The 137490-nt window shown below is 36.9% G+C and overlaps 1 protein-coding gene across 5 annotated transcripts, besides 1 other annotated feature; it reads right to left on the bottom strand.

The window, feature by feature from the left end:
• Positions 72281 to 122008, bottom strand: PTGFR (prostaglandin F receptor). 5 transcript variants are annotated; one of them, NM_001039585.2, is made up of 4 exons: positions 121746 to 122008; positions 119441 to 120310; positions 115038 to 115108; positions 72281 to 76576 (listed from the first exon to the last, which is right to left on the bottom strand). In NM_001039585.2, exons 2-4 carry the CDS (start codon positions 120236 to 120238, stop codon positions 76552 to 76554), a joined length of 894 nt encoding a protein of 297 aa, NP_001034674.1. In that variant the 5' UTR covers positions 120239 to 120310; positions 121746 to 122008; the 3' UTR covers positions 72281 to 76551. The 5 variants fall into 5 exon arrangements, with proteins under 5 accessions (NP_001034674.1, XP_047282041.1, NP_000950.1 ...); XM_017001873.1 differs by lacking the exon at positions 72281 to 76576 and adding an exon at positions 108468 to 109046; XM_047426085.1 differs by lacking the exon at positions 115038 to 115108 and having other exon boundaries at positions 120888 to 122008.
• Positions 121010 to 121542: an enhancer, noted in NCBI's record as "H3K4me1 hESC enhancer chr1:78957125-78957657 (GRCh37/hg19 assembly coordinates)". NCBI's record gives its function as "activates a minimal SCP1, AML or CMV promoter by ChIP-STARR-seq in primed H9 embryonic stem cells {active_cell/tissue: H9 hESC(primed)}" and the evidence as "EXISTENCE:reporter gene assay evidence [ECO:0000049][PMID:30033119]".

Genomic DNA, 137490 nt, shown 5'->3' with positions numbered 1-137490 from the left:
TGATGATGAGCACTTTTTCATATGTCTGTTGACCACATAAATGTCTTCTTTTGAGAAGTGTCTGTTCATATCCTTCACCCACTTTTTGATGGGGTTGTTTGTTTGTTTTCTTGTAAATCTGTTTAAGTTCTTTGTAGATTCTGGAATATTAGCCCTTTGTCAGATGGGTAGATTGCAAAGATTGTCTCCCATTCTGTAGGTTGCCTGTTCACTCAGATGATAGTTTCTTTTGCTGTGCAGAAGCTCTTTAGTTTAATTAGATCCCATTTGTCTATTCTGGCTTTTGTTGCCATTGCTTTGGTGTTTTACTCATGAAGTCTTTGCCCATGCCTATGTCCTGAATGGTATTACCTAGGTTTTCTTCAAGTGTTTTACGGTGTTAGGTCTTACATTTAAGTCTTTAATCCATCTTGGGTTAATTTTTGTATACAGTGTAAGGAAGGGTTCCAGTTTCAGCTTTCTACATATGGCCAGCCCGTTTTCCTAGCACCATTTATTAAATAGGGAATCCTTTCCCCATTGCTTGCTTTTGTCAGGTTTGTCAAAGATCAGATGATTGTAGATGTGTGGTGTTATTTCTGAGGCCACTGTTCTGTTCCACTGGCCTATTATATCTGTTTTGGTACCAGTACCATGCAATTTTGGTTACTGTAGCCTTGTAGTATAGTTTGAAGTCAGGTAGCATGATACCTCCAGCTTTGTTCTTTTTGCTTAGGATTGTCTTGGCTATGCAGGCTCTTGGCTATGCAGGTTCCATAAGAACTTTAAAGTAGTTTTTTTTTCCAATTTTGTGAAGAAAGTCAGTGGTAGCTTGATGGCGATAGCACTGAATCTATAAATTACCTTGGGCAGTATGACAATTTTCATGATATTGATTCTTCTTATCCATGAGCATGGAATGTTCTTCCATTTGTTTGTGTCCTCTTTTATTTTGCTGAGCAGTGGTTTGTAGTTCTTCTTGAAGAGGTCCTTCACATCCCTTGAGTTGGATTCCTAGGTATTTTATTCTCTTTGTAGTAATTGTGAATGGGAGTTAACTCATGATTTGGCTGTCTATTATTGGTGTATAGGAATGCTTGTGATTTTTGCACATTGATTTTGTATTTTGAGACTTTGCTGAAGTTGATTATCAGCTTAAGGAGATTTTGGGCTGAGACAATGGGGTTTTCTAAACGTACAATCATGTCATCTGCAAACAGAGACAATTTGGCTTCCTTTTTTCCTAATTGAATACCCTTTATTTCTTTCTTTTGCCTGATTGCCCTAGTCAGAACTTCCAACACTGTGTTGAGTAGGAGTGGTGAGAAAAGGGATACTTGTCTTGTGCCAGTTTTCAAAGGGAATCCTTCCAGCTTTTGCCCATTCAGTATGATATTGTCTGTGGGTTTGTCATAAATAGCTCTTATAATTTTGAGATACATTCTATCAATACTTAGTTTACTGAGAGTTTTTAGCATGAAGCCCTGCTGAATTTTGTCGAAGGCCTTTTCTGCATCTATTGAGATAATCATGTGGTTTTTGTCATTGGTTCTGTTTATGCAATGTATTACGTTTATTGATTTGCGTATGTTGAACCAGCATTGCATCCCAGGGATGAAGCCCACTTGATCCTGGTAGATAAGCTTTTTGATGTGCTGCTGGATTTGATTTGCCAGTACTTTATTGAGGATTTTTGCATCAATGTTCATCAGGGATATTGGCCTAAAATTATCTTTTTTTGTTGTGTCTCTACCACGCTTTGGTATCAGGATGATGCTAGCCTCATAAAATGTGTTAGGTAGGATTCCTTCTTTTTCTATTGATTAGAATAGTTTCAGAAGGAATGGTACCAGTTCTCCTTTCTACCTGTGGTAGAATTCAGCTGTGAATCCATCTGGTCCTGGACTTTTTTTGGTTGGTAGGCTATTAATTATTGCCTCAATTTCAGAACCTGTTATTAGTCTATTCAGAGATTCAACTAGTTCCTGGTTTATTCTTGGGAGGGTGTATGTGCCCAGGAATTTATCCATTTCTTCTAGATTTTCTAGTTTATTTGTGTAGAAGTGTTTATAGTATTCTCAGATGGTAGTTTGCATTTCTGTGGGATCGTTGGTGATATCCCCTTTATCATTTTTTATTGCATCTATTTGATTCTTCTCTCTTTTATTCTTTATTAGTCTTGCTAGCAGTCAATCAATTTTGTTGATCTTTTCAAAAAACCAGCTCCAAGATTCATTGATTTTTCAAAGGGTTTTTTGTGTCTCTATCTCCTTCAGTTCTGCTCTGATCTTAGTTATTTCTTGCCTTCTGCTAGCTTTTGAATGTGTTTGCTCTTGCTTCTCTAGTTCTTTTAATTGTGATGTGAGGGTGTCGATTTTAGATCTTTCCTGCTTTCTCTTGTGGGCATTCAGTGCTATAAATTTCCCTCTACACACTGCTTTAAATGTGTCCCAGAGATTCTGGTACGTTGTGTCTTTGTTCTCACTGGTTTCAAAGAACATCTTTATTTCTGCCTTCATTTCGTTATTTATCCAGAAGTCATTCAGGAGCAGGTTGTTCAGTTTCCATGTAGTTGTGCAATTTTGAGTGAGTTTATTAATCCTGAGTTCTAATTTGATTGCACTGTGGTCTGAGAGACACTTTGTTGTGATTTCTGTTTTTTATATTTGCTGAGGATTGTTTTACTACCAATTATGTGGTCAATTTTAGAATAAGTGCAATGTGGTGCTGAGAAGAATGTATATTCTGTTGATTTGGGGTGTAGAGTTCTGTAGATGTCTATTAGGTCCGCTTGGTCCAGAGCTGAGTTCAAGTCCTGGATATCTTTGTTAACCTCTGTCTTGTTGATCTGTCTAATATTGACAGTGGGGTGTTAAAGTTTCCCGTTATTATTGTGTGGAAGTGTAAGTCTCTTTGTAGGTCTCTAAGGACTTGCTTTATGAATCTGGGTGCTCTTGTATTGGGTGCATATATATTTAGGATATTTAGCTCTTCTTGATGAATGATCCCTTTACCATTATGTAGTGGCCTTGTTTGTCTCTTTTGATCTTTGTTGGTTTAAAGTCTGTTTTATCAGAGACTAGGATTGCAACCCCTGCTTTTTATTTTGCTTTCCATTTGCTTGGTAGATCTTCCTCCATCCCTTTATTTTGAGCCTGTTTGTGTCTTTGCACGTAAGATGGGTCTCCTGAATACAGCACACCGAGGGGTCTTGACCCTTTATCCAATTTGCCAGGCTGTGTCTTTTAATTGGGGCATTTAGTCCATTTACATTTAAGGTTAATATTGTTATGTGTGAATATGATCCTGTCGTTATGATGTTAGCTGGTTATTTTACTCCGTAATTGATGCAGTTTCTTCATAGCATAGCGTCAGTGGTCCTTACCATTTGGCATGTTTTTGCAGTGGCTGGTACCAGTTGTTCCTTTCCATGTTTAGTGCTTCCTTCAGAAGCTCTTGGAAGGCAAGTCTGATGGTGACAAAATCTCTCAGTGTTTGCTTGTCTGTAAAGGATTTTATTTCTCCTTCACTTATGAAGCTTAGTTTGGCTGGATATGAAATTCTGGGTTGAAAATTCTTTTCTTTAAGAATGTTGAATATTGGCCCCCACTCTCTTCTGGCTTGTAGAGTTTCTGCCAAGAGATCCACTGTTAGTCTGATGGGCTTCTCTATGTGGGTAAACCGACCTTTCTCTCTGGCTGCTCTTAACATTTTTTCCTTCATTTCAACCTTGGTGAATCTGACGATTATGTGTCTTGGGGTTGCTCTTCTCGAGGAGTATCTTTGTGGTGTTCTCTGTATTTCCTGAATTTGAACGTTGGCCTGCCTTGCTAGGTTAGGGAAGTTCTCCTGGATAATATCCTGAAGAGTGTTTTCTAACTTGGTTCCATTATCCCAGTCACTTTTCCAGTACACCAATCAAATGTATATTTGGTCTTTTCACATAGTCCCATATTTCCTGGAGGCTTTGTTCATTTCTTTTAACTCTTTTTTCTCTAATCTTGTCTTCTCGCTTTAATTCATTAATTTGATCTTCAATCACTGATATTCTTTCTTCCACTTGATCGAATCAGCTATTGAAGCTTGTTTTTAGCTTCCTTGCAATGGGTTAGAACATGCTCCTTTAGCTCGAAGAAGTTTGTTATTCACGACCTTCTGAAGCCTGCTTCTGTCAACTTGTCAAACTCATTCTCCACTCAGTTTTGTTCCCTGGCTGGAGAGGAGCTGCGATCTTTTGAAGGAGAAGAGGTGCTCTGTTTTCTAGAATTTTCCATTTTTCTGCTCTGTTTTCTCCCCATCTTTGTGGTTTTATCTACCTTTGGTCTTTGATGTTGGTGACCTACAGATGGGGTTTTGGTGTGGATGTCTTTTTTGTTGATGTTGATGCTATTCCTTTCTGTTTGTTAGTTTTCCTTCTAACAGGTCCCTCAGCTGCAGGTCTGTTGGAGTTTGCTGGAGGTCCACTCCAGACCCTGTTTGCCTGGGTATCACCAGCGGAGGCTGCAGAACAGCAGATATTGCTGCCTGATCCTTCCTCTGGAAGCTTCGTCCCAGAGGGGCACCCTCCTGTTTGAGGTGTCTGTCGGCCCCTACTGGGAGATGTTTCCCAGTCAGGCTACACGGGGGTCCAGGACCCGCTTGAGAAGGCAGTCTGTCTGTTCTCCAAGCTCAGATGCCATGGTGAGAGAACCACTGCTGTCTTCAGAGCTGTCAGACAGGGAAGTTTAAGTCTGCAGAAGCTATCTGCTGCCCTTTGTTCTACTATGCCCTGCCCCCAGAGGTGGAATCTATAAAGGCAGTAGGCCTTACTGAGCTGCAGAAGCAGTTCGTGCTTCCTGGCCTCTTTGTTTACACTGTGAGCTACCTTCAGCAATGGCGGACACCCCTCCCCACCATCAAGCTGCAGCGTAGCAGGTCAATTTCAGACTGCTGCACTACCAGTGAGCAAGGCTCCATGGGCATGGAACCCACCGAGCCTGGCATGGGAGGGTATCTCCTGGTCTGCTGGTTGCTAAGACTGTGGGAAAAGTGCAGTATTTGGTCAGAGTGTACCATTTCTCCAGGTACAGTCTGTCACGGCTTCCCTCAGCTAGGAAAGGGAAATTCCCCGACCCCTTGCACTTCCTGCAAGAAGCAATGCCCCCCTCTTCTTCAGCTCACCCTCTGTAGGCTGCACCCACTGTCCAACCAGTCCCATTGAAATGAACCAGGTACCTCAGTTGGAAATGCAGAAACCACCTGTCTTCTGTGTCGATCTCGCTGGGAGCTGCAGACCAGAGCTATTCCTATTCGGCCATCTTGGCAGTGACCAATAAATTGTTTTTAAAAAGAGAGGAGAGAAAAGCAAACAAAAACAAACAAATATGATCAAATCAAATTAGTGAATATGGTATAATTAACTCACAATTCAAGTGTACTGGGTCTAAGATTTTTAAAATCTAAAGTCATTTGGAAAAAAATCTTCTCTGGCCACAAGGGGGTTCTCTTGCTACATTCCTTTATTTACAAGGACTATTTTCTAGATTCTCTTGTTGGTGTTCTGATGCATTTTACTAATTTTTCTTCAAAAGGCTCAGCAAGGCACACTCTTCTGAAAATCTTTGTCTGTAAATCTATAGAATATAATATAAAGCATGAAGCTTCATTACAATTATCCTGAAAATGGTCATCCAACGAGTACTGGAATGTTTCTCCAAAAACTACCTGATTGCTAGAAAGTGCATTCTAACATAATATTTAAATCTACCTTTTGTAATTTCTAGCCTTTGTTATTGCTCTCTCAGGACCAAATTCTTTTGTTTTGTACAGAGTATACACTCCTATTAAGTCAACTGAAGTATTTTTATCAGCTATATCCTATCACAGACTTTGCTTAAACTGGCAGTTGGTTAATATCCACAGATGATTTTTTTCTGGAAGTTATATTTAAACCATCTGTACAATCTGCATTGCAAGACTTTGTTCATCCCTATTAACTTTCTGTTAAATTTAGACAATCATTTTAATAGATCACAATATTTTTATCTGACTTATTAAACTAGATTCCACAAATCTTTTGTTTTACACAAATGTACTGAATGCCTCATACCTCATAAAGTAAACATATAGTAGAAACTCAGTGATATTCATTTCATTTGATTTGGTAAAATAATATATTCAAGAACAAAGTAATTTGAATCCAAATAATAGTAAAATTAATGTTTTGGAGGGAAAGCCAGGAAAACATGCAGGTTGTTTATGTATGGGACTGGCAGGAAGAAAGAAACAAAGAACAACTCCTAGCTGTTTGGCTTAAGCAACTATTTGTATGGAGGTGTCATTTTCTGAACCAAAGGGAAACTCAGGAAAGATCATATTTGGCACAGGGACCCAAAAGTTCCATTTTGGACATACAAAGTTAGATGTTGAACAACCATGTGACATTTCTCAATCGGCTGTTGGACATGGGAGCGTTCAAGAGCTCCTTAAGAGGGCCTTTCACTGCATGATTTGTTCATCCCATTTATCTTCTCCTTCCCTCTCTCTACCCTTGAGCTGCTGTTTGAAAACTCCAGCAGTTAGATAATGTGCAGTGTGTCACTCCTCTACCCCCACAACCTAACATGCTCTGAAACAGCCATTGCTTTAAAAATAGAGTACAGTTTAACCAGTTTAACTTCTGCCTTGTAGGCAGAATATTTGTCTCATTTCTCTCCCCAGAGAGTAGTAAGTTGTCAGGGATAAGAAACTATTTTTTGTCCGTTTTTAGATTACCTGACCCAATGCTAATATTTATGTAAAACAGATTACCTGAAAAGAGATTATGTTTTAGTTGTTTTACTTATTTATCTATTTTTAAGACAGGGTCTCACTCTGTTGCCGAGGCTGGAGTGCAGTCGCCTGATCTTGGCTCACTGCATCCTCTACCTCCTGGGATTAATTGATTCTTCCACCTTAACCTCCCAAGTATCTGGGACTACAGGCGTTCATTATCACACTCAGCTAAGATTTTTTTATATTTTGTAGAGATGGGGTCTCACCATGTTGCCCAGGCTGTTCTTGAACTCCTGGGTTCATGGATTCACATTATCTGCCAGCCTCCTCAGCCTCCCGAAGTGCTAGGATTACGGTCATGAGCCGCTACACCCAGCCTATCTTTTTTTTTTTTTTTTTTTTTTGACAGAGTCACCTAGGCTGGAATGCAGTGACATGATCTTGGCTCACTGCAACCTCCACCTCCCAGGTTCAAGCAATTCTTCTGCCTCAGCCTCCCAAGTCTCTGGGATTACAGGTGCCCACCACCACCACACCCTGCTAATTTTTGTAGTTTTTTAGTAAAGACGGGATTTCACCATGTTGGCCAGGCTGGTCATGAACTCCTGACCTCAGGTGATCCACCCGCCTCAGCCTCCCAAAGTGCTGGGATTACAGCCATGGGCCACCACACCCGGAAAACACTTTTGAAGCCAGCTCAAAAACCAAAACTTTGATTTTTTTTTTTTTAAATGAGGCAGATACTCGTTGTTTGCCCAAATTAGATTTGTTTTCTCCACTAATCTGATAAAGCAAGTCAATCCTGGTAACAAACCAGTTTGGTAAAATAAATGAAGATTTCTCTAAACTGGAATTGGAGACCAATTAAATATCATTCTTACCAGATAACTTCACTTTCTGATTTAATTAAAGAAAAATACTTCTTAAAATCCACATTTTAGGCTATGCACGGTGGCTCATACTAGTAATCCCAACACTTTTAGGAGGCCGAGGTGGGAGAATCACTTAAACTCGAGAGTTTGAGACCAGCCTAGGCAACATAGCAAGAGCTCATCTCTACTAAAAATAAAAATTAAAAAAAAAATAGCTAGGCATGGTGGCTTATGACTGTAATCCCAGCCACTCAGGAGGCTGAGGCAGATGGATAGTTTGAGCCTGGGAGACTGAGGCTGCAGTGAGCTTTCATCGTACCCCTGCACTCCAGGTTAGGTAACAGAGCAAGACACTGTCTCAAAAAAAAAAAAAAAATCACATTTTAATTTTAGTCAGAATGTGAAATAATGAGAAGAGGAGAAGAGAGAGAGACAGAGAGAAAGAAAGACAGAGACAAGACAGAGACAGATTTCAGAGAAATACGTTGCCATGTTTACATTTAGGTTGGTCTTTGTCCCTTCAGTCCTCTCAGGCTGCTAACAAAATACCATAGACTGGGTGGCCTATAAACAACAGAAATTTATTTCTCATAGTTCTAGAGGCTGGGAAGTCTAGGATCAAGGCGCTGGTGGATTCCGTGTGTGGTGAGGGCCCACGTCCTCACAGACAGATGTGTTCTCACTCTAATCTCACATGGTGGAAGGGGCCAGGGGTCTCACTTGGGCCTCGTTTATAGGGGGATTGATCTCATTCATGAGGACTCTGCTTCCATAGCCTAGTTAACTCCCAAAGGTCCCACCTCCTAATATCATTTTAGTGGTGAGAATTTCAACATATAAATTTGGGGAGGACATAAACACTACTAAATAACAAACCTTAGAAGAATTATAAATAAAATTCTCTTTTCTTTCTTTAAAATGGCCATGAAATCATTTAGTTCTTGAAATTAAAGAAAAGCATTCAGATTCTACCAGATCAGAAAACAATGTTCCCTATAAGTGTTCAAAAATGGAAAGATATAGAATGATAAGACATATGTATATAAATAAAAGTTTCTCCTATTACTTGAAGTCTGATTTTCAATTTAGTGATAAATAGTGTGTTTTAGAAAACACCAAGTGTGTTGAAAATAATTCTTTAGGGCCAGTAGGACTTGCATTAGACTCTTTAGTTCCACACAGTGCCATTTACTTCCAATCAACAAATATAAATCCCATCTTGCATGTTCACTGCAGTAAATCATCGAAGTTTTAGCTTTCAAATCTCTTCAAAACTTTCCAAAAAATTAAATATAATATTAAGAGAATAATATTGATCAAGCATGACTTCTTACTCTGTTCCTAGAAAATCACATTTTATAGCACCTCTTTGTTTTATTCATATAGTTCTTGCTATCTGGCATTATATCTCAGTATATCTAAACTTTATCCTTGAACGTCAAGAAATGAAGTAACAGATGATAATGAGTGGCAGGGATGAACAGAGAAAATTCAAAACTGTTTTTTCATTATTATTAATTTACAAATTTTTATGGACCATCTCTTATGTGCTTTGTTACGACTGAGCTAAGCATCAAAGAGAGAGTGCTGGAAAAAAAAAAATATATATATATATATATATATAGTCCCTGTCATCACAGAGCTTCCATCTAATGCAAGAGACAGATCTTGAAAATACATTTATACAAATATTTTTAAATTATAGAATCTGATCAGTGTGATGGTAGGCATAAGTACTTAAATCTCCAGAGAGTTTTTCATTATGCAACAGATTTTTTTTAATGTTTGCATCCAGGTAGGATTGAATCCATTTGGATGTAAAATATGCATGCTCAGACACACTGGAATAAGATCACACATACTGACAAAAAAAAGGAAGGAACAATATCATTATAACCATTGGATTATAGTACTTTCAGACCACATATTAGCCAATAGCTTTGAAATATCAGTCAAAAATCTAGTTTTTGGTATCCTCAAAAATCTCTGGCATTTTATATGCGCAGTGAAAACATTACATCTAAGTATCTTTTGTGGTCATTCTCTGTAAATTCCTTAAATCCTAGTCAGTAATATTATTTCTGACTTATACAATCCTACAGCTAGGATTGATGAAGTATAGTCTGTCATAGAACTTATTCAGAAAAATTCAGTTTTGCATATAGGTTATATACACAACATTGTGTAAAAATGTTTATTCTTTTCCCAAAAAAAAGACCAATTTATGAAAGCTAAAGATCCTTTATAATTCCATTTTATTGGCACTGACACTCTCCAGATTCTCAATTTTTTTATCGTATAATATTCATTTGACTATACTTGATACCTTGCTTCAAATTTCAAAGTATCTAGAAATTAGTTTTTTATACTCCACAATTCTTACTATTGTTTCTCAAAATAGAAATATTACTTTTTTTCCTTCTATATAAAGTAATTAACCTTGGTGAAAGTAGCCCAACTCACTAACTCTTGGAATAGTTTCCATTTCATTATTTATCTTAAATTTAGAGGTCTTTCTCTCATGATTTCATAAATGTTTGATTCTATTTTAGGACTTTTTTAAGTTAACCACTGATAATTTAGTTTACTTTATGCAGCAGAGTACAATTCCCAATTGACACTCCTAGAATGAAACATCTTCATTAAATAATAAGATCCAGCATTAATCTGGCACCTAATGTCTGTGTGCTACCTTTGAAAAATTATACACCTCCATTATTTTAAAATGAATCATTGACATCAGTATTTTATCTTCTGCCTAACTAGTACTAGCAACATCCCGAAGAGCATGTTCCTTGGACTTAAGAAACCCCATTCATTTCCATGGCTTAACTGAAGCCATATGAAGCCTATATGTTCAAAGCTGCTATGTTACACTTGTACAGTCCTCCCAACTAAACTCCAGACTGTTGTGTTTAGCTGACAACTGGAAATATGAACTTTATCTCTAATGATATAAGGCACTTAAAACTCACCATTTTCTTCCCTAAACCTGACCTTCCTCTGTTCTCTAGCTTGAGTAGTATAGGCTTCCACCTAGTGTACCTAAATCGATGGCATTGGAATTAAATTTTATTCCTCCCTCTTCCTTGCACCCTAAATATAATTGTCACCAAGTCCTGGTAATCTGTCTCCTAAGCATTAGCTCTCTGTTCTGTCCTTCCCTCTCTATACTGACTGACATTGTCCCTGTTGGGATCATCACTGGACTCATCAGTGGATCAGACCATTGCCCTCAACTAGGCAAGAGTAACAGTCCCTCCAATACATTTTACTCACTGCTGTGAGAGGCATGGCATCTTTCTAAAATGCAAATCTTACATGATTTTCCTTTCTAAAATAGTTTGGTGATGCTTTCAGAATGATACAAATTCAGTAAGGCCCAGGTTCTCCAAGAATCTTCAGACTAATCTTTAACTACATTCCACCCTAAGCTCCAATGATACGATATTTCTAAAACACCATATTTTTACACGTGTGCATCTTTGAATAGACTCTTCCCTACACCCAGACCGAGAGTTCCCTTATTGTTACAATTCTGATCTTACCCTTCACTAATAGTCAGACAACCACAAGAAGCAGTACAGAATTCACCAATGGAAATAATGGCCATATATTTATATATTATGTATCATTATGATTTATTAAAATATTGAGCAATCCAGGAGGTAAATAATGTTGTTCTCACTTTATATATGAGAGAAAATGGTTCCAAAGAGTCTAACTGATCTGCCTAAGCCAAAATAAATCAAAGAAAGATGTATTCATATTGTGTTAATCAATGATTTTTAGTTTTATAAAAGAACAAGGAAAAATTAATTTATGCTTAAAGCTGCCAGGTGTTATTAAATTAATAATACCCCATATAGGCTTCAAATTTCCATTGTTTTCTACTTTTATGAAAGTAATATTGGACACTCTGTTGCCATGAGTTTAATGATTAATGTGTAGTTTTAGTATGTAGCTTCTAAAATTAGGAGATATTGAAAGGTGTTAGCAAATATTTGTTAAAAGGAAGGATAGTATTTCTCATGGAGATGATATTGTGTTACAATTTACACATGATGATTAGTGCAGGAAAATTAAGCACCTGTTTTGAGGAACACAGAGTGCAGGGATTGGGAGCCAACAGATGTTATTTCTATTAATATACAAAGAGCCTACTCATTTCCTATGCCCTATTCCGTTGCTATACTTTTGTAGCTGATAACTTCATTGGAAATATTAAGAAGTTATTATTTGCCTTTCATAATTTATGGCCTTTGGAAAGCTGAGCTCAAATGAAGCTTGGGTGTCTCACTGAGAAGCTAAATTTTAACCCAGATACCCAGCTAAGATGGCTGAGGCATAATACATTTTAGGAAAACTATAAGGCCAGATACATTTATGCTGATGGTTTGATACCTTACAAAAATAGGTGTACACTTGAGTGTTTACAATGAAACTCCAAGTTATTTCTACCTTAAGAGTTAGTGAACGCTTCCAGGAACCTTAAAAGAGCTTTACAAATATTGGCAGGCTTGTGTGTATAACATTCTTTGAAAGAAGAGGTTAAAGATAGCTGATAGATAATCAGATAGATAGGTAGAATATAAAATTATTATTAAAGAAAGGAAATGGAGAAAAAAACAACTAAATGATATTTCAAACAATGTTTTGACAGTAAAATAGTAATAGAGTCTAGATTCTGAAGTCTAATTCAGTCTGTGCCATTATAAAAGACTAGTTAAATTCTATTTATACAATGTATGGTGAGATAGGAGAAATTGAGATAAAGAAAAATAATCAATTTTGCCCAGTTTGTAATATTGTTAGGATGGAGTCATGTACAGTATGTTCTTATTTAAAAACAAATTTAGACATGTGTTAGTGTATTTGAGTTCTCATTATTTATTTTATTAATTTTCATCTTTTTATCCCAATTATGTTTTAGATTATTGGGTTTCCCTAAAACAATCAATTTTTAAATTTATCAATTTTCTTGTTTCATCTATTTTCTAGGTTTTTAATTTTTTTAATTTTTTATTTGCTCTATACTCTTTTGACATAAAAGTCATTCTTCATGTGTGATAGGAAACCAAACAATCAATTATCGTCAGGTTCCTAAGTGTATAGCTTTTGTCATTATGCTCTTCCTCTGAGCTTTCGAAATGAGATTACTTTTATCTTTCCTGCAGAATTTTTCCATTAGTCCACAGTACTTTCAAGATTTTTTGTTGTTGTTCATTTTCAAATTCCAGTGGTTAAATGATGAAATCAATCATTTTAAATTTTATCTGTTTGAACCATTTAAATATTTAAGGCCTTGAATTTGCTCTTGAGTATCTCTTTGGATACATTTCATGTTTTCATACAGCATAGCCTCATATTAGTTTTCTCTAAATAGTGTGAAATTGAGTTTGGATTTTATTTTATATCCAATAGTTATTTAGGTGAGCTTACTTAATAATTTATTTTTTAAATGTATATAAATTACTAAATTATTAATTTCTTAATTGAAATAGCTGTCCTTTAGATATAATTTGTTTCATTAGTTGAATGCTTTATAATGTTCTACAAATATTGTTTCTCTCTAGTTGTCTGTATACTTCTAGCATATTTTTACAAAAAATATTTCAAGTTTATATATTCTACTAAAATAACTCATGACTAATACTGTCATTGTAAACCATACTTGTTGATATGGTATTTTCCTGCTTAATTATTTGCCTTGAATTATCCTTTCTTTGAAATCTAATACTGCTTCCTCTGATTTTTTCTACTTGCCTTATAATCTTTTATCGTTCCTTTATTTTAATTAGCTGTGTGACTATAGCTTGGTGCAAACATAATTGCAGTTTCCGCAATTATTTTTAATGGCAAAAACCAAACCGCAATTACTTTTGCACCAACCTATAGTGACACAGCTGATTGTGTCAGTTTATTAGATATGCCTTTTATAAGAAGCATATTGTGGAACTATCCTTTTTAAATCAATATGAGATTATCATTATGCATTAGGGAGGATTAACCCATTTGTGTTTATTTTTTTTAACTGATGTAACTCCACTTATTTCGAATTTCCTTTTTTTAAAAAAATACTCCCAACTTTTTTGCATTTTATTACAGACTATATATTCTTAGCACTATCTACTCAGTGATTTAGGAGAGATACATCCTGCTTTTAAATGCTGCTAATTACGTTAATATTAAAAAACAAAAAGATGATAATTTCTCTGATTATCAAAGGATGAATTTGCCTCACCCCACTCCTTGTAAAATGAAAATTTACTTAGTTTTTGTTCTCTCTCCTCTATGTTTGTAAATATAATCTAAGCAGTTCAATATGTCATTAACATCAAATTATTATTTCCAATATTACATGTGTTTTCATTTAAAAACTACTTTTGAAATTTACTTGAGCCAAGAAATTCGGGACCAGCCCAGGCAATATGGGGAGACCCCATTGCTATAAAAATAAAAAATAAAAATAGCCAGGTGTGGTGGCCCACACCTGTTGTTGCAGCTACTCAGTAGGTTGAAGTTTGAGGATCACTTGAGACCAGGATGTCGAGGGTGCAGCGAGCTGTGAGTGCACCACTGCACTCTAACCTGGGTGACAGAGCAAGACCCTGTCTCAAAAAAATAAAGATAAATAAAATTAAATAACAGACAATAATTGCTTCTATTTTATTTTTATTGAAATGTTTTCTATGCTTATCCCATTCCTTTAGTACTGCAAATTCCTCATTCTTGGGTCATAAACCTTAATTTATTTCTCTATTAACTTGTGCATGTCTTGAAGTATTTCGTTCCCAAGAAGCCTGTTTTGGGAGAATATTCTCTGTACTATGGTGTATCTGAGTATATCCTTCCCCTTCAAAATTCTGTAAATGTTGACCCAAGGTCTCCTAGCAATTTCACCTCAGAGGGAGAAAAAAAAACTTACCCCAGCATAAATGTGTACTCTTTTTAGGTAAATAATTTGGTTTCCTTCTTATTCCTTTCTTTCTCTCTGTTTGGATGCTTAACACATTTCCTTTATCATACAAGCTTATTTCTTTTTCACATATAATGTTAAAAATTCAGAGTATCTTTCTATGGATTTTTAAATTAATTTTACTTTGAAAATAATAAGTCCTTTTAATGAGGCCTTTTATTTTACTACATAGGGACATTTTGTTCTTTTATAAAGTACTTCCTAAGGATTGCAATTAATTCTTCAGTGGGAGTTCTATTTTCTTTTTTCTATTTCTCTTACTAACTATTTCATCACTTTAATCTCTTAATTCATTTTCCTTTACACTCTAGGAGATTTTATCAAATCTGACCTCCATTATTTCTAATAAAACTGTCCCCAATATAAGTTTTGCTGTTTATTATCCCTAATGTGGCTTTTAATCTTTCTATTTCATTTCCAGTTTTTTGTTTATTTTATTCAGCTTTTTATCTCAGCCTCCTCTTTCATTGTACTTTATATTAATTCATCATTTCCAGAATGCCAGTGTTTTCTATATTTTTGGTGGTATATCTAATTTCCAGAGGTAGACTCTGCCTCTGAGGTTTTGGAATAATAGTATTTTTTCATTCCCAAATTTTTTTAGATAGATACATACGGTTTTGTTTTCTAACTGTTCTCCTGAAGCCTGGGTAGACTGATGTTTGTCAACTGAAAGAAACTTGAATTGTTCTCAGCCTTCCTCACTGTTCCCCCACATCCTGGTCAAATCTCCTCCTACAGATGAAGGGCTAATCATTAGACAGAAATCTTAGCTCATTTTCAAATATAATACTTATATTTATTAAGAAATATTTACATATTTGTAAAGACATACTTGCATACCTTGCAATGAGGCACTTTTGCTCTGTCACCCAGGCTGGAGTGCAGTGGCCCAATCCCGGCTCACTGCAACCTCCACCACCGGAGTTCAAGCAATTCTCCTGCCTCTACCTCCTGAGTAGCTGGAATTACAGTCATACACCACCACGCCCAGCTAATTTTTGTATTTTTAGTAGAGTTAGGGTTTCACCATGTTAGCCAGGCTGATCTTGAACTCTTGACCTCGAGTGATCTGCCCACCTTGGCCTCCCAATGTGCTGGGATTATAGGTGTGAGCCACTGTGCCTGGCCTGTGAAGCACTTTTAGCAGTGATGCTTGTCCTTACTTTAATGCTGTTGCTATATTGTACCTTCATTGTCATTTGGGGTCCTGAATCTTATGTAATAATCAAACTTGTCTAGCTGTCATTAATGCAGAGTGACTGATAGATTTATGTGAATATTTCCAAATTTTTTACATAAGTTGTGTGAAAGTTGATTATAAAAATTGGATCATTTTTTTCAGACCCAATTAAATCAGAGTAGAAGGGCCAGGGAAAAAAACTAGCACTCAGGGTGCATACCATCTGCTCCCGGAATTAAATTTTCCACAAGCCCAGCTCCTGAAATGGTCTACTGTAATCCTAAGACCAGTTTTACCTAGTAGCTGCCGAAAAAACCTGCCATGACGCTTACTAGTTTTGCCTACCATCACCACTCACCAATCACAGCTTGCCAGCTCCCAAGAGCTTCTCTAGTGCTAATGAGCTTTCTTTCAAAACAATATGTAACATTTCTCTTTCTAATAAGATTCCCAACCTTTTCTTTGTTCTTCAGACATATCAAAGAACACCCATTCTGCGTATGCCCTGAATTTCAATTCTTGCCTCCCAAAATAAAAGTTAAATTTAGAGATTTGTCTCTATATTTTATTTTGACTCCCACTGTTTTAAAAGAATTAAATTTCCTTTGTAACTTTCATTATTAGGTTGTATTTGCCACCTGGCCCTATACAACAGAACTGCCATAGTGAACATGAACAGGAGGCAGAGTGGGAAGAGGGGGTGCCTGTGAGGTAAGGGTAATCTTATTATAAAATTACTTTCATGACATTCAAAGGAATGTAGAATTTCTCCTGTAGACAAAATAAAACCACTGAGTATTTTAAAATACAAGAGAGGCATGATAAAATGTATGATGACAGTACTGAGATACTCCCCCATTCGACAGTACTGAGATACTCCCCCATTCTTGGGGGACAAAAGTGAATAAAATTTTAAAATTGCTTGGAAATACTTGAAAATTATTTTTATGTCATCAAATCCATCAGTCTTATCTTTTGCTAATTCTTCCCATTTTTTATTCTGCCCAGGTGCAGGTATTCCATTATATTTTTTACTGTATTTTCTGTTGGCTATTTTTGTTAGTTTTCTTATATATAACCTTGTCTTCCTATAATTCATTTTGGTAAGTAAAAAACTAATTTTTATTTTTCATATGAAATTGTTCTCAATATATTTATTTAAATATCCATCATTTTCCTCACTGGCTTGATGCACTAAATCCAACAAATAGTATTTATATGTATATATGATAAATTTCTGGAAATTTGATTATATTCCATTCTTCTACCTGGTTATTCCTGCACCATATACAGGGCCTTTTTTTTTTTAACTTTGAGACTAACTTTATATAACATAAAACTAACTGTTTAAAGGATACAATTCAGTGGCATTTAATGCATTAGCAATGTAGTCCAACCATCACACCAACCTAGTTTTCATCACCCCAGAGGGAAACCCTGTATCCATTAGGCAATCATTCCTCACACCTCCCAGCCACTGGCAACTACTAATCTATGGATATGTCACATAAATCAGATTCAGCAATATATGACTTTCTGTGTATGGCTTCATTCACTTAGCATGTTTCTGAAGTTTGTCCATGTTGTAGCATGTATCTGTGCTTTATTTCTTTTTATGTCTGAATAATATTCCATTGTATGGATATGCCACGTTTGTTAATCCATTCATCAGTTGATGAACATTTGAGTTGCTTCTACCTTATGGTGACTGTGAATAGCGCTGTTATAAGCATTTGTGTACACGTTTTTGTCTGAATACCTGTTTCAATTCCTTTGGTATATACCCAAAGATGAAATTGCAGGATCATATGCTAATTATATGTTTAACCTTTTGAGGAACTTCCAAACAGTTTCCCAAAGTAGATTCGGTTTTACATTGTTATTTTTACATCCTCACCAGCAATGTACAAAGGCTCTAATTTCTTCACATCCTCACTACCACTTGTTATTTTCTTGTTTTTTTATTATTATTATTATTATTATTATTATTATTATTTTCAACCTAGTTTGTGTGAAGTGGTATCTCATTGTGGTTCTGTTACCAGTGGAGAATCTTGATTATGAGTTTTCCAGGTTCTTGGCATTTTAAATAAAGAATTGGACAAAACGGACAAGCAAAGCAACTAAATAATGAAGCAACAAAAGCACAGATTTATTGAAATGAAAGTACACTCCACAGAGTGGGAGCAGGCTTGAGCAAGTGGCTCAAAAGCACTGGTTACAGAATTTTCTGGGGTTTAAATATCCACTAGAGGTTTCTCATTGGTTACTTGGTTACACCCTATGTAAATGAAGTAGTGGCCAGCAACCAGTCTAAGTGGTTGCAGAAGGTGACCAATCAGAGGCTGAAGTGAAGTTACAAAATTATACCCCTATGCAAACATCAGATTGGTTTTGGGAGGGGACCAATCAGAGGCTGAAGTGAAGCTGCAAAGTTATACCCCTATGCAGATGAAGACTAGGCCTGTGATCAGTCTGATTGGTTGTGGGAGGGAGCCAGTCAGAGGTACTTTCCATTTTCATCCACATGGCATAAAGGAGGGGGTTGCAAAGGGAGTAGACTCTGATCCTTTTGTTACTTGGGAGTGGAAAGTTGGGTTTTCCTTTTGATTCAGTTTGAGGAAGTCAGTGTGAATTGGTCTTAGGTTCCCTGCCTCCAAGCCCTATTCTCCTGCCTCAGTTCCACAAGGTTTTAATTATGGTACTTTGTAATAAATTTACTATCTGCTGTGGCAGATGTCCCCTTCTACTTTTCTTTGAAAACTTTGGCTATTTTTGTTTACCTGTTTTCCAGATTAACTTTAGAATAATTTTTGAGGTTCCCCAATATATACCAATGTAATTTTCATTAGTATTGTGCTAATTTTAACAATTAATTTAGGAACAATTTACATCTTTATAATTTTTAAATATTATTTTATCTTCCTCAATAAAGTTTTGGCTGCGGTTTTGGAGTTTTGATTTGTTTTTCATTTAGATCCTGCACATTTTTGTTAGATTTATTCCTAGGTACTTTGTAATTAAATGATTTGGCTATCATACAGCAAAGCCAGCTAATGACATTGTACTTTTATATCATAACTGGTAATCCAAAGGCTGAATCTAGGCTGAAAGCAAAGTACTGTATTCTGATTGTTTTTAATTTTAAAAACTTTAATTGTCACTATTTCAAGCTTCTTTTGAAAAATTAGAAGATCTGGCCTGTTCCCACAAATTAACAATTGACTACGGTTAGGTTGTACTACCTCCTTTAGGTAGGAATTAATCTCTCCAATTTAAGCTCCTCTACTCCTTGTTTTATTCCAAAACTAAGGCTGAGTAAGAAGGGACAAATAACATTGTTTTTGTGCTGTTGTTGATATTTTGATATTGTTATTGTCTAATAACACTTAGAAAAGCAGAACATTTCTTGTAAATATATGTCTTAGTTTGGTTTCCTTTAAATCACAGCCTGAGGCAGGGCTTAAAAGCAGACAGTTTATTTTGGAAAGGATCTTAGGAAAACAGTGAAACAGACAGAGAGAAAGAGTGAAACAGACAGAGAGAAAATTACAGAATATGCTGAGGATCTTGGAATGTATCCACCCCAAAAGTGAGGGGGACCACTGTACCTTTACTTTTTTACATCCATGAACTGCTTCTTCAATCTACCTATAAACCTCTATATAACTCAACTGAGAGACATATGGAATACCAAGGAAGACAGAGTGGGCAGACCCTCTAAAAGAATATCCTTATCATGTCTATCCCATTCAGCTTTCAGTAAGAACATACCAGCACTTCAACCCTTTAAGAGTGCTCATTGCCAAATCACATACACAGTTTTTAACATCATTGTATTAAAACATTTAAAATAGGTCTCCTTATTCTGATCTATGATTACCTTATTCTCTTTTTTTCTCTTCTGCTGTTAAAGCTCAATATTAAATGAAATGTGAAACCTGTCATTAGTTATAGAGAGTCTAAGTACAGTAGGGTAATATGCTATCAGATTGATTAAGAATGAATTAAATCACTCCAAAATCAATGGGGCAGCACTTACTAAAACTAATTTGTAACTATTATTTTAATAGTAAATTGGATTATTACTTAATAGGTACACAATAGACACTTGTAGTTGTTACTCTGAGTATTATTGTTCTTGAGAGAAGGCTACTTTCTCAGTCAGTTCCTGGAAGACCATTTACATATAAACTCATGACCACTGAAGAGGAGAGCATATGTATTTTTTAATACATGTTGACACCAAGAACAGACTTCAAAATTTAATAGAGTTGTCTATCAAATTAGGAGTTTGTATTACAGTGATGAGCTGCTTATCAACAGAGATACATTCTAAGAAATGCATCTTTAGGCGATTTCATCATTGTGCAAACATCATGGAGCATACTTACACAAACCTAGATGGTATAGCCCACTACACACCTGAGCTATGTGGTGTAGCCTATTGTTCCTAGGCTACAAACCTGTATAGCATGCTACTGTGCTGCACACAGTAAGCAATTGTGACACAATGGTATTTGTGTATCTAAATATAGAAAATGTACAGTAAAAATATGGTATAAAAGATTTTAATATGATACAACAGGAAAAGGCAGCTCCATTATATTTTTATGGGACCACTGTCATATATGCGGTCTATTTTTAGCTGAAACATCATTGTGCAACACATGACTGTATTCTCCTTATTTAATATTCTCACCTACTGAGTGTCCTTTATTCTCGTTCAGTGGCTTCCAAGCTCTCCAACATTGCTTGACCAGTATTAGTTTTTGCAGAAACTAGAAAAGTCCTGTCCTAACCGTTCTTCCTCCGCAATAGATTCTTAGCTAAGCACATTGTCACCTGAAATAAAAAAGTATACTGCCCGACATTCCTTGCAGCTGTGGGGAAACTATGACTAAATTCTGGTCAATGAATATCAGTAGAAGTTTTTCAGTACTTGAGGAAGTTTACTTGACAACAGTCACCACAGTTAGTTGAAGCCAATTATTTTCACTTATGCCATTCCTTCTTCTGCAGATGACATGATGACCGAAGTTCTACCAGCTGTTATGGATCATGCGATGTCCCAGAGGAAGGAAACCACACCCTTGGATGGTAAAATAGAAGGAAGAGAATTTGGCTGTCTAATACCGTGGTGCTGCAGTACTAACATGAGTTTATGTATTTCCAGCTTTCTTTTATATGAAAGTAAAATAATTTTCATCTTATATAAGCCACTATTACTTTGAGAGATTTTTTTCTGTTATAGTATTAAACCTAAATTAATACCTAAATAGTTATAGTATTAAATCCCAATTGATACTTCAGCTTTGCAAACACACATTAATAGTCAGCCTTGAAAGCTAAATTTCATTTCAGTCAGCAACAGCAATGCTGGTTACTAAAAGATTTTCAGCCAAAAAGTCTGAGATAATTAAGGGGAGGAGAAGTTGGTACAATACCTGAAAGATTTCAGGGGACCATTCCTAGCTAATTGGAAACATTCCCTTCACTCACTATCAAATTATTGTGGATTAAGCCTTTCCACATGGGGCAGGGTGAGGGTGAAGCAGGGTTTTTGGTTCCGGACAAAATTTTTTGATGGCACTGCCACTCGCAAGGAGCAGGAGAATAGCATATCCCAAGCTAAGCATTCTTGAACTTTCTCTTTCAATCTCCTTCCTTCAATCGTCCTATGGCTCAGCCAGCCTGTTCAACAGGAGGTAAGGCACAGCAAGGAGTCTTAAGCCAAGTTTCCACCTGGCTTGACCAAGAGTTGAGTTACAGAGAGGAGACTGAGTAAATAAGCAAATACATTATGGATAGGTAGACCCATTTTCTCACTGCCAGAGAAGGGACTTATAGATACGGAAAAGAGGAGGACAGATTGTACTGAACACAGACAAACAGTTTATGAAAGGCTATCTTGAAGTCTGCTGAGTAAAGGCCATCTTCAGCCTCTCCCCATTCACTTAACATCATATTTATTGCATAATGTTAGTTGTTTATTATTAACATTTACCATTCTTTCAGTGAGCCATAGTGGATACCATTGATCTGACTTTTTCTCAATCTTTTATTTACCTGGTCTCTTTTCTGAAATTCAGCTTCACCACCTCTTTCAATCTGTCCACCATTGTCCATCTTGTTGCATGCAAGTCTATTCTTCCTCATCCAGAGTTAATTAATCCTAATGATATCATAGAAAGAATAGAGGTATGTGGTCAGATCCTAACCTTACCATTTATAATCCATCTATGGTAGACTCCTTAACTTCTCTGAGCCCAGTGTCTTCATGTTTATAACATAGTTTTTATTCCTTGAGATGACCAATCAGTTTCCACTTTCTCTGCCCTAATCTATTTCTCAGTAAGCTGACACCGATGGACTGCATCCATAGAGTCCCTTGCTAGTGTAGCCTATTTTGAGGCACCAATAGAAGATCAGAAGGTAGTAAAAGAGAGAAACTGGGTTATTTCTCTCCTTTACTCCTCCCTGCAAAACCGCTTCTTTTATACCATGAAGTTCAGACAGTGGCTGAATATGTCTAGGACCTCAGCTCTTGTCAGGCACACCCTCCAGTAGCGCTCCCACTTTCATTGGATTCTGGTGAGATTTCCCTTTTCAAGCACTCTCAAATCATAGTGGTTTGCAACTGTTGCTAGGCTCTGGGAGCTCAGTATCATTTGTTGGTTTCCTTAACCCTGTCCCCATCAATAAAGTCTGTTTAGTAGAACCATTTGAGTGAAATTCTATTTTCCACCAAGAATCAATGTTACAGGAAAATTAAAAATGATGGGTGCAAATTGCTTACTAAAGCACCTTAGCACAAAGTACATAGCTATTAGTAATAGCTGTTATAATTGAGGGCTATTATATTACCTTTCTATAATTTTCAGTAGAACAAAATATTTCTCCAGAGGTAGGTTTTAAAGTTTAGTTTCTTCTCAAATATATGAAAAAGACTTGATCACTCAAAAGTATCTAGATATTGTACTAATATTTCATGATAGTCATTAGTTTTTAATAGGTATTTATAAAATAACATCTAGGCCAGTTTCATGGAACTACTTATATACATCACTATAGCATTAAGATAAATATTATTTATAAGAGCTTTTAGGATAAGACTCTGTTTAACATATTTTATTTTACCAGAATATAAAAGTTTGAATGGCATTTATCACAATATTATTTATGAAACATACAAAAGCTAAGTAAACCTATCCCCAAAATATTTACTTTGGTTTTCCAATGGTCAAGTGCCCTAAATCATACTGATTAACAAGTTTTAAGAATGTCAGGTAGTAACACAAACTGCTACATAACTTCTAGTCAATAATAATTCCACATATTCCTTTGGTACTTCTGAAGCAGTACTGAAAATCAGTTTCCTTGCATTTTATCTTATTATAACCTATTTTATTCCTTTCTCTCACTCTATCACTTACCATACTCCTCAACTCACACCAGAAAATGTGTGTGCATGTACACACATGCAAACACACACAGTGACTATTCTGGAGAGATTACCCAACAGAGATTAGTTGAAAAATCAGAATCAGTAAAGTCATTGAATGCTACAGAATGGAGTATTTCTAAGTTGCTTATGTTAGCTTTCAAATGATATCAAGCACAATCTTTTTGAATGAGCTAACAACTAAACATTTACAGAACACCTACTGTGTTTTGTGAGTAGGGCCATGAGATTGGGGAGGATACATCATTCTAGTCAGAGTGATTGCTATATACTGAACCTTTATGCCTCCCCAAAATTCACATGTTGGAAACTAATCCCCAGTGTGATGATATTTTGGGGTGCGGTTTTTGGGAGATGATTAGTCATGAAGGAAGAACCCTCATGAATGGAATTAGTGCCTTTATAAAAAAGCCCCAGAGAGCTCCCTCACCCCTCAACCACGTGAGGACACAGAAAGAAGACAGCCATCTATGAACCATGAACCAATCCCTCACCAGACATCAAATCTTGAATTTCCCAACTTCTAGAACTGTGAGAAACAAATTTCTGTTGTTTATTACCCACTCTGTCTATGATAATCTGTTATAGCAGCCTGAATGGATCAAGACAGTGTTCAAGGAAGGCCTCTCTGAGAAGAGGGCATTTAATTGGACATCTGATTGAAAACACTGGGCCAACTACCACTTAAATATCTGAGGAAAAGACACTCCCAGAAGATAATTGAGCCTTTGAGGTAACAAGACTGGCTTATTTGAGAAACAGAAAGAAAATCAGTGCAGCTCAACATGGTGAGCAAAGGTCAAAAGATACAGGAGGCACCTCAAGAGGAACTTGTTAGTGAATGTAGTTATCCTTTTTAAAAGAATTAAGATTTAATGTCACCTCTTTCATAAGTCCTTACCTGGCAGTAATGACTGTAACCATACAGGGTAGGATTCAAAGTCACCTAAATTACTTCCTAGCTTTTTAGGAAGGCTTAAGTCTCAGGATTGTTTTAGAGTTTAAATAATATTAGCAAAGTAAAGCCTTCTATAACTATTTATTAATTAGAAAAACATTTTAGCATATTTTTGGCCCTATGAACATCTTCTGCAAGATTTGGTTATGAGAATTCTATTGAGCAAATAGAAAGCTACAGTTCTAGTTATTTATGATATGCACACACAAATGCCCACATCAAAAATACATATGTAGATAGACAGGAAGATGGATGGATGGATGGATGAATAGATAAATACTGGCCCAGGGTCTTAAAATGAATGAGGGCAAATATAAAATAAATTAAACATTGGCACTCAAGAATTATCAATCTGATAAAAATTTATGGAGATAAAATTATTTAGTACAATACTCAACATACAGAAGTGATTCAACAAATGCTAATTTTTCTCTCTACTTTTTAAATATTAACCGATCTAAATATCCCCAAATTTTGGAGATTCCTAGATGTTACATGTGTTTTAAAATTGTTCCCAAAATAAATTAAAAGCAGCTCAATTCCCTTTTATGGATTGATAGGTAGTTCAGCAATAGCTTTTTGAGCTACATCTCCTACCCTCCATACCACCCCTTCCTCCTCTGCTTTTTTAAAGAACCCAAGGGACACATACAATCTAAACACAAAGCTCCTCTTATTTCCCTCCTCTGGTATCTATTATCAGCTGTTATTCTGGCTCCTGTTGCAAATTCACAGGTTTTCTTTGACAGCTGTGGCATGGGCGGGCATGGTCCTTTGAAGAAGTGTGATCCAGTACATGATCCTCAGAGGGAGGTAAAAGGACCTATGTTGGGCCCAAGATTGAATCTTGATGTCGAAGGCCTTCAGGCATATACTGCCCTTCAAGGTCCCTGCTATCCCAGAGCCACAGAAATCAATTGGTGCAGGTATCTGAGCCTTGGGTTGTCCCTGGCCCCTATCTGTCCTTTGAGTCCCGGAGAAGCCAGTTAGACTGCTTGATTTTTCCACCTGGAGAAACACACAAGCTTACTCCATTTTCCCTCCTAGATAAAAGACTGCCTCTGATACAGTCCAGATCTTAGAAACCAGTAGATCTATTTCTAGGTTTGGTTGGCAGCAGAACAACCTCCCAGTGTTCTCATTTTTACCCACGTTTTACCCAACTTTCTGAAGAGTTTAACTTTCTGATTATCTCCAAGGAAGGCACAGACCTTTGATACTTCCACTCCCCAGAAGGAAAATATATTTTGTGCCTTAGAGGTGATTTATCTTCCTAAAGACAACATGCAGGTTACCAGGAGTGTTGCTGGTTGGAATCAAGTTGGCCCACACTAATGTAATGTTCCCTAGACATGCCATTACATGTGTATACCCCGTGCATGGCATTCTTGCAAAAAAATGTAAGGCCAGTGGAATCCACATTCTTCCAGGGACATTATAATGCATTATTCACTGGAAAACATTTGCAGTTTGTTCCATAAGATCTGGACTCTTTCTTTTGCCAAGAATATATTCTAAGTACCCAGAACAGTGCCTACCACAGAATGAGTGGGCAATAAATATTTGATGAATAAATGAAAGTTGGCAGAGTACTTTGCTACTGAGGGTTGTTTCTATCTGAATTATATTAGATTCATTATTTTATTAAAATTAGTAAGAGATAAATCTTCATTCAAGGTTTGAATACAACTTAAAGATGTTTGTGATTGACATATCTCTGGGACTTTGCACTGCATTTGAATTACTAAGTTTTGCTAATCAGTCTTTGTATGACAATTCTAAAATTCCCATTTGTTTTGAATGTGCAGTAAGGATAGAAAGTGATGCTGAGCTAGCAGCACTGAAGCAATTTGCAGGAAAAGAAGACCCAGCTTCTCCAGATGAATCTGGAGGAGAGTTTCTTTAACTGTGGAAACAAACTATATACCACAGTTCTTCATGGATAATGAATCATTGAAAAGCAATTTCAAGCTAGAATGGCTTGCACAAAATGATTAATCACACAAAATTCAAGTTATTATCACTTGTTCTTCTTTCAAGGATGCCTGGGTGTCTTAATAACCACAAGAGTGTAGTTGTTGATATGTCAATAGATCCAAGAATTTACGAAGTGTCTAACAGTGCCTTGTAGCAATAAGAAGCAGTGTGCAGTGTGGGGTTTGCAGGCCCAGCCTCTGCAGCTGCACTAGCTTCTTACCAGCAGTGCAAAGTTGTATGAGGCTCTCCATGCCTCAGTCTCCTCATCTCTAAAATGTAAATAATAATAGTACACGCTGTCGTCCCCCATGAGAACCTATGCTGCCAAGTCATTTTTTAATATCAGGGCCCAATTTTACAGAAACTTTTCTGTTTTAAAAATGTGGACTCAAAATTCATAAAATCATCTAAATGTTGTATACACTTGAAGTAATTTATTCCCTTGATAATGACTTGAAGTTGTTTCATTCATTGTCAATTTGTTCATCAAAATCTTCAGTTAATCTGAGTAGTCCTGGCAGATGACTGCTACAGAAACCTCTCCCTATATCTCAATGGTTAAACCAAGAGAAGTGTATTCTTAGCTCATGAAACAGTACGACACAAACTGGCCGGTGGGTAGAGGGAGGGCGGCCCTCTGCTTCATACAGTAGAGACCCAAGCTGAAGAGGGCTCCACCATCTTCAGCACATGGCTTCTGGGATTGCCCTGGGCAATGACATCCTCCAGCATTTAGGAAAGGACATACAGAATCATGCATGAGGTTTTAGGAGTACTATTACTAGTAGTATTAGGAGTAGGTTTTAGCATGCAGTATTCTTCATGCCTAGGACAAAATGAAATGAATTTAAGGAATGTATTGCACTGTTTCTGCCACTGTCTCTTCCCAGGGCCCATGTTTTACAGATATGATGTTATGATCTATATTTTGACACGACTGTGAGGAAACCTGGATGGAGGAAAATGCCACCATCATTTCCTAAGTGCCGTCTCAAGACATAAAAAGCTTATTGTTATAGTCTGAACTGTGCCCCGCCATTCTTATGCTGACGTCTTAACTCACAGTATCTCAGAATGTGACTGCATTTGGAAAGAGGTTCCAGAATCTGACTGCATTTGGAAAGAGGTAATTAAGTTAAAATTAGGTCATTATGGTGGGCCCTAATCCAACATGATTGGTGTCCTTATAAAAAGAAGAAATTTGAACACAGACAAATACAGAGGGAAGACCGTGTGAAGACACAGGCAGAAGGCTGCCTCCTGCTAGCCAAAGAGAGAGCCCTCAGAAAAAATCAACCCTACCAGCACCATGATCTTGTGCTTCTAGTCTTCAGAATCATGAGAAAATACATTTCTGTTTAAGTCACCCAGTCTGTGGTATTTTCTTATGTCACCCCTAGCAAACTAATATACTCATGTTGTTCTTGCAACAGGAAGAAATAAATATTATTTAAATGCATTGAGTAAAAGTGATAGAGGTGGAAAGCAAATATATTGAAGAAAAAACTAAAGTTTACAAACTGCGATAAAGTAGGACAAACAGTGAGCTGGACTGCAGCATTTGCCTGATAAGTTTTATCAAAAAGAAGAAATAAGATCTATACTTGAAAACAGAATTGAATGCTAGGTGTATACACCACCATTTTAAAATTGGGTTATTTGTTTTCTTAATGTTCAGTTTGAAGAGTTACTTATGTATATCCTGGACACAAGCCTTTAACCAGATCTGTGATTTATAAATATTTTCTCCCAATCTGTGGCTTGTCTTTTTATTTTCTTATCAGTCCTCTTTAATTTTGAAAAGTCCAATTTAGCTTTTTTTTTTCTTTTATGAGCCATGTTTTTGGTATTGTATCTAAAACTAATTGCCCAAGCAAAGATCTCATCAATTTTCTCCTATGCTTTCTTCTAGAAATCCTATAGGTTTGCATTACACATTTAGGTCTATCATCCATTTTGAGTTAAATTTTATATAGGGTCTGAGGTATGTTGTCAAAGATCATTTTCTTGTACGTAGAGGTCCAATTTTTCCAACACAATTCTTTACCAAATGTATGAAGGTTTGTCTTCATATCTTTGTCAGAAATCATTTAATTATATTTGTATTAGTCTATTTTGTGCAAGACCACCTAGATTATTTGTGGGGCCCAATTCAAAATAAAAATGTAATGCTCTGTGTTCAAAAATTTTTAAGAATCCCAAGACTGTGACAGTAAAGCATTACGCCAAGTATGGAGTGCTTCTGAGCACACGGCCCTGTGTGACTGGACAGATCAGACACCCAGGAAGCTGGACTCATTACTGTAGTAATGCTCATTACTGTAGCTTTATATTAAGTAAGTCCTGAAATAAGATAATGTGCGTGCTTCAACTTTGTTCTGCTTCAAAATCGTTCTGCTGTTTCCAAGTCATATAATTTCATATAATTTAAGAATCAGCTAGTTAATATGTGTAAAATAACTTGCTAGAATTTTGATCATAATTATGTAGAATCTACGGATCAAATTGGAAAGAAATGACATCTTAACTACCTGAGTCTTCAAACCCATGAACACAATCTTGTCTCCCCATTAATTTTGAGTTCTTAATATTTTCTTTCATTAATTTTTGTTGTTTTAGCATACAGACATTGTCCATATTTTGTTAGATTTCTACATAAGGATTTCATTTTTGTTGGTGCCACTGTAATGGTATGTTTTTATTTCAAACTCTAATTGTGCATTGTTGGCTATGGGAATACAATTGATTTTTGTGTGTAGACCTTGTATTTTGTGACATTGTTAAACTCATAAATTCTAAGATTTTTGTAGAATTTTAAGGTTTTTTACATAGACATTCATGTCATCTAAAAATAAAAACAGCTTTATTTTTGCATTTCGTATTTTCTACTTTTAAGTATATTTTCACTATTCTCTGCAGATCTCTAACTCTGTGATTTTTCAGGCATTATTGAAATAGAGATTTTGTCCAATGTACTATCATTCAGAAATGTAATCCATGTGATTTGCTCCTCTTAAGGAAATTAGCAATGATATTAAAGTAAATCAAATTTAATAAACAGATATCTACATCCCTGCCATCTAGTTCTTACCTCCAATTCAATACAGCAGCATTCATCTTTATTTTATACATCTATATTTATACATTAGACTGCAATTTTCAATCTTTGTGCCAACACATATATCCACATTTTTGTTTAATTAAATTTTTAAAAACTATAAGCTTTACTTCCAACTAGACATTTAAATTATCCCCTGGAATCTTTGATGAAACCAGCTATCTTTTTAATAATCCACCATAATTTGCTATAGAGACTTTCTGTTATATATTTTAACTGAATAGTCTGGGATTTTTCTGCATTTTTTTGTTAATAAAATGTAAACTTATAGAAATCCAGTTATCCAGATATCCAGTTGAATTATCATTTTATTTGATGATATAAGAAATATGACTATTTCTTCTAGGTTGACTGTATGACCCAATTCGCCAGGTAATTGGTTATCAATTCTTTCTAGACTTGGCCTTCCTTAACTTATCCAAGAATGGAAACACTCTACTTAGATTATACTATAGGAATAAATTATGGAGAATTTAAGAGGAAACTATCTAGATTATTATCTTTCCTCCTCAATAAGGAACTTTCAGTTGAACTATTCATATAATTGAAATAGAAGTGGTTTTCTTGGCCTAAATTGTCAAGAAACTCTCAGTTCTCCATTTCACTTGCTTCCCCAGGGAATCACCCACCTTTCCTTCACAATCTTAGACCTGTACTAATTCCTTATTTTCATAAATGCTTGTTTTAGTCAGTCTGTATTGCTATAACAAATTACCATAGAAAAGGTGGCTTGTGCAACAAACATTTATTTTTCACAATTCTAAAGGCTAGGAAGTCCATGATTAAGGGGCCAGTAGATTTGTATCTGATGAGGGCCCACTTTCTGATTTGCAAATGGCTTTCTTCTTGTTGTAGCCTCACATGGCAGAGAGCTGACAAAGGAAACAACCTTTCTCTTGTCTTTTTGTATGGAACACTAATCCTATCATGAGGATATAACTATCATGACCCCATCTAATAGTTATTAGGTTGGTGCAAAAGTAACTGTGGTTTTTGTCATTACTTTTAATGGCAAAAACCGCAATAACTTTTATACCAACCTCAATAGCTCCCAAAGGCTCCACCTCCAAATACTATCACATTGAGAATTAAGATTTCAACGTATGAATTTTAGGGGGACATAAACATTCAGTCCACAGCACTGCTATAGACATTTCTTGATGATATTGAAAATGCCCCCCCAAAATTATTATATTTTCTCTAGAAACAAATGATTTCTGGTTAGATAGGTACAGTACAGGATAATTTGGGGAGAAATGTGTGCTAAAATCGCAACATTTTAGATTGTAGAAAAGATAAATGGGTCACTGCCATAGCTGAGTAAGTTAAAGTAAAATGAAGGCAAGTCAAATTGCTAAAGCATATCCAGCATTGCATCAAAATGGGGGAAGCTGAAAATATAAATAATCCATCCTTTGATGTTCATAAAATTATAAAGGCAGTGAAGAACATAAATGCGCTGAAACAACACTCATCTTCACTCTCAGCTCTTATGGAACGGGGAATATCCCCATATATTATTATCCATGTATTATTTTGAATTATATAAGAAAAATTTGTCTCTTCTCCATTATTTATTTAATCATTTATTTATTTCAGTGTGGATGCATAGATATTTATTTTATACATTGGGTTATAATCCAAAACTACATTTTTTATTTGTTACTGAGCTCCTGAGTTCCTTTGACATATCCTAGCTTTTGTTTTTTAGCACTTCCCTAGTTTCTGTAACTACAAGATACTGCAGGCTTATCTTATGTTTACCCTGTCCCAGCCCTAGAAACAACCATTTCTCTAAGGGTCCTTGGTTACTTTGTTTCAAGAATAGCATGGAGAAACCAATATCTGGGTACTGGGTTAGAATAGGATATATTTTGAAAGGCCAACAGGATTTTCTGATGGACTTAATAGAGGATACAGATCAAAGATTATTTAACCTGAATAACTAAAAATCTGAAGGAATCATTAACTGAGATACAGAAATCTGAGATTGGCAGGTTTGTGGGACATAGGGGGAACCATTACTTAAGGCCTGGACATAATTAAAATGCTAGACATTCAAGTGGAAATGTTGACTAGTTAATTGAATATTTCAGTTTGGACTTCCTGGAGACATTCTCTATTTTTAGATGAAGAGTTAATGTATAGAGACTGATAAACAACTTAATACACACATAATCAATTTCCATTAGTTATAAGGAAGCAATTATTGACACTAAAGGAATTTAAACATTGGAATAAATTACTTTTAAAAGGTTATGAAATTCAATTCTAGGAATATTTTAAAATATACATATTCCAGAATTATTTAAGCATTTTCCATGAACATATAAAACATCTTCAGAGCAAACAAAATAGGCTGGAAATAAACCCAGACATATATAGTCAACAAACCTTTGACAAGGACACCAAGAAGACCTAACAGGGAAAGGACAGCCTCTTCCATAACTGATGTTGGGAAAACCTTATATCCATATATGAAAGAATAAAATTGGACCCTTTTCTTTCACCATATAATAAATCAACTCAGAATGGATTAAAGTCCTAAACATAAGGCCTGAAATCATAAAACTCCTAGAAGAAAACATAGGGAAAAGGTTATTGACATAAGCCATGGCAATTTTTTAATACAACACCAAAAGCTTAAGTAACAAAATACAAAATAAATAAGTGAAACTATCTTAAGCTCAAAAGATTTTTCACAGTAAAGGAAACAACCAAGAAAATGAAAAAGTAGCATATTGATTGGGAGAAAATATTGGAAAATCATATATCTAATAAAGGGTTAATAGCCAAAATTTATAAGGAGCTCAACTCAATAGCAAAAAAAAAAAAAGTACATAGCCTAATTTAAAAATAGGAAAGCACTAGAATATTTTCCAAAGAAGACATACAAATAGCCAACAGGTATATGAAAAGCTGTTCAACATCACTAATACTCAGGGAAACGCAAATCAAAACATACTTCATACCTGTTAGAATAGCTGTTATCAAAAAGATAAGTGATAACAACTATTGGCAAGCATATTGAAAAAACTGAACCCTTGTGCACTGTTGGTGGGATGTAAATTGGTACAACTAGATGAAAAACAGTCAGGAAAACTGGCTAGCCATATGTAGAAAGCTGAAACTGGATCCCTTCCTTACACCTTATACAAAAATTAGTTCAAGATGGATTAAAGACTTACATGTTAGACCTAAAACCATAAAAACCCTAGAAGAAAACCTAGGCAATACCATTCAGGACATAGGCATGGGCAAGGACTTCATGTCTGAAACACCAAAAGCAATGGCAACAAAAGACAAAATTGACAAATGGGATCTAATTAAACTAAGAAGCTTCTGCACAGCAAAAGAAACTTCCATCAGAGTGAACAGGCAACCTACAGAATGGGAGAAAATGTTTGCAATCTACTCATCTGACAAAGGGCTAATATCCAGAATCTACAAAGAACTCAAACAAATTTACAAGAAAAAAACAAACAACCCCATCAAAAAGTGGGCAAAGGATATGAACAGACACTTCTCAAAAGAAGACATTTATGCAGCCAACAGACACGTGAAAAAATGCTCATCATCACTGGCCATCAGAGAAATGCAAATCAAAACCGCAGTGAGCTACCATCTCACACCACTTAGAATGCTGATCATTAAAAAGTCAGGAAACAACAGGTGCTGGAGAGGATGTGGAGAAATAGGAACACTTTTACACGTTGGTGGGACTGTAAACTAGTTCAACCATTGTGGAAGACAGTGTGGCGATTCCTCAAGTACCTAAAACTAGAAATACCATTTGACCCAGCCATCCCATTACTGGGTATATACCCAAAGGATTATAAATCATTCTGCTATAAAGGCACATGCACACGTATGTTTATTGAGGCACTATTCACAATAGCAAAGACTTGGAACCAACCCAAATGTCCATCAATGATAGACTGGATTAAGAAAATGTGGCACATATACACCATGGAATATTATGCAGCCATAAAAAAGGATGAGTTCATGTCCTTTGTAGGCACACGGATGAAGCTGGAAACCATCATTCTCAGCAAACTATTGCAAGAACCAAAAACTAAACACCACATGTTCTCACTCATAGGTGGGAATTGAACAATGAGAACACTTGGACACAGGAAGGGGAACATCACACACCAGGGCCTGTTGTGGGGTGGGGGAACGGGGGAGGGAAAGCATTAGGAGATATACCTAACGTAAATGATGAGTTAATGAGTGCAGCACACCAGCATGGCACATGTATACATACGTAACAAACCTGCACATTGTGCACATGTACCCTAGAACTTAAAGTATAATAAAAAAATGAAATAATAAAAGAAAAACAGTATGAAGTCTCCTCAAAAAAAAAATTAAAAATAGAACTACCATATGACCCAGAAATCTCTCTTCTAAGTATATACCCAAAGGGTTATCTCCCCTTGTGGAGATATCTGAACTCCTGTGCTCAGTGCAGCATTATTCACAGTACCTGAGATATGTAAACAACCCAACTGTCCCTCAACAGATGAATGGACAAAGAAATTGTGGTATGTATATGTGTATGCGTTAGACAAGTGGAATATTATTCAGCTCTAAAACAGAAGGAGACCCTGCCATTTGTGACAACATGAATTAGTTACTAGGGGCAGGGTAGGGTGGGAATAAAGAAATGTAGGTAAAACAGTACAAAGTAGCAGTGATGAAGAATGAATAAGTCTAGAGAGCTAATATACAGCATGATATAGTCAATAATATTTTGATGCATAATGAAAATTTGCTAAGAAAGTTATTTTAGGTCCCTTTACCACACAAAAAATGGAAACTGTGGTGACAGACATGTTGTTTTGTTTAACTGTAGGAATCATTTATACATGTATAAACATCATGTTGTATAACTTAAACATATATAATAAAAATAAATTATTGAAATTTAGTAACTATTTGACTAATTTTAATAATACAGATAGACATGGCATTATTTTTAAAATAAAAATAAACTTTTGCCTGATATATTAAGATTTTTATTTACAAAGGCAAAGATAAAATGAACAGTTATAAGATTTACATTCATTTATTTTCCAATACTCTCATAACAGATTATCCAATTTTACCTGAAAAATATTTTAAGTTAGAATTGAACATAATTGAGAACTCAATGCTGCAGATTTTTTCTTCATTGCTATTCTTCTCTTAAGACAGACATCAAAATCATATAAAAGGCCATTTCTATTTATTTTTTTTTTAATTTTAAACCAAGTAAACCTTAGCTTTTTTCTTTCATTATTAAAATTTATATTAACTCTTTCATAATATTCACAATTTGAATTGAAACAAAGTCCATTCACACAGAATTAATCTCTTGTCTGGAACAGCTTATCCTATGAATCAGATAACACTAAAAAACATGTCAAGTCACTCCTAAAATTACATTTTTATATACTTTTTACATCGGTCTCCAAAATTTTTCCCATCTATAATGATGTGAAATTATATTATAATACAAAGCTTAGCTGAAAATATCTTTATACTTGTTGTTTAATATTTGCCTTTAGAGCTTAAGATTTTAAATGAAATAAATACTTCAAAAGCTATTTTCACAACATGTGAAATTCCCTTTAAGTATGATTTAATAAAATATCCAATCTGATGTGTTTCTACATGTTCTTTCTGGTTTCAAGCTGTAAAGGACTGGCAAATTGCATTTTGCATTTTTTTGACGGGGGGACTTTTATTCTCAAGTGGCTAACAAAGGGAATGCACAAACATCCCTGAAGAATGAAGTGTCTGCAGAAAAAGTTGGATTCTTTCTATTCTTTGCAGTAGATATGGTATATGTAATATATCTATTAATCTTGATATAACAACCATGTTAGGATAACGTTTCACTAAGGGAATGTTTTGTTTTAATTAACTAAAATAAATGGCAAGACTGAGGATAAAATGTAACATAGAAATTTCTCAATCCTGTTGAGATGTACCACAGGCCTTTCCGGAGGCTTACATGTCGACAAAGTAGCATGTAATCTGTCACATTTACAAGCTGCTGGATGTTATCAAAAATGAAAACAGAGGAAGACAAGACAGTAATTGGTCACGTCATCATACAATAAAACCAATTAGGTGTTTTATTGGTTCATTTCCTTCTTTTGAGCTTCCCGAGATCTTGAAGTCAAAGGAAACAAAATCTCTCTAGTGATCAAACCAGTAGCAGGATGAGAAAAATTGCTACTCAGATCAGCACCGTGTAAATAAAAGATCCTCCCAATTCAGAGAAGTCACTCTGTTTCGAGTCAGGGCTTTGCCAAAAAATCAGTGAGGTTTTTGAAAATCTTCACAGAAGTAAATTTCATCACTGCTTTTGGGAAGACTTTCCATGAACAAAATACCAGTCCAACAACATTATTTCCTCGGACACTGAGTTATGTTCTGTGTTCTCTGTCTTCTATTTTTGAAGTTGCCACCCAAGTTTTAGTCTGGAAACTTGGTGACAGAAGACAAGAGCACAAGAATATGTTAGAGGGAAAGTGTAAAATTGAACTTACTCTCAATCCTAAAGACCTAATAAATTGAAACTGTATTTATTTAGACAAATTCAATTGATAAGATAGACACAACTATAGTAAGTACTCAAAATATTTGTGAAATAAATAAATGTTATAAAATCTTCACAAGAGCACCATAATACAGATTTCTCCTATTAGCATTATTCTTCATATGAGAAAGTTATCTATAGAGCTCCAAACTGGCATAGAAATTTCAAAGTACAATCTATTTTATTTCACCCTGTTATCAAAACGGCACATAAAATCTAAAATAATCAAGTTTTTTACATATTTTAAGGTTTTGGGAAAGATGCATTAAGACAGCATTATTGGCCGGGCATGGTGGCTCATGCCTATAATCCCAGCACTTTGGGAGGCTGAGGCAGGCAGATCACTCAAGGTCAGGAGTTCGAGACCAGACTGGCCGATATGGTGAAACCTCATCTCTACTAAAAATACAAAAATTAGCCAGGTATGGTGGCTCAAGCCTGCAGTCCCAGCTACTTGGGAGGCTGAGGCAAGAGAATCGCTTGAGCCTGGGAAGTGGAGGTTGCAGTGAGCAGAGATCACGCCCCTCGGCAACAGAGCAGGACTCTTTCTCAAAAAAAAAGAAAAAAAAAGACAGCATTATTATTTCAACTGGTTCTGCTCTTACTGTTGAAGTATTTCCATTATTAATTTCGTTATATTTATTCAAAATAGTGTGACAGGCAATAAAGGTATTGATTTATTAGGTAACTGAAAAATCAGAACTGATAAATGGTTGCTCTCTGTTTGTAAACATTTTTGGTAAAAAGTATATAAGAATTAATAATGTATTAAAATTTAATATTTGAGTATTAATTCTGCCTCTTACCAAAAAGCTCAGTATAATTTTGACCTCCTTGGGCCTCCATTTGTAGAAGCATAGTGGTAGTAATACCACAGAATTGGTGATAAAAACAGACTATGCATGAAAATCTAAAGCTGTTAGTGGCAGTCATTAACATTAATTTGTTGTTAATATGTACCAGGGACTATGCTGGGTTTTTTCGTGCAAGATCTCTGTTCCCATTTTTAAAGAACTTTACAAATGGAAGTTAGCCCTTTTCTCTCTGCCATGTTACTTCAGCTCCTTGTAGTTTCTTCTAAGGTCACATTTATCACAATATAGCAATATTATTTGTTTAAATATCTGTTACTCTTCTATGACAAGCTCCCTCTGAGAAATTAATTTTCCTTATTTATCTTTTTCTTAGAATCTAGGTTCTTGTTTTAGGGAGCACATATTTGATAGTTCTAATTGTTTGCTGACTAACTTAGTTAAGTCAACCCTGACTTGTCTATTGCAGTTTCTTTGAAACGGAATCTTCTAGGTTTATTCCTCCAAAAGCCAGCAGGTCTAAAGGAAAGTGTATTTACTATTTCAGCCAGTTTGAGACTATTGAAACCTGTTCCTCATTCTTCACCTATGAATTAAAGAATTTGTTTCCTTAAACGAATCTATTTGATTCGAAGATCCAAATTGCTGATTAATTTGCTATGGTTAAAGTGTGTAACTACCAAAAGGAAAACTACATTTTCCAGACTACCTGACAGATGAAAAAGAGCAGAGACACAAGATATTGCTGACAGAAATCGAAGGAGAACTATAAAACAGATATAGCATATTCCGAGATTAGAAGGCTATTAAAATTGTTAAGATTGTAAACAAATCTCCATTAAGATTTAGCAGTGTTAATATGTCCATTCTTCCATATTGATCTTAGACTCCACACAATCACTATCAAATTATAGCAGGATTTTTTTTTGAGAAACTGATAAGCCAATTCTAAAATTTATATTAAAATGTAAAAGATCTAAACTGCTAAAAAAAAAAAAAAAAAAAAAAAACTAAAAGAAGAAAAATGTTGAAGGACTTACACTACCTGATTCCAAACTTGTTGTAAAGCTACTGTAATACAAAAAGTGTGATATTGACATAGGATGGATACATCAATGGAAAAAAATAATAGAGTCTAGGGATAAGTGCACACGTATGCATTCAGTTGATTTTCCATCAAGATACCAGTAGAATTCATTAGGGTAAGAAAAGTGTTTTTAACAAAAGGCATTTAAACAACTAGATAGTCATATGAAAGTAAACAAACCTTGGTCCTTAGCTACTACATATTAAAAAAATTAATAAAGTTCATAGACTGAACATAAAACCTAGAACCAAAAGCTCTTAAAGCATAAAGAATATCCTTCCCTTTTAGTAGACAAACACTTCTTGGATATGACAAAAAGAAAACAACTTCATCAAAATTTGAAAGTTTTACTCATCCAAAGACACCATGAAAAAAATTAAAAGGCAAGTCACAGATTGAGAAAAAAAAATCAGTATGTATATCTGACAAAGGATTTATATACAGATTATATGAAGAACTCATAAATCACAATAAAAAGTCAAACAACCCATTTAAAAAATGGACAAAAGACTTGAACAGATACTTCACAAAAGAAGACACATGAATAGTCAACAAGCAGAAGAGAAGATACGTAACATTTCACATCCACTAGGATGGCTAAAATAAAAAAGATTGACATACTAAATTTTGGTGAGGATATAGAAAGACTGACACTCTCGTGTATTGCTGGCAGAAGTGGAAAATCACACATCTTCTTTGGTGAATAAATATGACAATTCTTAAATACATAAACATTCACTCTAGGACCCATCAATTCCATTTCTAGTTTTTTACCTAAGAAGAATGAAAACTTTTATCAATTAAATGACTTGTACTTTCATATTTGTAGCAGTTTTATTATAATAGACAAAACTGAAAACAGCCAAGATATCCATCAACAGGAAAACAGATAAATGAATTATGGTGTATTCAAACAATGGAATACTACTCAGCAATAAAAAAGAACAAAGTACTGATGCATGAATTAATCTCAAAAACATTTTGCTGAGTGAAAGAAGTCAGACACAATAGTATACATGTATAATTCCATTTATGTGACTTTCAAGCATAGACAATTAATCTATGCTAATAGAAATCAAAAAGTAATTACTTCTTGGGGAGAAGAGACTTGAGGAAATGAGCACAAAGGAATCTTTGTCTGGGCTGAGGAAATATCCGTCTTATTTTGGGTGATGGTTACATACATACATATAATTGCTAAAATTAATCAAACTGAATACTTATGATGGTGCATATATTATTATATTTAATTTACAGTTAAATTTAAAAACTACACACAGTTTCTAAAATAAAGGAGACTAAAGAGTCAAAATAAAGGAGACTAAAGAGTCAAAATAAAGGAGACAACTGCATGCAACACATGATTTGGGATGTTCCTTTCTTACAAAATACAATATGATTGCAATAATCCATAACATTTGAATTGGGTCTGCAGAGTAGACAGGAGTATAATATCAATATTAATTTTCTAATTTTGACCATTATTATGTGGTTATGTGAGAGAATATCATTTTTAGGAAATGTCCACTAAAGTATTCAGAGGTCAAAGAGTCAGTTTCTGCAAGTAAATCAATTATAAAGGAATTTTTGTGCTGTTTTTTGAAACATTTCTCACAAAATTCTGTGAAAATAAAAAGCTAAAAGGGCCAGGCATGGTGGCTCATACCTGTAATCCCAGCACTTCAGGAGGCCGAGGCAGGAGAATCACTTGAGGCCAGGAGTTCAAGACCAGCCTGGGCAACAAAGCAAGAACCTGCCTATACAAAAAATATAAATATAAATATGAAGCTAAAAGGAAAAAATTGCATGCAAATTTTTTAGAAAGTCTTGTTTTTCTCATATGAACTCAAGCATATGTGTATGCTTTATATTGAGTTTCTGTACTTTATTCTGTGCTACCTAAAATATTCCAACGTATTTGTAATTGTTAATAATGCACAGTTACATCTCTGAAATGTAATGTCCGATATGTTTAATTTAGTTGTTTTCTGACTGGTGACTCTTAGAGCCTAAATCAGTTTTAAGCACTTGACACATTTTATGACATAAGTTTCTTTCTCAGTTTTATTCAGATATGGTGTAGATCGTTGGCCCAGGTGGTTCATGATAAGGTCCATCCTCAACACTGCTGTGATCTCTTGCTTTGAATTCCCCTGGGCCAAAGGGTCTTTCAGCAAACATACGCACAATCAAATTTTAATGGTTCAGTTCTATATTGGAAAGTCAGTAATTTTTTGAAGGCCCAAAAGAACTGATGAAGCACAAAACAAGGGAAGAGAGAGAAATAAAGAGAGGGGGAAAAGAGGCGTGTGTAAAGGGCCCATCTCTGAGTTCCAAGAAAATAAGAGTAAGAAATTGATGATACTGAAGGGGCAGGCCCTAGGGACAGGACTCACCTGATGGAAAGACCAAGTGGCCTGAGGGAAAGAGCACCAAACACCAGCTATGTGCCCTCAAACACTGCACGTAGCTCTCTGCAGTTCCCTGTCCTTACCTGTAAAATGACAGTTGTCAATTACATCACTGTTTACCCATATTTGGTGGGGGGGAGGGGATGCACAAGTCTTTCTTTTAAGCTAAAAACATTTCACTTGCATCCATACAACAGTAGCTCCACTTTTAAAATATTCATTGGCCAGGAAAGAAAGTATTAGCAAATATTAATAAAAACTCCATCATTTTAAATGAATCATATTAACCATATTCTACATATAAAGGTTTTGTCTCACATCTAAATGTGACACATCTAAATATGACATTTAGATGTGCGACAAGACTTTTACATATAGAGACATATTAAGTAGTCAGCCTACAGATGATGCATGATATGCATAGGGACTTATTTATAATAATGCCCAGACTCCCCAGAATTAGGAAGAAACCCCCATGTTATAAAACATAAGACTTGAGCATTCCACATTTGTTCAATGCTTTTTACAGCTCTTACATGGATGATTTTTCTCTAAAGTGAAATAGGATTATCACAGGATTTCACAATTATTAGAGTTGGATAACTATTTTCAAGAAATATCTTTAAAGTGTGCATTGCTTTTATGGTGTTATACTATTCTCATAGAATAAGTTAATCAGACATCTTAAAGGTTAAAGGTCATAATTTATTTTTTCACACACCAAGAAAAATTGACAGGCATATTTAGAATTCAAAAGGGGAAAAAACGTTTTCATTACAGAACGAATTAATACATTTTGTTAATTTTTAAAACATGAATTCTACTCTATGTGTTTTCAGCTCAATATGAAAGTTGTTGAAAAGTAAGAATATAAAACATACCGCTAAGGGTGACACTTGCTATCTGCCAGGGGCTGACCTAGGTACTAGGGATATGCAATTGCACAAAACCAGTGAAATCCCTTTCCTCATGGAGCTCCCAATCTAATAGGCAGTGACAAATGACAAATATATATTGTTAGGTAGGGCTATGAAGAAATAAAGCCACATAAGAAAATAGAAGTGTTGAAGAGAGATGCTATTTAAGGTAAAGTGTTTTTAGAAGGCATCTTAGCTGAGGGAAATGTTAAGCAGAGATGTGAAAGAAGGGAAGGAGGAAGGCATACAAATGTCTGAGGATAGAGGCTATCAAAAGGAATAACAAACACAAAATTCCTAGGGTAGTATCTTGCTTGGCAAGTCGGAACAGCAAAGAGGCCCATGTAGCTGGTGAGGAGTTAGCAAGAGGAAAGAATAATCAGGGCCAAGTCAGACAGGGCCTTGTACATCATGATAAAGACTGGATTTAATTCAAACTCTGTAGTAGGTGCTCACTGAAGGTTTAAGGCCAGGGCATGACATTTCAGATTGACATTTTTAAAGACTCACTTTGGTTGCTGTGTGGAAAAATGACGAATAGCAGGGAGTGGCAAAAATGAAAGCAGAGAGAGAGGAGGCTGTTATACTATTCCAGGTGAACTTTAAAAGAATTTATTAAGCACCTACTATGTGCCAGACACTGCATAAGCAGTGGAGATTCTAAAATGAGAAACTGGTTTTCTTGGCCTCTAGAAGCAGAGAATAAATATGAGTTTAGAGTGGAGCACAGATAAAAAAAAAGAAGATACAAAGCAAAAGGGAAAAATACTCAACTCTTAAGTTCTTCATCCACTTTAAGAGTATAAAATGACTGGGTTGCTGGAGATTAGAGGAAGAGAAACTGTGAAGAGATTTCACTGGAGAGAGTTAAACTTTGTGTCCCAACTCCCTCAAAGAGGAGTGCTTTCCTCTTACCACAAGACTTGTGAGTTGGTTTCCAAAAAGTCTCCTCTGAAAACTTAATTTATGTTTCCTTTGCAGTTAGGAAAATATGATGGAGTGATATCTGATGCCTTGAAAATTTAAAACAAAAGGTAGCCTGACTAGAAAATTAAAGGAGAGGTTCTGATCACTGGCACTGACCAGGAGTTGTCAGGGGCAAAGGTTTAATAAATGTTTACAAAGGCCAGAAGGGGGCCTCAAAAGAGCGAGCCCACGTGGAGTCTGTCTTTAGATCCTGTCCTGTCCAAGTGAGCCAACTAGAAGGGGGAAAAGTCTCAGCAAAGCAAAATCTTGCCTATTTTTTTAATGGCACCATATTGTTTCTATCACCCCTCAATATAAATAATTTGAGGAATAAAAATATGTAATATGTCTACTATTGTTACTGTTTCATTTGTTATTATATGAACCACAGGAAAACATAATGAGATTGATAAAATCTGTCAGACTTAGTTCACAGCACAATTACGAATATTGGTCCAGGCCTAGGTCATCATTTTTGGTTCATTTTATTACCCAAACCTTGCTCATCTACCTCTCCACCCTTCTGTAGGCATCCAGGGTCAAGTATCTGTTTTCTCTCAAAAATTGTGGTTTTGAGATGTTGAAATCGATCAGTTTTGATGTGTGCAGGTCTAGTTCATTCCTTTTAACATTATATAGCCTCCCATCACATGAATAGACATTGTATTCATGCATTCTGCCTTTTAATTATTTCAGTTGTTTCTAATTCTTGTTTCAAAAACTGCCATGCCAAACATTCTTATGTGTGCTTCTCTATGCATGTGTGAAAGAATTCCTCTGGTAATGTGCTTTGTGGTAGAATTTCTAGGTAATTTGGAAGTATACCTACACAATTTCATTAAATACTCTTTCAGCTTCTCCAAAATTATTTTTAGTTTTGCTCACCCAATAGCAATGTATATGAGTGCTCATTTCTCCATATTATTGCCTCTACTTGGTATCATCTGTTTTTAAATTTTTGTTGTTTTTGTGGATACGTGGTGCCATCTCATCATCTCTTGCTGGGAATATAAAATATGTACCTTAAAAGCAGCATTTTAAAATCAAATTTCCCAAACTAAAGAAAATGGAAAAAAATTGGGCCTACTATGTAGTAAGTACGCTACAATAAAATTTTTATATGCATTATTTTCCTTAAATCTTAAAATCCATTAAAAATTATGGACTGTTATCTCTGTTTTTTAGTTGAAAAAACTGTGGCTCAAATTCTTAAGGAAGTAAACAATATGATAACACAAATAATGAAGCCACATTCAAACTCACCTTAATTCCAAACCTCCTGCTCTATTTACAAAAGCATTTTCCTCCTACAATGCCTCAAAACATAGATATGCAAGAGGAGACAAGAGAATGCAATGTATGTAACTTTCCATTTTGTTCACCCTTACTTGTTGAACAATCATTTACCACAATAAAAATCTAATCATTCCTTAAGAGATTAGTTTAGAACTAACCTTAGGCTATTTTAGACCATTTAAAATGGAAACTTTTGGTTAAATCAGGTCTCCAATACCAAAGGTACAAACAGAGCAATAACAAGGAGAAATAAATCATCTTGAAGTGTTAGCAACAATCTAAGAAAATAATGGCCCATTTTACTGGCAGCATAAACAATTCATCCTTCAGTTGTTATTAATAAAAGGACTGGTGTGATTTGGAGGTCATACCAATGCAGAACACCACATCTCAAGAGGAGCTGCAATTCTTGGCCCAGGTACCTATTCTCAGCCTCTGGAGTCTCAGTGTTCACTCAGTACCTGTCCCAAGGAACCCAGAGAGCTTGGGATTCTTTAGAGGAAAACTGGGAAAAAAGCTTCCCTAACATAATTTTTACATCATATTATAAATACCAGTTTGGGAGTGTCTGTGTGTGTGTGTGCCTGTGTCTGTGATGGTGACAGGCAGGTAGTACACTCTTGGGACCTGAAAAGCTGACTTTTCACTCTCTACTCAGTATCCCAGGAAACTTTATTAACTCTTTTAAGCTGTTGAGAGTCAAAGTATAAAGTCAATCTTTTTAATTCACACCAGAAACATGTTTTTCTGGGTGTTGTAAAAATCTCTGTAGTATTGGCCGGGCGCGGTGGCTCACACCTGTAATCCCAGCACTTTGGGAGGCCGAGGCGAGCGGATCACGAGGTCAGGAGATCGAGACCATCCTGGCTAACACAGTGAAACCCTGTCTCTACTAAAACTACAAAACAATTAGCCGGGCATGGTGGTGGGCCCCTGCAGTCCCAGCTACTCGGGAGGCTGAGGCAGGAGAATGGCATGAACCCAGGGGGTGGAGCTTGCAGTGAGCCAAGATCATGCCACTGCACTCCAGCCTGGGTGACAAAATGAAACTCCGTCTCAAAAAAAAAAAAAAAAAAAAATCTCTGTAGTAATAAGGGAGATGAGTCTGCTTCTGGTGGAGGCAGGGAGGGAACCCAGCATCACAGCCCAGTCAGGTCATTACTAACTGGTAGTTAATGTTTCTAGGTATCTGTCTCCTCATTGGTGAAGTGGAGATAATAAGAAAGCCTGCCACATAGATTTGCTGTGAAGATTCAATGAAATGATATATGTATTAGTTTGCTGGAACTACCTTAACAAAGCACCACAAACTGGGTGGCTTAAACAACAGAAATGTATTGCCTCACAGTTCTGGAGGCCTAGAAGTCCAAAATCAGGGTGTGGGCAGGGTTGGCTCCTTCTGCAGACTGCGAGGGAAGGGTCTGTTCCAGGCCTATCTCCTGTGCTTGTAGATGGCCGTCGTCACCCTGTGTTCACATCAGTTTCCCTCAGTATCCATCTCTTTCTTCCCACGTGGAATTCTTGTTATAAGAACACCACTCTTACTGAGTTAGGAGCTCACTCTACTACCCAGTAAGACCTCACCTTAACTTACTAATTACAGCTGCAATGACCCTGTTTTTAAATAAGGTCACGTTTTGAGGTACTCAGACTTAGGATTACAACATATGAATTTTGAGGAGATAAAATTCAACTCATAACATTGTAAATATAAAGTCCCTGATTCATAATTAGGCCTTATTAAACATTAGGTATTTATATTTTTAGTATTTATCTAGATCCAATAACCAGTCTTCTGCAAAGAGTAGATTCTAAAGGATATCATAGTGGATGAAACCAGTGGCGTCCTCGTTACTTTGGTTTGAGGCCCCTCAGACGTTAATTCTTCTCTGCAACGGATTTTCATTCAGTGATTCAGAATATAAGAACAAAAATGGATTGAATACAATTGTAATATTTTATCAATTGCACTGAATTTATGCAATTTAGAAAGAAACACAATTGTACTGTACTATGTGTGTGTATAGTATATGTACATTCAAGCTCAATGAACAGCACCTACTGTATAAGAGTCAGATTGAATTGAAGTGTGATAAAACCCTGATTACATAAGTATTAATTTCTGTCAGATTCATCATTTGTAAAATGAGAAAACAATCTCTCCCTCACAGTGTTGTTGTAAGTATCAAATTAAATATCTAAAAGCATCAGCAAAGTCCTAATACAGAATAAGCCACTCCTTAAATGAAAGTTACACTAAAATCATTATTAAAATTATTTCAGTGGAGTCATATTATTTGTACAGTTAATGTGAAATGGAATTGTATGTTTGGCAAAAGAGAAAAAAACTATGTAAATAGTGATGGAAATTATATTTTGCATAATATAACAGATCTTAGTTTGTTGTGCTGCTATTAACAATATGCCTGAGATTGGTTAGTTTATAAACAAGATAAATTTATTTTCTCACAGTTCTAGAGGCTGGGAAATCAAAGATCAAGGCACTAGTAGGTTCAGTGTCTGGTGAGGGCTCGTTCCTCATAAATGGCTCCATCTAAGTCTCCTCACGTGGCAGAAGGGACAGAAGAGCCCAAACGACCTAAGCTAGTTCCCTCCAGCTCTTTTATTGAGCACTAATTCATTCATGAGGACTCCGCTCTCAAGCCTTAATCATTTTTCAAAAGGCCTCTCCTCTTAATACAATGGGGATTAAGTTTCAACATAAATTTTGGAGGGAACACACATTATAACCACAGCAATTTTTTATTATACTTAACACATTTCTATAATCATTATATATACATGTTACCCCGTATCATTGTACACACTAAACCTTAAATACTGTATCTCATAGGTGACATAACAGTTTTTCAAGAACAATTCTCACTTCAGAAACTAACTGGCCCTTGAGAAGCCTTTCTGGGTGTTCATAAGGGCGAACATCATCCTATCAGCTGTGTGTCATTGTTTGCCAGATCTCTTTTCTACCCCAATTTAGAAGAGTATACACCTTAAGACATGGGGAACTATCCTGGCCTTCATTTACACTTTTCCATTCCTGCCCTTCATTGGCATTTTAAACATCATAAAACTTGGCAGAAACCCTTGGATTAACATAATTTCCAGAATTTCTGCTCATCAAAACTGCTTGAGTTTATCCCAAGTGCGGCAGAGTCCCTGGCCTAATCTATTAAATAAATATTAAACTTTATTTCTCACTTATTTTGTCAGTCCATAACACTTCAGACTTATAAATTAAAAGCACATTTCAAATGGATTTTTCTCTGAATCTACTCATTAGTGTCTTCATTTCCACTTTGGCATCTACATATTGATTTCTAAAGTAGCCAGTACCATATTCTTCACCTAGTGAGCTCCATAATGTGCTGTGACAATTAATTGATATTGAAGAGGTACACATCAACCAAGATGAGGTTCTTTTTATTAGTGACTAATGTACTTGATTATTCTATAAAGGGCAGGCATTCTGGGACTCTGGTATTTCTAAACTTCTTTAAAAAGTCATAGGTATAGTCAGCATCTCTACAATATAAACCACTTTGATTCCTGGAATACGCTACTGATGCATTCAAGAGATGTGGCCAATAATTAAAAATTTCAGCAGAAGGTCTTCTGTAATGGTTTCTATTTAGCTAATTCCTGGGTATAGAAAAAAAATCCTCTATTTGCCAAAAACATTTATTAAATCAATGGATTTACAAAGTAATGGTAAAAGCTGTAAGAACAAAGTAGATCCCTTCTTGGAATATTACTTGAAGAATAAATAAACTGTAGAGTAGAAGAAATAACATATTAAATGACACAATTCACTTTTTTTTCTTCCAGCAATATGCATTGTCTGAAAATTGAACCTAAATTAAGAAAGGCATTTTAAGAAAATGAAGAAGAAGGAAAAGAAAGGAAAACACAGAGAGAGATCAAGGGAGCATTTTTGTTTTCCTTTTAAACTAGTTTTAAACTAGAAGAGAGCAGAAATCCTGTTGGGCATATCAAGGTCACTGGGGCAGAGCTCAAGGTCAGGCCGCAAGTTACAGTCAGTCTCACTGCAATTCGGTTTCATTCCAGAAATCTCTCAAACCTAGAATTTTTATCATCCTTTGTTTTTATTTCACTTGCTATTCCATCAATTCCTTTTACTTCACTGGCTTTTCTAGCATCTTTGACAAGTGTCAGGATTTTTTTCCCCTAAAACTATGAATATCCTTTTAAAAGTTAATTACATTGTTTTAAATGGTATATGTGATTTATTTTATTTTATTATTATGATACTTTAAGTTTTAGGGTACATGTGCACAATGTGCAGATTTGTTACATATGTATACATGTGCCATGTTGGTGTGCCGCACCCATTAACTCGTCATTTAGCATTGGGTATATCTCCTAATGCTATCCCTCCCCCCTCCCCCCACCCCACAACAGTCCCCAGAGTGTGATGTTCCCCTTCCTGTGTCCATGTTCTCATTGTTCAATTCCCACCTATGAGTGAGAACATGTGGTGTTTGGTTTTTTGTCCTTGTGATACTTTGCTGAGAATGATGGTTTCCAGTTTCATCCATGTCCCTACAAAGGACATGAACTCTTCATTTTTTATGGCTGCATAGTATTCCATGGTGTATATGTGCCACATTTTCTTAATCCAGTCTATCGTTGTTGGACATTTGGGTGGGTTCCAAGTCTTTGCTATTGTGAATAGTGCCACAATAAATATACGTGTGCATGTGCCTTTATAGCAGCATGATTTATAATCCTTTGGGTATATACCCAGTAATGGGATGGCTGGGTCAAATGGTATTTCTAGTTTTAGATACTTGAGGAATCGCCACACTGTCTTCCACAATGGTTGAACTAGTTTACAGTCCCACCAACGTGTAAAAGTGTTCCTATTTCTCCACATCCTCTCCAGCACCTGTTGTTCCTGACTTTTTAATGATCAGCATTCTAACTGGTGTGAGATGGTATCTCATTGCGGTTTTGATTTGCATTTCTCTGATGGCCAGTGATGATGAGCATTTTTTCATGTGTTTTTTGGCTGCATAAATGTCTTGAGAAGTGTCTGTTCATATCCTTCGCCCACTTTTTGATGGGGTTGTTTGTTTTTTTCTTGTAAATTTGTTTGAGTTCATTGTAGATTCTGGATATTAGCCCTTTTTCAGATGAGTAGGTTGCAAAAATGTTCTCCCATTCTGTAGGTTGTCTGTTCACTCTGGTGGTAGTTTCTTTTGCTGTGCAGAAGCTCTTTAGTTTAATTAGATCCCATTTGTCAATTTTGTCTTTTGTTGCCATTGCTTTTGGTGTTTTAGACATGAAGTCCTTGCCCAAGCCTATGCCCTGAATGGTATTGCATAGGTTTTCTTCTAGGGTTTTTATGGTTTTAGGTCTAACATGTAAGTCTTTAATCCATCTTGAATTAATTTTTGTATAAGGTGTAAGGAAGGGATCCAGTTTCAGCTTTCTACATATGGCTAGCCAGTTTTCCCAGCACCATTTATTAAATAGGGAATCCTTTCCCCATTTCTTGTTTTTGTCAGGTTTGTCAAAGATCAGATGGTTATAGATATGTGGCATTATTTCTGAGGGCTCTGTTCTGTTCCATTGATCTGTATCTCTGTTTTGGTACCAGTACCATGCTGTTTTGGTTACTGTAGCCTTGTAGTATAGTTTGAAGTCAGGTAGGGTGATGCCTCTGGCTTTGTTCTTTTGGCTTAGGATTGACTTGGTGATGCAGGCTCTTTTTTGGTTCCATATGAACTTTAAAGTAATTTTTTCCAATTCTGTGAAGAAAGTCACTGGTAGCTTGATGGGGATGGCATTGAATCTATAAATTACCTTGGGTAGTATAGCTGTTTTCACGATATTGATTCTTCCTACCCATGAGCATGGAATGTTCTTCCATTTGTTTGTATCCTCTTTTATTTCATTGAGAAGTGGTTTGTAGTTCTCCTTGAAGAGGTCCTTCACATCCCTTGTAAGTTGGATTCCTAGGTATTTTATTCTCTTTGAAGCAATTGTGAATGGGAGTTCACTCATGATTTGGCTCTCTGTCTGTTATTGGTGTATAAGAATGCTTGTGATTTTTGTACATTGATTTTGTATCCTCAGACTTTGCTGAAGTTGCTTATCAGCTTAAGGAGATTTTGGGCTGAGACAGTAGGGTTTTCTAGATACACAATCATGTCATCTGCAAACAGGGACAATTTGACTTCCTCTTTTCCTAATTGAATACCCTTTATTTCCTTCTCCTGCCTGATTGCCCTGGCCAGAACTTCCAACACTATGTTGAATAGGAGTGGTGAGAGAGGGCATCCCTGTCTTGTGCCAGTTTTCAAAGGGAATGCTTCCAGTTTTTGCCCATTCAGTATGATATTGGCTGTGGGTTTGTCATAGATAGCTCTTGTTATTTTGAGATACGTCCCATCAATACCTAATTTATTGAGAGTTTTTAGCATGAAGGTTGTTGAATTTTGTCAAAGGCCTTTTCTGCATCTATTGAGATAATCATGTGGTTTTTGTCTTTGGTTCTGTTTATATGCTGGATTACATTTATTGATTTGCATATGTTGAACCAGCCTTGCATCCCAGGGATGAAGCCCACTTGATCATGGTGGATAAGCTTTTTGATGTGCTGCTGGATTTGGTTTGCCAGTATTTTATTGAGGATTTTTGCATCAATGTTCATCAAGGATATTGGTCTAAAATTCATTTCTTTGGCAAATGAGTTTGTCAGTATCACTTCTTTCTAGAGAAAAAACAAACGTATTAGTTTATCTGATAGTAATTAACCTTTTCAATCGATGTAAATATCTTTGTCTCGATAGATGGTGCCCTGATATCTCTTCAGACACTAACTTTGTTTTATCCTTTAAGAAATGCATGGTAATATTAAAGTTGTAGGTACAACATGATGCCAAATTGCATTTCCAGCAGAATCCTACAATCAGATCCTCTCATTTAATAGAGGCCTATCTTATGGTTTTTTTGTTTGTTTGTTTGTTTGTTTGTTTTGGTTTTTTTTTAGACAGAGTCTCACTCTGTAACCCAGGGTGGAGTACAGTGGTGCAATCTTGGCTCACTGCACCCTCTGCCTCCTGGGTTCAAGTGATTCTCCCACCTCAACCTCCCAAATAGCTGGAACTACAGAAGCATGCCACCATGCCTGGCTAATTTTTGTATTTTTAGTAGAAATGGGGTTTCACCATGTTGGCCAAGATGGTCTCGAACTCCTGACCTCAAGTGATCTGCTTGCCTCAGCCTCCCAAAGTGCTGGGATTAAAGGCATGACCCACCACTCCCAGCCCTATCTTATGTTTTAACATAGGGTATTTTGCCCCTGCAAATCCTCCCTTGCAAATTCACAAGATTAATACCAAAGTACAAAATTACTACTATCATTGCCCTGTACTCCATTAATCAGACATGAATCTAGTTTAAACTTTTGCTTGAAATTTGGGTTAAGGTTACATTTCAAAATTTTCTGTGGCAAGACAATAGGTTCCCTATTCCCTCAAAAATTCTGTGTGACTCATATTAAGCAACAGCAATGAAGCTGTGAAGCTCTTGGTGGATCCACCACAGCTGCAAAGAGAAGTTCCGTTGTAGATAAATCACAAGGAAGCCTACTCTAACAGCGAATTGATATTTTCTACTAAGTAGGAAAAACTTTTCTTCCCTTCAAGAGTCACTGGAAAAACAACCCACTTCAAATTGAAAATTTTCAGTCCTGTGAGTTGACCAATGAATGTGGTGATGCCATTGTACACCTTCCCTCTTTCTCTTTTTGCTTCGGCCTCATAGGGAAGAGTTAACAGAAGTCAGAAAGAGTAACAGTCATTTCTGGAAAACTTTGATCATTCAAAAACCTCAAATTGTGCAACAGGCTGAAATCAGTCCTTCTACTTCTTCACGTGTATTAGTCCATTTTCACACTGCTAATAAAGACATACCTGAGAGTTGGTAAGTTATAAAGAAAAAGAGGTTTAATGGACTCACAGTTCCATGTGGCTGGGGCAGGGGGGCCTCACAATCATGGCAGAAGGCAAAAGGCACATCTTACATGGTGGCAGGCCAGAAAGAAAGTGAGAGCCAAGAGAAAACGGAACCCCTGATAAAACCGTCAGATCTCGTGAGACTTATTCATTACCACGAGAACAGTAAGGGAGAAACCACCCCCATGATTCAATTATCTCCCACTGAGTCCCTATTGCAACATGTGAGAATTATGGGAGCCACAATTCAAGATGAGATTTGTGTGGGGACACAGCCAAACCATATCACCAAGTAATTGACAACAAAAAGGCACCATAGCTATGATATTATAGTTGAAAAATAAAGATTTTTTGGTGATTATTCTCACACGTGTCTGATAGTCTGTAAAGCTTAATCTTTGATATTTCCAGGAATGCATATCCTAAAAGAATGTAAAAGGAATCAAACAGACATATAAAAGAAATGAACTAGTTAGCCTGAGAGACATATACTCCTATTACTTTTTCCATTTTGTTTGCTCTATTTTCTACTTAATTGGTAAAAGACATATTTAATACACTGTGCCTTTCCACTGGGTTGCCCTTGGTTGTGACTAATCCTGGGAACCAGATTTCCTAATATTGTGGGCTAATTACATGTTTTCACTATTAACCAATGCTTGGATTTACATAATTTGCTGTAGGAGGAGCAAGCAGAAGAATTAGAGATGGATGCGTTGTTCATATTTTGTATTAGATAAAAATTTTCTGCTGGCTGGAAGAAATTTCTTAAATCTATATTAGATATTGGGAACATTTTTCTTCTCAGCTAGCTTCCATGTAACATCTTCTTATTTGGTTACTAACTGTCTCAGACATTCAAGGATGAAACCACATCAAGCACTTCTTCAGAATGTGAGAGCAAGAAATACAATTCTCTTAAGGAAAAAGCAAGTAAACACTGGAAAATAAAGCAACAATGTAAGCATTACTTCATTCAGTCCCCTAAGTGACTTTATTTCATTCTTCTTGGTAATTCTTCTTTTTGGTGAATATGATTGTTCAGAAGTCAATAAGCTATCTTGAGTTATTGTCTCAAAGATCAAATATACATGGTAGCATTGATGACTCCTAAAACCTTTAGTATTTTATCGCTTTCTGCTCTAGAAGTATTCTGATTTAATTGGTATCTAAGGTAGTAGTACTCAGAAAAAGTCACAAATTATAACTAAGAACAGCCAGAGACTACGTTTTGCTTCTTATCAAGGACTTTCATTCCCAAAGAATAAAAAATTCATTCTTAGTTAAGAAATTGCAGTAAGTATAGGTTGGTGCAAAAGCGATTGCAGTTTTGCCATTAATTTTAATGGCAAAAAATGCAATTACTTTTATGTCAACCTAATATATCAAGCAAAACATTTTTTACTGTAGCTAATGTATTGTCAAGTCTTTAAACAAAGTTAAACAGGTTTTTATCCTAGTGTAGATTTTGACATGCCCTGAAAAAAAAAATAAGAATGAATTTCTCAAAAGTTTTTGACCAAGGAAAATTTTGTTTAAACAGCATCAATTAAGAGCTATTTTTTTCATATATTACAGTTTAAAAATCTAGTGTGTGAATATAGGAATCCTGAAGGCACAAAATAACAAAGTCAAAGACAGAACATGAGTATTGCACTATAGCCATTCCCAGTGAATAAGAATGTTACCAAATAACTAGGACTGAGTGATTTCTGTAACTGAAACCTCAAATGCTGAACTAATACACTCTGTGTGATTTTTCTGTAAATAACCTTTTCCATCTACACCCATGAAAGTGGTGCAGATAGTGATGCAGATAGTTTAAAACTGGATTTTCAAACTTTGGCCATCACATTTACATGCCACAGTTCAGTAATTCACAGTCACTAAATTTTCCCAAGACTCCAGGTAAATTCAGATCTCACTGGAGAGACTTGACTACCTTAGAGTCTCTCACATCCTGACTACAAAAACTTTATCAGAACAATTCTCCTAGTTTTTTGATTTGTTTGTTTTAGTTTCTTAGTTGTTATTGTTTGTCGTTTTATTTTTTGCTAACATAATTTTCTGCAAAATTAACATTAATAGCAAAGTTATGATGTAATGAATGTGCAAAGCCTTTCATTATTTTTTTCCATTTGTCTTTTTTTTTATTTCTGTTTTTATTTCAGATTTGGAGGTACACATGCAGGTTTGTTACAAGGATATGTTGCATGATGCTGAGGTTTGGGCTTCTATTGATCCCATCACCCAGATAGTGAAGGCAGTACTCAATAAGAATTTTTTCATCCCTTGCCTCTCTTCCTCCCTCCCAACTTTTGGAGTCCCCAGTGACTACTGTTTCTATCTTTATGTCCATAGGAACCCAAAATTTAGCTCCCACATATAAGTGAGAATTTGTGATATCTGCATTTCTGTTTCTATATTAGTTTGCTTAGGATCACAGCCTTCAGCTACTTCCATGTTGCTGCAAAGGACATGACTTCATTGTTATTTATGGCTGTATAGTATTCCATGGTGTATATGTACCACGTTTTCTTTATCCAATCCACTATTTATGGACACTTGGGTTGATTCTATGTCTTTGCTATTGTGAATAGTGCTGTAGTAAACGTATGAGTGCATGTGTCTTTTTGCTAAAATGATTTCTTTTCCTTGGGATATGTACTCCATAATGGGATTGCTGGGTCAAATGGTAGCTCTATTTTTAGCTCTTTGAGAAATCTCCAAACTGCTTTCCAAAGGGGATGAGACAATTTGTATTTCCACCAACAGTATATAAACATTCCCTGTTTTCCACAACCTCTCCAGCATCTCTTTTTTTTTTTTTTTAACTTTTTAATAATAGCCTCTGACTGGTGCAGGATGGTATCTCATTGTGGTTCTGATTTCTATCTCTTGGATGATTAGTGATGTAGAGCACTTTTTCATGTTTGTTGGCTGTTTGTATGTTTTCTTTCGAGAAGTGTCTGTTCATGTCCTTTGCCCACTTTTTAATGGGGTTGTTTGGTTTTTTCTTGTTGATTTATTTAAGCTCCTTATAGATGCTGGATATTAGACCTTTGTCAAATGCATAGTTTGTGAATATTTTCTCCCATTCTGTAGGTTGTCTGTTTACTCTGTTGATAATTTTTTTTTTTTTTTTTGCTGTGCAGAGGCTCTTTAGTTTACTTAAGTCCCACTTGTCAATGTTTGTTTTTGTTGCATTTACTTTTGGGGCTTTCATCATAAATTATTTGCCTATGCCAGTGTTTAGCAGAGTATTTCCTAAGTTTTCTTCTATAATTTCCATTCCAGATGAATAAAATCTAGAATGTAACAGTCTAACATTTAAGTTTGTAATCCATCTCAAGTTAATTTTTTATTTAGTGATACATAGAGGGTCCAGTTTTATTCTTCTGCTTATTATGTTAGCCAGTTTTCTCATCACCATTTATTGAAAGGGTATCCTTTCCTTATTGTTTATTTTTTGTCAGCTTTGTCAGAGATCAGCTGGTTGTAAGTATGTGGCTTTATTTCAGTGAGCTCCATTCTGTTCCATTGGTCTGTGTCTATTTTCGTACCAGTATCCTGCTGTTTTAGTTACTGTGATCTTGTAGTATAGTTTGAAATCAGGTAATGTGATGCTTCCAGCTTTGTCCTTTTTATTAGGATTGCTTGGATATTTGGGCTCTTTTTGGTTCCATGTGAATTTTACCATTTGTTTCTAATTCTGGGAAAAAATCACTTTGGTAATTTGATAGGAATAGCATTGAATTTGTACATTGCTTTGAAGAGTATGGCCATTTTAACCATATTGATTCTTCTAACCCATGAGCATGGAATGCTTTTCCATTTGTTTATGTCATGTATGATTTCTTTCACCATTGTTTTGTAGTTCTTTGTGTCGAGATCCTTCACCTCCTTGGTTAGATGTATTCCTAGGTACTTTTTTGTGGCTATTGTAAATGGAATTGAAGTATTGATTTGGCTCTCAGCTTGCATGTTATGGATGTATAGAAATGTTCCTGTATTTTGTACATTGATTTTGTATCCTGAAACTTGGCTGAAGTCATTTATCAAGTCTAGAAGTCTTTTGGGTGAATCTCTAAGGATTTCTAGGTATAGAATAATGTCAGCAAACAGAGATAATTTGATTTTCTCTTTTCCTATCTGGATGCCTTTTCTTTCTCTTGCCTGATTATTCTGGCTAGGTTTTGCAGTATTATATTGAATATGAGTGTTGAGACTAGGCATCTTTGTCATGTTCCATTTCTCAAGAAGAATGTTTCCAGCTTTTGTCTGTTCAGTGTGATGTTGACTGTGGATTTGTCATAGATGGGTCTTACTATTTGGGGATATGTTCCTTCAATGCCTAGTCTGTTGAGAGCTTTTTATCATGAAGGAGTGTTGGATCTTATTGAATGGTTTTTCTGTGTCTATTGATATGATCATATGATTTGTGTTTTTAATTCTGTGTGGTGAATCACACTTATTGATTTCCATATATAACCAACCTTGCATCCCAAGAGTAAGGCCCACTTGATCATGATGAATTAACTTTTGGATGTGCTCCCAGATTCAGTGTGGTAGTATTTTATTGAGGATTTCTGCATCTGTGTTCATCGGTGGTATTGGCCTGTAGTTTTCTTTTTTGTCGTGTCTTTGCCAGATTTTGGTATCAGGATGATACTGGTTTCATAGAATGAATTAGGGAGGAGTCCCGCCTCCTCAATATTTTGGAATAGTTTCAATAGGATTGGTATCAGTTCTTTATACATCTGGTAGAATTCAGCTGTGAATCCATTTGAATGGCTTTTTTGATTGATAGGGTTTTTTTTCTAATCATTCAATTTCATTACTTGTTATTTCTCTGTTCAGGATTTCCATTTCTTCTTGGTTCAATCCTGGGAGGTTGTGTTTCCAGGAATTTATTCATTTCCTCTAGGTATGCTAGTCTGTGTGCCTAGAGATGTTCACACAGTCTCTGAGCATCTTTTATATTTCTGTGGGATTGGTTGTGATGTTATTTTTCTTATTTCTCATTGTGTTTATTCTCTCTTTTTTCTTTGTTAATCTACCTAGCAGTCTATCTGTTTTGTTTATCCTTTCAAAACACAAACTTTTCATTTCATTCATCCTTTGTATGGTTTTGTGGGTCTCACTTACATTTAACTCTTCTCTGATGTTATTTCTTTTCTTCTGGTAGCTTTGGGTTTCATTTGTTCTTCTTTTTCTAGTTCTTTAATCTGTGGGATTAGGTTGTTAATTTGAGACCTTTCTATCTGCTTGATATAGGCATTTAGGGCTATAAACTTTCATGTTAACACTTTTGCCATATCCCAGAGGTTTTGGTATGTTGTGTCTCTATTTTTGTTTGTTTCAAAGAATTTCTTTTATTTCTGCCTTAATTTCATTGTTTTTCCAAAAGTCATTCAGGAGTAAGTTGCTTAGTTCCCATGTACTTGTTTGGTTTTGAGAGTTTCTCTTGATATTGATTTCTATTTTTATTCTACTCTGGTCCAAGAAGATGCTTAGTATGATTCTAATTATTTTGAATTTATTGAGATTTGCTTTATGACCAAGCACGTGGTTAATCTTAAAGTGTGTTCCATGTGCAAATGAGAGGAATGTACATCCTGTGGTTGTTGGGTGGAGTATTCTGTAGATGACTATTGGGTCCAATTGGTCAAGTGTCAAATTTAAGTCCAGAATTTCTTTGTTAGTTTTCTGCCTCAGTGATCTATCTACTGCTATCAGTGGAATTTTGATGTCCCCCACTATTATCAGGTGGCTTTCAACATCTTTTCTTAGGTCTACAAGTAATTGTTTTATAAATCTGTGTGCTCCAATATTGGGTGCATATATATTTAGAATACTTAAATCTTCCTTCAACAGCTTTCCTTGGGGAAAAAAATGAATACTTAAATCTTCTTGTTGAATTGAGCCTTTTATCATTGTGTAATTCCCTTCTTAATCCCTTTTTTACTGTTGTTTGCTTAAAGTCTATTTTATCTGATAGAAGAATAGTGACCTCTGCTCTTTTTCATTTTCCACTTGTGTGATAGTTCTTTCTCCATTCCTTTACTTTGAGTCTGTGGGTGTTGTTACATGTGAAGTAGGTCTCTTGAAGACAGCAAAAGGATGAGTTTTTAGCCCAAATTTTTACTTCATGTATTTTAAGTGGGGCATTAAGGTCATTTACATTTATGATTAATATTGATATGTGAGATTTTATTCCTGTCACAGTGCTGTTAGCTAGTTCCTTTGTAGTCTCAATCATGTAGTTACTTATAAGGTTCTTGGGCTATGTGTTTGCATGTGCTTTTATGGTGGCAAGTACCATTGTTTTATTTCCATAATTAGAATTCCCTTAAGCCTTAAGCATCTCTTGTAGGGTTGGTCTGGGGGGTGAAAATTCCCTTAACCATTATTTGTCTGGGAAATACTTTATTTCTCCTTTGTTTATGAAGCTTAGTTTGAACAGATATATGAAATTCTTGGCTGGCATTTATTTCCTTTAAGAGTGCTAAAAGTGGGCCCCCCAATCTTCTCTGGCTTTCAAGGTTTCTGCTGAGAAGTCTGCTGTTAATCTTATGGGTTTCCCTTTACAGACAACATGACCCTATTCTTTAACTGTCTTTAATATTTTTTCTATCACTTTGACCTTGGATAATGTGATGACTATATGACTTGGCAATAGTCATCTTGCATATTATCTTGTAGGAGTTCTCTGGATTTCTTATATCTGCATGTTGACCTCTCCAGCAACATTGAAAAATTTTTCCAGGATTATGTCCTCAAATAAGTTTTACAAGTTGCTTGCTTTGTCTTCTTCTCTCTCAAGAATGCCAATAAGTCATATATTTGGTCATTTTACATAATCCCATATTTCTTGAGAACTTTGTTCATTTTTTAAAATTCTTTTTACTTTGTTTTTGTCTTACTGGTTTGATTCAAAGATACAGTCTTTGAAATCTGAAATTCTTTCTTCTGTTTGGTCTAGTCTATTCTTAAGGCTTACAACTGTATTTAGAAATTCCTCCAGTGAATTTTTTAATTCCAGAAGTTCTTTGTGAAAATAGTCATGTTCTATTTCAAATCTTGGATTGTTTTTCTGGTTTTGTGTGGATTTCAACTTCTCTTGGATCTCATTGAGTTTCTTTGCCACCCGTATTCTGAATTCTATATTTGTCATTTCAGACATTTCATTCTTGTTAGAATCCATTACTTGGGAGCTAGTGGGATTCTTTGGAGTTAACAAAACATTCTGGCTTTTTGTATTTCTGGAGTTCTTGTGCTGGTTCTTTCTCATCTGAGAAAGCTGACACTTTTTTATTGAATTTGCTATCATCTGAATAAAGCCTTTTGATTTTCTATTCTTGTTTTCCCTTGGGAATATGACTGTAGAGTATTTTATGTATGGATTGGCTTCATTTTGGGGTGCGCTCAGGGTGCCAAGGCTCTGTGCAGGTTCTTTGGCTGCAGATAGGTTCGTGCAGTGGCTTTCTCAGGCTTTGCTTGTTGCAGCAATATATTTTTGTTTGATGGTGTAATTCAGGCTTCAATCCAGTAGGTGACACTTAAGAGTAAGAGCGGGCAGGGAGAGGGGGTGGGGCGGAGGCAAAGGAGAAGCATGAAAAGCTTCCTCCCCTGAGTGTGTTTGCCTTTATTTGGGGTAAAGCCGCCTTAGAAACCCCAGCAGTCTCTTTCAACCTTGACTCTGTGGGCCCCAGTGGGAAGAACCACTGCCAAGTCATCAGCAGTGCACTCAGGAGAGAGGTAGAGGGCAAGAGATGAACCCCTCTCCACATCGGTTCCTGAGCTTTGGCAGTGCCACCTTCAGCAGCTGGTGTTGGCCCACATTTCCATTGGCCCAAGATGGACTTAGGCAGGCTGTAATTCCCATTCATTAGGTGAAGACTGCGCTGGGGGTTAGATCTCTGGTTCTGAGTGTTCTCCATGGCAAAGAGTCTGCATAAAGTTCCTTGGTTGCAGATAGCCTTGCATGGTGGCTTTCCCAAATGTTGATTGTAGTAGTGATGTACTGGGCACGTGAGCAGGCTCAATGCCTCCTAGCAGACTGAGGTGGCAGTGGTCCCAGGGAGCCTATCTCATTCACCAGTGTTGTGCACTTGTGTTAGCAGGTTTCCTATTGTGCTGCGCCCTTCAACCTGCAGGCCAGTTGGTGGCTTTTCTGGGTAAGACCTGGCTGTGTAGCCAATACCGATGGATATATACCTGGTCCTTGTTTACTGAGAAAAAGCTCTGTTGCCTTGGGCTCCCGGCTCAGCTCTGGAGAATGGGACCAAGCTGGGCAGGGCTGAACTAGGTTGGCCCACCTATAAGTCCCCCAACGGCAGGCACAAATACCAGCTCCAAGGGATCCAGTGCACAGCCACCTAGCATCCAGACGTGTGCCTAGGCATGGAGTTGAGAAACATCCTCTGCTCCAAGTTCCCTGCATGGGGATGAGGGGGCAGCCTAAACTTCTAATCTAAAAGAATGGGTGCTCCAAATGCCTGGAGATAGGTCTGGGCATTGAGAGGAGAAAACGCTGCTGCACCAAGATTTCTGCATCTAAAAAGAGGGGTAGCCCAGGCTCCTAATCCAAGCTAGTACATGTGCCAAGTGCCTGGAAATCTGCTCTGGCAAGGAGGAAACTGGTGCCGCAACAAGGTCTTTGCAGGGGATGGGAAGCGTGGCTCAGACACCTACTCTAGGGGTGCAGGTGCACCTCATCCTGGGTGATATGTCCATAGAAGAAGCAGAGAAACCACTGCCACAAGGTATTTGCATGGGAAGGGAGAGGTAGCCCAAGATCCTAATCTACGGGAACAGGTGTGCCAAATGCCTGACGTTATATCTGGGTATAGAGTGGAGGGAGTGCCACTACACCAAGTTTTTTACATGGGTCGGGGATGGCAGCTCAACTTCCTGTTCCAGGAGGGCAGGTGCACCAGAGGCCTGCTATGTGTGGAACAGAGAGTGTGCTACTGCACCAGGATTTCTGCACAGGAAGAGAGGGGCAGCTCAGGCTGCTAATCCTGGTGAGAGGGTGCTCCAAGCACCTGGAGATACACCTGGGTGTGAAACAGAGAGATTGCTACTGCACCATGATCTCAGGAAAGTAGGCTGGGGCACCTAGCAATGACACACACAGACTGGTTCCAGGATGCAAAGCTGACCCTGGCTGCAGATCTCACCATCTAGGAGAAAAAAATGGCTTCAGAAACTCTCCTCCCACTTCAGACCTGTGATGGAAGACAGCCCAATTCCAGTGCCTACTGCTGGGATGCTTTCCACATTTGTCACTCAATTCTGGCTGTGGGGTCCTGTCCCACTCCAGAGTAAGTGCACCAATCTCTGACCTGACTGGAATGCTTGCTTGGCCACACTGCTGGGTTGCTAAAAAATGGCTTACTTTGCATGAGCCCAGGTGAAAACTGGCATCCTGCTTTAAGTCCTGGATCTGAGAAAATGCCTACAGCTTTTCCCAGTGTCTTTCCCTCTCTGCATCTCCAAACTTCTCCCAACATTTCCCCCAGGGCTTTGGAGAAACAAGGTGCTCTCCCTTGGCCTGGGTTGCTTGGATCCCTAGTGGAAAGGTGAGTCACAATGGGAGCCTCTGCCCCTCGTTCATGCTGGAGCTTCACTCACTTTCATCAGCCTGATGCTGTCCTGGGAGCTGTTCATCAACTGTCACCTCCCCAGGATCTGGGGTATCCTTCACTATTCTAGTAAATTCCTTTTTTCTTTTTTGAATTAAAGAAATAGAGTTGGTGTATTAGTCCGTTTTCATGCTGCTGATATAGACATACTGGAGACGGGGCAATTTACAAAAGGAAGAGATTTAACTGGACTTACAGCTCCACGTGGCTAGGGAAGCCTCACAATCATGGTGGAAGGCAAGGAGGAGCAAGTCCCATCTTACATGGATGGCAGCAGGCAAAGAGAGAATGAGGAGGAGGCAAAAGCAGAAAACCCTGATAAAACCATCAGATCTCATGAGACTTATTCTACCAGGAGAACACTACGGGGGAAACTGCCCCCATGATTCAATTATCTCCCATCAGTTTCCTCCTACAACACGTGGGGATTATGGGAGTATAATTCAAGATGAGATTTGGGTTGGGACGTAGCCAAACCATGTAAATTGGTGTTTTCCCACTATTTCGCTATTTCCAAGTGACTGAGGCACACTAAAAGCCTCTTATCTGCTCTGGGAAAAATTAAAAAGTATAAATCCTTTTAGAAATGTACAAGACACTTTTCCTCAGATTCATTGTGAAATACTGATAATAATACTTATCTCATTTTTTTTGAGGATTAAGAAATTATACCTAGTACAATACCTAGGATAGAGTATACTTTTAAAAATATATTTCCCACCTCTCTTCCTTTTACATACACGTATCCATCTCTCCCTTTCCCAGCTACCTCTTGCAATTGGTATAGAAGTACACTTGCATCAATAATGTCAAGTGACTTTATTGCTCAAAGATTTCTTAAAGATAATTATGAACTGGAAATAAATATTTTTACATATACATTTACCTTGACTTTTTTAGTTAATATGTTTAAAATGCAGAGATAAAGTGGCTAGGCATATTTCTGGAAAGACAAAAAATTTGATGAGTAGTATTTGGGGTAGTATACTAAACATAAAATACACGTTTATTTTTTTCAACTTTTATCTTAGATTCAGGGGGTACATGTGCACTTTATTTACCTAGCTATATTGTGTGATGCTGAAGTATAGGCTACAAATGATCCCATCACCCAGGTACCCAGGTACTGTGCATAGTACCCAATAGTTACCTTTTCAGTACTTGCCCCCCATCCCACCCTCCACCTTCTAATAGTCTCTAGTTTCTATTACTCCTATCTTTACATTCATTTGTACCCAGTGTTTAGCTCTGACTTATAAGCAATAACATTTTGTATTTGGTTTTCTGTTTCTGTGCTAATTTACTTAGGATAATGGCCTCTAGCTGCATCCATGTTGCTGCAAATGACATAATTTTGTTATTTTTTATGGTTGTGTAGTATTCTGTGGTGCATATGTAGCACATTTTCTTGATCCAGTCCATTGTTGATGGGTACCTAGGTTGATTCCATGTATTTGCTATTGTGAATAGTGCTGCAATGAACATATGAGCACATGTGTCTTTTGGTAGAATGATTTGTTTTCTTTTGGATGTATACCCAGTATTGGGATCACTGGATTGAATGATAGTTCTGTTTTAAGTTCTTTGAAAAATCTCCAAACTGCTTTCCACAGGGGCTGAACAAATTTGCATTCCCACCAACAGTGTATATATAAGTGAGGTAGGAGAATAGAGAATTAGGGTAACCAAGGGTTAAGGGAGAAGCAAAAGAACCGCAGGTGCATCTAGTTCTAGGAAAGATTAGGCAGCAGACAGCCTGCTCCTGTATAACAAGACAGAAGTTTCCACTTCAGCCTCTGATTGACCACAGGCCAAGTCTCTACTTAGCCTCTGATTGGTCACCAGCCATTCCTTCATAGGGTGTAACCAATTGGAGGCCTCTAAACGGCACTTAGGCATGTTACCAAATTCTTTTAGCTTAGTAAAACCGCTAAAGAACATTGTAATCAGAGCTCTTGAACTACTTGCTCAAGCCTGCTCCCACTCTTTGGAGTGTACTTTCATTTAGATAAATCTCACTTTTGATGCTTCCTCTTTCATTGCTTCATTCTTTTGTTGCCTTCTTTTTGCATTTTGTTCAACTCTTTGTTGGATGCACCAAGAACCTGGACAACTCGTAGACAAGACCTTCCATCAGGTAACATAAGCATTTCCTTTTTTCTTCACCCTTGCCAGCATCTGTTGTTTTTTTGACTTTCTAATAACACCTATTCTGACTGCTGTGCAAAGAATGGTATCTCATTGTGGTTTTGATTTGCATTTATCTGATGATTAGTGATATAGAACATTTTTTCATGTTTGTTGGCTGCTTGTATGTTTTCTTTTGAGAAATGTCTGTTCGTGTTCTTTGCTCATTTTTTAATGGGTTTATTTGGTTCTTGTTTGTTGATTTAAGTTCTTTATAGATTCTGGATATGAGACCTTTGCTGGATGCATAGTTTGCAAATATTTTCTCTCATTCTGTAGGTTGTCTGTTTACTCTGCTGATAGTTTCTTTTGCTTTGCAGAGCTCTTTAATTAGCTTCTACTTGTCAATTTTTGTTTGTGTTGTAATTGTGTTAGAGGACTTAGTCATAAATTCTTTCCCAAGGCCGATGTCCAGAATGGCGTTTCCTAGGTTTTTTTTAGGATTCTTATAGTTTGAGGTCTTATATTTAACTCTTTAATCCATGTTGAGTTAATTTTTGCATATGGTGGAAGATAAGGATGCAGGTTCAATCTTCTGCTTTTGGCTAGCCGGCTAACCCAACACAATTTATTGAATAGGGTGTCCTTTTCCCATTGCTTATATTTGTTGATTTTGTTAAACATCAGATGGCTATAGGTATGCAGCTTTATTTTTTTCTTGAGTTTCTATTTTTTCCATTTGTCTATGTGTCTCTCTTTTTTTTTTTAACCAGCACAATCTTGTTTTTACTTCTGTAGCCTTACAATATAATTCGAAGTCAGGTACTGTGATGCCTATGGCTTTCTTCTTTTTGCTTAGGATTGCTTGGCTATTTGGGTTCTTGTCTGGTTCCATGTGTATTTTAGAATAGTTATTTTCTATTTCTATGAAGAAAGACTTTGGTAGTTTTATAGGGGTAGTGTTGAATCTATACATTGCTTTGGTCAGTTAGGGCCATTTTAATGATATTGATTTGCCCAATCCATGAGCATGGAATGTTTTTTTTTCATTTCTTTGTGTCATCTTTGATTTCTTTTAGGATGTTTTCTCCTGGTAGAGATATTTCACCTCCTCAGCTAGATGTATTCATAGGCGAATTATTTTGTGTGTGTGGCTATTGTAAATGGGATTATGTTCTTAATTTGGCTTTCAGCTTAAACATTATTGGTGTGCAGAAATGCTAGGTTTTTTTACACTGATTTTGTATCCTAAAACTTTACTGAAGTCATTTATCAGTTCTGGGAGCCTTTTGGTAGAGTCTTTAGGGTTTTGTAGGTATAAAATCATATTATCTATGAAGAAAGATAGTTTGACTTCTTCTTTTCCTATGTGGATGCCTTTTGTTTCTTACTCTTGCCTGATTGCTCTGGCTAGGACTTCCCAGTTACTTTTAAATAACATTAGACAAATGGAATTATTAATAATGGTACCAGTGTCCAACCTATAAATTAGGCTTTTTAATTATAACACCATATTTTAAGTTTTTTTTTCATGGCAGCAGTGTAGCCTGAATCTTAAGAGGCTGATGTTTTAATCCTCTCTGGGATTTTAGCAAATAGTTTCTTCAAGCTGTAGTGTTTTTGTCTATTTAAGATGACATAATAATACAGTCATATAATAATACCACAGTAAGGATCAAATTAAATAATTGTGAAGGTTACAAATCTAAAACTTCCAGGCAAGAGAATCTTATTTTTATGGCTAATGAACAGGTGTAAACATGGTCAAATCCAGGCAGTCACAGAGTATAAACGTAGTTACTGGTAGACACCTCTGATCATGACAGAAAAAGACTCAGAAATCTCAGAGAGGGGAGGGTGATTTATAGGCTGATTAGATTCTCCAGGAAGGATCCACTAAAGACAAGATAATGAAGATCTTTGATTATCATGCTAAGTAGTTTGGATCTTATTCTGTAAACAATGAAGAATAAAAATAATTCAAAACAGGTAAGTACAACAGTCATAATTATATTTTAGGAGAAAATTCAAAACTCAGTGGTAACCCTTAGGGGAATGAAAAGGTAGGGGTAAAAAAAAACACCCAGACAGCTATACATCAATTAAGGCATGATGATACTTTGCCTGCAGTGGCCAATGCAATGAAGCAAAGTTAGAAGCTCACATGTTGGGACTCAATAACCACCTACCATCTCTTTATTATTAGAGCAAAGGGCTTGTATCTATAAATAAAAATATGCCATTAGTCAAGCGGAGGTCTAACCACAGGCGTTTTTTTCAGATGGTGTTAATATTTTAAAGTTTGATAATGACACTCTTACCTACTTGCAAAATTTACTCAGAATTACAATTGAAAGTTGAATTTCAGGGGGTGGTTATAATCTTGTAAAGAATTACTGGTAATACTTAATGAGAATTAAATTATTTCCAAAGGCAATGTTGTAATATGATGACAGATCATCTTCTATTCTTGAAATCTGCAAGTTTTTCTTCTGAGACTACAGACATTAAAATCCTTCCCCCGTCTTTCCCCATACTTATCCTCCTCCAGGAATCTGGAAAGTTCCTAAACACATGTACAAGGGAGTGATAGCACTTCCAGTCCATGGGCTAAGTGGTTGATGTTGCCTCATTAGGTCAGAATGAATTGCTGTCTTAATTCTGAATTGAATTACAGTCCATGGTAGACTATTCTGCTAAGGGTCAGCTGATTCAAAATATGTTTACAGTTTAGTAGGACATAAGCCATATATCAGCTTAAATCAGTAGAGGACTAGCTATCTACCTTCACAGGCACAGACAATGAGCTAACAACGTGACTAGGGAACATAGAAGGCAAAAGCCAGTTGATTCTACAGTTGGACTATATTACAGCCCAAAAGCACACCACCACATAATTCTAAGCTCTGTTGAACTTCTGGGCATTGGCACATGGGGTTCTTGTAAAACCTTTTCTGAGTATCACAAGTTTCTGATTAGTGTGATTAATAAGGGCTGGAAGAAATGTGCCACAAATCAGAAAAAGGGTAAGAGCCTCAGGAGCCATAGCTAGATTTTCTGGAGAATTTTACCTCATGGAAAATGCCATTATTTCCTAAGACATCTCTGAAAGCATCACTAAAGCACAATTTTAATATCTGCTTACCCACAATTAGGAAAGCAAATAACTATGTAATACTTCTAATTTTAGCTTCTTTAATTCTCACACTTTTTAGCTCCTGTTTTATATTTTCTTTTGAGTAGCTCTGTGAGGAAATCACTAATCTTATAAAACCCAAATCATAAAGTGATGACAAACGTCACAATCTTCAAAAAAATTGTATACTATTGCCATTTTCTACTCCTTGAATAGTTCCAATTTATGAATTAGGATACTTTGCATGGAGATTTCAGAACAATAACATTTAAAATGACTAAAACATTTTAATCTGTGTGTATGTTTAATATTCTTTGTAAACTTCATAGTAGCCAATGACATATTCTTCTTAGGAAGGAGAGAAACTTTCCTGGATGGAAATAATGTCTTGAAAAAGCATAGCCTGGACTTTTGCTTCTGCAGTTAGCTTTTCTGCTTCTCCTTACCTTTGAAATACCATGTATTTGGAATTGCATAAAAGACTCTGTATTTTTAATGTCTTTAGAATGGCATTTTGTGTTCAAGTATTTTTATTTGGTTTTGATTCATTTATTCTCAACTGTCATTCTAATTATTTTGAATAAAATCCATTTAATAATTTACTTGCTCCAGAAGAAAAGGATCAGCTTTATATTTTATTTGGAAAATAAATACCCAGTATCCCCATGAAGAGCCAACAACTTATTAAAGACTTATTTTACTAGAGTAGGAAATTATCTTAAGACCAACTGGACTAAAACAAGAGTGGAAAATACAAGGATCAAAGAAGATTATAAACATTGAAAGTGTAAGAATGAAAACGTAAAATTAATCCAAATGACCTGGAATTTTTAAAAAGAAGAAAAGCTTTAGTTAAAATAATAAAATATAAGCAATATTCCCAGAGATGACTATGGGAATTTTGCCTGTCTACATGATGACAATAATCCTTTTGAAACTAATAAGAGATTTTAGACCAGCCAACACTTGACTCACTTATGTGTTTTGTTTTTTTATGTACATTTTTTACTGTCAATTGATATAATCTCATGTTCTTGCCTCTTTCTGCACAGCTTTTACATTTTTCAGGTCTAAATGGTTTGGTGTTGAGGCAAAAAATACAATTTAGGAAACTGATGAAATTGCCAGTACTAAAAGAGTGGAGCAACTTTGCATTATCAAAAAGCTCCATGAGGCTGGGCAAGGTGGCTCATGCCTGTAATCCCAGCATTTTGGGAGGCCAAGGTGGGAGGATTGCTCAAGCCCAGGAAACCATCTTGGGTAATACAGTAAGATCCTGTTTCTACAAAAAATAAATAATAATTTTTAAAAAATTACCTAGTCATGGTGGTGTGCACCTGTACCCAGCTGCTCAGGAGACTGAGGTGGGAGATGGCTTGAGCCTGGAAGTTGAAGCTGCAGTGAGCCATGATTGTGCCACTGCACTGCAGCCTGGGCAACAGAGTGGAACCTGTCTCAAAAAAATCTTCATGGTTATTATATATTTCATATCATGCCATATAGCTGCTTAGCCTAGTTGATTTGGCCAGTGGTTCTCAAAGTCTGTTCCTAAGATTAGCATTGCCTGGGACCTGGTTAGAAATGTAAATTATCTGGCCCCACCCTAGACCAACTGAATTAAGTCACTGATGTGGGACCCCACCATCTGATTTAGTAAATCCTCCATCTAAAAAGTTGCATGCTAATGTTTCAGAGCAACTAGATTAGCTGTAGGGCCAATAAACCCAAGTTAACAGGCTCAATACCTGTGTGGACCAGTTAGCATAGCTTTATCTCAACAACACTAACTATACTTTTGTTACAGACTGAATTGCATCCAGCCAAAATTTATATGTTGAAGTTCTAATCCCAAATCCTCCAAATGTGACTGTTTTTGGAAGTAGGATCTTTGTAGAGATACGTATTAAATAATGCCACTAGACTAAACCCTAATCTGGTGTTCTTGTAAGAAGAGGAGACTGAGACATAGACACACACACACAGAGGAAAGACCATATAAAGTCACAGGGAGAAGATAATCATCTACAAGACAAAGAGACAGGCCTCCAAAGAAACCAAACCTGCCCACACTTTGTTCTTAGACTTCTAGCCTCCAGAACTGTAAGGAAATAAATTTCTGTTCTAATCCACCTAGTCTGCATTACTTTGTTATGGCATCCCTAGCAACCCAATACAGCTCCTAACTACCCCCACTTAGCCATCTGGAAACTCAATGCTGTTGGTCATAGCAGACATCTGGCAAAAAGGGAAAATGGTATTGCATAAAATTATGTTCTTTACTAGAAAAACCTGTGATAGGTCTTAAGGTCAATGTTGAATACTAAGGGTAGTATTATTTTTATTATTTTATGGTCTTACTAGTGTTTCCCAATCTGAGTAAATAACAGAGGCCAGATGAGATAAATTCAATATTTCAAAAAGACTAATGGAAACCTGTTGGAGGCTGAAAGAATGAGGGTTGTGATCAGCTCAGTATACCACTGGAGGCTATATGAGTAAACAGCAAACTCTTCTCATAAATGCAGAATGTTGGCAAACTGACAAACTGCGTCTGCCACCCAGAGGGAGTGCTGAGGGCAGTCACGCCTCAGATGCAAGTGTTTCTTGTGATTAGGCACATCTGAAGCCTGTTAGCAATAATGTGAATGAGTGATCAACCAAGCAGCTGACCAACCATTACCTCATCCTCCCTGCTCTTTCTACCCAATAAATACAGAGGGCCGTGGAAGCTCAAGGCCTTTGCCCACTAGAAGCAAGGAGCCCCCTGACCCCTTCTTTAAAACAGATTCTTTTGTCTTAAGTTTTCATTACTGCATTCATCCTCTTTCTTTCAGTCTAGTAGTAACTGTCACAAGTGGTGTTCATCCTCCTTGGTTCAGTCCCATAGTGACTGTCACAGAAACCTACCTCATATGATTTGGATTTGAGTCCCTGCCCAAATCTCATGTTGAATTTAATCCCCAGTGTTGGAGGAGATTGATGAGAGGTGATTGGATCTTCGGGGCAGATTTTCTCCTTGCTGTTCTCATGATAGTGAGTTCTCATGACATCTGGTTATTTAAAAGTGTGTAGCAACTCCCCCTTCTTTTTCTTCCTCCTGCTCCAGCCATGTAGGACATGCCTGCTTCCCTTTCACCATGACTGTAAGTTTCCTGAGGCCTCCCCAGTCATGCTTTCCATATAGCCTGTGAAACTGTGAGCCAATTAAACCTCTTTATACATTACCCAGTCTCCAGTAGTTCTTTATAGCAATGTGAGAATGGACTAATACACTACCTAAAGTAAGATTTCAAGTATGTAGCTTAAAAACTATTGGGGTGTCTATTGGCTATACGTTTATGGGAAAACAAAATTTCTAACTCACATGAGACACAAAAAAAAATTCCATAAAATCTAGAAAAACTAAAGGTAAAACAAAACTCTAATTGTAGAAAATGACAATGGGGATATATTTATAATTTTTGAGGAGAGAAATGTTTTCTAAACAGGAAACAAATCAAAGAATCTACAAAAGATAAGTCTCACTTAAAACTTTGTAAAATTTTGTAAAACTCTTACATGGTAAAAAACAAACCAACAAAATACCCTCACTGCAGAATAAAATGGCAGCCTGGAAAAAAAATTGTAACATATATTGTATTAGTTTGTTTTCATGCTGCTGATAAAGACATACCCGAGACTGGGCAATTTACAAAAGAAAGAGATTTATTGGACTTACAGTTCTACATGACTGGGGAGGCCTCACAATCATGGTGGAAGGCAAGGAGGAGCAAGTCACATATTATGTGGATGACAGCAGGCAAGGAGAGCTTGTGCAGGGAAGTTCCCATTTCTAAATCCATCAGATCTCCTGAGACTTATTCATCATCATGAGAAAAACATGGGAAAGACCTGCCCCCATGATTTAATTACCTCCCACTGGGTCCCTCCCACAACATGTGGGAATTCAAGATGAGATTTAGGTGGGGACACAGCCAAACAATATTATATATAAAAAATAAAAGGGCAATATCCTTAATATACACAGTCTTACTGCAAGTCAAAAAAAAACATTGAAAATGGAAAAAAGTCAAGAACAGGAAATTCACAGAGGTGGTATAAATGACTTACCAATGTATGAAAAGATGCCTCAACTTTATTAGCAATGGAATATACAAGTAACATAAAGTATGGTTTAAATATGATTTAATTTTAGTCTATTAAACTGGTAAAAATAGATTGCTAAAATACACAGTGGTTAATACCAAGAAGCAAGCATTGTTTCTTAGAAGAGAATGGGAGTGCACAATACATATTTTAGCAGTACATATCTACATTGAAAATGAGCGTGTCTAATCTGGTGATTCTGCAAATTGCTAAGATAGATAGAAATATAAGAACATACATATTGAAATAGCATTATTTGAAAGAGGGAGCTGGGCACAGTGGCTCATGCCTATAATCCCAGCAATTTGGGAGGCTGAGGTAGGCAGATCACTTGAGGTCAGGAGTTCAAGAACAGCCTAGCCAACGTGGTGAAACCTCGTCTCTATAAAAATACAAAAAAATTAGCTGGGCATGGTGGCTGACACCTTTAATCTTAGCTACTGAGGCGGGAGAATTGCTTGAACCCAGGAGATAAAGGTTGCAGTGAGCTGAGATCACGCCGTTGCATTCCAGCCTGGGTGACAGAGCAAGACTCCATCTCAAAAAAAAAAAAAAAAAAAAAAAAAAGGAAAAAGAAAAGAAAAAAGGAAATAACTGGAAACAAATGAAAATTGTTATTTAAATTATGATACAAATTCATATTATGTAATACTATTGATATGATTTGGCTGTGTCCCCACCCAAATCTCATCTTGAATTGTAACTCCTACAGTTCCCATGTGTTCTGGGAGGAACCCAGTGGGAAGGTGATTGAATTATGGGTGCAGGTCTTTCCATGCCACTCATGAGTGAATGGGTTTCCCCAGATCTGATGGTTTTAAAAATTGGAGTTTCCCTGCACAAGCTCTTTCTTTGCCTGTTGCCATCCATGTAAGATGTGACTTGCTCCTCCTTGCCTTCCTCCATGATTGTGAGGCCTCCACAGCTGTGTAGAACTGTAAGTTCATTAAGCCTTTTTTTCTTCTCAGTCTCAGGTATGTCTTTATTAGCAGCATGAAAAGGGACTAATACAACTATCTAGCTGTTGAAAAGAATACTTTTATGTACTGACATGGACTATTGAAATAAAAATTTTCAGTACAACGTATGTCTAGCATGGCCTCACTTTCTAAAACTAAAATTATGTAACTATATACTAGTACAAGATTACCTCATTTAATGTAGAGCTTAGCACTACAACAACACAATGCATTTTGTTAATTTGGGGTTTTACAAATCAGACATTGAAAATAATTCAAGTTAAATGTGAAACACTAAGATTGAGTTTCGATCCTTGTTAAAATTTAAAGTGCACTTCAAATTTAAGATATAGTTCCTTCAGATTTCAGTATTCTGCCTCTTCTTTAATGTAAGATAAATATAAAGTGAAATGTTCATGATTTTCTCATAAACTATCTAGATTGTTTACTGAAAATATACTTTAGCAAATATGAGACTAATAGCATAAAAACCTTCAAATGACTTTCTCATAATCACATATCATATCTTCATCACATTGCTTTCAGTTTATATTTATGCAGGGCAGAAAGACAGCTCTGCCAAAAATCCTGTGCAATAACTTTCAGTTGAAGCTCAGAACACAACATTTGGTTTATATGAAACTACATCTCAAGATTGCTAAGACTTAATTTTACCAAGTTTCTGACTTACTTCATGTACTGTCATGTTTGAGTTCAAAATGAAGGCACTATTCCCACTTGGAAAAAAAGAAAAGAAAAGGAATGTACAGTTTTATCTTGTTCCAGTGCGATTATACTTCAGCTTTTCCAATAATTTGATAGAACTCAGTAAATTACCTTTATATCAAGGTAAATATATGCTATTATAGGGAAATTAAAAGTGCAAAGGCAAAATACATTTTAGTCATTTTCATTTATTAGAAAAGCAACCATTTCAGACAATACTGCAACAATGCTTGGTATTATACAGAAATGTTTCAATTGCCTGAATTTTTAAGAACCAAGATTTCCCTCTTTCTATTATATAGTCCTTTTAGTCATCTAAAATTTCTTTTAGTTCATTTATTCTACCTTATCTTTACAGATTACAAGACCATGCTTGTCAGTACTTACAAAGAGTGAGTCCTAAATGTTTCTATGCCATGATGTTTCTAAATGTTTAAAACAACTTTTAAAAATCGTTTCTGTTTAAATGCTATTAGGAAGACAAGAATGAAAATTTTTTTTACCTAATGTGGAAATCATTAGTGCTGTCTACAAATTAGTTTCCGTTTTCCTAACATATAGTATTGCACTTAGCTGCCCCCTGGGAAGTTAGTAAAGCCACATTATTTATGTTAGCTGGAGAAGTGTATGCAAATGTGTGTTGCCTCCAGATGGATATTCTAACAGCCTGTGTGTGATTCACCATGCTCTGTAGTTTGAGAAACAGCCACATATAATGGTGGCTGTTTTTTCACCTGAGTTCTCTGAGTGATTACAACAGCAGAGCTCCCCTTCAGAGTGGACAGGAACCATGTGGGAGATACAAACTTTTGTGAAGTTTATGGCGCTGTAATTTGGAGATTGTTTCTTATTACAGACACATTGAGGCTTTTCTGAATGATATATCTAAACCTGGAGGTTTGGGAAATCAGATTTCTATCTAAATTATGACTTGCCTAGGTAAGTTGAGACACAGGTAAAAGAGAGAAGATATCACAGAAGATTGGGCAGGGTGGGAGAGCAAAAGGTAATAATGGAAATTAAGTTGAAATTCTTCTCATCCAGTAGCAGATAAAACGGGAGTTTAGGTTCAAGCGTTTCAAGTTTTATATGGTCCTTCTAAAAATAATCACTCTTGAAAAACATTAGTCCAACTTTATTATAAAATTACTTGTTTGAAGTTTTAAGCTAGTCAAAGCACTAAAATTACATGAGTTGCATACCAAAGCAAACAACAAAATATACATATCACTATTTAATCTCTATACAATCCAACAAGTATGAAGAGCACAACATACATTTATTCACATAACCAAGAAAAACATGTTTCATCTACTATTAAAATGTGCCAGTAACAAGTTGAAGTCCAACATTATTTACCAGGTGGTAAAATCTTTGACACCCAGATTAAGAAGTAATAAAATGTATATTCCCAGCATTTATATTCTGACCCAAAACAGTTATTTAATTTGGAACAATGATGGTATACAGGTGAAGCTAGCAATAGTTTTAACAAAAAGTACACTCTATATTTAACAAGTCCTCTTATTTGGGTTCTAAACTCAGAGTAGGCACAAAACAAAAGCAGATTTCTCAAGTCCAAAAGTGTGCAAACAAGAAACATTTATCACATAACAAAATATATCTACATATGTATGTATTAACTTTCAGGTATTTTTCGTTTTAGCTATATAGATCATTAGAAGTAACTTTCTGCCTCTAGGGAAAAAAAAAAATAAGGGCCCATTTCTTTCACCTAGTTAACCCATCAGTAAAAGGTCTGATGTTTTGGACTTACCCATAGCTAATTGTGAATCAGCATTATCTTTGTATTCATAGTCATAAAAACCTATGTGTGATATTTTTGCTTTTGTCTCATCTTTTTAGAAAAATTCACTAACACCTGTAAAAATCCTGACATGTTTATGTTATTTGCCCAGAATATATAATTACCGAGAAATCATGTTTAAATAGTATGTGAAGTTGCTTGGATAATGCCTTACCCAGTTCAAAAGGAAATTCAGTAATTCTGAAGATTAGTTATGAGTTTTGAAATAGAGCTGAAAACACTCAAATTGGTAAATTTATTGAAACTATTTGTGCCATTTATTTTACTATTTATTTCCAGAAACCTGAAAAAATACACTTCTATTTTGAACATTTATGTGAAAGTTATTGGTAGATGTTCCAGTCTATTATTCATTACACAGTAAATCGCCAAGCTACATGCAACACATATAATAACAGAAATGAAACTCTTAAGTCAGATGTGCACATTGTTGCATTTGTTTTCTATAATTTTGTTTTACTCAGAAGAAAAACTTAAAACAATGAAAACACATTCCTTTTTTTTTTTTTAATTTTTGATGTCTACTTCTTGGGTTAACATCATTTTTAAGACCAATTTGGTTACCCAAACATATACTCAGATAACATAGATAACCCTCCTAAGATATGTACACATCTCTCTCACTCCTTAAAGCCTTGCACATGGCCATGTTGCAAGATCTCCTCAAGTCAGTACACATGGCCAGGGTGACATCATGGCAATACAGCAAGAATTCTGCCATTTATTTAGAAGCCTCAAGGAGAAGGATCCTGGAGCCCCTGAATGAGAGTTTCTTCTCCATGCCTCTCCCCAGTCAAAATACATGGAAATATTCATAGAAGCATTGTACCCAGCATGATAAGGAAGGATGGAGAATGGTTCCTTATATCTCTGTTCACAAGACATCAACACTCTTAAGTAACTGTATGAAATAAATTCTCTGCTGAAAGCAAATAAACCATCTGAAAGGTCTTCTGGTTACTTACACAGATTTCCTAGAGAATCTGAAATCAGCCTAACAGGGAAGATTAATTTTTAAATGAATCCAAGTTAATGAAAGCAAAGAACTCTTATACAGAAATACATTTTCCTATTATAAAGCAGGACTACCTTCCCTAATTTCTGATAGACCTAGGACAATTTGAATGGGTATTGAAATTCTTTTGGTTGAATTACACAAACAAGCAAAGAAAAAGTCTCAATTATTATTGGAAAATTTGGGGAGAGATTATTATCTCTTGATCTCCTAGTTAATTGTTATAATAATCCCCAAGTGCTTGGCAAATTGCCAGTCTTCCCCTCTTAGTACTGGTAGCACAGGCTTTAGAATATGCCATCTTACAAATTTAATGAACCTGCTCTCAACAGAATTTTCTGATGTCTGTGTGTATATGTGTGTAAAGAAGAAACACACTAGCTGCAGATAGTCTTTGAATTTTATATATTGATTCTGTTTCTTTTGTTCTCTGACACAAATAATGGCTCAAGGTAAAGCACCTTTTGCCAATATTCTTTGCACCTATCATTGGCATGTAGCTTCGGTTTGTTTGCATTATCCATGGTAGAGTTTTGAAACTGCTGTAATTCTAGTTGCCCATCAATGTGCTGAGAAAGAGCCTTTGTTTCTCTAAAAATTATTTATTGTGCAATCACACACAAAATTTTCAGAGAAAAAATAATTATTTGAAAATTGCTAATCTATGACATGAAAAAACACTTCCAACAACAATCGACCTTCATAATAATAAATGTAGGCAGTCCTATTTGTCAAATATGACAAGAATGGGCCCATTCTAGATAGGATTGCAGGGTCAGGCAACCTGTCTGCCAGACCTGGAATATGCAGAGGTTGTTATAACAAACCATCATGAATTCTGGGTGTCATGACCATGCATGTGTTAATTGAGGCTACACAATGAGGGGCAAAATAGGCCAGATCAAAAAATAAGAGTGCTTTATTTTACTGAGCCTAGTTTATAAGGGTTAGCTACAGAGCGGTGATCTCAAAATAACCATTTCACTATGCAGGCTGCATTAAGATGTTCTCTGGCAAATAGGCCAAGTAAAGGCATTAGACCTCAACAGATGATTCACTCAAAGCATAAATAAGACAGATAAGCTCAAAATTGCTTTCAGTGTGACTCCCATGGCATTATTTTATTGTGTCTACCTCCCATTGGCAAAAACAAGTGAAAAATGTACAGTTATCCTGTTTATTTGACAAATTTCAAAACCTGAATCTGACAATAGTATCTTCAAACTACATGATGAAGCCTGAATTTTCCAGTTAGGCTACAGGTATTTAACTAACTGAAATATTGCCAAACATGTCTTAATTTTGTTCTAGCCCCACACAGATTTACTGTCCTATTAAGCTAGGTGCTTGCTGATTTCTCTGCAACTGGTGACTCAGAAATAGCAGCAACCTTTAAGGAATTTTTAATGGAACTAAGCTCCCAAATATGTAAGCTGATGACATGCACTCCACAGCATTGACTGGCAAGCTTATAGAGATTCTTAAGGACAGCCTTTCGTAGAAGAATATATACCCAAGGATCTAAGATTTGATTCCATGTTGCCATTCGGAGAGCAAAAAGTGTTGTTTCACAGGTTTCCAGAGAATGATTTCCATTTATTCCAATGTTGGCCATTGTAACCTAGAAACGAAGAAAACACGGAAATTAGTTGATGCAGCCTTTTCAATCCTATAATTTTTAAAAAATTAGCTATGCTAGATGACATTCATTTCACTTTCCACAGAGTGATGCTATTGTTTAAAATACTGACAGAAAGAAATCAATGATAGCAGAAACACTGATGGAGACAAATGAATCATTTTAATTCAAATTGACATTAGACCTACAAAAATGATAACTTCTATAGTAAGTCAAATATGCATAAACAGAATCACCTAAGGGAGAACAAACACTGATACCAGTAACTGACCTTCTCATACTTCTGAGAATAGTAAATGCAAAGCCAACACACATTTGTTTTATTTCAATGAAGTATTTTTAAATAAATAAATTATAGATAAGCTAACAAATAGTTTTACAAAATGAATTTAGAGCATCTGATATTAATTTGCAAATGGTATATGACAAATTTTACTCTGAGATTTTCTGCTTCTTAACTACAAGGATACCACTGTCTTCAATTTTCTATTTCCCTTTCTACATCTCTTAGCCTTAGCCTTAACTTGGCTAAAACATTCCAAAAAGTATGCAATGGAATTTTCTAAGGACTTTGAGGAAAGGAGTTTCTCTCTACACCACAGTTGTGACTTAACTGTAACAATGTATTTTGTGATTTCATGTGTCCATTTCCTGACCACCCATGATTTTGAAGAGATCATTTCATGGAATCAGTTCTATAAATTGTCCCAGCTACATGTTAGAACTAAGCAAATCACTGATCCCAGCTTTGACTTCCAAACAAACAGTTGTGGAACAAATAAGGTGGCTTTGAAAACATCTTGGATATACAAACAAATAAGAAATAGGTAAACAAAAGGTAAAACTGAAAAGTGAAGCTTGGACCATTGTGCCACCATTAAAAGATGACGTAACAAAGACCAAAACACAAATACAAAGAAAATCAAGACCCATTACTAGAAAGAAATGTATATCTTAATTTGACCTGATGATACCAATGGTTGAAGAATAAATGTTCTTTATCAAAACCTTCATTGTCTACACAATAAAGTACAAACTCCTCAGCTAGCTCCTTGATGATGCATCTGAAGTCTATTTCTATAATCTCATCTCTCTCATCTCCCCTGCAAATTCCGTATGATACAACCACTGTGAAGACCTCATCTTTCCCAGATGCACCATGCCCTCCTGAGCTTTTGTTTGTGTAACTCCTTTTGTTTTGAGTTACATGGTGCACACTCCTCTGATTCTCCTCTCTCCTCTACAAACAGCAGTGTGGTCACCAGATGTGGGAAGGCATAGAGTCCTCTTCTGAGGGAGCCCAGTGCCCAGGCTTCTCCCCAGAACACTAGGGCACTGCCCAAGCACTCATCATTACTCTCTCTCCACCTTTAACCCCTAACCCCAGCCTTGGAAAGAGGTTATTCCACAGCCTGACTTGGGAGAAGCACTAATCATTCAGCCACCAATAAATGTGGGGAGAGTATTTCTGTAAAAGAAATATCCTTTATCATTAGTATATTAGTAATAACAAATACATTCATAATATTGATAATTCAGGACCACCTAAGTATCCAACAGAAGATAAATTATAACACTTTCACATAATTGAGATATATGCGGACTTTAATGTTTGTGATTCAGTGTTAACCTTTTAAAAAGCAAATTGCCAAACTGTATTGATTGTGTGATTCCATTTTTGAAAAAAAAACCAAATATGTAATTTTGTTCATAGAAAAAAGCCTGGAGTGTATGTCATTGTTTTCGTTGGTTAACTCTAGAGAGCAGAACTACAGAGACTTTTGATTTCCTCATTTTGTTTGTCTCAAATTCACTAATTTTTTAGATCGATCATGCATTGCTTTTATAAATTATGTTTTTTCCCCTAAGAAATTTGTGGAGATATACTATTTTACTAAAGAATCAAAACTAATGTGGATTATTTGTGTACATCTCTATGGATGTGAGTAGGGCAGCACTGAAGTTACCACAGAATCTCCTGGAAAACTGAAGCCCTGATAAGGCTGGCAAGAGACATGTGGGAGCTGGGGTCAGAACAAGGATGTCTGCAAGCTGGTTCGACAAAAGCAGTCGGAAGCCATTTTCTCTGGTCTCTGGCAACAGTCTCCTGACAAGCGTTGAGAACATTATTCTCTGTCTAGCCCACCCGCACTTGTATTCCAGACACTTAGGTAGAGTCTCATCATACACACAGTCTTTCATACAGTTTCCAAGAGCTACCCAGTACATGGAGCTAAAGGAATATGGGTTATTTTCTAAAATCTCTTCCTGTGAACATTGGCACATTACAGTTGTATATCCTTGTTGATGATTAGAATTCTGAGAAGTAGACAGGACAAAGTATTTGAATATTCTATGAAAAAATTAATTCACCTGATAACTGTAAAACACTGGACACTAAGATAAGGGAAAGAATGAGGTCAAAGAAGCATGGAGGAAGGATAGTATATGTTCATTGCCAGCTTGCAAAGAATAAAATAGGCTGGTAATACAATGAATCTCCATTCATTTGGGCCACGTAAAACAATTCTATCAACTGTTAACATCATCAAAGTTAATGAATCTGCCAGGCTACTTTACTCATAGATAATAGAGCCCATGTTTGCTAAGGTTTTATTCTGGATGTTATCGCATCATCTCTCCCCCATGTCTGTACATCTGTTGGCCAGAGTCAGGGCTCTGTGGCTGTTTACTATTCAAAGCAATGGTAAATTTGATAATTATGCTTCCATTCCTCTGCATATTCATAAACATAAATCAATCCAGCAGCAAGTAGTTTTGAGTGTCTGCTGTATGTAGGCATCGTGCTAGATGGCACTACCGCCAAGACCCAAGTTAATGTGAGTAAAACAGAAATGTAACTGAAGGGATTCTGAGAACAGAAGGAAACAATGGGCTCCATTTATTATGCACACAGAGGACTGTCTACATCACCTCTCATGAGAAGACAGAATCACAAATCTTACAGGGTACAGGAAAATGTTGTCTAGTCCAGACTTCCATACAAAGTGGAAATTACTTAGGGATGTTATTAAGTATGTGAGAAGAAAGTCTCAGCACTACTCAGGAAAAAATCTTTTCCATTTGAGCTGTATGAGTTGTAGAATATTTTCTGTTACCAGGAGCTAAAATTTACTCAACATATTTTAATTTAGTTTTCTAGAGCATCATGGGATAATCAATCCATTTACTAAATGTCAGCCTTTCACATATCTTAAAATAATACTAGTCTTATAGTTCTTCAACTGCTTTTCATACAAAATGGTTTGCAAACCACTACCTCTTATACTCTAGTTTTCTCAATCTTTCTTTAAGAAAATACACTGGACAGAAATAAACTAACTCTATATATGGTCCAATAACTACAAAGCTCAATGGAGCATCATTTCCTTTTGGACAAACTACTATCTGTGCCTCCAGGACTACATTAGCCTTATATATTTCCTTGTGGATTGATCCGAGTTCATAGTACATTACAAGAAATAACCTCTTACTTAATATTTTTACTCAGTTAATATGTAGAGTAAGACAGCCTTCACTTTTCCCTGCTTATTTTTCAAATTATTCAAATACTTAGAAAATATGGATATATAAATATACATATATACACGGAGTTACAGTGACATATCTGTGACTCGATATTAATGAATTTACTAGCCAGGCATGGTGACACATGCCTGTAGTCCCGGCTACTCAGGAGGCTGAGGCACGAGAATCGCTTGAACCCGAGAGGCAGAGGTTGCAGTGAGCAGAGATCACACACCACTGCATTCCAGCCTGGGTAACAGAGTTGAGACTCTGTCTCAAAAAACAAAAAGGTATATGTGTGTATGTATATATACACACATATATACACACACAAATATATACACATATACACACACAAATATATACACATATATACACACATATATACACACACAAATATATACACATATACACACACAAATATATACACATATATACACACATATATATACACATATATACATATATATATATATATATATATATATATATATAAATGAATTTACTTGACGGCATAAACTTCCAGTTCTGGAGCCTCAGGTGTCACGTCTGAGCCAGCACCCATGTATAAGTTGTTTGATCCACTTTCATGTTGCCTCTCCATCCACACCTTGTTTTTCTGTCATTTCTCGTTGAGTGTCTTATCGCTTTAAAAGCAAACATCATATTATAGACTCCTAAGTGGTTTTCCAGTCTCTAGTTATTTGTTTTTCTTATTGCATTTTGTTTTCTCTAGTTACAAAATATTTCACAAATGCCAAAAACATGCCATGTTCCCTGCCCTTCCCTCACTAAAAATTACATATCTAAATCCTCCTACCCTTGTCCCATCTTCTGCAGAAAACCTTTCTTGATCTCTCTGTAGCTGAGTAATGTCTCATTCTATACAGCCATTATGTGTGACACCACTCCTTTAATATTGATAAACATAATATCAGTATAATATGTAGAACATATTGAAATGAGATAATGTCAGTATATGTATAATAGTCCCTTGTGTCTTGAGGGTAGGAACTATGTCTTTAACTTTCTCAAATCCTACTCCTCTACTTTGTAGAACATCATTAGGAAGAGACTCCTACACTTGAGTTGGGGAAGACAAGAAGAAACAGGCAATTACAAGCACAGGAGTTAGGAGGGTTAACAGAAAGCAGGCCAGGCAACCACAGGTCCAAAGAGTCAAGTTGGATTTAAGGTAAAAAAATAAATTAATTAATTAAATAAAAGGAAAGAAAACTTATATGAACTTTTGTTTCAAGGAATTCCTCAGACTCTCTATGACCTTTAACTTCTGGTCTGCCCAAAAGTTTCTATTTACTCAAGATAAGAAATCCTAGTAAAGTTAAAGTGAGTTTTAACTTTTTTAATTGTTATGGTGATAGACCTTACATCTCCCCATAAGCCTTCGCTGTTCTTAAGGAAGGGCCACAATTGAAGATCACTGGGGCAGGTGAAGAGAAGGAAGTAGGGATGTAGAGACTCCTACCTGGGCCAGATCCCAGAAGGGTTTGGGAACTGGGATGGAGGTGGTGGGATTCAAGGTGCTACAACAGAGACGTCTCTGTCTTAGAGGACTTGCTCTTGTTTAAAGAAGCTCTGCCATCCCTGCATCCTCTGCACAATAGGTTGTTAGTTCACTCTTGTTAAATCAAACTCACTGACTAATCAATTAGTTCGATTCAACTTTAAAGAAGCTTTGACCCACCTACTTCTGGCCATCAAATATACCTGTCAGTATCTCAAACCTCCAGCCACAGGGATGGTGCAAGAAGACCAGGTCCACTGGGGTGGCTTAGGCACAGGAGGGATCATGGAATTTCTTTACCCCAATGTGTCTTCAAGGAAGGAGGAAAGGGAAGGAAAAAGTCATGTTATCACTTTGTATATTTTAATCCAATTCATCCTCCTAAAACCCCCAGAGGTGGTTGCTATCTTTCTGATATTGCCAAAAAGAAAGCCAAGTCACAGACACATTAACTTGCCCAAGTTCACACTGCTGGTAAGTGGCAAAGGCAAAATTTCAGCCCAAGTCTATCTGGATTTCAAATCTGTCTTCCACTACACCATTCCCAGTGGTGCTATGTTATATTTATGAATAAGATGATTAAAAAATAGCTAACATTTATTGAGTACTTACTATGTTTCAGGCACTGTTTTAATATGTTACATCTATTATCTCATTTAATCCTGCTACACCTCTGAGAGAAGCAGTATTATCTCTACTTTAAGATGAAGCTGAGGTACAGAGAGGTTAACTTGCTCTAGGTCAAGCCAAACAAAAACATGGTGGAGTCAAGATTTGAATAGTTGGAGATGATGACTAAGGATTTGTGTGTTAGCCTCCATGGCACCAGGAGAGCTCATTTTTAATTCTCTATGATTCTAGTTCCATCTGCCTATGTCTAGTTGTCTTTCAAGCTGATTCTAGCACACTCTCATCCAATATTTCTAAAATTACATTTTTACTAGCATCTTTTTAAAAAAGTAGGAACTGGTACTAATAAATGTTTTGCTCCAAATCTTCTGTGCCCATAACAACAGATATAACCAATAGGAAAATCAAATGAGTTAAACTCCACATAACCAAGGTGTCCTTCAGAAGGATGGCTGTCAAAACAATGAATGTGCAGAGGACAGCTATCTGTCCCAGAATGAAAAGGTAATTGTAAAAAAGTATCACTAATAGATTCACTAATAGTGATAGATGGAATAAAACAATGCTCAGTACCTTTTATCTTCCTTCTTCTTATCTGTCCCATGATGAATGGCATGATTTTCATTTCAGTAGTTCTTTTTCTCTTATTCTTTAGACCAGCAGTCCCCAACCTTTTTGGCACCAGAGACCAGTTTCATGGAAGACAATTTTTCCTTGGCAGTGGAGATGGTTTGGGGATGAAACTGTTCCACCTCAGATCATCACGCATTAGATTCTCATAAGGAGCGTGCAATCTAAATCCCTCCCATGTGTTCACAGTAGGGTTTGTGCTCCTATGAGAATCTAATGCCGCCACTGATCTGACAGGAGGCAGAACTCAGGTGGTAATGTTTGCTCACCTGCCACTCACATCCTACTGTGCAGCCCAGTTCCTAAAAGGCCTGGGCCTGGGGGTTGGGGACCCCTGCTTTAGACTAATATTCAGATGTCCTTTTGGACTTTGTTTTTACTTTTTTAATCCAAACTTTTGTATTCACCCAAGAGTTATCCTTATTTTATTATTTCTATTCCTTGGCAGTGGTGGAAATTAAAAAATCAGTAGGCAAATTAAAAGTCTTAGAAGAAGAAAACACATCTATAAAATCTTATATTTGTATATATGCCTTACTTTGGCACAAAAGGAATTTGAGGCATTTTACTTCAAACCTCTGGCTCATTCCAGATATGATTACCTACATCAAACACATAGTTACACTAAGAAAATATTAGTTATGCTCCAAATATTGGTAATAATAGATGCATAAGACATTTTCATCCTAATAAAAAATGTTTATCTAAAATATCATGACTGAAGTAATTATTAGCATCCCATCTATGAATTAAAGAAAAAACTAGTCCAGTAATTAGTTGTAATATTGGAGGTACAATGATTCAGGAATAAAAGGCTACTTTATTTGACCACTGGCAACGTCGTTTTAATAGCAAAAACAGACCATACCAGTTAGGCGTTTCAGTAAACCATCTCTCCTATAACACATTATGTTTTTTCCAGCAAGAAATTTCCAACTGGCCCATTTAGTTTATTGCTACAGTAGTTTGGAAAGATTTTTCAAAGCATTCTCAAAGTTGTGGTACAATAATTAATTATTTAATGAGAATTTTTTTCTCATCTATCTACTTATTGAAATGTGTGTAGGTCTTTTGTGCCTGGGCATCTATCCATTACTGAAATGTGTGCATTGGTTCGCTGTGCCTCAGCCTCTATCTGCTTATTGAAACTGTGTGTATTAGTTCACGGTCTCAGCATCCATCTACTTGTTGAAATGTATGTGTTGGTCTTCTGTGCCTCGGCATCTACTTATTTATTGAAATTTGTATGTGTTGCTTACTGTGCCTGGACATCTAACTATGTATTAAAATGCATTTGTTGGTTCACTGTTTTGGGACCTATCTCTTTACTGGAATGTATGTGTTGGTTCCCTGTGCCTCGGCATCTATCTATTTTATTTGATGGGAGTTTTAAATGAGAAGAGTGTCCTTTCAAAAATAAAAGATATCCATACATTTTAGAGAAAATTTGTCTTTGAAAAAGCCAATCTAAACCTACAGACCAAATGCAAAGATACTAGAAGACCAACAAATTAAGGCACGTGGAACACACAGAAAAGAGTTGAGCCAGAATTAATAATAAATGTCTATTTAACCCTAAAGCATAATATGAGTCTAGTTAAAGATAAAATCCATATATACTTCTGGTCGGGACAAAAAATCAGCCCTTCCTGATGATCCAGTCAATTTCACTAAAATTAGTTCAGTTTAGTGGTGGCACTTGAGTCAATCTTGTTGTTTGGTCAAAAGGATAAGACAATTTGAGTGTTGTGCTTTTTTTTTTTTTTTTTTTTTTTTTTTTGCTAACTTTCTGAACTTACTTCTCTGGAGTTACACTTTTAATTTTTCTTCAGCATACCTAAGCAGAAAATTGAAATTCATCTTTCTTAGTTATAAGTCAATGTATACCCAAGCATTCTCCAGGTAACAGCCTATGGGTCAAATCTCTGATCATATTTACTCTCTCCCATGTAATTTTCAGCCTTTTGAATACATTTCCTATCTCATGGTCTAAAATATTAGCCACAAAGTTCAGTGCCAATCTGTCTCCTCTACAAAACAATCTAGTGCAATGGTTATACCCCACATAATTTTCTCCTGACAATTTTCTGTGTATTACTCATCCTTCAACTGTTTCGGAAGCTTATGCCATGACTCCATTAAACCGTCAACTCCATCAAGAAAAAGATTTTGTCTTCTGGACACCCTTATTCCCAGTGTCATGCTCAATATTTGGTACATACTGGCATTCAGTAAATACCAAGTGAAGGAATTAATGAGAAGAAATGTTAGGATCCATGGAGGTCACAAACCATGACTCATTTCTCTCTGTGCTGGGCACATAGTGGCTGTCTATTTGTTAACTGGCATACAACATTCTCTGTAATGCACAAAACTATACCAACTGCTTCAGCAGCCTCATCATCATCATAAATGAATAACCAACTTTCATCTAGTTCCTGATACTGTTATATTCAACATGCAACAGAAGACAGATTTAATGTGTTGTAAGATTTGGGGAGAGAGGGAGTCTTTTTTTCTCTCTCTCTTTTTAGCATAAGTATGTCACCAATGTATCTCTTTGGCATAATTTAGGTGATATAATTACAATTACATTTTTATACTTCATTAATCATTACTTCCCTAAGATCTCAGAAAGCAGTCGTTTACTGGTATATTTGCATAACACTGATAATGAAAAAATTGCAGTAAGTCCTTTTGTTTAAGATACAGTCAAGAGAGGCCATCAATCATTGTCTAAAATTCATACAATTTTACTACTATATGAAAACTTGCTGTCTTTATGCCATTTAAACTTTTAAATGAAGACTCACATTACTTTTTTAAATCATAAAAATCCAACTTTTAAATAAAAATAAATGTTACAATGCAGTATACAGCCATTAGGTTGAGCTGATTTTCTTTCTGAGAAAAAGTACCAATCTCCAGATTTCTGACCAACAGTCTTTTAAGAAGCATTTCATCTTACCTAAAAATTCATAGTTAGTAGCATGTATTATATTTGCTGCCATTGTAACTGAAGTCCATGTCTTGTGGTAATGTATACAAATAAAACCTTGAGAATGTGTCAAAGTGGTCCACTAGAGAGAAAATTTCAGCCTGCTGACTATCATCTATCCTTAACAAAGCTACAAGGCCCTGCAAGATATGCCTTCTATAAAACAGATTGCATCCTCCCTCTATTTTATGGACAAGTCACAGTTAATTCTACGATCAGCACAGTTGTGTTCTATCCCTTTTAATGAGTGACTGTAGCCCATCTTTGAAATGGCTCCTTGACTCACTATTGGGCCCAAACCTTTGCTTCACCAAGGCACCTCATTCACAATACAGGTCAGTGTCTGTCTTGAGTATTTCCTTGTCATGCCACTGACTAAGGATTGCTCACTGTGTCACTTGTCACTTGCTAAACAATGATATATATGGTGACCCCATTCTTTTTATTTGTTCATTCTTGAGAGCTATATTATAAAGAGCACAAAAAAAGGTTATTTGTCTTGGCTTCATTCCAATAAAATCACTAGTGTTCTCATCCTGCCGTCCAGGTTCAGGAAGATTTAGGACAAAATGTTAGGATGCCTGGATGTCTGTGGCTATGGTGTTAAAACTGTATAGGTTCTCTCTACTCTGTCAATTTACACCTCACATTTCAGCCATTCCCTGCTGATGAATGACACCAAACATACAGCAAAAGGCAAGAGCACTAGAACATGTTTAGCAGGATCCAGTGATCTCATTTAACACTATCTCTAGAAATGCATCAAATCTCAGCTCTCAGTGTGTTGAATTTGATGCCACAGCAATCCCATACTCCACAGCCTCTCATAAAGAAAGCATTAATTATCTTCAATTTTCTATTGCTGAATAGGAGACCACTTTAAAATAAAGATCTAGCAATAATTTTTTAGTCCCAGTGAATAATATAAATTGTGTATAATTCTTGCAATGTTGGGCAGGACCTTTTTTTCACTTGTTTGTTTTTGTTTTTAAAGGCATACTGTAAGTCTAGTACAAACCAGTCTCAGCAATCAACCAAAATCAACTGTGTTTCCTTGGTACGATCATTATGTGAAGAATTAGTAATATAAGAATATGCTAATTCCAGAAGACTACTTCCAATTGGAACAGTTTCTAAGATTTTAAAACAAACAAAATATTCTGCTACTACTTTTAAGTCTTACTGTGTAATAAAGAGTTTGACTGGTCATTGTCCCTGGTTCCTGGAAGGGAGCCTCTAAGCCCTTGGAATTTCCTTAATGATAGGAGTATCTTTATTAGTTCTGGTGGACACCTTGGACCAAGTCTCAATTTCTGTTAATGTGGTGACTCACTGTGGGACCCTAAATAATTTCAGGATGGGGACTGGCCATACTTGAAAGACCAACCATGTGATTAGAGGGTCAGGGCTTTGAACCACATGATATCAGCCTGACCTTCTAGAGACTGAGTTCAATCACATGATCAATTATTCAATCAATTATGCCTACATACCAAAATGTAATTAAAAACCCTAGATTCCCACAATTCAGATGATCTTCCCTGGTTGATGATACCCATTAATATAGTAGGAGGTGAAACATCCTAAGGACATGGAAGCTCAGTGTTTGGGACCCACCCAGACCTCACCATAGGAGTCTGTTCTTTTGACTGGTCCTAATTTGTATCCTCTATAATAAAATTGTAAATATAGTACTTTTCTGAGTTCTACAAGTCATTCTAGTAAATCATCAAATTCAAGAGGGTAGTGGGAAACCTGAATTTGTAGCCAGTTTGTCAGAAGTTCAGGTGGCTGGGAATCTCCCAAGCTTGCAGATGGTGTCTGAAGTTAGGGCAGTCTTCTGGGGGACTCTGCTATATATCTATGAAATTTGAACTAACTCCATGTAGTTAGTGTCAGAATTGCCCTGCTGGGTCCTTGTTACATCTTTGAGCATGGCAGTATGACAGAGGTTAAGTAAGGCTGGAAGTATTACAATAGTCTTGGGCTGCTTCAGTTTAGGCATCCTGATACACATCTGGCATGTTGGAATTGGGGATGGGGTACTATTTTCATACCACTAAGAAGCAGTTGGAGGATTTATGTGAACTTTTGATTAAGCCAAGGTGGTTATCTTGGGTCAAATACATTAACAGTAAAAAAAAAAAAAAAAAAAAAAAAAAAAAAAAAATCTTGCATTTGTCCAAAGTGTAGAGCTTTAGATGAAGTTATTCCACATTTCCCTCTGATTGGTATAAGAAAAATATTTTATTATAGAAAGATACAGAAGGTTAGAACTGGAAAGAATTTAAAAATTGTGTAGTCTAATTTGTTCTTTTCATAGGAGAAAAAATAACCAAAGCAAGAGGGAAGGTGATTCGCCCAAGATAATAGCCATTTAGTATCGTAGCTGGGACTGCATAAGATCTGTAACATCTAAAATTACACTGTGATTCCCAAGCTCCTTTAGTTAGGACATTGTTCACTAGCTAAGGTAGATAAATTCTGATCAGGTTGTATTGCCAGTGAGAAAGAAAGCATGCAGGATATAATCAAATGTCTTGCCTCTCTTTTATTGGTCATTGAAATAGAACTTAATGTCTTTTTAAATTTTTTGCTGACTTACATAACTAAACAGTTGGCCTATGCAAATATTCATTCCATAAGCATTTATAAGGCATCTATTATAAGTCGAATCTAGGTATTTGGTTCTGAAGTCACTTCAAGAACTAATAAAAGTCCAGTAATCCTCTAGATAACATGTATTTATCCTCTTCCTCATTTTGTTGATACCAAATGGATTACTCTTGCTCCAGTGCATTATGAAGCCAACCAACTCATCAAGCCCTATGTGTGTGCAGTTGTTGAGTATGGTGTGGAAGGGATGGGGGTTTAAAGAGGAAGGATGCATACAGGGACAGGTTCACACCCTTGAACAAGTGCCCTCATCATGTGATGTCATTCTTTTCTAATGAGCTAATGAATATACTCAATAGTAGCGACTCCACCAGCTGCCCAAAAGGCACCATTAAGATTAAGCAAACCACACATTGTTGTATTATGTAAGTTGCACTAGACCTTTGTGTTCCAAAGGAGTTACTGAAATTTCACTTTTTTACTTTCAGAAATCTAGTACTGAGATATTTGCTGGATTAGATGCTACTTTCAGACATGCTGGGCATATAGTTCCCAAGAGTTAGGAGTGTATCATTCAACATTTAAACTAAGGAATCACCAGAGTATGTGAAAAACCCTTTGAGTCTCTTCTTTAAACAGTGAAATGCAGACAGACCCCAACTAACAAACATTTAAAATATCACTCATTTACAAGTTATCATTTAAACCACAGAATATGGTTCACCATAATAATGTGGCATCTCTTTATTATATAAGCTAGTTTAAAATATTATTTAAAAATTAGCTAAAATAAAATTCTGTTGCAGTGTTAATAATCCTTACCAAAAACTTTATCATATCTGAGAGCTACGTGTAGATCCTATCCACCCTACCTGTGCCAGACTCCCTATTTCCTGGTTAGTCCAAAGGTATTTATACGTGTTTTTCACATTCTCCTTTCCCACAAAACTTATTCTTCAGCTCAGACTTCTTTTCATGACCACTTCCTCATGAGTTTCGACCTGAATTATTTCTCCTTTTTCTTCCACTGTCCCAACATACTGACTACCTGTGACTCATTCTCTAAAGATATTATTCTATAATATAAAAAGTGTCTTTAAAAGTAAATGAGATTTCTGGGACTAAGAGGAAGGAAATGTGCAAATTAATTCAATCTTTCTGTAGGACAATTTGGGCAATTTGGAAAAATATATCAGTAAGCCAGTTCTCCTTGAATCAATTCCATGTCTATGAATTTATTCTAAGGAATCAAATAAAAATAGTGTACAACAACCTACAAGTTGTTCATCTCAGTGTAGTTTATAAAATGAAAAAATATGTAAGCAATCTCCAACAAGCAGGGATTTGTAAAAAGAGATTATAGTACACCTACACAATGAAATACTTTGCAGCCATTAAAATGATGTCACCTAGGAATGCTTGCATATAAGGGAAAATAATTATAATGTAGTTAAGAAAATAAAGAAGATTACAAAGTAAAAGTGTTTTAGTTTGGTTAACATAATAATAATTACATAGTTAAAACTTATTGCATAATTCCTATGTACTTTCTGACATAGGTACCACTAATATTCCCATTTCAATGATAAGGAAAAGGAGAAAAAAGGAAGTCAATTATCCTGAGTAAAGCCAAACAGATAGTTAAGATAAATTGGGTTCACAAAGTCAAACTGTTTTTTTAGAAAAAACAGATTTTGCAGGGGCGTCCAAGGGAGAGAATACAGTCATGCGTTCTTAGTTTCTGTTTCTTGTTGGGCCAGTAAAGCCCTTTCCTCATCCCTCTTTTCTGCTTATCACTAGAGACAGAAACTGAAAACCATGGCTTCAGTCTGCTAAAAGCCTAAAACAAAACAAAACAGAACAACAATAACAAAATAAGTCTGGTTGGACAAGCTCGATAGAGCCTCTCTAATACATGTGTATATGCTTTGAGAAAGGAGTAGAAGAATATGAACAAAAATATAACAGTACATAACAAAAGCTGGGTATGTACTTGTGTTAGGCAGAATTTCAAAAATGACCCCTTTAATATGCCCAACCTAGGCCCTGGAACCTGTGAATATAATGAGATATGATTCCCATGATTATGTTATATTATATGGCATGGCCGACCTTAAGATAGTGAGATTATCTAAGTGGGACTAATTTAATCACATGAGTCCCTTTAAAGGCAGATAACTTTCTCTAGCTGGTAGCAAGAGAAGCCAGAGAGATTCCCAGTGTGAGAAGGATTCACTGCACATTTTCTGGTTTGTGCATAGAGGGGCCACAGGAGAAGGAATGCAAGCTGCCTCTAGGAGCAGAGGACAGCCCCGACCTGAGGGCCAGTCAGGAAACAAGGACCTCAGATCTACAGTCACAAGGAAATGGATTCTGCCTGAATGAACTCTGAAAATGATTCTTCCCCCAAGCCTGTAACAGCCCAACACTGCTCCTACCTTCATCTCAGACACTTGTTGAGACCCTGAGCAGAGAACTCAGTTGAATGCACCCAGATTTCTGACCTACAGAACTGTGAGATAAGATGAGCGCTGTTTCATGCTGCCAAGTTATAGGACTCTGTTATGCAGCAATAGAAAACTAATAGAGTACTTATGAGTGATTTAAATTTAGGAAACAGTGAAATTTATATATAGTAGATCAAAAACCTACAACAGCCATTACACTTACTGGAGAAAGTGTAGATGCATTTTAAAATCTGGAACAAGACAAGAGTGCCCACTATTACTACTACCGTTTAACATAGTATTGACAATGCTATAAGAAACAAAAAATGAAGTATAAGAATCAGGAGAAAAGAGATAAACTTTTGTTACCTAAAAAAATGATTAGACTCAATAAACAATTGAAACCAATGAGTTCAACCTGTTGCTGAATATATGACCAACTTAGAAAAATCAAAATCACTTCCCTATACTAACAATACCAACTATAGAATAAAATAAAACAATTATTTCTGTATTTTTCAAATTTTATACAATGAACACACATAACTTTGTTAGTAAGTACATGTCCTATCAATGGTCATAGTCAAAATATTTAGAACACTGTTATCGATCAATCAGAATGGCACAGGCAATAATCAAGTAGTTCAGCCATATACGTATGTACCAGATGAACAAGAGCATCATACCTTATAATTGTCAAGTGATTATTATATTTCTCTTTTTGAAATCACTGGGAAGGGTAAACTTTAGCTACCCACTTTTGCCAAGGAGAATTTCTCTTAATAATTGTTTTTCCCATAATCGGGGGAAAAGGAATGTAATTCCTTTGGAGTATAATTAAAGCAACAAGGCAAGATGGCTTACTTAAAAGGTTGCAGTGAGCAAAAGTCACAGCTGGTACAGAAGGGAGTGGAGTGTCTATAGAGCTGGGGGATGGGAAATTAAGAGAGAGGAGCCAGCCTAGGCAGCCCGCATGTGGCTGTACTATCCTACCTGAGCAGACAGGATTAAAAAGCGTAGCTCAGATTTCCTCCCCCTGCATGAACTCAGAGTTGTTGCAAGCATGTGAATGCTGGGGACCTTGCCATTACTTGCCTTCAAATTATGAAATGACAAGGTTAAAAGTCCCTCATGGAACTTGATTCTCACACCCCAAGTAACAAAAAACAGCAATTAAAGCATATATACCTACCTACCTAACAAGTACTTGACAAAGTCCACCACAGTGGTAGGTGAATTTTAACATAAAAAACAGCGTACTAGATCAAATTATTTTTACTTTATAACACATTCAAGATAAGCAATAAAGACATGCTCTGTATACTTTAACCATGATTGATCCCAAACCAATGGCAAATCATCACCAAATTATACTAATGACTCACTCACATAACTAAGAAAGGTCTAAGTCATCCCAAGAGTAGATCTGAAAATGACCACCAAAGACTGTCCTTCTGCTCTTAGGAGATTGTCAGCAAAAGCTCCGGAAATTTCTTTATTACACTGCTGTAAAACTGCAGCTCCAATTCCACTATTCTCTTTCCAGTGTATAAATTATCTTGTTTTTTCCATTAAGCTACCAAGTTTTGTGGTATTATTTCCAATGCCACAAAGCCAAACCCGTTCTCTGTGGTTATACGGAAGATATTGTATTCTTAAGAGGTTTCGCAAATAAAACCACAAAAATGGCCTCACTTAAAAGAACACGACTTTTTAAAGAAATATGAGGAGATAAATATATATGATCAACAAGTATATATTTGTATTCGAGTAAATTGTTTCATAAAGAAGATGGGCTGAACTAACTTTCAGATTTCTCTGGTTGTTTAACCAGTGAAAGACTCAAGATCCAAAACCCCCTATCTCAGAATGGCGCAAACCCAAAATCCCAAAAGGTAATAGTGTCTGGTTGGCATCTTAGAGGAGAATTGACCTTATTAAACACATTCATGTTACTAAGCACAGCATGAAAAGAAAGGAAGTGGTATAAACCTGAAATGACATTTACTACAAGTTTATGGAAAAGAAATCAGTGTGAAGAAAAGATGAGATAATTTAACCCATGGAAAAAAGAAAAAAGGAATTTATAAATCAACAATTAAGTCAAAAGAGAAGAGTTGCAATTTTAGAAGAGAATCCACTCTCATAATTGGTAGGTAAGAACCTACTCCACTAAGCCCAGAGACCACCAGACACCGCAATGTATATGAACTCAGGAGCCCTTTGGTCCAGAACTCTTTTAGTTGCTTGGCATAGATTAAACATAAATGAAGTTTCTTAGCAAAGCTGTTCCTTGGAAGGCCATGGGCACTTGTTCACAGGATTCTTTTGTAACAAAGCTGGTTCTGTTCATGCCTCCCCAAATAAACTACAAATTCCTTTGAGGTTAGTATCGCATTTTAGTCATGTTTGTATCCCCTGTAGCACATGTGCACAGGCCCATGGTAGGCACTCATTGAACGTTTTCATACGTTACTACTGAATTTTACTAGAGTACCAAATGGAATCATGGCCATAACAGTAACAATAACAATCACACAGCACCTTTCACTGGATGCTTACCAGATATTATGTGAAAACTAAGATTATCTTATTAAATCAGTGATAGAGTCAAAAATATTATCTATATTTTACAGAGGTTATTATCTATTATCTAATATCTATATTTTACTGAAGCTCACAAATATCCTTAATAATTTGCCGAAGGACACGTGGCAACTATGTTCAAACTCAGGTAGTGAGAAATTTCTGCACACTACAATAGGCTATATGAACTTATTTAATTAGGAGGAGAGGTTCAAGTATAGACTTGGGAGATAAGCTTTCCACTCTCAGAGATGGTTTCAGTGTAGTCACATATTGTGGAGTAGCCACTGATGAAGATGCTTATTGATAGAGACAAAAATCAAGGTATCTTTGCATATAGTAAGTGCCTTATAAATATTTGATAGGCAATTTCAGGGCCAAATTAGGAAACCTAAACAGTTTCCCAAGTCAAAGAATTCTATTCAACTGGGAATGAATACTGATCCTTTCTTCCCAGTAACAGAAGCTGAAGAGTAGTTAAGCACCTTGACTCAGACAAGTCAGAATTCACTGAGGTTAGCTACGGTGCTCTGTCTCTTTTACTTCCCAGAAAGATTTGCTTCTGCAGGGTACTCGATTTTTTTAAATATTTTAAGGCCTTATGGAAAAGCTCTGCAAAATAAAATGATAATCTCTGCTCATGTTTTACACATTTGAAATGATGGGAGCTGTGATATTAAAATCAATCATGAAAAAAATTTTTTTAATTCCAGAATTAAACCCTAACTGAACCCCAAATAAGGGGTGTCTAAATTCCTAGATCATGGTCTATCTAACATGCAATACATGCTCTGCTATAAATGCGTATGTGTGTGTGTGTGTGTGTGTGTGTGTGTGTGTGTGTGTGTGTGTGTGTGTGTCTTTTATACTGTAATGACAAATGCTGCAGTGGTGGAACCTTTCTCTTTTGTATTAAAGTAATTACTAGGGCACTTCAAAACTGATTCTCTAGGGTCAAGAAATAGAACAATTGGTAACTAAAACATAGAGTTGCCTAATTTTTTGTGTGTATAAAGCTGTGCAAAACCAAAGCCAAAAAGAAATAATAAAAGAGTAATAAAAAGAGAAAACTCCACCTCAAAAAAAGAAAAATGTAGATACATAACTTTATATTCTCAGCCAAATGAATGTCTATCAAAATGTCCTTTGCTAAACCAACAGAGAAGTTATATTGAGATTATTAACCAGGTAGAATAGATAAGACATAACTAAATGTTTCCTTTATAATTTTCCCACAAAACATAATTGTGTTTTAAGCCATAAGGAAAATTATTTTGAACGTATTTTCTTTTTTTAATTTATTCTACTTTAAGTTCTGGGATACATGTGCAGAATGTGCAGGTTTGTTACATAGGTGTACATGTGCCATGGTGGTTTGCTGCACCTATCAATCTGTCATCTAGGTTGAAAGCATTTTCTTTGTTATTTACAAACTAATCTTGGCATAATAGTAATTTATTATTTGCCTTACTTCCTAATATAAATTCCAGAAAAGTAATCACTTGTTACTCATGCATTAAATGAAATTTCTAACAAAAAAAATTTCCGAAATAAAACTTTCTGCTATATTCTGTTCCATTATAATCCATTCTCTACAAAGCACCCAAAATGATCTTTTTAAATCATGCATTAGATCACACCTTTCCCTTGTTAAAAACCCTTCCAATGGCTTCCAAAACAATTTTAATTGAAACTCACCATGGCTTCCAAAATCCTACACAATCTGACTCCTACCTTCTTCTGTGTCCTCAAATTCTACCACCTTCATCTATGCTCCCCTTGCTCCAGTGAATGACCTTTGCTTTGTTCCTCATCACAAGAAGCTCATCCCTGCTATTGGGTTTTTGTGCTGGATTTTGCCTCTGCTCAACCACCCTGCCCCAGTAATTTCCCATGGCTGGCTCCTTTTTGTCACTCAGGACTAAGCTCATGGTGAGGATGTCCTTGAATATCTAATCTAAAATAGCCCCATTCCCACCCACAATCACAGCACTTATCAATCTTTAAAATCATCGTGTAAATTTATTTTTTACTTATTATCTACCCCTTTCCAAACCGTCCTTACCCCACTTCAACCACCACCTTCAGAAGACCGTAACCCATAAGAGAAGGGATATTGCCTTGTTCAGCAACACAGCCAGCACCACTGTCCTAGCATCTAGAACAGTATCTTACACATGGAAAGCACTGATAAAAAATTTTATTGAATAATTGAATGAGTATTTCTAAACTCATTATGGTACATTTTATGGTATATTTTAAGTGCCTTGGTATGGTATTTATGGTAATATTTGAAGTGCCTTCATATAGCGAATTTTTACTAAGGACATCTATCTTTGGCTCTTTAAAAATCAAGAACTATGGTATCCTGCAGCTGCAAATATGCCTAGGTAGGATTGCAAACAGTAGTGTTCTCATAGCAAACACATCAGATTTTGCAAGACACTTAGGATAAACAGGCTGCTCAGTGAGAGGTGAACACATTTTCAAGACAAAAGTTTGTTTTGTTGCCATCAACATTCTGGAACTGGCTCCTTCTTGCACCCTCTGATTTTAATCAAAGCCTGATGACTGGTTCCTCGCAACACTCAGCAGTGACCTCTCTCTCCCCTGGATATGGTTTTAACCTTTCAATGACAGAATAGGAGAGAAAAACGACTTCTCAAAGGAAAAAAAAAATTATGTACAAATCTAGGTTATTTTTAGTACTCATTGCCAACTAACATAGCTGTCCATTTTTTAAATTTTGAATTCTAAAATTTACTTAGATAAATTAAGACCTATTTAGGTTGGAGATAGAAAAAGTTATCAGACTGAGGGCATTGTCAATGCTCTGGAAGGGAGAAGAGAAGCAAAAATTACTTTTAAAACATTATTAAAGGCACCCTTGTTTAGCAAATTTGTTTAAAGATTGCTCTCAATCAGTCCTCTGTCAGCATAACAACAGAGTACAAAAATAATCCTCCTTTTAAGGTTTACTTTTCTCTACATATCACAACCATCTTCATGTCTTTGTGTTTTCTTCATGTCAGAGCTCTTCTCCATGAATATTGACTTAAATCTGAAGACAATTTTAACTAAAATTTCAAATATAATATATGGCCAGTAATGTTGTGCAACTGTTCATAATGTTGTGTTATATGATTGTATCCCTTAGGTAAACCCTCTGAACATACATAGTCATAAATATTTTCCACATCTAAGGAAATCTACGTTCTACAAAATGTCATGAGGATTCAGTGAGTTAACATCTGTAAAGCACTTAGAATCTTGTCTGGCATATAGTAGGAGTTGTGCGTGTGGTTTTTTTAAAAAAATTAATTGGTTCTTACACTACAGAAAAATTCTTAAGCAAGAATTTTAAATTTAAAACGATTATCACAATTACAGTTTTATGGTTACATTTCAAAAAACTTGACTCTTTTTACAAGAAATAACATTTTAAAAATCCTTATGTGACATTCAAATGCAATTAATAACCACAGCTATAAGGACGTTGTTTCATTCACCAATTTTATTTGTGGTGAAAGGATTCTAAAGGATCCTAAAGGATGAGCTGCATTTTTCTTGAACTTTTCCAAGTAGTATGTGAGGCAGCATAGGAAACAGAGTAGAAACATATGACATTCACTCTGTCACTGAGGAGCTTTCTAGCCACTTAAGAAATTAGATTAATCACAAAACAAACAGCACAAAATCTATGGTCATATAGAATTAGATGCTATATTTTATCTACAGAGAGATAAATACAAGGTAGAATAATCACAGCAGATTTCTTGGAGAATATTACATGTGTAAATAAAGACAAAGAATGTCCAGAATTGTAATTTCTCCAATAAAAAAACTCAGATTTGAATCAGTGTAATGTGCTGTAGTAACATATTCTTTTTAGAGAGATGATTTTTAGCCACCAGCCACATATACATTTGACTACACTTCACGTGAAGCCATGTAATTTTGGCATTTCATTTACAAAATATTGGACTTTAAGAAAATTTGGAAGGAAAATGTTAGTTACTTAACCAGTATTCATATTTGAGTCTTCTGATTTTAATTATAAAATAATTAGTTAATAAATGGTATTTACCTGTTCTTAAAGTCATGATAGCACGTTAATCCCCCTCCCCTCTTCAGGTTGGGTGGTATAGGCCAGTCATTGAGTAAGGGAACCTAAAACCAGTTTTCTTCCTCTACCCACCACAAAGAAGCCTCCTGACTGTTTCCCACACATTCCAGTGTGCTTTAATTGACAGAAAAATGAGATTAATTCCAAAAGAGAAAACTTTATCAATATAGTTTAGATGTTTGTCCTCTCCAAATCTTATGTCGCAATGTGGTCCCCATTGTGTTAGTCCATTTTTACACTGCTATAAAAAAAAAATACCTGAAACTGCGTAATTTATAAAGAAAAGAGGTTTAGTTGGCTCACCGTTTTGCAGGCTGTACAGGAAGCATGGCGCTGGCATCTGTGTCTGGTAAAGGCCTAAGAAAACTAACAATCACGGCAGCAGGTTAAGGGGGCACAGGTGCATCACCTGGTGAGGAGGGGAGCAAGAAGGAGAAGGGGGAGGTCCCAGACTCTTTAAACAACCGGATATCTTATGAACTGAGTGAGAACTCACTTATCACCAAGGCATTGGCGCTAAATCATTCACAAAGGATTCACCCCCATAATTCAATCACCTTTCACCAGGCCGCACCTCCAACTTTAGGAATCACATTTCAACATGAAATTTGGAGGGGAGACATATCCAAACTATATCATTCCACCCCTAGGCCCCAAATCTTATGTCCTTCTCACATTTCAAAATACAGTCAAGCCTTCGCAATAGTCCTCCAAAGCATTAACTCGAAAGTCCCAAGTCCAAAGTCTCATCTGGAGATGAGTTTCTTTCACCTATAAAATTATGAAATAAAAGACAAGTTATTTAGTTCCAAGATACAAGGGTATACAGACATTGGGTTTACATTCCCATTCCAAAAGGGAGAAATAGGCCAAAATAAAGAGGCAACAGGCCCCACACAAGTCCTAAACCCAGCAGCCAGTCATTAAATCTTAAAGCTCCTGAATGAATCTCCCTTAACTCCACATCCTGCATCCAGAGTACACTGATGCAAGGAGTGAGCTCCCAAGGGGGAAGATCCACCCCTGTGGCTTTGCAAGATGCAGCCACCGTGGCTGCTCACACAGGTTGGAGTTGAGAGCCTGTGGCATTTTCAGCCACAGGGTGCAAGCAAACAGTGGCTGTACCATTCTGGGGTCTAGAGGATGGTGGCCCCCTCCCCACAGTTCCACTAGGCAGTGCCTCTCTGGGGACTCTGTGTGGGAGCTCCAATCCAAAATTTTCCCTCTGCAATACCCAAGAAGAGACTCTCTGTGGGGGTTCCACCCCTGCAGCAGGCTTCTGCCTGAGGATCCAGCCGTCCCCTTACATCCTCTAAAATCTAGGCAGAAGCCACCAAACCTCCTTCACTTTTGCATTCTGTGTGCCTACAGGCTTAACACCATACGGAAGATGCTAAGGCCATAGGCTTACACACTTGGCAGTGGCCAAGATCTGCCTGAGGCCCTTTGAGCCACAGGTGGAGTCCGGGCACCCTGGATGTGGGAAACAGCATTGCAAGGCTGTGGAGGTCCTCCTAGGTCTCTGGGCCTGTGATGAGAGGGGCTGCCTCAAAGACTTCTGAAATGGATTTCAGGCCTTTTTTCCATTGTCTCAGATATTAGCACATGGCTACTTTTTAGTCACGCTAATATCTCTAGAAAGTGATTGCTCCACAGACTGCTTGAATTCTTTCTCTACCAGAAGATTAAACTGCAAATTTTCCAAACTTTTACACTCTGCTTCCCATTTAAATATAAGTTCCAGCATTAAGTCATTCCTTTGCTTCTCTATCTGATTATAAGTTGTTAGAAGTAGTCATGCCATTTCTTAAATGCTTTGCTGCTTAGAGATTTCTTCTGCAAGATACCCTAGGCCATCACTTTTAAATTCAAATTTCCACAGATGCCTGGGTCATGAACACAATGCAGCCAAGTTATTTGCTAGGTCATAACATGGATGACTTTCACACCAGCTCCCATTAACTTCCTCATTTCCATCTGAAACCTCATCAGCTTGTCCTTCTTTGTCCGTATTTCCATCAGCATTTTGGTCACAACCATGTAATCAGTCTCTAAGAAGTTTCCAACTTTCCCTCATCTTCCTATGTTCTTCTGAGCCCTCCAAATTCTTCCAACCTCTGCCCATTTTACAGTTCCAAAGCCACTTCCACATCTTCAGGGATCTTTATAGCAACACTCCACTCCTGGTATAAATTTTCTGTGTTAGTCCTTTCTCACATTGCTATAAAAAATAGCTGAGCCTGGGAAATTTATAAAGAAAAGTGGCTTATTTCAGCTCAAGGTTCTACAGGCTGAACAGGAAACATGGTGCCAGCATCCATTTCTGGTGAGGACATTAGGAAGCATACGGTTATAAAGGAAGGGAAAGGCGGAGCAGGCATTTCACATGGCAAAAGCAGGAGAGAGAAGGGGGAGGTCCCACACTCTGAAACAACCAGATATCATGCCAGATATCACAACCAGATATCATGAGGCAGAACTCACTTACCAAGGAGTTGGTGCTAAACCATTTGTAAGGAATCTGCCTCCATGATTCTGTCACCTCTCACCAGGCCCCACCTCTAATGCTGAGAATCACATTTTAACATGAGATTTGGAAGGAAAAAACATCTGAACCATATCACCCAATGTTGGGGGTAGGGGCTGGAGAAAGGTGTTTAGGTCATAGGGGTAGAAACCTCATGAATGGCTTGGTGCCCTCCTTATAATAATGAGTGAGTTATCCCTCTGAGTTCATGCAAGATGGTAATGAGTAATTTCTTGCTCTGAGTTCATGCAAGATCTGATTCTTTTAAAAAGTGTAGCATCTCCCCTCACCTTTCCTGCTCCCTCTCTCACCTGTGACATGCCTGCTCTGGCTTCACCTTCTACCATAAGCAAAAGCTCTCTGAGGCCTCCCCAGACACTGAGCACAGCTGGCATCACACTTCCTGTACAGCCTACAGAACCATGAGCCAATTCAACCTCTTTTCTTTAAAAATTACCCAGTCTCAGGTATTTATTTATAGCAATATAAAAAATGAACTAACATTGAAAATTCATACCATGAGCGGAGTGTTGATATAAAGATCCCTGAAGATGTGGAAGCAGCTTTGGAACTGTGAACCAGGCAGAGGTTGGAAGAGTTTGGAGGGCTCAAAAGAACACAGGAAGATGAGGGAAAGTTAGAAACTTGTTAGAGACTGATTAAATGGTTGTGACGAAAATCACAACCTAATGGAAATGTGGACAGTGAAGACCAGGTTGAAGAGGTGTCAGAAGGAAATTAGGAGGTTATTAGGAATTGGAGTGAAGGTCACCCATTTTACCCCCTAGCAAATAACTTGTCTGTATTGTATTCATGTCCTAGGGATCTGTGGAAGTTTGAATTTAAGAGTAATGACCTGGGATATCTGGCAGAAGAAGCAAGCGGCAAAGTGTTCAAGATGTGGCATGGCTGCTTCTAACAGCCTATGATCAGATACAGGGACAAAGGAATGACTTGAAGTTGGAACTTATATTTAAAAGGGAAGCAGAGGATAAACATTTGAAAAAATCACAGGCTAGCCACATGATAGAGAAAAAAAGCATTTTTCAGGAGAGGAATTTATGTGGGCTGGGAGCAACCACTTCCTAGAGAGATTTGCATGACTAAAAGGGAGCCATGTGCTAATATACAAGACAATGAGGGAAAAGCCTCAAAGCCATTTCAGAAGTCTTTGAGGCAGCTCCCTCTCCTCACAGGCCCAGAGGCCTAGGAGGACAGAATGGTTTCGGGAGCCAGGACCAGGGCCTCACTGCCATGTGCAGCCTCACAACGCTACTCCCCATGTTCAGGCTGTTTCAGCTCCAGCCATGGCTCAAAGGGCCTCAGGTAAATCTCCTGCCACCACTCCTGAGGGCACGAGCCATAAGCCTTGGCATTTTCCACATGGTATTAAACCTATAGGTGCACAGAATGCAGAAGTGAAGGAGGTTTGGTGACTTCCCCCTGGATTTCAGGGAATATATGGGGAAGGCTGGGTGCCCAGGCAGAAGACTGCTGCAGGGGAAGGGCCCCCACAGAAAGCCTCTACTAGGGTAGTGCAGAGGAAAAGTTTTGGGTTGGAGCCCCCATACAGAGTCCCCAGAGGGGCATTGCCTAGTAGAGCTGTGGGAAGGGGGCCACCATCCTCCAGACCCTGGAATGGTACAGCCACTTGCAGATTGCACCATAAGCCTGAAAAAGCCACAGGCACTCAACTCCAACCCATGGGAGCAGCCATGGTGGCTGCACCCTGCAAAGCCAAAGGGATGAATTTTCCTCAGCCCTTGGGAGCCTACCTCTTACACTGGCGTGCCCTGAGTGTGGGACATGGAGTCAAGAACTATTTAAGATTTAAAATTCAATGACTGGCATCCTGGGTTTTGGACTTGTGTGGGGCCTTTTGTCTCTTTTTTTTAGCCTATTTCCCCCTTTGGGAATGAGAATGTTTACCTAATGCTTGTACCACCATTGTATCTTTTCTTTGCTGTCACAGGCTCATAGGTGGAAGGAATCTGACTTGAGTCTCAGATGAAATTAAAGACTTTGGGACTTTTGAGTTGACACTAGAATGCCTTGAGACTTTTGAGCAGTACTGTGAGGGGATTGTTGCATTTTGCAGTACGAGTAGGATATGAGATTTGGGGGGGCCAGGGATGGAATGATATAGTTTGTGTGTTTGTCCCCTCCAAATTTCATGTTGAAATGTTATCTCCAGTGTTGGATGTGGGGCCTGGTGGGAGGTGAATTCATCCTGGGAGTGGGTCTCTCATGAATGGCTTCATGCCTTCTTTGTGGTAACAAATGAGATCTTACTCTGAGTTCTCATGAGATCTGCTTGTTTAACAGAGTGTGCACCTCCCTTCCTCTTTCTTACTCTCTCTCTTGACATATGATGTGCCTGTTCCCACTTCACCTCCTGCCATGAGTCAAAGCTCCCTGGGACCTCAACAGAAGCTGAGACGATGCCAGCAACATGCTTTCTCTACAACCTGCAGAACCATGAGCCAATTAAACCTCTTTTCTTCATAAACTACGCAGTCTCAATAATTCCTTTCTAGTCATGCAAAAATGCACTAATGCATTCATCCTCCACGCTTAGTATTTTAAGAGAGTTGTGGCCTTCTAGAGGAGAGGGATAGCAGAGAAGTCCCTCAGGACTTACTAGGTTAGTACCTGAATGCACAGGACATCTTTCAGAGGCATCACTGTGATGCATGATTTTTAATTGGTTGCTGCTTATCTCTTTACACCATTTAGCAGGTAATCTTTGGATGAGTTGAACTGATTTAAGTTTGAATTTTTAGCAACCATGTAAAACAACCCAAGAAGTCCAAGAGAAGGGTGGCATCAATGCTGTGGTTACATTCTAATGTCAATTCATACCTGAGGGAGGTGTTTAAGATGAGAGTGTTGATATAGGTAAAATAGGTCATTCAGTCACCTTTACCACCAAACATAAAATAGCTTGCTAAATCAATGATGTGGAAATCCACAAAAATGTAAAACTATATGAATAAGCAGGCTAGCATTTATATTATGACCATTTAGTTTATACAGACCATCTAAATTGGGCAACTAGCAGAAAGTCAATAGCATGCAATGGAAATTACTGCTACATAGATTGCCATCTTCTCTGCTATCCAGGAAAGCTAGATTTCAGTAACAAAAAAGCCACCATTATAGAAACATTTAAAAATTAAGATGTATCGGAAACTATCTTTTCACCACAATGAATACAAGCATAATGAGAGAGATATCAGTTGCTACTTTTTGTTGAAATTTGGAAATAAATTTTTATACTAGGAAATAAGAAACAAGACAGCACTCATACAGTTCTTTATATGCAATTCTAGTCCAGCATTTCCCCAAAAGATGCATTTCTAATATAAGCAGACAAAAAGGATATGCTAGGTTGGAGAAATATTCTCAGAAGTTTCTTCTTAATGCACAGGTGTTGAGCAATTCCAAACCACAACTAGACTGGTCTGGATGAGGGATAGGCCAATTACAGGCGTTGATGACCACCATTGTCAGCATCATATTCCTGGCACTAGGCAGAATGGGCCTACCTCCTACAGTGGAAATTTAGCTATACCCTTCCATCCACTGATTCCTTTCTGATTTAGCAGAACTGAAACAGCTACCAGAATACAGGTGGGAGAATGTAAGTAGTAAAGTTACTGTCCACATTAAAATTTTTTTAATGTCAGAATTCCGGAGTCCAACCAAGAGGCACTGCAAGCATGAGACAGAATGAAAGAAAATCTCTATTTGGTCTGTTCGAATATGATGGTCTATATTCCACTAATAAGAATGGCACTAAAAGTTCCTTAGACTATACCAAAATACCCAAACATCTCACTAATTCAATTTTGAAAATCACCTCAGTAAAAAGAATTGACTGTAACATTCATATCAGTATCTTGTAGCCAAAATGACTGAAATGACAAAAATTATATACTAGATTAATTTTCCACTTTAAGGCTTGCCGTTATAATTTATACAGAATATTATGAGAAATACACATTTTAAAGTAACAATGACCCTCTGGGTTAAGAAGGTGATTTTACCTTTACATTTTGCATTCTTACTGCCCAAATTCCCATTGGAACAACTCAGTTAGAAACACCACATATACCCACCAATGCTGGAAAAGTCAGGCCGGACTGTTGAGAGTGGATCAGAGATAGAAGTCAGGGGAGAGTTTGAACCACATGAATTTCTCTGAGGTGCACAGCAGGGAGCTAGCACTTGCTATGGGGACAGTGACATTCATTCCTAGGCTGTACTTGGAGCAGTAAAGGGGGTCATGACAGCTACACACTCCTAATGAAGGGCATGATGATTCAAAAGAGGGCAGTGCCTCAGGTAACTTTGGACTACAGTAATACTCATGAAAAGAAGCTGTTCAGCAAAACCATGAAGTTTCCAGCCACATACCAGAGGAAAAACACTATTATTAAATTTCAAAACATAAAGAATGCAATAAAAACAGAATACCAAATCTGTCTAGGCAATTTTTGTAGAAAAGAATAAAAATAGACATATGATGCATGAAAAGATAATTTTTATGAATAATAAATCAAGAAGCTCTGATATATTTGTAATAAGCATTTCATGAGGAAAAAACAAAGTAGCCAGAAGCACAAACAGAAAAAAAGAAAATAGAACATTTCTGTGAGGTTAAAAAAAATCAGGTTAAAAAAGTATCCTGAGTATAAGCAAAATGTAATAAAAGTATTCCCACACTGAAACAAATTCCAAAGATAATCCCATAAGTAACTACACAGGAAGGAAAAGAATTAAATTGGTTTCAAACTCCTTCTTTATACAAGTAAATGAAGAAAACAAAATAGAATAAAGTCAGCAAGGTCTTTAAGGGAAAATAATTTCGATATAACAACTCAATAACCAGCAAAACTATTGACCAAGATAAGTACATTTTCAAACATGCTAGTTTGAAGACAAGCCTCATCCTTATTCTTCACATTAAGAGTCTAATTTCATACTTCAGCAATCTAGAAATCAATCAAAATACCAAACATTAGAATGGAGACAATATGATCAAAAAGAAATTGCAGCAGTAACAAAGCCAATAAAACAAAATGTCAATCAAATTCTACATAACTTTTCAACTGTTTTTAGTATGGTTATGAAACTTATTTTATTCAACATTTTACAAATTTTCTTGAATACTCACTGTGTGACATGTCCTGTATTAGGCTCTGCAAATACAATGATTAGCAAAGTAGACATAGACTATATCCCTATGGAACTTCCAAAAATATCAAAAATTATTTCAGAAAATGGAGAGGCATTAATTTTTCTAAAAAATAACAATTCAAATCTAAAATCTAAATGTGGTATTTCATTCCAGTATGGCCAAATAAGCTCCTATGGAACCAAGCTTCACTCAACAGCTATAAACTCTGTGCCAAAAACAAAAACAAACACACTACCTGAAGACACTGGAGAATAGCCAAAAGCAGGCAAATTCTTGAGAATAATCAATTATTCTCTGGGAAAAAGGATGAGTTTCCTATTCCATAGTTTCCAGTCTGAAAACACACCCCAGTCTGTGCCGTGCAGAGTAGCTAAACTCTGATACTAAACCCACAGTCTTTCCAGCCTGAAGAATCAGAGGACAGAGTTCTCCTGGAAACAAAAGAGCCAGAGAGGGGAAGCTCCAAATATTATATATAAATTCTGACCAAATCTTGGGCTGACCTTTGAATCATGCATGTTTAGGGTAGATTCCATGTAACCTAGTTAAGGATAAAATAATTTAAATGGTATTTGAGCTGCTGTTTGCAGTTTGAGTCTGGTCAAGTCAATTTCCTGTTAAAACAGAAATATTAACACTCTTCAGAGGAATACAATAGAATGCGGAGTCTCCCTAACATAACATTCACAATGCCCAAGATACAATTCAATAATGTTCAATAAACAAAGAAACAGGAAACTGTGACTTGCTCTCAAAAGAAAATAGAACCAACAGAGACTGACTCCAGGATACAGAAATGCTGGAATTAGCCAAAAAGAACTCTATATTCTTAGAATATTAAGATATTATATCTTATTCAAATATGCTATTATATTTATTAGGTTATTACATTTTATTAGACTATACTCAGTATCCTTGAGAGTATACATTTAGTAGCAAATTTTTACTGAGAATTTACTTATTAAAATAGAAAAAGGTAAAAAAATCAAACAAACCAATCACTAGGAATAAAACTAAAACTGTCAAAAAAATGCTGAAATAATGTTAAATCATCATAAAGCAACTAACAGCCAAATTACTTAAATTATTCTAGACCTGGAAAAATAAGAATTTCCCTACTGGTTTTTAAAACTGGAATAATTCTAATATTAAAAGTAAAAGAATAAAATAAAGCAGGGAAATTACAGACCAATATAACTTTTTTAAACACAAAAATAAAAATAAAAGATTTTTTCCAAAAATATATACAAATAGCCAACAAGCACATTAAAAGATGCTCAACATTAAGAAAATGTAACTCAAACTACAATGAGTTACCATGACATCCACTAAAGCCATTATAATAAAATATAAATATAAATAAAAAGAGAAAATAAAAAGTGTTGGCAAAAACTGTGGAATAATTGGGACACTCGCACGTTGCTGTTAGGAATGGAAAATGGTGCAGCTGCTGTGAAAAGGTTTGGTGGTTTCTCAAGAAGTTAAACAGAATTACTATATTACCAACAATTCCACTCCTAGTCATATACCCAAAAGAATTGTAAACAGGTGTTCAAAAACTTGTACACAAATGTTCATAGTAGCATTATTATTCACAATAGCCAAAAGATGGAAATAGCCCAAATGTTAATTGACTTCTGAAAAGATAAACAAAATGCAGTATATTGATGCAAATGAATTTAGTCAGCTACAAAAAGGAAAGATGTACTGACCTTGCTCAGTGTAGATGTAGATGAACCTTGAAAACCTTATGCTAACCGAAAGAAGCCAGACACAAAAGGTGACATATTGTAAGATTCCGTTTATGCAAAATAACCATAATAAACAAATCCAGAAAGAGAGAAATTAGTGGTTGTCACGGACTTTGGGGTGTGGGGAGTGACTCCTGATGGATATAGGGTTTTCTTTTGGGGATAAAAAAAATGTTCTGTACAAGATAGTGGTGACAGCTGCACAACATTGTGAATGTACCAAGTGTCAGGAATTGTACACTTTAAAATGGTTAAAATGGTAAATGTTATATTATGTAAATTTTCCCACAATAAATAACAAATGTATCAAGATCAGTGCTTTCTTATATACTTGTATATGTAAAAGAAAGTAATGATTATATTTACAGTAGAAACAAAAATTTTTAAAAGTTAGAATAGGCCAGGCGTGGTGGCTCATGCCTGTAATCCCAGCACTTTGGGAGGCCGAGGTGGGTGGATCACCTGAGGTCAGGAGTTTGAGACCAGCCTTGCCAACGTGGTGAAACCTCATCTCTACTAAAAATACAAAAATTAGCCAGGTGTGGTGGTGGGTGCCTGTAATCCCAGCTACTCAGGAGGCTGAGGCAGGAGAATCACTTGAACCTGGGAAGTGGAGGTTGCAGTGAGCCAAGGTCACGTCACTGCACTCCAGCCTGGACAACAAGAGCAACACTCCATCTCAAAAAAAAAAAAAAAAAAAGTTAGAATAAAAGTGCTATAAAACTAATGCAACTAATTTGCCTCACTATTATGAGGAAAGTTACAAAATTTTTATTCAAAACACGACTTTGATAATAAGATAGATTGTGATCAAGATAAGAAACACTCTATATTAAAATTGATCAATTGTACTCAAGTCTAAATAAAATACAGAGATGATAATTGTACATAAAGCTAATACTAATTGTACATAAAGATCAATAGGATAAGATAAAGGATCCAAAAATATCCAAGCACATGTTAGAATGTTATATATAATAAAGGTAGGAATTTAAAACAGGTTGCAGGAAGAGCATTCAATAAATAATTTGAGGACAACTGGCTAACCATTCAATAGAAAATTCAGATCATTAACTTGTAAATCAAACCAAAATAAGTCATAAATGTATTAAAAACATAAATACAAATGATGAATGGGGAAAATTGCTAGAAGAAAAAAAGAGGTAAATACTGATATCATCTCAGCCTGAGAAAAGCATTTTTTAAACATGAAACAATCAGTAACCACAAAAGAAATTATTAATTCACTACTTTTGTAAACTCAAATACTGAATTAAAAGGCAAACAATAAACCTGGACAAACAACTGCTTTTATAATAATTTATTTTATAAGTATTTTTATATATCAGAATTATCTGTTCTTTGCTATCCAAACAGTTCTTGCAAATCATTTAGAAAAATACAAATACCTGTACATTCACAAAAGGGATAATGCCCAACAACTGTAATAAAAAATGTTTAACTACTCTATTAATCAAAGAATTAAAATAATGTATTTTCCCCATTAGCTAGGTAAAAAGATAGATGCACCCAGAATACTAACAGTAGTTATTTCTGGGTAGTGGGATTTGGAAGATTTTTTTTAAAAACTTAATATGTAGTTTGTTGTAATTTTTTACAATGAAATTTTATAGCTAAAGAAAATATTATATTTTTTTCAAATAGCTTGGGGAATATAATACATGAAATTTAATATCCCTCAATAAAGGAGAAGACGTCTGTGAAAATAAAAGGAGGTCTCACCTTTCCAACAGAGTTCCCAAAACATGAGAGTGCCTCTCTTCACCCTCATACCACCAGCTTTCTGCTGCCCTAATTGCCTTGTTTTCACCCTTGCGTTCTGTTTCTCCTTCACTCATGTGACTTTTATTTTTCCTTCTATTTTCTGGTCCACAGCCACGGTCATAAATGCAAGAAGCAAAATAAAGGAATATGTAATAACAATAACAACCAATATTGATGCCACTGCTGCTACAACAATGTTCTTGCTGTGTATTTAGTACTTACTAATTCACCTTTGTGATCAGAGGTTCCTTCAGTATTACTAAGCCATTACCTCCCTGACCTGCTCCAAAGCAAAGCCAGAAAAATACAAATAGCTATATTTACCCCATAGTAAAAGTGGAAAAAGTAGGCAGAGGAAGCATGTGGAGTTTGGAGAAGAGAATGCAAGGTCACAGACAAAATGAAGGAGATAGAAAGCATGAGTCTTAGAATTTGTCTCAGGAATATTTTCCCAGGTCATGTCTCTGTCTCTATCCTTTACCCTCCACCTGGAGAGACACCCACCAGTTTCCTCAGCAAAGTCTGCTGAAAGAATAAATCAATGAATAAATTATTCATGAGTAAATGAAAACGTAAATGAACTTTTTTTGTTTCCTTCCTATTACTCATATTCACAGCAATTTAATGATTTAATTGTTTTTCTTTATTTCTAAAACTTCCTTGAATTCTTAGAAAGTGTTAGGAGCTTTTGTAATGCTTCATTTCACCCAAAATTTATTTCTCTTCTACATCCTGAGTCGGTTTCCTTATCAAAAGATAGTATAAAATACTAATTTGAATTATTAAATTTTTATTATCTGACAATTTTTCTACTCATATTTTATTACTTGAAAAATTTTAATTTAATATTAACTTATTATAACCTGCTGTATTCTAATCCTGTTAAAGCCTGGCCCAAATACTAAAGAGTTTCTCTTCTCATTTTCACACTTCCGTATCTCTGGGAATTATATGCATTATTTTCTCATTGGTTCTTACAGCTTACATTAATTGACTTTCGATTACATTTATTTCCAGTAATTTTTCTTTGTAAATGATAGCCCAGAGAAATTTTTTCCTTTTCATAAGCTGTCACGAATAATCTCATCCACAAACATTCATAATAAAATACCTGATATTCTGTTGTAACAAAAGATAGAATCGTTATATTTCAGTTTCCTGCATATCTCTTCTCTTTTTATCTTATAAGTACTATTGTTTAAGGCCATAGACATTATGAACAGTTAAATTACAGTGATTATTATTCTAGTATCTAGAACAGTGCCTGACATATGTTAGATGCCCAATAAATGTTTGTCAAATCAATAAACAAATAACCACTTATGGATCACCAAATTAGAAGTGACAAATCCCTCTTATAATTCCCATTATTCATTTAATAATTTTAACGTGTCTTTGATCATCTCATTGACAAAATGATTAGTGGGCAACATTATTATTTAATAGTAACAGCAACAACAATGAGAATAGTATAATAACTGAAGCATATGGTACTTGTTATATGTCAAACACTATTTTAAGTGCTTTACAAACATTATTTAATTCTCACAACCACCCTATGAAGTGGATACTATTACTACTTATTTCACTTTATTTTACTTACTTTATTTTGCTTTATTACTACTTAATTATGAGGAAACAGAGGCACAGAGTGGCTACAGACACATGGCCAGGAAGTGAAAGAAACAGGACTTGAACCCAGATTCTTAAACACTACACTATATTGCTTTTTCAAAGGCTAATAACTTACATCTTTTGCTTCAAATAAATTATAAGTTCCTTGAGGAAAGATCTTTATCCTTTACTCCCTGGTACCACTCACAACTCTGATCTAATAATTAATACCTCACAAATTATCAGAATATTTAGGAGGTTAGCAGGCAACATCTTTACTTCTGATGAGATAGTGAAGTAAGGACCTATAATTTGAAACTTGGAGTGGAAATGTTCAAGTTTTCTGAAGCTATGAGCTTCTTCTCTCTTCCTTTCTACTGCAACCAATCCTTCTTAATGGAAGAGAAAATGGAAAATATCTGAACTAAACGTAGATGATTATTTTTCATTGGGATGGTGGGCAGCATTAATACCAATAAACTTTTTGAGTATTTTTGGATTTTGTTGTACATTTACTATGTGCCAATCACTCTGTGATGAGACTTTAGGGAAATTAAATTATTTAATCTGATAGTACATCTGAGTTTACGATTATTATAATCACGGATATGCACAATTGTCTTAGAGTAACTCTAAGGTCATAGCTAAGAAGTGGTGAGGCTGAGATTCATGCTCCCCGCCTATACTCTGAATAACTACACTATTCTCAAAGGAAGACTTGACTTGGGACTATGCACAAAAAGCTAAAATAATTCATTTTACATAATCCAATTGTCTCTGTCTCCTTCACCATCACACCACGGCCACACTCCATTTCAGTATTCCACAGTCTGAATTTCATTTGGGATACAATAGCTGAGGAGGAGTGAGAAAAAAACACCTCCCTGCCTATGTAAAACCACAATTGTATTCACTCTTCTATGGCATTAGCTGTGTTACACCCAGAAAAGAGGACAGACAGGAGACAGGTTTACACAAGCTCTGAAAGGTATATTTACAAGTATCACAAGACAAACTTATCCTGTTGGATGAAGTCCTCTCTGAGTACAGATAAATGACACTGATGTATCAGGTTAAATTGGGGTGGCTATACATGACTTCCAAAACAAATATAAATGGAATACAATTTATATACTTCCTATAAAGATAAGTCTTAAGCAAATAAAGCTAAAACTGGCAACCCAAAGAGCTTTGGGACACATCAACATCTTGAATTGTTCTTCAAATGTTTTGGAGCTTAATGAAAAGCCCAAAACCCTTTAAGCCAGAAGATTTTTATATCCTTGAGGGTATAAATTTAATACACATGTTTCTGATTCGTTTACACTTAAGTCATTCAAGTAATGTTTTGTAAGTGTCGTCTCGATGTCTATGATATCTTTGGGCATTTTTATAAGTCTTTCTTCTTAAAAAAAAAAGGTCATGTTTTTCTAAGAGTAAATAAGTTTAAAATAACAAAGTATTCCAGATCACTGTGCTCATCCAAAGCAACAAATTCTTGAGTAAATTCTCATCCTAGCAATGTCTTTTAAAAATGGATTGACATTTGCCAATTTTACACCATACACTTTTATGGAGGGAGATAGTTTTATACTTAAATGAGCTCAATTCCATATACATAGCCTACACATAGCTCATATATTTATCAAATAACACTGTAAACCAATGTGTAATGCACTTTATATGCAGATAGTACATGAACAAATAGACTTCTGGAAGGTTGTCCTAAGGTAGGCTCTGGAGGCAATAGACTTTGGGGCAGACATCTGCACGCAGGAAGCTTTCCAGAGAGTGTGTGAAGTGGAGAAGGAAGCAGGATTGGGTAGGAGAGGAGCTGCAAGGCAGTTGCAAGGAAACTCCTCAACAGACGCCTCAGCAAGCCCTGAAGCATGAATGGACCTTCGGAAATATCCCAACAAGGCAAAGGAACAAGTTCCCTGTATCCCCACATCCACCAGTCACTGCACATAGACTGACCCCAAGAGACAGGGACACAATCTTGGACAAAGCAGCTACTTTCAGCTAAAGGAAATTCCCTTGAGAAAAGGAAGATCTGGGAGGAGTACCACAGTGTCCACTAAAAAGGTCTGTCGGATTTTTTTGAGAATTAATCCTCTGTGAATATAAAACCTACCTAATCTTTTAGTCTGATAGCAGTACAGGTTAAAGCATATACATTCATTTAATCAGCTGGTAAAGACATGATGTAAGCAAGCCTGCTTCAGACAAATTTCCATATTTACCACAGAGCTTTCATTTTATGACAAGGAACATGCAATATCTGGAGGTCTTTACTCAAAGTAAGTTCTCCTCTTGTCCCCCAACATGATTCTCTCAGAGATAAAATACCAAAAAAAAAATACATTATGAAAAAAATGTGTGGCTGTAGAGAAAACATCAGTGTTAAAGACTGGGGATAAATTAATCCAAATTTCTGTTACCTAATATTTTCCTTTGCCTTTGATACTTCCCATTCAATACTTGAGTGATTATTTTATTCATTCAATAAACATCGATTAATGGCTCATTATATTTGAAATTAAAACATAAACTAATAATGTAGAGTAAAGCCACCAAGCACCATTTGGAATAACAGAGAAAACATATAAACAAATCATTGTAATATCATAAAATAAAATACCAAGCCTAGTATGTCCATGAAATTCCTCTAGATGCTGACAGAATTCCTAAATTCTCATTCTGGATTCAAACTTCAGAAAGTCCAAGATTCTCCAGGACATTACTTCCAACTTACATTCTTAGGGAACTCCTGAACACAGAATTTCTCCCTCTCAGACCTCTCCAGCTCAAATCACAATTCAAAGTACTACAGGTATTCCCAGGGGCTATCAACCAGGTCCTGACCTCCTCAGCAGAGCTAATTCAAAGTGGAAATGAGGTAGTCAACAACTGGGCCCTCCTTTACATAAGATTCATTTGGCAGACTCTTACTGACCCCAACTATATGCCAGGCACTGGTCTAGGAGCTGAACACAGAACAATCAGCAAGGCCCCTCCCTCAGGAGCTTACGTGCTAGGGGCAAAAGCCCAGCAACAACCAGATAGACAGAGAAATATGTATTATGTTATCACACCCTGCTAGGTCCTATGAGGGAGATAAAGCAGAGGAAAGGAAGAGAGGAAAAGAGAACAGGAACTTTTTAAAGATAGCCCAGATAGAGGAGGGGATATTTGAGAGAACAGAGAAGAAAGAGGGAGAGAGTCACGTGAATGTCAAGAGGAGAGTGTTCCAGGCAGGAGAACACCAAGGCTCAGGGACAGGAATGTGCTCCCTGATCTCCCAGGGCAGCTCCTCTGCTAGCTATGGTTGGTCATTCACCCCATGGCACTTACTTCATGCCTTCCCCAATGTGAGAAAGCTGCCTGAATTCCCACGATTACACTACATTAACGTATCTCTAAAATATGTCTTTTCTGCTGGATATGAATTTTGAGTTGTTGAGGTCTAAGTTACAAACTTCCCAGAAGTAGAACCCAGTTGTCATAAGTCCTGTATCCAGACAACCTCACTGCTGCTTCCACGTTCCAAACAGAGGGACACTCACGCTTCACAAAGAAAACTAGCTAAAATGATTTATGAAAATATTGCCTCTGAAATCAGCAGAAATCCAAGAGTAAACCTGAAAGACCTATATTCCAAGATCTAATATAAGACTATAGAACAGTCCATTTTGTTTGTTTGTTTGTTTGTGTGTTTGTTTGTTTTTAGAGTCAGGGGATACATGTACAGGTTTGTTGCATGGGTATATTGCAGGATACTGAAGTTTAGGCTTCTAATATCACCCAAGCAGTGAACACAGTATCTATTAGCTATGCCACCCACTAGAATCCCTCTTATTTGATCCAATGGCAATGGGTTAATTTTTTAAATTTGGGAAATAATTTAACATTTATGTGTGTATTTGCATATATACATACACAAACAGGTATGTATGTACACATCTACACTTTTATGTATGTACCTAAATACATAAACAATATATATACACACTACATATATATATGTACACATTTATATTGTACATGTGCAATTTTCCACATTATCTCTTCACTTAAAATATATAAACATATATCCACTCACCATCCTTTGGGTATTGAGGCAAGTGCTCAAGACACATACATAGATTTCCATTACACCATTCTTAAATATGATGATGGGGGTCAGCCTTTCAAAGAAAATAATCTTCACTAATAGTCAAAATGTGCTATGATGTCATGTTACTCCATCATTTGTCATTAGCCCTTTAAGACTTGGTCATTATGAAGCCAATACCTTTAGTAATTTCAGTCAAAGTTCAATTAGCCACCCAGTTCTTTGATCTATATCTAACAAACACCTTAGTGACCAAACAATGTTTAACTATGTTGACTAGAAATATTAGCATAAGAGTAACCTTAGGAAAATCAAGCTCCAATTCTACATTTGCAAGAGAACACATTTCTTGGGTAAACTCACCTATGTAAGAAATCACTTTGCTCTTCATATACTTTATATTTCTCTTTCCCATTCAAAATTATTCTGTATCCCTGAAGAGAAGGTAAAACAAACATATGGCCTTCCAGTAAAAGACAGCTGAAGTTTAATAGCGTCCTAAGTCTACCGTTGGTGATTAGGGAACAGATTAAAATTACCATTTGGTTTCAGAGTCTGCTTGGCTGTTAACCTACAAAACTCAGAATCCATATACTGGTCAATCATTTCCAATCTTTTGACATTCATACTACTTAAGTTACAGTCAACCAGTCAACAAGTATTTATTGTTCTGCCAAATAGGTGAACTACGCATAGCACTAATAATTAATTCCTTTTAGGCTTGCATATTCTAGAAGGGGAGCATTAAAAAGAATCGTTACCCATATAAAAGTAGAAACAAAAGAATATTGAGAAAATGTTTCTCAAAAGTGCTGGTGAATCTCTTTTTTCTCCTTCACAATAGAGACATCAGGAGAATGTGTTCAATATTTATGTGTTAAGGAAAAGTGATTCATCTAGGAAGAACGCGAGACAATTTTATAATTGCTGTTTCACTTTCAAAGATGTTTAGAATTAACTTGTTGCTAAATGGAACTGTAAGATAATAAGCGTCAGTTGTAGTTTCCTGTATTTTTCAGTTAGCATTACAATTAAATGAATGTGAATGAATTAACTGTGTTTAAAACTACAAAACCCAGATATTGTAAAAATTTAAGTAATTATATTTTAAACAAATGTTATGTTTGTACTACATTTCTACATTTCAATTACTAGGAGGAGGAAAGCACATTTTCCCCTTTTGGAAAAATAAAACACATTAAATGTTTTAATTTAAAACATTTATTCTGCATGATCCTGTAATGGTGGACACATGTCATTCTATGTTTTCAAAACCCATAGAATGTACAACACAAAGAGATAGCCCTAATGTAAACTACAAACTTTAGTTAATAATAATATAGCAATGTCAGCTCATCGATTCTAACAAATATGCCACAACAAAGCAAGATATTAATAATAAAGCTGATGGGGTGGGGGAGGGGGAGGGAGTATTTGTAAATTCTCTCTACTTTCTATTCATTTTTCTATAGACCCAAAACTACTCAGAAAAGTAAAATAGAGTCTATTAACATGAGAGAGAATTCAAACATTATGATCATTTTACCTTTGTATTGATTAAAACTCAACAAATTAATAAAGTATCAGCTTTGACAAAAACTTAAATATAAATTTCAATTTATACATTTCAATGATTTTAGAAATTATGCCACTATTGACAAGTTTTGATGCAGTAGTTCCTGTCAAGCACAAACACCATCATCTCCACCTTACTCCTTTCCTCCTTTTAGTGCATGTACCTCTACCTTCGTTCCAGTTTGAGACTTGAAAATGACTGTGAACACTGGCCAAAGAGTGTGTGCAGATGTTCATTCAAATACAAATCCAACAATTCACAGTTAATCAGAGAGAAAAGGCACATGGTATGAAATAGGGCATTGACCTGGAAGCTGTCACTATTACAGCACAACTATGGGAATCTAAAAGCTTGGTTTCAGGGGTATTTTTAAAAATCAGAAGCTTTTAAAATACAAGGTGGGCAGGAAAATAATGGCTCAGTAATTAATATCTATTAAAATCCTCCTAGATATGTGAGAGAAAAAAAGAGAAAATATTCAACTGAAGTATTAGTACTGGATGTTATTTTGAGATTCTTAAGCCTGTATTTTTATAAGGTTGTTTATACCTGTCTGAGGACCCTAACTTAATCCCCAAGGCACTTGTGTCCAGACCACCAAAGTTCTGACAAAATCTTTCAGTCAGAAATTTTCATGAAGACTCAACTCTCCATAAAAGAAGCCAGGAATGCAAAGAATGCTTAAAACAACTCAAAATATCAGCCCATAAAGTAATACCTGTGGTGGATCTACTACCCATCTAACACAGAAATAATTTTCATGCTTAAAGTATTGATACGTTGGTGACACAGATATATCAATAATTCATAGTTAAAGAGAAAGTGGACCTCAGAAAATGTTCTGTAAAAGTGAAACTTTGTTTCCAATAGGAAATATGTTTAAAATAGGAATTAAATTGTAATATTTATTCCAAACCAAACCAAAAATCCAGGAATGGAAATTAGGGAAAAACATACATTCAAAATATCCACACCAAGAGTATGAAATTTTGCTTCCTTCCATAATCTTGCAGGAGTAAGTCTATGACTCCTATTCCTCAAAGTAGAAACCCAGTAACTCAACAGAATTTTTAAGATGCCTCAGAATAAACAAAAAACAAAATACAAGTGATTACCTCAGTTGTCCGGATTATGTCTCTCATTTATTGACACTTCACTATTTCACTGTTTTGAGGTATTCTCCAGAGACACAACCTTCATTGTAAAAGTTTATTTAAACATTTTTAGCCACTTCTTTTCTCACTTTCTTTGTATTTCTTTCACCAACCCCAAATTCATTTCAACTCACTCAGACTCACTTTTTAGTTTTAAAAGCTACTTTACTTCAAAGCTTAACTACAGAAAAATAAAAACCATTACACTCGGGAAATTTCTTTAGTCGAGTTACATACATTAACCTCCTCAAAAATAAACAATGAAGTGGCTCCAGTGTTGTTAGAAACGGTTTCTGTTATTCAATTCATACAACTATACTTTAATCACAGATCAGACTCTTACTGGGTTCACCCAAGGCCTCCTCAGTTGACAATTATCAGGTCTCCAAAGGTTGACTTGCCATTGATAGACCCACTCTCCCCTTGGGTGAGCTCTTATGACCTGGCCAACTCAGGAACAACACAAAAAATATTTGAATGACTTAACAATTCAAGAAGCCAAATTCAGGTTGTGAGGCAACAATATGAATAGAAATTTTTAAAATATTAGAGAAGTAGAACTCCCTTTGTAAAATAAACTCAACTCTATCATAGAATCTGTCTGCAGTAGCAGCTATCACAAACTTTTATGTGTATCAAAATCATCTGGATCGTTAATTAGAACTGCACTAGTGGGCCGGGCGTGGCGACTCACGCCTGTAATCCCAGCACTTTGGGAGGCCGAGGCGGAAGGATTACGAGGTCAGGAGTTTGAGACTAGCCTGGCCAACATGGTGAAAACCCGTCTCTACTAAAAATACAAAAATTAGCCGGGTTTGGTGCCACACGCCTGTAATCCCAGCTACTCAGGAGGCTGAGGCAAGAGAATTGCTTGAACCTGGGAGGCGGAGGTTGCAATAAGCCGAGATCGCACCACTGTACTCCAGCCTGGGTGACAGAGCGAGCCTCCGTCTCAAACAAACAAACAAACAAACAAAAAACCTGCACTAGCAACAATTCTTGGGCAATGAGCCTGTTTGGAGCCTAGGAAAACTGCATTAGTAACAAGCACCTTCATTCTACCAGGTAAGGTACAACCACTACCTTTGTCTTACTTCCACCCCACCTGGATTGCTATCTCTGGATGCCCTCCCACTTCCCCATTGTTACAGACGAGGGAAAAAAGAAAATCTTTGCTGTCACTTGCTCCCTACAGAAGGGTTTTTTTTGTTTTTGTTTTTGTTTTCTTTCATGGCATGTTGTCACTTCTTACATTATAAAGCAAAACATTAGAAGGAGTTAAGGTCATACTTATCTATCATAAATATGATTTTTGTCTTCTATCTGGAAAGTGATATGATTTATGTTTGTTTCTAACAGCTTCACTTTAGCTTTCATTTCCAAATTAAACTATCAGGCTATCACATACAGATGCTGGTTAAATTAAAATGTTAAATGAATGAAACAAAAAGGGAGGAATCTCTGGCCTTCCTGCCAAACATACCTCTCCCTGGACTAATGGCATTGTTCCTGAGTTAGTGAATTACTGATTTCTTCACTTGAACTATCCATGCAGTACACCTGAACTATCCACCTATCTCAGTTCAGCACCACCCTTTGCAGTTCTGGTCATTACATGCTTTGGAGAACCCAGTAGCTAATATGCCCTGTTTACAAGTTAAAAGTTCATGTGACTTTCTATCAAGACTTACTGCAATCTGTTCAAATGTTGTTTTATAGTTGGTCATTTTGTTCACATTTTAGAAATAATCATATTCAGTATGTTAAAAATATGTAACTTCTGTTAGAACTACACTGCTTTGCAGGAAGCTAACACTATGGTTAGAATTGTTTAGCAACACATTTCTTTCACTTCAGGGCTTGTGGGAAAGTAACCATATGTGTCATATGTCATGTAATTCTAAGCCAGAGCTGAGTGCTGAAATAAATTTTGAGTAGGGATCATTCTCAGCATTTAAAAGACTGAACTTCCAGATAACCTTGAATTGAACATGGATTAACCCAAGAAAGCAGAAGTCAAAACTTCAGGCTCTTACCAGAAATGGGCTCCAACAAATACAGGAGACACACATTATCGCCAGGAGCTGGATTACCATTTCCAAATGATGAGATCTGCCTTGTCTGTGCTGCTGACTTTTAAATTTAACTCTTAAAAGTGTAATTCCTGTGATTGCATTGCACAACAATGAAACACCAAGGGCTAAGAGCCCCAGAAAAGAAAAAAGTAGAAGATAAAATCTATCTTCCCAGTCTTTGATGTCTTCTGTGTTGTAGAAACACCAGGTCCTCGACGCCTGAATTTTATAGTCTCGATGTCCAAGGATGGGCAGCAAAGCTATGAAAACAGCAAACAAGCACACACCACTTAACATCATTTTCACATGTTTGGATGTAATTTTCGTAGAATGAAATATTGGTTTTGTGACTCCAATACACCGCTCAATGGCCATCACACTGCCTAGAAGAAGTGGGCACAGACCAGAAAACACCATGCAGATACCAAAAATACTGCAAAGGACATTTGATTGGTCAAAGCGGATCCATTCTTTATCAGAAGCATATACAAATACTGCTATGGCTCCATTGATGAGATGGCCAAAGAAATCAGTGATTACCAGGCCACTGGCCAAAAGCAGAAACGATGCCTTGGACTTCTGTCTAAATCTCTGATATGCCTTCATGAGAATGGCGATGGCAAGGCTGTTTGACAAGATTCCCACTGTCATGAAGATTACTGAAAAAAATACGGAAAGCCGGTTTTCCGTCTGGCAGGTTGTGTTTGAAAGAAGCGCAGCTGCAGGAGACACTAGCTGTTTGGAATTGTTCATGGACATTGTTGTGGAGATAAAAGCCAACCACTCAAGTCATCTCCCTCTCAAAACTGTGCAGGATTGCAGTCCAGACATCTGTAGGATAAAGGGAGAGGAATTATGAACACCGCATTACTGCTCATCTGACGTTTATGACTGACGTGCCCCAGCACCCGGTGGTGGGATGGGTTTTATCTGGCCTATCATAAGCAAGGTTGCATCATACTGAAAGCAGCTCATATCTGCCTGCGGTTCCACATTTCATTTTCAAGGTGAAGAAGCTGTTGAAATTGAGACCCCTTGGTTAACTTCTGTGGCCCCTCTGCAAATGAGCACCTCCTCCTCCTCCTGAATGTCCCCCTGACACGTCACTGACACCTTAAAATTTTCAAATTTTACAAAATCGCTACCAAGATTAGATTTAAACCCAATAAGATTTTTTAAATCCTAAGTCTATTAAAAAAGAGAGAGAGACCTTTTAAAGTGTCTTCTCTTTCCTCTGGTGGGCTTTGCCCCCAAACTGCAGATTATTCCTCAGTTAAACGACCTGCTTGTCAGGCAGACATAACTATCTCCAAACTTTGGAAGGGGACCAGCAAGTTCATTGATGTTAAATGCAGATTTTCTGAATATGTTTCTAAGCATAAATCAAATAACAGCAAACCACACACACGTTGAACCCATGAAAAGCAGAGTGGTGAGTCTCTGGGAAGGTTTTCTGGTCTAGCTGCCCCTGTGTAGAAATTCTGATTCGCGATGAGGAAGGGGGCGGGCCACGCTCACTGTGCACCTCGGCCAAGATCCTGTCCAGTTACAGCTTCAGAGTAGCAACATTCAAGGCGAAGTATTTGCTTGTCACTCTTTCCCTAGGGGGTTGAAGCCTGAGGCACAGACACTGGATACACAAGGCCACGGCCACTCTTCTCTGAGCTAATTCGATTGGCGTTTCCCGAGCAGCTAGCTTTCCCGGAGGCTGGGAATTCCGGAGCCAGCCTTTCCTGCGCCCAGCCCGAGTGGAACTGCCTAGGCTACCCCCAGGACGGTCGCCTTCTCCAGGTCTTACTCACAGTTCGACTTTCGCCCGTTACTATCCCCCCCGCCCTTCGGCCTGGCCTCGCAACATTCCCTCCAAACTAACGAACTCGCTGAAACTTTCTGCAATTGCTCAAACGCCAAAGGGCTGTTTTCTCCCTCATCCCGGGCACGGGGAGTGAGGACGTGCCCGGGTGAGGAACTCGCAGTGCCGCCCGCAGGGAACCCCGCAACGGCGAGAAGCGGAATCTGTGCCGATTTCCCTCTTCTGAGACCCTTTCTACCCAATCCCCCGCAGAGCAGCTCAGAATGGGGATGGGTTAGCTCGAGTACCCTTCTTTCTCTATGCGTCTCCCTAGCTTGGGGAATCTGGTCCAAACTCAGTGTCAGGCTCAGCCAGCAGAAGCTGTGGCTGGGTGTCTCAGGGGGTGAGTTGATTAAATCTGGGTCTAGATAAGCGAAGCCGATGCATTGGGATCAGCCTCTGGAGGGATGGTACCTTGTCATCCCAGGCCGCCAGCCGGGCTCTCTGAGGAGCAGAAGACGGAGCCGCTCGGTGTGCCATGGCGCCCCGCGCCGCCGCTGCCTCAAGTTCCACCGATCCCAGCGCGGAGATCCTGATCGGGCGCCGGCTGTGGTCCAGCCGCTCGTCCCCTCCGCGCACTCGTTCCCTTAGCGCGGAAACTGCGGGGCGCGCGCGGCTCCTGGGATCCCTCTGCACCTAGCTGCGCTGGCAGCCTGGGAGGGATGGGGCGCGCGAGTGACCTCCGCCTCTTCCTCTTCTCTCTCGCCTCCGCCCCCTTTTCCATGGGCACAGAGCAGTACTGGGAGAGAAGAGGGCACCGTGCTCGGATGCATCAGAGCTGCACTTAGCCGCTGGACCAGCTAAAGAAAGTTTGGTTTTAAACTCATTTTTATCCCCAAGCCATCTCTGGGGATGCAAGACAGCAGTCTGGAGAGCCGAGGAAAGCCTAAGATGGTGTGTTAGACTGTCGGATGGTAGCTTGCAGACAATTCATTCCAAGTCCAGCTCGAAACGCATAAAGAAACCAGGTAGAAAGAGGTTGTGTGCTTGAGGGAGAATTTTGTGGCAAATATCTCCAGGGAATTAAAAACAGGTATTCAAGCCCAGTATTGTAAATGAAAACACTCGCAGCCTCAGGGTTCACTGTCACACAGAGGACTGGGACTGTTTCCAGCTTTCTAAGGAATATGAAAAGGAAAAGGGATGAGATGACTTCTTGAAGTACACCTGCAGATAAGGGATTAGTAATATTTCAGTGATTTTAGAAGTCCACTGGAGAGAGAATTTCTAGTGATATGTATACCCCAAGAGATATGCGTCTAATAAATTTCGTGGAGATAAATTTATGATGAAGTAATCTATTTTTCATTAGGAATTACGATTTGAGCCATTTTATTCTGTAATTGCTTTTATCTAATATTGCTTCGACACACACCCATTAGCTGTGTCTCATTTTTGTAGCTAAACACTTATGTGAATCTATTATTGACTTTTGCTCTTTTTATTGTAGTAAAATGTTGCCACTACCTATGTGAAAAATCAGTACCACATGGAAACGAACCCTGTTTCTCCGTTCTAAAACCAGAAGGGACCTCTAAATTCCTGGAAATTGGAAGGGATCAAAAAATGAAAAAGCGGGATAAAATAAATTAGCCATTAACTGTAGAAAGGAATGATTGCAGTTTTCCCTTGTGGTAGATATTGAGATTTTTTTAAATGATATGATCATAACTGGTAAACTAAACTGTTACTTAATTATGGTGAGGGAATTAAACATTTTGGTTAGATAACCTGGTTACTAGAGAAATATTATACATGAATGGCCAGTATCCAAAAGGCAATTATGTGATAAGCTATACTGAAAATATGAATGACACAGAGTACTATTCTTTCCTTTATTTTTTAAAATATGTGAGTGCATATATAATTTTTTTCTTTTTTAAAAAACATGAAATTTTTGCACCTATTGACCTGTCCTCTAAGTTCCCTCCCCCTGCCCCCCACCCCCTAACAGGCCCTGGTGCATGTTGTTCCTCTCCCTGTGTCCATGTGTTCTCATTGCTGAACTCCCATTTATAAGTGAAAACATGCAGTGTTTGGTTTTCTGTTCCTGTGCTAGTTTGCTGAGGATGATAGCATCCAGGTTCATCCATGTCCCTGCAAAGGACATGATCTCATTCCTTTTTATGGCTGTGTAGTATTCCGTGGTGTATATGTACCACATTTTCTTTATCCAGTCTGTTATTGATGGGCATTTGGGTTGGTTCTATGACTTTGCTATTGTAAATAGTGCTTCAGTAAACACATGTGTGCATGTGTCTTCATAATAGAATGATTTGTATTCCTTTGGGTATATACCCAGTAATGGGATTGCTGGATCAAATGATATTTCTGGTTCTAGATCCTTGAGGAATCACCATGCTGTCTTCCATATTGGTTGAACTAATTTACATTCCTACCAACAGTGTAAAAGCATTCCTATTTCTCCATAGCCTCGCCAGCATCTATTGTTTCTTGACTTTTTTTTTCTTTGAAAGTCATTAATATTTTATTTTAACTTTTTTTAAATTATTATACTTTAAGTTCTGAGATACATGTGCATAGGTATACATGTGCCATGGTGGTCAACCCATCATCTACATTAGGTATTTCTCCCATTCTCTAGGTTGCCTGTTCACTCCGATGATAGTTTCTTTTGCTGTACAGAAGTTCTTTAGTTTAATTAGATCCCATGTGTCAATTTTGGCCTTTGTTGTCATTTTTTTGTGTGTTTTTGTCGTCATTGTTTTTTGTGTTTTTGTCATAAAGTCTATGCCCATGCCTATGTCCTGAATGGTATTACCTATGTTTTTTTCTAGAGTTTTTATTATTTTAGGTTTTACATTTAAGTCTTTAATCCATCTTGAGTTAATTTTTGTATAAGGTATAAGGAATGGGGTCCAGTTTCAGTTTTTTGCATATGGCTAGCCAGTTTTCCCAACATCATTTATTAAATAGGACATCCTTTCTCCATTGCTTGTTTTTGTCAGTTTTGTTGAAGATCAGATGGTTGTAGATGTGTGATGTTATTTCTGAGGCCTCTGTTCTGTGCCATTGATCTATATGTCTGTTTTGATACCAATACCATGCTGTTTTGGTTACTGTAGCCTTGTAGCATAGTTTGAAGTCAGGTAGCATGATGCCTCCAGCTTTGTTCTTTTTGCTTAGAATTGTCTTGGCTATATGGGGTCTTCTTTGATTTCATATGAAATTTGAAGTAGTTTTTTCTAATTCTGTGAAGAATGTCAGTGGTAGTTTGATGGGAATAGCACTGAATCTATAAATTATTTTGGGCAGTATGACCATTTTCATGATATTGATTCTTCCTATCCGTGAGCATGGAATGTTTTTCCATTTGTTTGTGCCCTCTCTTATTTATTTGAGCAGTGGTTTATACTTCTCTTTGAAGAGATCCTTCACATCCCTTGTTAGCTCTATTCCTAGGTATTTTATTCTTCCCATTCATGATTCGGCTCTCTGCTTTGCTATTGTTGGTGTAAAAAAAAAGCTTCTGATTTTGCATATTGATTTTGTATCCTGAGACTTTACTGAAGTTTCTTGTCTGCTTAAGAAGCTTTTGGGCTGAGACAGTGGCATTTTCTAAATATAAAATCATGTCCTCAGCAAACAGGGACAATGTGACTTCCCTCTTCCTATATGAATACCCTTTATTTCTTTCTCTTGCCAAATTGCTCTGGCAAGAACTTCCAATACTATGTGGAATACGAGTGATGAGAGAGGGCATCCTTGTCTTGTGCTGGTTTTCAAAGGGAATGCTTCTAGCTTTTGCCTATTCAATATGATATTGGCTGTAGGTTTGCCATAAACAGCTCTTATTATTTTGAGATATGTTCCATCAATACCTAGTTAATTGAGAGTTTTTAACATCAAGGGATGTTGAATTTTATCAAAGACCTTTTTTGCATCTATTGAGATAATCATGTGGTTTTTGTCTTTGGTTCTGTTTATGTGATGGATTATGTTTATTGATTTGCATATGTTGAACCAGCCTTGCATCCCAGGGATGAGACCAGCTTGAACATGGTAGATTAGTTTTTTGATGTGCAGCTGGATTCAGTTTGCCAGTATTTCATTGGGGGTTTTTGTATTAATGTTTATCAGGGATATTGGCCTGAAGTTTTCTTTTTTTGTTGTGTATCTGCCCAGTTTTGGTATCAAGATGATGCTGGCTTCATAAAATGAGTTAGGGAGGAGTCTCTCCCTTTCAATTATTTGGAATAGTTTCAAAAGGAATGGTACCAGCTCTTCTTTGTACCTCTGGTAGAATTCGGCTATGAATCCATCTGGTCATGGGCTTTTTTTTGCTTGGTAGGCTCTCTTCCTATTTGAATACCCTTTATTTTATTTATTATATAGGCTCAATTTCAGAGCTCATTATTGGTCTATTGAGGGATTTAATTTCTTCATGGTTTAGTCTTGGGAGGGTGTATGTATCCAGGAACTTACCCATTTCTTCTAGATTTTCTATTTTATTTGCATAGAGGTGTTTATAGTATTCTCTGATGATAGTTTCTATTTCTGTGGGGTCAGTGGTGATATTCCCTTTATCATTTTTATAGTGTCTATTTGATTATTCTCTTTTTTCTTCTTTATTAGTCTAGCTAGTGGTCTATGTATTTTGTTAATTTAAAAAAAACAGCTCCAGGATTCATTGGTTTTTTGGAGCTTTTTTATCTCCATCTCCTTCAATTCTGCTCTGATCTTAGTTGTTTCTTGTCTTCTGCTAGCTTTTGAATTAGTTTGCTCTTGCCTCTCTAGCTTTTTTAAATTGTGATGTTAGGGTATTGATTTGAGATCTTTCTAGCTTTCTGATGTGGGCATTTAGTCCTATAAATTTCCCTCTTAACACTGCTTTAGCTGTGTCCCAGAAATTCTGGTAGGTTTTCTCTTTATTTTAATTAGTTTCAAAGAACTTCTTGATTTCTGCCTTAATTTCATTATTTACCCAGGAGTTATTCAGGAGCAGATTGTTCCATTTCCATGTAATTGTGTGGTTTTGAGCGAGTCTCTTAATCCTGAGTTCTAATTTGATTGCACTGTAGTCTGAGAGACTGTTTGTTATGATTTCAGTTCTTTTGCATTTGCTGAGGAGTGTTTTACTACCAATTTTGTGGTTGAATTTAGAATAAGTGCCATGTGGCACTGAGAAGAATGTATATTCTGTGGATTTGGAGTGGAGAGTTCTGTAGATGTCTATTAGGTCCACTTCGTTCAGAGCTGAGTTCAACGTGGGATGTTAAAGTCTCCCACTATTATTGCATCAGAGTCTATGTCTTTGTAGGTCTCTAAGAACTTGTTTTATGAATCTGGGTATTCTTGTATTGAGTGCATATGTATTTAGAATAGTTAGTTCTTCTTGTTGCATTGTTCCCTTTACTTTTATATAATGCCCTTCTTTCTTTTTTGATCTTTGTTGACTTAAAGTCTGTTTTGTCAGAGACTAGAATTGCAACCTCTGCTTTTTTTGACTTTCCATTTGCTTGACAAATTTTCCTCCATCCCTTTATTTTGAGCCTATGTGTGTCTTTGCACATGAGATGGGTCTCCTGAATACAGCACACTGATGGGTCTTGACTCTTTATCCAATTTGCCAGTCTGTGTCTTCTAATTGGGGCATTTAGCCCATTTACATTTAAGGTTAGTGTTATTATTGTGAATTTGATCATGTCATCCTGATGCTAGCTGGTTATTTTCCACACTAGATGAGGCAGTTTCTTCATAGTGCCATTAGGCTTTATATTTTGCTGTGTTTTGCAGTGGCTGGTACTTGATTTTCCTTTCCACGTTTAGTGCTTCCTTCAGGAGCTCTTGCAGTGCAGGCCTGCCAGTAATGAAATCCATCAGCATTTGCTTTTCTGAAAAGGATTTTATTTCTCCTTCACTTATGAAGCTTAGTTTGGCTGAATGTGAAATTCTGGGTTGAAAATTCTTTTCTTTAAGACTGTTGAATATTGGCCCCCAATCTCTTCTGGCTTGTAGAGTTTCTGCTGAAAGGTCTGCTGTTAGTCTGATGGGCTTCCCTTTATAAGTGACCTGGCCTTTCTCTCTAGTTGCCCTTTACATTTTTTCCTTCATTTCAATGTTGGAGAATCTGATGACTATGTGTCTTGGGATTGATGTGCTCATGGAGTATCTTAGTGATATTCTCTGCATCTCCTGAATTTGCATGTTGGCCCGTCTTCCTAGGTTGGGGGAGTTCTCCTGGATAATATCCTGATATGTGTTTTCCAGCTTGTTTCCATTCTTCCCATCTCCTTCAGGTATGCCAGTCAATCGTAGGTTCGGTCTTTATACAATGTCCCATATTTTTTAGAGGATTTGTTCTTTCCTTTTCATTCTTTTTTCTCTAATATTGTCTGGATGCCTTATTTCAGCAAGGTGGTCTTCAGACTTTGGTATCCTTTCTTCCGCTTGTTCGATTTGGCTATTGATACTTGTGTATGCTTCACAAAGTTCTCGTGCTGTGTTTTTCAGCCCCATCAGGTTATGTTCCACTCTAAACTGGTTATTCTAGTCAGCAACTCCTCTAACCTTTTATCAAGGTTCTTAGCTTCTTTGTATTGGGTTAGAGCAAGCTCCGTTAGCTCAGCATAGTTTTTTTTAATTACCCATCTTCTGAAGCCTTCTTCTGTCAATTCGTCCATCTCATCCTCTGTCCAGTTTTGTGCCCTTGCTGGAGAGACATTGTGAACATTTGGAGAAGAGGCACTCTGGCCTTTTGGGTTTTCAGTGTTTTTTCATTGATTCTTTCTCATCTTCGTGAGTTTGTCTAGTTTCAATCTTTGAGGCTGCTGACCCTGGGATGGGGTTTTTGTGAAGACTTTTTGTTGTTGTTGATGCTGTTGTTGCTGTTTGTTTGTTTTTCTTTCAATGGTCAGGTCCCTCTTCTATAGGGCTGCTGTTGTTTGCTGGGGGTTCACTTCAAGCCCTATTCATCTGGTTCACTCCCGTGCTTGGAGATGTCACTCAAGGAGGCTGGAGAACAGCAAAGATGGGTGCCTGCTCCTTCTTCTGGGATCTCTGACCTTGAGAGGCACCAACCTGATGCCAGCAGGATCGCTCCTGTATAGGGTTTCTGACAACCCCTGTTGGAGGGTCTCACCCAGTTGGGTGGCACGGGGAACAAGACCCATTTAACAAAGCACTTTGACTGTCCCTTGGTGGAGGGGCTGTACTTAACTAGGGGGAAACCCACTCATCTGGGCTGCCTGGATTCCTCAGAACTACCAGGAGGAAAGGGTAATTCTGCTGGTCCACAGACTGCGGTCACCCCTTCCCCTAGGGGCTCAGGCCAAGGGAGATCGGGGTTCTATCCCCGAGCCTCTGGTTGGAATTTTTGGAGTTCCTGCAGGAAGCCCCACCCAGTAAGGAAGGATGAGTCAGGGTCAGGCCTGAGGAGGTGCTCTGGCTGCAGTCTGTCACAGCTGGTGTGTAAGGCTGTGGAGACAACTTTTGGGACGAAGCCATCCAGCCTCACTGGCTCCAGCAGGGGAAAAGTGTGGTCTGGAGCTATAGAGATGGATGCTGCCCTTCCCCCACCCAGGGAGCTTAGCGTGTTAGGCAGTTGTGAGTCCCAGCGCTGGGTGCTGCCCCTCTCCCAAGGAGCTCAAATGGCTTAAACAGCAGGCAGCTGCAGCTCTGGTGCTGGTTGCCCCTCCCCCCAGGAGCTTGGCCGGCCTAAGCGGATTCCAGCTGAGAGGCTGTTGAGAATCTGCATGGCTCCGGGATTGGGGCCCTAGACCCTGGTGGCATTGGCTCGCAAGTGGGATCTTCCAGTCCATGGTTGCACAGTTCCATGGAAAAAGCACAGTTTCCCCAGCTGGGTAGCACAGTCACTAACCACCTCCCTTGGCTGGGGAGGGCAATCTCCCCTGCCCCATGTGGCTCTCAGGTGGGCTGCCGCACCACACTGCTCTTCCTCACTCTCCATGGATCATGCCAGCCACCTAGTCAGTTCTGATGAGAGAACCTGGATACCTTGGTTGCTGGTGAAAGATTCACATGCTTATTATGGTTCTTTTCAGTGGGAGCCTCCAATCGCCACTGTTTCTAGTGGGCCATCTTGGCCCCACCTCCTATTCTTTCCTTTAATGATTAATAGCACTTAATGACATGACATTGCAATTGTTGGTTTACTTATGTCTCCCACTGAAATGAATTACTGCAGAAGTTTTGTTCATCTCTTCATTCTCACCTAGGACAATGCCTGGCCACTCATCAAATGTTGCTTAAGTTAATAAATGCTATAGTCAGTATTTCCAGTATTAGAGTTCAGGATTTTGAAAATTTTCAGGCTCTCACTGGAGCATCTCACTAACATCAGCTGCTCTAGCTACTGGGTGTTTAAAACAAGAAAAAAATTCACATAAATACAATGTCAAATTGTAACATTCATTATGTAATATATTCAAAACAATATTAATTTCTTTTTCAAAGTACTAGATAAATCCGATTTCAAAACAATATCTACTTTGTATGTATTCTTGGTGTTCCTTTTTTAGAACCCATTCCTTAATCAAGACACATTTCACCTGAGCATTAATAAAAGAGTCTACAGCACCTCCATCTCTTCTCTGCATGTTACTAGTCTAAAGGAAGAATAACTAACTACTTTCAAAAGAAAACAAAAAACTCACATACACAGACAAACATGTGTGTCTGGTCTTATGGGCCCCAAATCTGATCCCTATTCAAAGTACCCAAAGACAACCCTTGAGTGCTTATATAAAAAAGAAAACCTGGGGAAACCACAGATGAAAGGAACTAACAGACCAAAATGTTGTGGAGAGTGGGAGATGCCTGATAAACCCTTCTGAAAAGTAGTGCAGCTTGTATAGTTTCAAAGAAGTGGACACTAATAGAACCACTCATTCATACATTCTTCAGTAAATTCATTGAGCATCTACTTTGCACCGCACTCCGTTTCTAGGAGGCAGAAACACAGCTGTATGAATAAGGCATCTTAGCCTCTGCTCTGGTGTGGCATCTAGGCTAGGAGAAAGCACTTACTTTTGTAGCATGCATGCTGGAAATCTTGATAGGATTTTAGATGTCCTTTTTGTGTTAAATAGAGGCAGAGCTGATGTCAGCCTGTCTACAAGAAGATAACATGCCATGACAGGTGTGTGCTTGCCAGTCACCTTCATTCAGGGTTACAGGCAAGACACTTCTCTCAGAAGATGGGCACACTGTAATTACAATCAGAGAAACAGGGACTCTGTGTCACTGAGGTTGAGACAAAAGTTCCATAAAAATCAAGAGGAGTTCTGGAAGTTGATTTCATAGTTTTGATAAAATTGCCTAGAAAAGCTTTATTGGAATTTGCCATCAAGATTAATCGTGGAGGCTGGGCACAGTGGCTCATGCCTATAATCTCAGTATTTTGGGAGGCCAAGGTGGGCATATGGCTTCAACGTAGGAGTTACAGACCAGCCTGGGCAACATGGTGAAACCCCATCTCTATAAAAAAATATACAAAAATTATCCAGGTTTATTGGTATATGCCTATAGTCCCAGCTACTTGGGAGGCTGAGATGGGAGGATTACTTGAGCCTGGAAGGCCAAGGCTGCAGTGAGCTGTGATTGTGCCACTGCACTCCACCCTGGGCAACACAGTGAGACCTTGTCAAAAAAAAAAACAGATTAATAGTGAATACATGCCACTGTTTCATAGTGATAAAAATAATAACTTTGTCTTTTCATTTTTATTATGTAACTACTTGAAATATAAAAAATAATATATGTACACATTTGTTAGTTATAAATTATAAAATAAACATTATGAACCTGCCACTTTATTTAAGAACTGTATTCATTTTTCTAAGACTGCTGTAACAAAGTACTATAAACTAGGTAGCTTAAACAACAAAAACGTATTGTTTTAGAGTCTGGAGGCTAGAAGTCCAAAATCAAGGTGTTGACAGGATTGGCTCTTTCTGAGAACTGTGAGAGAAAATCTATTCCATGCCTTTGCCTAGCTTCTGGTGATTTTCTGGCGATCTTTTACATTCTTAGACTTGCAGAGGAATATGATTGTAATTTCTGCCTTTATTTTCACATACCCTTCTCCCTGTGTTTTTGTCTTCATGTAGCCGTCTTCTCATAAAAACCTCAGTCATGTTAGATTAGGGGTCTACCCTACTCCAATATGACATGATCTTAACTAATTTTATCTGAGCTACCCTATTTTCAAATAAGGTCACATTCTGAGATTCAAGGTGTTAGGAGTTCAACAAATCTTTTTTGGAATGGACACAATTCAATCCATAGCAAGGACTATATTAGAACATTACCAGTATTACATCTGCCTATATGCCTCTCCCTCCATTTCATTTCTCTATATCTTTCCCCCAGATAACCACTATCCTGAATTGTGTCATAGTTCTCTTGAATTTTTATATTGTTTTGTTATACAGATATGCAGATGAGCCAATATATTAATTATTTTGGATTGTAAATTTTCTGCAACTTGCTTTTTTATGCAAGATTTTTTAAAGCATGTATATTGATATTTGCAGCAGTGGTTTACTCATTTACAAAGATCTGTAATATCCCAATGTTAGGACATTCAAATTTTAAGATAGTATTCTGTTAATAGCTATGAAGTTATTTTCCCAGGTTTTGTTCTTATGAAATATTATACTATGAATGGTCTTGCACCCAACACCTTGTGGAAGAGTTTCTTTTTTTTTTAATTTCATTATTATTATACTTTAAGTTTTAGGGTACATGTGCACAATGTGCAGGTTTGTTACATATGTATACATGTGCCATGTTGGTGTACTGCACCCATTAACTCGTCATTTAGCATTAGGTATATCTCCTAATGCTATCCCTCCCCCCTCCCCCCACCACACAACAGGCCCCAGCGTGTGATGTTCTCCTTCCTGTGTCCATGTGTTCTCACTGTTCAATTCCTACCTATGAGTGAGAACATGCAGTGTTTGGTTTTTTGTCCTTGCGATAGTTTGCTGAGAATGATGGTTTCCAGCTTCATCCATGTCCCTACAAAGGACATGAACTCTTCATTTTTTATGGCTGCATAGTATTCCATGGTGTATATGTGCCACATTTTCTTAATCCAGTCTATCATTGTTGGACATTTGGGTTGGTTCCCAGTCTTTGCTATTGTGAATAGTGCCGCAATAAACATACGTGTGTATGTGTCTTTATAGCAGCATGTTTTATAATCCTTTGAGTATATACCCAGTAATGGGATAGCTGGGTCAAATGGCATTTCTAGTTCTAGATCCCTGAGGAATCCCCACACTGACTTCCACAATGGTTGAACTAGTTTACAGTCCCACCAACAGTGTAAAAGTGTTCCTATTTCTCCACATCCTCTCCAGCACCTGTTGTTTCCTGACTTTTTAATGATCGCCATTCTAACTGGTGTGAGATGGTATCTCATTGTGGTTTTGATTTGCATTTCTCTGAGGGCCAGTGATGATGAGCATTTTTTCATGTGTTTTTTGGCTGCATAAATGTCTTCTTTTCAGAAGTGTCTGTTCATATCCTTTGCCAAATTTTGATGGGGTTGTTTGGTTTTTTCTTGTAAATTTGTTTGAGTTCATTGTAGATTCTGGATATTAGCCCTTTGTCAGATGAGTAGGTTGCAAAAATGTTCTCCCATTCTGTAGGTTGCCTGTTCACTCTGATGGTAGTTTCTTTTGCTGTGCAGAAGCTCTTTAGTTTAATGAGATCCCATTTGTCAATTTTGTCTTTTGTTGCCATTGCTTTTGGTGTTTTAGACATGAAGTCCTTGCCCATGCCTATGTCCGGAATGGTACTGCCTAGGGTTTTTATGGTTTTAGGTCTAACGTTTAAGTCTTTAATCCATCTTGAATTAATTTTTGTATAAGGTGTAAGAAAGGGATCCAGTTTCAGCTTTCTACACATGGCTAGCCAGTTTTCCCAGCACCATTTATTAAATAGGGAATCCTTTCCCCATTGCTGGTTTTTGTCAGGTTCGTCAAAGATCAGATGGTTGTAGATATGTGGCATTATTTCTGAGGGCTCCGTTCTGTTCCATTGGTCTGTATCTCTGTTTTGGTACCAGTACCATGCTGTTTTGGTTACAGTAGCCTTGCTATCTATGACAAACCCACAGCCAATATCATACTGAATGGACAAAAACTGGAAGCATTCCCTTTGAAAACTGGCACAAGACAGGGATGCCCTCTCTCACCACTCCTATTCAACATAGTGTTGGAATTTCTGGCCAGGGCAATCAGGCAGGAGAAGGAAATAAAGGGTATTCAATTAGGAAAAGAGGAAGTCAAATTTTCCCTGTTTGCAAATGACAGGATTGTATATCTAGAAAACCCCATCGTCTCAGCCCAAAATCTCCTTAAGCTGATAAGCAACTTCAGCAAAGGCTCAGGATACAAAATCAATGTGCATAAATCGCAAGCATTCTTATACACCAGTAACAGACAAACAGAGGGCCAAATCATGAGTGAACTCCCATTCACAATTGCTTCAAAGAGAATAAAATACCTACGAATCCAACTTACAAGGGATGTGAAGGACCTCTTCATGGAGAACTACAAACCACAGCTCAGTGAAATAAAAGAGGATACAAACAAATGGAGGAACATTACATGCTCATGGGTAGGAAGAGTCAATATCGTGAAAATGGCCATACTGCCCAAGGTAATTTATAGATTCAAGGCCATCCCCATCAAGCTACCAATGACTTTCTTCACAGAATTGGAAAACACTACTTTAAAATTCATAGGGAACCAAAAAAAAGCCCACATTGCCAAGTCAATCTTAAGCCAAAAGAACAAAGCTGGAGGCATCATGCTACCTGACTTCAAGCTATACTACAAGAAGAGTTTCTTTAGAATATAGACTTAGAGTGAAATTACTGAGTCATAGAGTTCAACTTTACAAGATAATGTTAAGCTGTTGTATTAATTCACATTCCCTCAAGCTGTGTATATGAGCTCCCCTTCATTCACATTCATGACAATGCTTGAAATTGTCTAGCTTTTTAATTTTTACCAACCAGATGATTATAAAATATCACATAGTAGGCATAAATTACATTTCTCTGTCCATTCCTGTTTCTTCTTCTATGAAATGTCTGTTTTCTTTTGTCCAATTTTTATTGAGTTGTCTTCTTATTGATTCCTTACATGTTCTGGATACTAATCCATTATAAATTATGTATTTCAAACATATTTATCCAAATTACAGCTTGCTTTTTCATTTTCTTAATGCTCTCTTTTTTTACGGTCCTCAATTTTAAAGTAATCACATTTAAATATTTTAAACCCCATCTTTCATGTTACATTTCAGCATTTTTGTGTTGCATTTTAAAAGTCCCTCCAGATACTAGATTATAAGTATATTCTAGTATATATTTTCTAAATATCTTACCATTTCTGTCATTCACATTTAAATCTTGAGTCCTTAAGATAATGATTTTTAATATGATGTGAAGTAAGAACCTAGATTTTTTTCTCCATATGATAACCAATTTTTGTGGTCCCATTATTAAAGAATTCTTCTGTTATGAATTGATTTTTTTCCCCCAAAATTTATATGTTGAAGTGCTAATGCTCAGTATCTCAGAATATAACTTTATTTGGACATGGGGTATTTAAAGAGATAATCAAGTTAAAATGAGGTCTCTACAGTGGGCCCTAAAATAATAGGACTAATGTCTTTCTAAGAAGGGGAAATTTAGAGACAGATACCCATACAGGAGAACACAGTGCAAACATGAAGGTAGCCACCTACAAGTCAAAGTAAGGAGTAACAGATCCTTCACTCATGGCCCTCAGAAAGAACCAAACTTATACCACCTTAATTTCAGACTTCTAGCCTCCAGACTGTGAGACAATGAATTCCTGTTGTTTAATCCACCCAATTTGTGGTACTTTGTTATGGCAGCCTTATACACCCTGCCTTCTCCACTAATCTGGAATATGCATCTTTCATATATCAATTTTCCCTATATGCATAGGAAAACTATCATTTTTGACTGCCCACCATATAGTAGAAATTAAAATAGGTGCCTTAAGCATATTATAGTATTTAATTCTCTAAACAAATGTATGAAGCCCAAGTGGACATCATCTCTCACCTGAAATAGAACAATCTCCTCCTAGTTGTCTGCCATCTTGTTTGACTCCAATCCATTGTTCTCATGCAATCCTCTATTGAGTAGAGTCTCTAAAGCAGGCTGACCAAGCTCACTCACATTTAAACCCTTCCACTTACATCCAGTTCTGTAACCTTAGGAAATTAAGTTCTATATGCATTGGTTTGCTCATTTTCATGATGTAAAAATAATACTTCCTATCTCACAGACTTGTTATGAGAATTAAATTAGCTAAGTACTCTGAAGAGTACTTGGAGCTCCACAGAGGTAGATGCTATTATATCTTTATAAAATGCAAGTATTATTATGTTGGTTCCCAACTTAGAACCCTGAAATGTCTTCCCATTTCTCATCATTTCACCCCAAGCAGATTCTTTGGTGCCTCAGTTCATAAAAGGGTAATACATATTTTAAATATTAATTGGGTTTAGGGAAGCTTTTAAACAAACCTTAAATAAAATATTATAGAAAATTAATAGACACTAATGTGACTGTGAATCTTCTGGAAGGAAGAGAATGTTCAGTGGGTCCCAGTGGAGTCTGGTCTCATCAGAAAGTACTATTCAGGAAGCTCTATTGTCATGGTTAGAATAAACTGAATTCTTTAAAGTGGCATTCGGGGCCCTTCCTAATCTATCCAGCTGCTTCATCCTCGGCACTTAACTCTCTTTCATCACTCCTAGAACTATCAGAGGTAAATGCCTCAGCAACACTGACATTTTCTGCTCCTCAATCTCACCTCTCGGCCTTCATGCACTCAGTTTCCTGTCTTTAACAATCACACACTGCCTGACTCTTCCTCAGCCTTCAGCACCCCACAAGTTTGTGTGCTTTCTGTACCCCGCACTAACTGCAAGCCTGTAATCGTCACTGTTTCCAGCACCTTCACATACTATGGTAGGTGCTCAGGAAAGAATGCATGAATGAATAAGTGAACAAATGAAGTAGGTATGTCACAGATTTGGAAATCCTAGCACAAAGAAGTAACTTATACTGCCTCTGGGTTTAACAAAATATAATAAAGTGTTGTCCTTTATGCACAAGGTTGTTGCTGCTCACTCTACTGCCAGAAGGACAGATGATTCTATTGTTTTTCATTCAGTGCAGAAGGTTTTGCAATAGCGCATCAACATTCTTTCACAATATCCCTGACCAACAGTGGCACTTTTTGGTTAACTCTTCATGACAAGGACAAAATAGAAATTTTAGGAGGTAGAAAGAAAGGAAAGGTTAGGAGGAAGTTGACCAGAAAGATAATAATTATTGGCTTCTTACCCTGTTCCTGGCACTGTGAGAGGCTCTTGTAATGCACACATTAATGCTATCAGGTGGTTATATTCTCATTATACAGAAGAGAGATCAGGAAACTGCAGCTCAGAGAGCGTAACTTATTTGCCCAAGATTATACAGCTATGGTGAAAGTGAGATACAGCCCAAACCATGAAGTAATCAGCTCTTTCTGCTTCATTCAGGGAATCAGCAGACAGTACAGACCCTCTTAAACTTCCTATTTCCACATCTCTCATTCAGCCGGGACCCTGTTCCTGACCACTCCCTCCAGAACCCTGGATGCCGAACACTCTTCACTATAAATTCTGCAAATTTGCTGGGCTCTTAAAGTGAGTGAGACATTGTGCTAAGGATATTGATGATACGGAAATGTTGTAGCCCCAGTTTGTGCCCTCAAAGAAACTTAAAATCTTGAGTGACCTGATAGTTCTTGATAACATTTCCTGCTTTTTACTTTACTTTTATTTTATCTTCATCATTTTCCAGACACCCATTTGCTCTTTTTTTATTTATTTTTTTATTGTTATACTTTAAGTTCTGGGGTACATGTGCAGAAGGTGAGGTTTTGTTACATAGGTATACATGTACCATGGTGGTTTACTGCACCCATCAACCTGTTACCTACATTAGGTATTTCTCCTAATGCTATCCCTCCCCTAGGCCCCCAGCCCTCGACAGGCCCCAGTGTGTGATGTTGCCCTGCCTGTGTCCATGTTTGCTCTTTTAGAACTTTATCTTCTGACTTATCTCACTTCA

The sequence above is a fragment of the Homo sapiens genome, chromosome 1 (assembly GCF_000001405.40).
Source record: "Homo sapiens chromosome 1, GRCh38.p14 Primary Assembly".
Classification (NCBI taxonomy): Eukaryota; Metazoa; Chordata; class Mammalia; order Primates; family Hominidae; genus Homo; species Homo sapiens.
This window is presented reverse-complemented; position numbering and strand designations above follow the sequence as displayed.

What these genes read in the sequence shown, in the direction of transcription:
- PTGFR (XM_047426085.1), bottom strand. Translation starts at nt 120,238, where the DNA reads ATGTCCATGAACAATTCCAAACAGCTAGTGTCTCCTGCAGCTGCGCTT. An exon ending in TTTGTTGGAGCCCATTTCTG is followed by an intron (nt 76,577 to 119,440) that starts GTAAGAGCCTGA and finishes CTTCGTTTCTAG; the next exon opens with GTTACAATGGCCAACATTGG.